This window comes from Alligator mississippiensis, chromosome 3, assembly GCF_030867095.1.
Source record: "Alligator mississippiensis isolate rAllMis1 chromosome 3, rAllMis1, whole genome shotgun sequence".
Classification (NCBI taxonomy): domain Eukaryota; kingdom Metazoa; phylum Chordata; order Crocodylia; family Alligatoridae; genus Alligator; species Alligator mississippiensis.
The window spans coordinates 157,217,125-157,360,427 of NC_081826.1; the positions used below are offsets into that span (position 1 = coordinate 157,217,125).

General features: G+C 45.4%; 4 protein-coding genes across 10 annotated transcripts in view; 1 reads left to right on the forward strand and 3 right to left on the reverse strand.

The window, feature by feature from the left end:
- Positions 1-1,411: 1,411 nt before the first annotated feature.
- LOC109283970 (uncharacterized) lies at positions 1,412-71,971 on the forward strand. The gene is made up of 7 exons (XM_059723487.1): positions 1,412-1,531; positions 10,493-10,608; positions 31,568-31,673; positions 65,143-65,286; positions 67,220-67,353; positions 69,967-70,137; positions 70,992-71,971. The coding sequence occupies exons 1-7, from the start codon at positions 1,423-1,425 to the stop codon at positions 71,115-71,117; spliced, it is 906 nt and encodes a 301-aa protein (XP_059579470.1). The 5' UTR covers positions 1,412-1,422; the 3' UTR covers positions 71,118-71,971.
- A 4,794-nt stretch (positions 71,972-76,765) lies between these two features.
- ENAM (enamelin) lies at positions 76,766-90,833 on the reverse strand. Of its 4 annotated transcripts, XM_019490830.2 has the most exons (10): positions 90,752-90,825; positions 89,889-90,068; positions 89,626-89,688; positions 88,869-88,913; positions 87,377-87,418; positions 85,974-86,318; positions 83,682-83,744; positions 83,370-83,417; positions 82,625-82,675; positions 76,766-82,237 (listed from the first exon to the last, which is right to left on the reverse strand). In XM_019490830.2, exons 3-10 carry the CDS (start codon positions 89,671-89,673, stop codon positions 79,601-79,603), a joined length of 3,279 nt encoding a protein of 1,092 aa, XP_019346375.1. In that variant the 5' UTR covers positions 89,674-89,688; positions 89,889-90,068; positions 90,752-90,825; the 3' UTR covers positions 76,766-79,600. The 4 variants fall into 4 exon arrangements, with proteins under 4 accessions (XP_019346375.1, XP_019346377.1, XP_019346376.1 ...); XM_019490832.2 differs by lacking the exon at positions 89,889-90,068 and having other exon boundaries at positions 83,682-83,702; positions 90,752-90,833; XM_019490831.2 differs by lacking the exon at positions 89,889-90,068 and having other exon boundaries at positions 83,682-83,705; positions 90,752-90,833.
- An 18,661-nt stretch (positions 90,834-109,494) lies between these two features.
- Positions 109,495-124,632, reverse strand: AMBN (ameloblastin). 4 transcript variants are annotated; one of them, XM_019490839.2, is made up of 11 exons: positions 124,510-124,632; positions 123,736-123,804; positions 120,111-120,161; positions 117,793-117,834; positions 115,063-115,179; positions 113,467-113,706; positions 112,992-113,030; positions 112,471-112,533; positions 112,312-112,356; positions 111,973-112,017; positions 109,495-110,515 (listed from the first exon to the last, which is right to left on the reverse strand). In XM_019490839.2, exons 2-11 carry the CDS (start codon positions 123,787-123,789, stop codon positions 109,988-109,990), a joined length of 1,224 nt encoding a protein of 407 aa, XP_019346384.1. In that variant the 5' UTR covers positions 123,790-123,804; positions 124,510-124,632; the 3' UTR covers positions 109,495-109,987. The 4 variants fall into 4 exon arrangements, with proteins under 4 accessions (XP_019346384.1, XP_019346383.1, XP_019346386.1 ...); XM_019490838.2 differs by having other exon boundaries at positions 117,793-117,837; XM_019490841.2 differs by lacking the exon at positions 120,111-120,161.
- Positions 124,633-142,167: 17,535 nt separating this feature from the next.
- AMTN (amelotin) overlaps positions 142,168-143,303 on the reverse strand; it is a 15,230-nt gene continuing 14,094 nt past the window's right edge. The window contains exon 10 of the mRNA XM_014596148.3: positions 142,168-143,303. This exon is cut by the window's right edge and continues 292 nt beyond it. Coding sequence (XP_014451634.1) covers positions 143,068-143,303 — 236 coding nt within the window. The 3' untranslated portion in view covers positions 142,168-143,067.

Below are 143,303 nucleotides of genomic sequence, written 5' to 3' on the forward strand. Positions count from 1 at the left end.
ACTCTATGCCACTTCTTTTCTTCCTAAATGTTCTTCAAGATTTGCTTAGTCTATTAATATACAGGGGTGTTTTCTTGACAGGGATGTTAACTGAAACTCTAGTGGGTTTGTATCACACCTGAGGGTCTGTCTACACACATAAATTGCATCCATTTGCTAAATAAGTTGTTAAATCAATTTACTTAAATTGGTGCATTCCCCTTGTGTAGGGCCTCATAAATCAGTTTCAGAGTGACTGATCTTGATTTCACTTAGTACCAAACTGAGTTAAAGAGAGTCCATCCACACAAGGGGGTTGCACTGATTTAACTAAATAATTTTAGAAATTGATTTAGTTAAATTGGTACAATTTTGACATATAAGCCAGGTCTCAGCTGTTCGGAATCCCAAGTAATTGCATTGACTTCAGTGGTAACTACTTGGTATTTAGTATTTCTGAAAATCAAGGCATTTACTTAATCTCCTAAATCTGTACTACAGCACCTAATTTTGGGCAACCATTTTTGAAAGTCTTGTTTTTACCAGTTTTGTTAATTTGAGAAGCAGCTTTTTTTACTTTTGAGTCAGAATACTTTTGAGAGTTACAAAAGGTAAAGAGGAGGGGAAAAGCTATTGTTTGTTCTGGCCAGTTTAAAATGTTGCAGCAAAAGTAAAAAAACCAAAACAAAATAAAAACTTAGTGGTAACAAATAAATTGGTGTATCATTGTTATAGAATTAGCTGAAGTTCTAAAACAGATCGCACTAACTATATTCCAAATAACAATGAGTCAGTTAATATAATTTAAGCAATATTTGAAATAAAAATTCCACAGTTTTTATAGAAGGAAAGATGCCTTTGACTTTTTGCTTCCCAAATTACAAATTCTTTCATCTGATCTGGATTTGAAATAATTGCATTTGTCATCTTTTTAAGTGTAGTGATTGCCTTTGACACATTTCCTTGAAACTTCTTATCATTATGCAGCACCTTAACAATAAAAATACCAGTAGGTATTTCCTGTATTGCTTATTCAGACTGCAGTAACATCTACAGGGCTCATATTGCTCAGTGCTCCATTGTGATCTGTACTGGAGACAAGAGTAAATGTCAGTTCGTGTCCCAAAGACCTTACAGTTTTAAACAGTTAAAAGATGAGACAAAGCAGGTGGATGAATCAAACAAGTGGGCTGTGCTGGATTTTATCCCTTTTGAAGCTATGAAAACAAAATACAAGTTGTTTTTTATTATTTTTCTCAACTGTAACAATATTGTTACACAATGTTACTTCACATCAAATATTGGGTTTTTTTAGAATCCTTGCTACCCACTGAAGGTTTTCAGTTTTTACATAAATACAGTTTTTCTTGTTATTAATTATGGCTCAGGAATGAAACTTGTCTCTGGTTTACAAATGTTGTTTCAGGTTGCAAAGTCTGAACAATGGGTGTTTATGCAAGCTTGTTCTACAAGAATGAAGGACAAATACTTACAGACTTGACAGATCCTTCTCAGTTTAACTGGATTACAGCACATGCCGAGGCCTGTAAATGTAAGAACAGCTTATTTCTTTAGGGCTTGCTTGTGCTATGTGCTAAATTTCTCCTATGAGCTTTCTGAAATTCTAGTACCTCCTGCTCACTACCCAAGCTTCATCCACCCATGACCTACAAGTGGAATTTAAATGAGTGGCAGTGCCTGAGACAGGTATTTCTTACTCCTCCTTTAATGCCCATTCTTCTAGACTATATACACAGTTCTTGCACCAAAAATGGAATGGGGACCAAACAAAAAATATACCATTGTTGTGTTAGATCTAAGCAGAAATAAAACAACAAATCCCAGCTAACTGAAGGCACAAACTTTTAAAGATATCAGTGGGAAATAGGAAGGGAATGAAAAGCATAGACCCTATCTCAGCATGAATCATGGGTTCCTAGGGCTGGAAGGGGTCCTTAAGAGTCATCAGCTTTATCCAGACATGCAAGCATGTGCATTTCCCTGGGGACAAACAGCAGCAGTACAGTATATGCCACTGCTACTTGTCCCTGGGGAACACTGGTGCACGGCAGGTGGCTCTGTGTGGGGTAGGGGAGGGTGGAGCCAGCACCTGGGCTGGCCCAGCAGCCTTACCTGGGGTTCTGGGGGCCTCCCGGGGCTCCAGCAATGGTGATCCAGCAGTAGGGAGCCTCCCAGCAACCAGAGTATGGCTCTGGCCATGTGGGCTCCGGTTTTGGGTGGTACATGCTGCTGCCACATGCACCACCCCTCTTTTTTTCTGCTGTGGATTTTTTTAACACCAGCTTCTCCCAGTGTCAAAAAACACCCCCATGCTGCAAATTAGCAGTGTGGGGAACATCTGCATGTGTGGCATGTGGCACCACAGAGGGGTCTGAGGCACCACATACTGCACATACGTGCTTGTCTGGATGCACCCATCTAGTCCAAATCCCCTGCACAGATGCAAGATTTGCTTCTCTGGACCATCCCAGACAAATGACTGTCTAGCTTTTTCATGAAAATCTCCAGCAGTGGAGATACCACACCTTTTCTGGTCAGCTTGTTGCATTATCTTTTGACACATAAGCACATGGTCAGTTTTGAGCACTGTAAAGTCAACTGTGCTACTCATGTGCTTGAAGTTAGGCATATACTTTGGTAACCTCTTCGTGTTGATTCCAGGGTCTAATAAGAAAGTAGAGAGATAAAACAAATGCTGACTTCAAAATGGAAAAGCTACTTTCCTCCTCTTGAAAAGTCACAGTCTGTTTGCTTTGTCCAAATACAGGGTGCTAAATCTGCTGTGTCCAAAGAGTCAGTAGTTGTGAGAGAGGGTTGGGCTTTCCCTGCTCATCTCACTGGGGTCCCTCTGGAGAGTTATGTTACAACACTTTACTTGAGAGGCATGGAGTGAAGGAAAATAAGCTTCAGGAGCCATATATCTCAGGAGCCACAAAAGCAGGAGGCCCAAGGGCTCTCTAGAAACTGTTTAGTTTTTTCTTAATGGATATCTGGGTTGTGATTCACAACCCAAATCTAGTTTCATGCCTAACCGAGGCAGGGAAGCAATATTCCCAATTCAGACAGGAAGCTGAGGCCCAACAAGATGATACCCAAGGAACCATGAGAAGTCTATGAAAGGGGGGAAACATGAACCCACTGGTGGGATTTTCAGATGTGAGCCATTCATGCTACAGAAAATTGCACCCTTTATCTCCAGAGATTGTCCAATGCTTTAACCTCAAGATCAGACTCGTCTCCAAGTTTACTGGAAAAAGTTTATCTTGTTAATTAAATTAAATATAAAAGTTTGTTGTGAAGCAGACATCTCAGGGCAGAAGGAGTGCTTTTTATCTATTTCATGTAACCTCTTGCCTTCCTAGGAGCAGTACGGATAGGTTCTAGGGGTTTCTGTTTCTAGGCCTAGTTATAGGATGGAATAGCCATTAGAAAGCCATACCTTAGTGATGAGTGAGAGCAAATGTAAAATGGGAGCCATGCAGGTGCCTAGAACAGCTAGCAGTTGTCTCCATGGAGAGACAGCACTATGCCTGTAGATTCATTTCAATATACATTATATGATTTCAATAATCAATGAACTTGTCACAACCCAAGGGTGTGATTTTGTGTGTGCGCGCTTCGGCACTGCTAAATTATTTCCCACCACGAGGAGCTTTCTTTGCAGGGTGCATTTCTCAGTTGCAAAGAGAGGTGCACGGTGCAAAGGAGTTCCCGCCACCCGCATGCAAATTTGTGTCCCACTATTGGCCAGTTCTAAATTATTCCCACGTGGCGGCTAGTGATTGGCTTGCTAGCCGTATAAGAGGCTTGAGCAGTTTCCGCCCAAGTTGGAGGACTCCACGACTATCAGGAGGAGGAGAACTTCACGTCTCGTGAAGATCTCTAAGCGCTGCGAAGCCTATCGGACCCAGTGTATACCTTGAGAAGGCTATAGGGATCTGATCAGCCTCTGGCCTCTCCCCGTCGCTGAACGATCCCTCGACGAACCCCTTCCCTGCACACAAGTTCCACGGAGCCTAGCAAACTTCGTGTGAGTGTATCCAGAGCTCTACTCCGAGTTGTTTTCTTTGGTTGACACAACGGGCTCGCGTGTTTAGAGCCTTCAACCGGATTGGGCTAGAGTTCGCGTGGAAGGAACTCTTGTCCGCTTTTCTTCTTTTCTGTCTGTAACCGCAACTCAAGCAAGTTTTCCTGCCTGCACCGCGACCATCTACGGTGTAAGTAAAATAATCTTTAATCAACCGCTACGCGTCCGTGCCTAATTCTAGTCTGCCGGCCTGCATTCCCCGACCCGCGTGCCAGGGCTGCTGGCCACAGCCCGCCGCGCATCCCCGAGGGCCTTGGACCGCTCCCAGCCCGCACAGAACTCACTTTTTTTTAATGTGAAATTACATTTATTCAGCAATGGATAGGCCTTGTGCTAAAACCCTTAATTTGCTTTAGTTATCATAGCAATTTGCTACCCATTACTGAAACAGTACTTCTTCACCAGACAATCTGCTATGGTGATGCCCCCCCTCTCCACACCACACCCGGTGCTAGTGTGAATATTGTCATATTAGAGACATGCTGACAACCCTTGCTGTTCTGGAGTCTTGCTGCAAAGAGTTTCCCAGGGTGTGCTGAAACAGCAGGACACTTGATGTCTTGCCTTTCCAGGCACTGAAATTGTCACTGCAGCAAAGCAATCAGAAAAAAAATTCTCACTGAAGAAAATAATTGCAAAACAAGATGCTGTGCACAGTGGGTACAAAATGGTGCCACTGTTTTATTAAATCATTCAGATTAGAGACTTGCTTTGATCTACACTTTTCTCATTCAGATTTTTCTAGAGGTAAGTGACAAGCAATCATTTTGGATCTACTGACTAATAACAAGTTGTGGGTTTGTCTCAGCAGGACCCAGGGTCCATCCCAAGAGCTTTAGAAGCTTTCCTGACAGACAGCTTGGAGAGTGCTCTCACTTAACAGCTATTTCAGACTGCTGTCATTGTTATGTGGTAGGTGACTGCTGAGGACAAGAGTCAGCCTCCATTTCAGAAGCTGGTGCTCTAGGCTGCTGGGTGTGGATCAGACCAGAAGTCAGCATCATTCTTCCTTCAGTCTTTTAGGTCGTTTGTTGTATTTTTTATGGGCTGATGCAAATATGTCACTGAATTAGACCTGAAGTTGTAAACATGGAGCCTCAGAACTCTAGCATTAGAGCATTGCTTTTTAGCCTTCAGCCCATACTCCTGAAAGATGAGATTTTGGAACAAGTTTGCAGGTACAATGAGGTGTGATAAACATGAAGCCTAATGCCGTGTTATTTGGCACAATGCCGCCCCATATAAATGCATAGTTCAAACCATAGGTGGAAAAGATAATGTGTAAGGAGCTCAAAAGAGGGAGACAAGGGGAATTCTAGACTGCTGTTGTGCAAAGAAGGAAGATAATATTTTGTGAATATATTTTCCTTCTCAGGACACTACCTTTATCTCCCACTATCTCACAGTTCATGAAATTGGTTACTGATGAGGTTAGGTGTGCAATTGTAGCCTTCGATGATTTATTAGACCATAATGAAAAGCAATGGAGGCCTCTTCCATGTTACCTCTCCTCTTATGTAATGGTGACATTGGTAAGTCAAACTAATCTCGCTCAGTAAAATACTAAAACATTTTTTCCTATAGAACAAATACACGGTGATGCTGAATGCAAGTTTTTTACTGGACCTGCCAAATTTTGCTTCTGATGATGCAAGAAGCGTGAATGTTTTTTCTCTAAGAAGGTTTTAATGATTCAAGAAAATTGGGATTCTCAGCTATCCAGTGGTATGACCCAAAACAGCTGCATGATATCATTAAAGCTTAACTCCACTAAACTACAGACAGCAAATGAATAGGCAAAAGTGCAATCAAAAAGTACAAGCAGCTTGGGATAAAACCTGGAAAAAATAAAATCTGGAAAAATAATCAGTTTTTGGTGGCTGAAAGCATACAAAAATTCAGTAATTGGGATTTCAATTTTTTTAAGAGAAACTGAAAAAAATATCATAATAAACCTAGACTTTTTCTACTGAAATTTCTATTTGGATCCCTGGGGCACAAATTTTATGTAACACCTGCCTTTTTCAGTATATCTCAGCAGAAGCAAGTGTCTTGTTCTAGTAACTGAAGGTTATTCAGTGGATCATACCCAGCAGGAAAACCCTGCAAGGGAAGATAGAGTTTTAAGGCACAAGGTGTTCTTAAACAAACCTTGCACATGAAAGAATAAAAAGAGGGACACAGGGAATGATTTCAGTTCATGTTGCCTGAAGGCATAAATCAATGGTTTTATGTCTGTGCCTCTGTTCTCTAGTGATGCACTTCACTGGTATCAAATTATAAGTATCTGAATCAGTAAGCAGTGAAGGTTAGGAAAGGTCCCATATACTTCTCAGCATGGTGATGTGGCAAAGTCATGTCAAGGAAAAAGTCACCTCTTCAACAAATTTGTTAAATAAAAATATCACAACTGGTTTTTAAACTGACAAGAAATTGCCCTTCATCAGTACATCAAAAATTAGTTGATCTGAAGAATATTAACTGTATTTCTAACTCAAATGCATTATTTAAAAGGGATCAAAGTTGAGTAAAGGTGTAGCTAGCTACACATACAATTTGCATGTGCTAACCCTAAGGAATGTGAGGCAGTATTAAAATTAGTATGTGACACGAGCAGTCACATGTTAAGGGTTAATACTGTCTCTAAAGCACAGCTCAGACCTCCTGCTACAGGGCTGGTGAGCTGGGTTGTGGCTGGGAGCTGCCAAGTCTCCTCCCTGCCTTCCCTGATTGCCAGGTCTCTACTCAATAAAGACAAGGGGGAAAAGAGGCAATGTGGAGAAGGGCTCCTAGCCTCCATGTGCTACTTGGATTGAGCTCCCTCCATCCAGATTTCCTGCCACACTCCCCCTCCTTCTGCTGCCCTATCTCCTTCACCATGTGGTGTGCACAGTCTGAACTGCAACTTCAGCTGTAAACATACAGGGTTGCCGTAAAGTATGCTGTGGTACATGTTAGCAGGGCAAGCATGAGGATAGAATTAATATTTTGCATTATGCATCAGTTATTAGAAATGGACCTCAAAACTGCTCCAGACCAAGGTCTGAATATAGCTGCTAGGACCTCCTAAACTGTACTAAATTCCTTGTTAATCTCTCCTGGAAAATGTACCTTCCATGTAGTCACTGACAGTGTTATAACTGGAATTATTTCCCGCATATAACTGATGACAAAAGATCTGTGCACTCCTAAAATACTACTAAGTTAGTATGGTAAATCTTTGCATTTTGGGACTTTTCCCCCAAATATTTATTACATTTAAGAGAAAAGGTATAGGTGCCTTATGTAATCTCTAGTATCTCTCCTGCAATATTTATGCATTTTGCCACACTTTTCAGTTTATGGGACCGCAAATGGGGAAATACTTTCCCATTTTAGTTACCATTGACGATCCTATCACTGTGTGGTCTACTATAGTGGTCACTAATACAATCCACAGTGCAATGTGTTGTCAACAGATCAATAGTGTCCACAAATTGCCCCTCTTAGCTTTTAGTAAGTCCAATTGATGGAGGGTGTAAGGACTTGCGGAGCAGATGGTTGAGTAACTGATGATGCCCACTGTAGCAAAGTAGAAGCACAATCACTTGGTCAATAAGTAGCTTGGATGCACTTTCCTGGAAAGTTTTGTCTCACTTCCTGGAAATCTATATTGACAGTTTTGCATGGCTCGCTCAGCTTGACAAAAAGAAGAGCAGTAGGCTTGAAGAACCTGTAGCGTGTCCAGGAATTACCCTGTCCTTTGAAATTATATTGAAAATATCAGAAAATCTGTGTAAATAAGAGCTCTTGAGAAGTATACTTCATAGATTTCATAGACATCAGGGCTGGAAGAGACCTCGGAAAATCATCAGGTCCAGCCCCCTGCCCCAAGGGCATGAAGTCAGCTGGGGTCACAGGATCCCAGCAAGATAAACGTCCAATTGACTCTGAGGTGCAGTAGGTGCAAGTTTAGCAGGATGTACAGGAAGGTGAACTGCTTCATTATCAAGGAAATCAGCCCAGCCCTCCTTTCCATTTAGAGGCAAATCTTGAAGAAAGGAGTCCCTGAAATCCCCTAAGTTCTCTTCAATGGTGTTTGTAGCTTTTGCACTGTAGAAAGTTTCAAAAACTGAGGCCAAGATTTTCAAACGTCACTATCAAATGTGGGTGTCTTAGATTGTCGATACCTAACTGAGGATATCCTAAAAGGAATGAAATGAAGAGGTGTTGACCACTGGCCCTATGACAATGAAGCCCTTTAACACTTCCCAAGTTAGACATCCCAAGGTTGAGGAACACTAATTGCTTTTGAAATCCTTGGCTTGATCCTTTCCAATAATCAATGGGAACTATAGGAACATGCTTTCAGTTTTGCCCTCCCAAGCTAATTCAGGACATACCTTTAGTTCATGCTATCTTCTTTCAAAACTTTCAAAAATCTGAAATGAACTACAAGTTGAAGGGCAGCTTGATCCCAGGGAGTAGGTTGCAGCATCATTTTCACTGCTTTCCAAATGTATTCAGTATTGTTTCACGGAGTACATGGTTGCTCTCTGGGTTTAAATGTGTGTCAGCACTTTTAGCACACCAGATTAGAGAAGCAGAATTCAGCAATAAACCTGGAATAAGATTCCTGTGGGTAGAAGAGAAATCAACATCTGTCTTTCCCAGCTTGCTTTCTCCAACACATTCCTACAGAGGGTTTTTTTTCCTCTCTTTATTTTTGGTTTGGCTGTACTAGAAGCCTCTCAAGCAAATAATAGGTAAAGCTTCAATGACTCAGAACCTCCTTTTTAAGCTGATGTTTGAACAAGTTATTTCTCTTCTTGCAGCTGAGTCAGAATTTTTCTGGCCTTGACAAAATAACCAAAATGTCCACAGTGCTCACAGATTAGATTTGTTGCTAAAAACAATTTTTTAATGATCCAGGCAATTATCATTTGCCGATGACACCAAACTTTGGGGCAAAGCATCCACACCAGAAGACAGGCGGGTGATCCAGGCTGACCTGGACAGGCTCAGCAAGTGGGCGGACGAGAATCTGATGGTGTTCAACACCGATAAATGCAAGGTTCTCCACCTTGGGAAGAAAAACCCACAGCATCCTTATAGGCTCGGCAGTGCTATGTTGGCTAGCACTATGCAAGAAAGAGACTTGGGGGTCATCATTGACCACAAGATGAACATGAGCCTGCAGTGTGATGCTGTGGCTAGTAAAGCGACCAAAACGCTGGCTTGCATCCATAGATGCTTCTCAAGCAAATCCCGGGACGTCATTCTCCCCCTGTACTCGGCCTTAGTGAGGCCGCAGCTGGAGTACTGCGTCCAGTTTTGGGCTCCACAATTCAAAAAGGATGTGGAGAAGCTTGAGAGAGTCCAGAGAAGAGCCACGCGCATGATCAGAGGTCAGGGAAGCAGACCCTACGATGACAGGCTGAGAGCCCTGGGGCTCTTTAGCCTGGAAAAGCGCAGGCTCAGGGGTGATCTGATGGCCACCTATAAGTTTATCAGGGGTGACCACCAGTATCTGGGGGAACGTTTGTTCACCAGAGCGCCCCAAGGGATGACGACTAGGTCGAATGGTCATAAACTACTACAAGACCGTTTCAGGCTGGACATAAGGAAGAATTTCTTTACTGTCCGAGCCCCCAAGGTCTGGAACAGCCTGCCACTGGAGGTGGTTCAAGCGCCTTCATTGAACACCTTCAAGAGCAAACTGGATGCTTATCTTGCTGGGATCCTATGACTCCAGCTGACTTCCTGCCCTTTGGGCAGGGGGCTGGACTCGAAGATCTTCCGAGGTCCCTTCCAGCCCTAATGTCTATGAAATCTATGAAATCATGGCCACCCTCTTGTTGTTCTTTGACCTGTAATAGGTTTTTCATTGAGAGCTTTGCTCTTTGCAACAGAGGTGACAAGCAGAGATTTGGGATATGGACTAATTATTGTCATCCAGCTCCTACTGTCAGCAGTCAAATGTGGAAGGGGTGAGATTTTCTAAAGCACTCAGCATGGGTTTAACTCCACGCCAGTTAAAGACAAGGGGACTTGAAAAAGGGGACTTGAATATGGACTTAAATATGGACTTCAGTCTGAATCTGGTCAAAGCGGGGCTCTTTTGAAAAATGCCACTCCACATGATGGGTCTTGTGATACCAGTTTCCCTATTTCTACCATTATATACATAAAAGATTGAGCTCCTTTTTATGTGAATAGTTATGTAGCTTGTTGCTCCCCAACATGTATTCTCTTCCTCGTTTTCTCAAACTGTCGCTTCTCAGAATAAACTGGTTAAAGTTTTTATTGGAGTGTATTTTAGTTTAATCAAAGAAAGTGAGTTGCTTTGAGGCTCATCTCTAGCATTTCTCCTCGTGTCACAAACAGTCATGAAACCTGTGTTCTGTCTTATTTTCTTCTGGACAGTGACAGTCCCAGAGGTACAGAGATGCTGGAGCCGATTCCTCATGCTGCAGCCAGATCAGAAAGGAAACGTATCACGAGCCCAGTTTTGCAGTACAGCCAATGTCTTTGGCCAGAAGGTAAAACCAAAATCAGGTCAATTCCACTGTCAAGTCCAAAGCTACCTGAACTTGAATGCAGGTATTGGGAATCATCCCTACAGGGTGTTTTGGCACCTCACACCATTTGCTTAGTCGGCAAAGGACATACCAGAGAACCATCTAGAAGTGGCCTATGAACCAAACCTATCTTCTCACCTTTCCATTTGCCAGGGCTGATATCAACTGTCTGTACTCTGCCCTGGGTCAAGTAGAGGAAGGTTGTATTTGAAGTCTTGTATAGGAGACCAAGTTTTGTACAGAAGATTAGGATTTGACCTTTTAGACCTCATCTGTACACCGGGATTCACTACTATGCCTCCATATACCTCTGTGGAGTCCCATTGATCTCCACACAGGTCAAGAATCCACATTAGGGTGTCCTGTTGAAGAATAATGGTTTTAATTCCTGTTCCAGCAAAGCACATATGTAAATGTATAGCTTTAGGCAAAGGAGGCAAAGTGGGGAAGGGCTCCTAGCCTCCATATGCTGCTTGGATTGCGCCTCCCCCCATCCAGATCGCCTGCCACACTCTCCCACCTTCTGCTGCCCTATCGCCTTCACCATGTGGTGCACAGTCTGAACTGCAACTTCAGCTATAAACATACAGGTTTGACATAAAGTATGCTGTTTTACACATTAGCAGGGCAAGCATGAGGGTATCATTAATGTTTTGCATTATGCTGCAATTATTAGAAATGGACCTCAAAACTGCCCCAGACCAAGATCTGAATATAGTTGCTAGAACCTGTACTGGGCTTGATGTTGGCTATGGGGGATGACCTGGTAGGGGAGCTGCAGATTCGTGGTCACCTTGGGGACAGTGACCACCAATCAATCAAATTCACCATATGGCATACAGTGGGTAAGATAACTAGTAGGGTGGAAGTGCTTGACTTTAGGAAAGCCAACTTCAGTGTGCTCAGGAGTTTAATCAATGATGCACTGCAGGATAGGAGTTCTGGCGAGATGGGAGTCCAGGAAGGGTGGTCATTCCTGAAGGAAGCAATCCTTCAGGCACAAAGGGAGATGATCCCAGTGCAAGAGAAAGGGCAGAAAGGGGCCAAAAAACTTCCTTGGCTAAACAGAGAAATCCAGGGGAGCCTAAGGGCAAAAAAAGAGGCATATAGGCAGTAGAAGCAGGGGGAAGATACTAAGGAAGAGTATACCTACTTGGCCCGCACTTGCAGGAAGGCAGTTAGAAAGGCCAAAGCAACTATGAAGCTGTGACTGGCAGCACAAATTAAAGACAACAAAAAGTATTTTTTTAGCTATGTGGGGAGTAAAAGGAAGATGCAGGGCAGCATAGGACCCCTACTGAACAAGCAGGAGCAATTAGTGACAGACAGGGGGGACAAGGCTGAGCTCGTCAATGAGTTTTTTGCCTCACTGTTCTTGAACAAGGTTCAAGATAAGTTTCCTAATGTGTTTTTAGATGGGCATCAGAGGGACACCAGCCCACCAACTGTTGACGCTGACTTGGTGCAGAGTCACTTAGATGGACTGGACGTGCTTAAGTCAGCAGGCCCAGATGAGCTGCATCCAAGGGTACTACAAGAATTGGCCGGTGTCATAGCAGAACCACTGGCACAGCTGTTTGAGTGCTTGTGGTACTCAGGTCAGGTCCCAGAGGACTGGAAAAGGGCCAATCTGGTCCCTGTTTTCAAGATGGGGAGGAAGGAGGATCCAAGTAATTATAGGCCAGTCAGTCTCACCTCCATCCTTGGAAAAGTCTTTGAGAAGATTATGAAGGATCATATTTGTGCGAGTCCAGTGGGGAAAATAATGCAGCAGGGCAACCAGCATGAATTCATAGCAAGTAGATCATGTCTGACTAATCTGGTTTCATTTTATGACCAGGTCACAAAACGCTTAGATGCAGGAGTAGAGGTGGATGTCATTTTCTTGGTTTTTAGGAAGGCCTTCAATACAGTATCTCATCCTATTCTCATAAATCAATTAAGAGGCTGTGACTTAGATGTTTATGTGGTCCAGTGGGTGGCAAATTGGCTTGGGGGTCACACCCAGAGAGTGGTAGTAGATGGGTCAGTATCGACCTGGAAGGTTGTGGGTAGTGGGGTCCTGCAGGGCTTGGTCCTTGGACCTGTACTCTTCAATGTCTTCATCAGTGACTTTGATGTGGGCGTGAAGTGTACTCTGTCCAAGTTTGTGGATGATACGAAATTGTGGGGTGAAGTGCACACTCTGGAGGGTAGAGAATGATTGCAGGTAGACCTGGACAGGTTGAAAGAGTGGGCAGAACACAATAGGATGCAGTACAACAAGGACAAGTGCAGAGTGCTGCACCTAGGGCATAAAAATATCCAGCACACTTACTGGTTAGGAAGTGACCCTCTCAGCACCACAGAAGCGGAAAGAAATCTTGGAGTCATAGTGGACTGCAAGATGAACATGAGTTGTCAGTGTGACGAAATCATCAGCAAAGCTAACTGCACTTTATCATGCATCAGCACATGCATGACAAATAGAACCAAGGAGGTGATATTTGCCCTCTATGCGGCACTGGTCAGACCACAGTTGGAGTACTGCATCCAGTTTTGGGCACCATACTTCAAGAAGGATGTGGATAACCTCGAGAGCATCCAGAGGAGGACCACTCATATGGTTAAGGGTTTACAAGCCAAACCCTATGAGGAGAGACTAAGGGACCTGGACCTCTTCAGCCTCTGCAAGAGAAGGCTGAGAGGTGATCTCATGGCCGCCTACAAATTCATTACATGGGGTGCAGCAAGGAATCAGAGATGCTCTGTTCACCAGGGCGCCTCTTAGGGTAACAAGGAACAATGGTCACAAACTGACAGAGAGCAGATTTAAGCTAGACTTCAGGAAAAAATTCTTCAAGGTAAGGGTGGCCAAAACTTGAAATGGGCTTCCAAGGGAGGTGGTCATCTGACCCCAGTACTCTTTCCTGGCCAGGCAGGGGGTCGGACTCGATAGAAGAAGGCCAATGTAGTGCCTATCTTCAAGAAAGGGAAGAAAGTGGATCCGGCAAACTACAGGCCCATCAGCCTGACCTCTAGCCTGGGGAAGGTCTTGGAAAAGATTATCAAAGAGGCCATTCTTAACAGACTGGCTGATGGCAACATCCTGAGGGATAGCCAGCACAGGTTTGTTGCAGCTAGGTCGTGCTTGACCAATCTCATTTCCTTTTACGACCAGGTAGCCTATCAGCTGGACAAGGGGGAAGAGATTGATGTCATATATCTTGACTTTAAAAAAGCCTTCGATCTGGTATCCCATGATCACCTCTTGGCAAAACTAGCTAACTGCGGCTTCGGCCTCACCACGATCTGCTGGCTGGGGAATTGGTTCCATGGTAGGACCCAGAGGGTGGTGGCTGACAGAAGTTGATCGTCGTGGTGCGCCATGACCAGTGGGGTCCCTCAAGGCTCTGTCCTAGGGCCTATGCTATTTAACATCTTCATTAATGATGTAGACATTGGTGTCAGAAGCAGAATGGCCAAGTTCGCCAATGACACCGAACTCTGGGGTAAAGCTTCCACACCTGAGGACGGGAGGGTGATCCAGGCAGATTTTGACAGGCTCAGGAAATGGGCAGATGAGAACCTGATAGTGTTTAACACCGAAAAATGCAAGGTTCTCCACCTTGGGAGGAAAAACATGCTGCATGCTTATAGGCTTGGCAGTGCTATGCTGGCTAGTACTATGGACAAAAGGGACTTCGGGGTCATGACTGACCACAAGATGATCATGGGCCTTCAATGTGATGCTGCGGCTAGTAAAGCAAGCAAAACCCTGGCTTGCATCCACAGGTGCTTCTCAAGAAAATCCCGGGACATCATCGTCCCTTTGTACTCGGCCTTGGTGAGACCACAGCTGGAGTACTGCATCCAGTTTTGGGCTCTACAATTCAAAAAGGATGTGGAGAAGCTTGAGGGAGTGCAGAGGACAGCCACGTACATGATCAGAGGGCATGAAAACAGACCTTATGATGAAAGGCTGAGAGCTATGGGACTCTTCAGCCTGGAAATGCACAGGCTCAGGAGTGATCTGGTGGCCACCTACAATTTTATAAGGTGTTCACCAGGATCTGGGGAAATGTTTGTTCACCAGAGCACCCCAAGGGACGACAAGTTTCAATGGTCACAAACTCCTTCATGACCATTTCAGGCTGGACATAAGGAAAAACTTCTTTACTGTCCGAGTCCCCAAGGTTTGGAATAGACTGTCGCCAGAGGTTGGTTCAAGCACCTACTTTGAACGCCTTCAAGAGATATTTGGATATTTATCTTGCTGGCATCCTATGATCCCTGCTGACTGCCTGCCCCTGGGGCAGAGGACTGGACTTGATGATCCTCCGCGGTCCCCTCCAGCCCTAGTGTCTATGAAATCTATGAAATCTGTTGAGGTCCTGATCCAAACATTTATGAGTCTAAGTCATGAGTGCTTTGCTGAACTGGGGTCTCAGTGAATACCAACAACAGGACACAGGGGTTACTGTTGTATGAACTCTTGCTGATGCTCCAGTAGGACTGTGGTATCTGATATCTTCTGAAGAAGACTGGGTCCATCTCCCACAACTAAGAAAGAAGGAATTTCCAAAGCACTGAATACTGACCTAGCTTCTGACTTGAAGCTAATGGGGTCTAATCAGAGGTGCCAAGAGGGCAACTTGGCCAAAGGTATCCACTTTGGAAAGATGTGCACTAATCCTAAACTGGTGAGAAGAAAATTAAATGATGGTTTAGTGTTCTGGGGTAACTCTGAACATCTCAACTCCAGCTAGCCCCTAAAAGCATAAATATCATATTATGATTGCAATATTGTCAAGGGGAACTAGAATGACTGTCATTTTTCACTTTGGCCAATTAGCCATGCCTGGCACAGTCAGAAACCGGTAATATTAATGACTACATTTTTTTAATGATTTTTGCAACTGCCCAAGGAGCTGGATTTTCAAGAGGTCCACTCCCAGCGTTGCCTGTGAAAAGCCACAGGAGTAGTTGGAGGCTATGTGTTTTTTGGAAATATGAGGTTTTGAGATTTATTTGGGTGTCTACATGTGGGAAGTTGGATGCCAGTCTCCTGTGAAAAGCCAGCCTTAAATGCTTTGTGGCAATCCAGTGAAACGGACCCCGGCAGTGTCAGTATAGAAAATCTGCCAGCTGTTTTTGAAGCTATCGTCTCCTAATGTTATACATTTCTCATTAGCACTGATTCATTTAGGCTAGATATATTACAAATGAAACAAAGCAGTAATTGCATACACCATTTTGGTGTTGGGGGGTCCTTCGTTTACATTGTTAAATGAGAAGAGTTACGTACAAAACACTTTCTCCTCGTTGTTCTACTGCTAATAAGGAGATGAGCTTTATATTCATGACAATAAGTTGAAATCCTTATCCCCCTGGTGGGTCTTTAATAGAGTTTTGGAAACCAATCCAGATTTTAATTGGAGTCTCAGGAATTTATAATTGCTTCTCTCTCAGTGGAGCCAAGTGGTTGTCTCTTTCTAAAGAGAAAAAGAAGACCTATAATCGGAGAGCAGTCTTGGTCCACCATGCAAATTAGAACTGCTAGAGTTGTGTAGGTGCCGCCTTCAATGAAGTAATAATCTGAACTAGTACCCAGACACTGAGGCTCTCTACAAGAGCTGAGTTCTCAGGCAGATCATATCTTGGAAACCATCAGACTATTTTAATGGTATATTTATTATAGCTTAATAAATATTTATTATAGCTTAAAAAGGAGTGGCTTAAGTGGCAAAATTTATTATAGCTTAATAAATATTTATTATAGCTTAAAAAGGAGTGGCTTAAGTGGACTATATAGGATCATAGGAAAGTAGGGCTGGAATGGACATATAAAGTCATCTAGTCCAGACCCCTGCTCAAGGCAGGATCATCCCTGACTAAATCATCTCAGGCACGTGTCTGTGTAACATGCTTTTTAAAATTTCCAGGGATAGAGATTACACAACTTCCTTAGGTAGCCTGTTCCACTGCTTGACTGCCCTCACCATCAGAATGTTCCTCCTAATCTCCAGTCTAAATTTTCTCTGCTACAGCTCAAGGCTGTCGCTCATAATCCTGCCTCCTACAGGCACAAAGACAAGCCCATCTCCATTTTCATTAAAATCACCCTTCAGGTATTTAAAAACTGTTATCAAATCCACCCTCAATCTTCTCTTCTCCAGGCTAAACAGCACTAATTCTTTCAGCCCTTTTTATAAGGTGGTGCAATCACCTACCTGGAAATCTTCAAGAAGAGACTAAACAATCACCTTGCTGGGATCACCTGACTTCTAGTTATCTTTCCTGCTTGGTGCAGGGGGCTGGACCCAATGATTTTCTGAGGTCCCTTCCCACCTTACAATCTATGAATATATAAGTCTCGTCTCCTAGGCCCCTAATCATTTTTGTTGGCCTGTGCTGGACTCTTTCCAAACTATCCATGCCCTTTTTGAAGTGTGGGGCCTAAAACTGGACACAGTTCTTATGGTGAGGCCTCACCAGTGGGAGAGTGGAAGAATCACTTCCCTTCATTTGCAGGTGACACCCCTGTTAATACAACCCAGGATGTTGTGGGCTTTTTTTGCAACAAGAAAATGCTGTTGGCTTATATTCAGCTTCTGATTCACTGTAACCCCCAGGTCCTTCGCTGCAGTACTGCAGCCTAGTTAGTCATACCTCAGCCTGTATTTCTTCCAAGTTCAGAACTTTGCACTTGTCCTTGCTTAATCTCAGCTGATTGATTGCATGCTATTTCCCCATTTTGTCCATGTCATTCTGGATTCTAGCCCTGCCCTCTGGAGTGTCCACAATTCCACCTGACTTAGTCTTATCCAGAAACTTGCTAAGCATGCACTCAATCTCATTATGCAAATCATTAATAAAGATATTGAACAACACTACACCCAAGGTAGACTCCTGGGGAACCCTACTTGATACCTCCTCTCATTGAGGAGATATAGACATTGAGCCATTGAGGAATACTTGCTGAGTACAATGATCCAACTGGCTTTGTATTCACCTTCCAGTACTTTCATTTTGTCTGTATTTCCTCAGCTTGCTAATGAGAATGTCATGGGAGACAGTGTCTAAAGCCTTGCTAAAATCAAGGTTTACCATGACTATTACTCTCTCCTCATCCACAGAGCCTGTCACTTTATTGTAGAAAGATTCTGACTGGTCAGGAATGACTTGCTCTTGGTGAGTCCATGATGACTATTCCCAATCACTTTGTTCTCTTCCAGGTGCTTCACAATGGATTCCTTCAAGACTTGTTCTCTAACTCTGGTCTCCAATTTTGTATCTGCCCATTTCCACTTATCAAGGACTTCACTTGACCTCCATGAGTTCTCAAAAGCTCCAAAATTGCCTCAGCTACTACCTTCAGTACCCTCAGGTGCATCTCATCCAGCCCTATCAACTTGAAAATATTTAGCTTCTCTTAGTAAATCCCTAACCTGTTCTGCCATTACTCTAGGCTGTTTGTCTCCTTCCCTATCTCTGCTGCCAAATGCACTTGTCATCTGGTATATGCCACTATTTGTGAAAACTGAAGTAAAAAAGATATTAAATACTTCAGTTTTCTCTGCATGGCTGTTGGTTGTAGCTGTGTTGGTTTAAGGACATAGGCAGGCAAAGTTCTTTGGGTAGATGTGATATCTTTTATTAGACCAGCTAAACAGTTGGAAAGAAGTTCTTTGCAAGCTTTCAGGCACACCTCCCAAGGTCCCTGAGTTTGTTAAAGTTTGCTTTTCTAAAGTCCAGTGTCCTTATTCCAGTGCTCTCTTTCCTTCCTCCCCTTAGGAACTTGAACTCTATCATTTTGTGGTCACTATCAACCAAGTTACCTTTCACCTCCAGCTTCTCAACAAGTTGCTTCCTGGTTGTGAGCAGTAAATTGAGAAGAGTTTCCCCCCTCATTGGTCCTTCTACCACCCGAATCAAAAAGTTATCCCCACCACACACTCCAGGACCTTGCTGGACTGATTGTGCACTACTGTGTTTCCTTCCCAACAGATATCCCCATAATGAAAGTCTCACGTGAGAACTAAGAAATGCAATTTGAAAGCTTTTGTTGTCCAACTCCTTTTGGTTTGGAGGCCTGTAGCAGACACCAACCATGACACCCCTAACCCCAACTTCTCTGCCCTGACCTTTACCCAGAGGCTTTCAACAGGTTTACCTTCTACTTCATACTGCAAGTCTCAACACATGTACATCACCTTTATATACATATGTACTTACCTCCTCCTTTCCCTCGCTATCTTTCCTGAACAAGCTTTACCCATCTATGACTGTACTCCAGTCATGTGAACTAATCCACCATGTTTCTGTAATCCCGATTGTATCATAATTCTGTGATTGCATTAGGACCTCTGGTTCTTCCTGTTTGTTTCCCATACTTCCCACATTGGTGTATAAACATTTCATTTCAAGTAATCATTATGTGTTTTCACAACAGAGATCTTGCTCCATAATGCCATACAGCACTGGACTGAGACTCCAGAGAACTAGATTTTATTCCTGCTTCCTGGGTGACATTGGGCATGTCACCTTACTTGTTTTTCCATCTGTGAAATGGAGACAACGAATCTGAACACTTAAAACCCTTTGAGACCTATGGGTGCCTAACACTCTAATCTAAAAATTAAATTGTCATGATCATGATTCTCATTTCAAGGTTGGAACATCCTACTTATGAAAAGAGTGACCTCTCACATGGCAAAAGGCCATTTACACCATTTTTTGTTAAAATGAAAGATTAAAGTAGCTCCATTATGCACCTGCCTATAACATCTTGGGGCACTTTTATACATGCTCCAGGGGCTTGGGGATGATGCTTTAATTAGAGTGGCTCCGAGAGCCACTTTAATTAAATTGGCACAGTTTCTTGTGCATCAGTGTCCCTGCACTTAAAAATGGCAGTGGGACCACTTGAACTAAAGCTCTTTCGATGAGCTTTAGTATAAGCACCCCGCCACGATTTTTAAGCGTGGGGACTCTGATACACAAGATGCAGGAGGCTGCTGGAGCACGGTAATTAAGATGTAATCAAGTCTGCTCTGATATACTGGAATTACAGTGTGTCAGAGCAGCCTCCGTGCTCATGTACAGGTACTCTTGATTTTCAAATGGGCTGAGCCTCTAGCAGCTTGCATGACAGTCAGTGGGAGCTATGAAGTTTTATGAGAATTTTCAGCTCTGGCCTATCTCTGATTGCAGGGGAGTTTGACTTGTGGGACCAGAAGCAATCCAGTGGGAGTTTTACCACTGACATAGATGTGAGCAGTGTTGAGGTCAACACTGAGAGTTTATAAAAATCCAACTTATACTTTCAGGTTTTTTAAACCAGAAGGAAAATGGGTGATACTAGCCAAGGGTGCATGTCTGTTCTACTGGATGTAGCTAATATGTTTGGCAGCAGTTAACTGGTGAATTGGACTGAAAAAGTATGCTTCAGATAGCAGAAGCAGAGCTAACTCATGGTGTATTTTAATAACAGTGTGGAGCGCAATCCCTTTCTGCTTTAATAAAATCCTCAGAGCTGCTTCATCCAGAGCCTCTACTGTGGCTAGAAATGTTCTCAGCTGCTGTTAACCTGGCTAATGCCTCACTGGTAGTCATAGCACCTTTGGAAGTGCTTCTATAGACCTGAGGAAGCCATTTTAACCCCTTCCTCTTGGAAGGAGGTTTTCGAATCCAGACTAAGTCTTTTAGGGTGCTTGTACACATTTGTGAGGGTTTTTAGATTAATCTATTCTAGGCATGGGTGAGGCTGCACTTTGGGGAAGTGGAGTAGGTGCAGGAGAAGCAGCAGTTTTCCCAGGGGCCTGAATAGGTCAGCATTGAGACTTAAGGCTGAGCCATAGGGGTTGTAACTCAAGAACTGTTTTTGCTGAAATACCACTGTTTCTTAGTCTTTATCCCCAGGTTTCCTAGAAGGTAGTTTATCCCACTTGTATCAAAATAGCACTTGATGTTCCAATGCAGGCTCTTGTGCTGGGCAATGCACCAGCACCCTGAGAGAGATGGTTCCTCTTCTAAACAGGTTTGATCTAGATACATCAAGAAAATAGTGAAAGGGGAAACAGATGGGGAATGAATTATCCCAGATCATCCAGCAGAGCTGGGACCAGAGCTCCTGTTTCCATGCCTGTGTGCTCTATCTACTAGGCCACAGTGGGCCACCCCTAGATTTTCCTTTTGTTAGACTAAGTTGTATTAAATCAATGTATATCACGGAACCTTTTGGCCCGTACATAGGCAATATCATTGGTTTTCTCCTTTCTGATTTGAAAATTGCTTTGAAAGGCTAGAATCTTTTCTACCTAATGGGCATCTAAGTAGACATAGGCACCAAAGTGCAATGCTGTTAAACAGTGTTCAAGTCCCTGCAAAGCCATTAATGCATCTACTTTTGTTAATCATCCATCATCTCACCTTGCCCCCTTTTTGTGTCCTTGTGACAAGGTATCTAGTAGAATTTCCAGATTCATTGGAATCCAACAGGGCTGCACCATGAGCACTTCAGCTGTGGCCTCAAACTTCTGATTTCTGGGCTGTCAACTGTGCACCTTAATGCCCATGGCAGCCCAGCCCCCATCTGACCCTAAATAGTGTAAAAAAAAAAGCAGTGAGGAGGAGGACCCACCCATCTTTTGCATTGGCTGTTTTTCAGGGATTCAATCAAGGTGACACAAAGTTATATTTAGGCACTTAAGACCACATAGGTGCCTATTAGGTGAAGTAGACTGTGTTCCAAAGTGTTACTCTGGTTGGTGCAAAAGCAGTAGTAGTGTACTGGGGAGGAAACAAGGGGAGTGGGGGGTACGGGTGACTAGGGCACCAGCCCCAGGAACCCATTTTGAGGGGGCCTAGACTAGCAGCCCCTGGCATAGATAGATCCAGGATTTTAAAAAGGGAAGTGCAGCTGCAGTGGCCAGTGCTCCAGGGGTGGCTGCTCTCCTCTGCTCCCAGACTTCCCTCCTCACTGTTAGGGCAGGCAGATACTGCCATGGGAGAGCAGCTGGAGATTTTTATTTAAATCCCTGAATCAGGTAAGAATCCTCTCCCACCCCCATTCTTGGTATCCCCTGACTTCCCCTCTGTGCTCAGCAGCACCTTCCCTCCCATTTCCCCCTCACACTGCTTACACCTCTGGGTACAGGGAGGCCCACTACTGCCACCACCATCCCAGTTATTCCTCCCCTGCTCCAAAGAGAGCTGCAGGCACAGAGACAATCCTAGCAGGGTGTGGGGTAGGGTGGCCATCATAGAGGATAGTCTGGTTGTCCTCTGTCCTCTATTGATACGAAACCGGACGCCTTTATGTCCTCTATTTTTCTCTTGAAGGCGTCCAGTTTCATTTCAGTAGAAGACAGAGGACAGAGTAGCAGAAAACCAGAATGTCCTCTACGATGGCTACCATAGGGGCCTGGGCCAAATCAGCCTGTGTGGGGCCCAGATGCGAAGAAGCTGGCAGTGGTGGTGGGGGTGGGGGGTGAGTGACCGGATGCAAAGCCTGTGGCAGCACAGAGTCACCAGTACTAGGCAGGCCCTGCAGGAGGGGCCACAGCAGCTCCGCCCAGCTCCGCGGGGCCCAGGGTGGTCACCCTGATTCACACACCCCTCCCCCGCAGGACGGCCCTGGCTGCAGGAAGCAGCTGCATGGGGAGCCAGGGTCAGCCAGGGACAGCAGTGATGGCAGCAGGTGGTTTCTTCCCCCTTCTCTGCACTAGTCCTGGGCAAGCCGGGTAACACCCAGCTTGTGTTGCCCCTGAAAAGAGGAAACCTGTCTGCTGCTTCCACTGCCATTGTCCTCAGCTTATCCCAGCTTTCCATGCAGCCCAGCTGGAGCAAAGCCAGAAGCAGTTCTGCAGCTTCCCCCCAACATGTCTCCATCACTTGGCAGGAGCAATGGGCATGGGAGGAGAAGAGAAGGAGAGGAAAGGAGGGAGGGGAAGTGACACCTGAGTATGGAGTGACACCTGAGTATACAGAGGAATGGAGGGGTTGCTGGGAGAGGATGGGATTTTTATCTGCTTCAGGAACTTAAAAAAATCCCTGGCTACTCTTTCTTCAGCATGGTGTGACTGACTGACTGCATCACCACAACTGCTCTGAGTCTGCCCCTGGCCTGTGGGGAGCCCCTGCAAGGTTGCTATAATCAGTGTACAGGGAGCCAGTGCCCCAGCTGCAGCAGTCTGAGCCTATACTGCAGCAGTAGCTGCCACCAGAGCATGGGGAGCCTGGGCCAAGGCAGGTAAGAGTCTACTTGCCAGCACCCCCTCTCTCCTACACTGCTCTGCCCAGGGCACCAAAGGAGTGTTATGGCTCTGGCCAGCTGGTTGCTTTATCAGGTTAAGCTGAATCAGAAAAGAGTGACCTCCCACATCACAAAGGGTCATTTACACCAATTTAAAAAGAAATGGAATGCTAAATTAGCTTCATTATGCACTCACCAGCAGTGTCTTGATTTTCAGAAGTGCTAAGCTTTGTTTCTTTTTCCATGTTCTTATGACAAGGCATTTAGCAGAATTGGCAGATTTCATTGGAATCTGACAGACCACACCATAAGCACTGGGTTGTGAAGCATGGACCTTAGTAACCATGCTACCCCAGCCCCCAACTGAGCCTCTAGAGGCTTGACTGACAGTCAATGGGAGGTATGAGTTTTGAGTTTTTCTGAAAATCAGTCTGCCTGGATGTAGGAAAATCTTGACCTCATTGCTCATGCAGCGCCATAGATTTGCATGTTGTTTCACAGCTGTATGGAAAGACAAAGTTTCTGATGCAAGTAGCTGGAGTGACCCCATGACATTTTTATTCAGTCAAATCTATTGTCTTCTGTGAATGGATTGCATTAGTCCAAGCTGTAATGTGGTACTGATTGAAATGGTACAAAATAAAAAAGAAATCATACCGGTAAGCAGTCAGTCTGTTTTGGTGTCACTTAACCTTTGCTTCTTGTCACTTCCAGTGTTCACTGTGCTGCTAAATCAGCTGCATTTTCACTCAGGTACAAGTGGTTAAAAGCAAAAGCTTTCAGTTTTTTTCTTTAAAAAAAAATTGATTCTTGTGCCCCCTCCTGTGGCCACATGGACACATGCACATAATTGAATAATTATGGCAACAATTGAAAATATTGCTTTAAAAATAATTGAAAGTACAGTGATGGATCATCTGCTGTTATTATTTGTTGCCATTTCAATTGTTTAAAGAAAACCAAACAAGAACCAGCATTTAGGAGGAAGCTAAAGGAAGGCGGAGATTTTTCAGCCATTGCTAAAGCTTCACTTAGCTTCCATTTTTGCTTTTATCACTTTACCTTGGAAAATCATCTTAATTTTCCTCTATATGTGTAATTTAAAAATAATGTGCTGCTGCCTTTTAAAGCTTTGGAGGTAAGAACATCTGATTGAAAATGCTTGCATTGAAGACCACCAGTTGCATTTTAGCAAATTTATCAGATACTTTTCTTATGTATAGATCTGGATCTAGAGCCTTTCTCACTGATCTCTGTGCCAATTCTGTGTTTAAACCTTGAGGTCAATGGGAGATTTTGCCATTGGTGTCAGTCAGAGAAGCATCAGGAATTATGTGAGAGTTTACATTGCCTGCTATCAGCTTGTTGGAACTTACGGTGCTTGTACGTGCAAGGGGGGTTTAGTTCCCCTAAATTGAAATGGTGGGGTTTTAATTTGTGGGTTTTTATTTGTGACCCACTGTTTCAATTTAGGGGCTTCCGTCACTGTGATGCAAAAGTGACGGCCAGCCGGCAGCTCACCTTCCCTCCCCCCGCCCCTGCAGGCAGGCTCTGCCAGAGGTGGGGTGGGGAGACAGCATCAAGGGGCCCCCTTTTTTTTTCTGGCAGAGCCTGCCACCTATTGCACGGCTGGGGGGTGAGTTGCCAGTGGCATAAGCAATACCATAGGCGATGCGTTGAGAGGGCATGGGGTGGGGAGCCTGTGACTCCCCAGATTTCTGTACCCACAATGAGGCATAGGGCTGCAGCCTAGCTGGACCAGCACCCAGCAGGAGCTGCCTCCGTGGCCCAATGGGCGCGACCCAGCACAGCAGGAGTGCCATGCCACTATGGCTGCTAAGGTGCTGCCTGCTTGGCAGCAGTGGGGGGGGGGGCACAGCTCCACATAGATCCTGCAGCCACCACTTGGAGCCCTGCACCAGCTGCACTGTCATGGATGCCAAAGTGAGGTGCTGTGGCAGTGGCAGCACAGAGTTGTGCCCCTCTGCTGCTGCCAGGTGGGCAGGAGGTGCCTCACCTTGGCAGCCATAGATGCACAGTGCTCCTGGTGGCAGCGGCAGCAGTGGTGGAGGCAGTGGCAGCAGCAACATTGAGCCTCCCAGCCGTGTTCTGCACTCCCTTGCCAGGTCCTGCCTGATGCACTGTGGAGGTGGCTCCTGTCTGGTGCTGGTCCAGATAGGTTGCAGCCCCATGCCCTGCTGTGGTTGCAGAAAACTGGGGGGCACATGCACCCTACCCCCCCATGCATTGCCTATGCTCCCCCTTCTCCCCACACATCACCTATGCCCCCTCACCCCATCCTGTGTTGCCTATGCACCCCTTGCCCCTCCACTCATCACCTATATCTCCCCACTATAGACACTTACCTGCAGGGAGCTGGGGGAACTGCTCTAAACTATGCTGCCTGGCTGTGTTGCTGACCATATGCATGTGTGCACACGCAAATGCACGTGGCCCCCTGCCTCTGATTGCCCTCCTCCGATTCCCCTCAGCCCCAAGCAGCCCCTTGCAAGCTAGAACTCTGTCAGCCTGCAAGGGGAAACCCATGGTTTCCAGGGTTTTTCACCTTTAAAGGGGTAAATCTGCATTTTTCTGGAGAAAATGGAAAACCCAGATCCCTGCCAATCACTCACTAGCTTAGGCTTGCATCCCATGCCTGCCTGGACTCAGGCCTCTGTCTCCTTCTGCCCTATGCCCAAGCACTTTGCCCATCTTGGCTATCCCTGGGTCAGTGACCCTGTGCTGGGCCCCTGGCTCTGTCCCTGCCCTCTGGGCTTCGTGTCCCTTCCCCCATCAGTCTCTAGCTATGGCTCTCCTTGGCCTTTAGCCCCTCTCCCTGGGCTCTGGCACTACTCCCAGACCAGTTGAGATCTCTGGGCTCCTTGGCCCCAGCAGTCTCTGTCTGTGGCGCCTCATTCTTGGGCCCTACTCCTGGGGCCTGGCCCCACTCCTAGGCTAATTGAGACCTCCCAGGGTATAGGCTTATTGACCCTGCTTTGTTCTCACCTCTCTTGGGCTATGGTCCCTGACCCTGGCTCTTGCCCCTCTTAATCTACTGGTCTCTGACCATGGCTTTGGCCCTGCTCCTTATCCTTGGCCCCTATCCCAAGGGCCCTAGCTCCACTCCTGGGCCAGTTGAAATCTCCACTGTCCCTACAACCTCAATCCTGAAACCACCAGTCTTGTTTTCCCAGTTCAATATTAGTTAGAATCCTTGCTGCAACCCTGCTGCTCAGACACTCTTTCTTCCACGGCTCTTAGAGCTATACTCCCTGCTCAGTTCAAACCTTGAACTATATTCTGCTAGCCTAGTCCCTGTGGGTCATGTGCCCCCTAACTGCTCCCTGCCACATGTGCAGGCTGCTTCTCAGGCAGCCTGCCTTTTCTTAAAGTAGCAGGAGCATCAAGCCTCCTCCTACACTGGAGTAAGGAGAGGGGGAGTCAGTAGAGACCGAGTTTCCAGTCTTGGCTTGTGTTCATCCTGTTATGATGTGGGGTGCATTGTTCCTAATGCAGACTGCAACTTTCCACACCATGTTTCCAGCGTAAGGCTGATGAAGGGGAAGATCTGCCCTTGAAAGATATGTCCATCATTGATCTCTGAAAGGGCTGAGGTTCTCTTTCATTTATCTCAAAAGAAATGACATCTTTACCAAAAGACATCTGGCAAAACTCATCAAAAAGTCAAAAATCCACCCCAAGTCTAGAGACACATAAAGCAAGCAGGGTTAACACATACTGTAGTGTCAACATACAAAAGAGTGATGTGGCCAGTGTTACATCTGGTCATTGTTGACTGCCCACCTAGAACTACCAGGAACTCACAACCAAGTACCACACTGAACTGAGAGGGCAGGGGCCTTTCCCACAAATCTAGAACAAGAGTTGAACTGATGGACTGATGGCCTTGGATCCATACCAAGAGGCCTTATCTCCTCTATTTACCAGAAGCTTCTTTTTAGCATTTAATAACATAGCTCTGGTTATTCCATTTATTCATTGTAAAACCTTTTTGAACCCTGTTCAGTGCTTTGTCTCCATCATTTCTTGTAGCGTTGAGCTCTGCCAGGTAACTTGTGCTGTTTGAAAGCAGCATTTCATTTCATCAACACTGAATTTGCTATCATTCAGTTTCACTGAGGATTCTCTGGTTCAGGTAGCATGATAAAGCATGAGTGTACAATCCTTGAATAAAGCCATTTATTATTTTTGTATACTTTTATTACAGGCAGGATGGGGGAGGGTTGTGGGTTTTTTAGAAGATGAACAGTCTTTGAGCTTACATGAAAGTTAACAATAAATCAAACTGAGTCTCCAAATGTCAGTAGCTTTCAAAAATTCACTAAAAAGTAATGGAGTTTTCAGATGCATAAAATCCTTAAAGTCAGGATTGTGCTTGCATCGTGTTACCAGATAGGAAAGAAAAATCAGACCCTAAAAAATTTGCTATTTATTTTTTTCTATATATGATATTTCAAAATATGTTGCTGATTTCACCACCTAGATCATGAGACATATATCACACATCTAGCCTGTTGGCTAGCATGGAGGCCCTGGTTTTGACTTGCGAGCTCTAGGAGATCAAGTGCTACAGGGGAGGAGCGAAGTTGGAGTTGGAATCATGGGCTGCCTATACACGTACTTGTTGGCGTTCTGATCGAATCGAATCGAGTTTGCTCTGTGTCCTAGTTAGAATGCTCCAGCATCACTGCAACATCACATGTATTAAGCCCCACATATTTTGAAATGGCTTTAGGGTGCTTTATCTAAACCTCGTTGAATGAGGTTTAGATAAAGCACCCTGTGGCCATTTTTAAGTGTGCGGGGGCTTAATACATGTGATGTATTATATATATGAGATGTATTAGGAGCCATTTTAATTAAAGCGGCCGTCTGGGAACCGCTTTAATTAAAACGCCTCCCTCCACATCCCTGAGCACATTTATAGGCAGCCATAATACAAGGAGCAAAACAAGAAACAATTTCTCAGTGTCAAGGGGGTATTCTATCCAGAGTTCAAAGTATTCAAATGAGAAAAGAGGATGTCATCTCACAGTATCATAGGGTGCTGACAGACGTGATGGTTTGTCAGATGACTGGCCACTGAAAGTGTTCCACAGCTGTGCACTGACAGAATTGGAGTGCTTTCAATTAACATCTGTCAGCGTGTGCTAGGGGCAGGGCTGGACTGACTCAGCTCAGCTCTGCTCCAGGCACTGTCTTCAGAATGGGAGGAGGAGAAGGGAGGGGAGTGAGTTCAGTGCTGGAGGGTAGGGCAGGTGGATTGGAGCCCCCCCAAGGTGGCTGGGGAAACCCCAGAATGGACCTCCCTACCTTGCCCTGCTCCCCTCCCATCCTGAGAGAGCATGGGAGCTTGGAGAGGGGGGTGGGGCCAGGGGACAGATGCTGCAGACGTTCAGCCTCTCTCCCCAAGGTTAGCTCCAAAGTGGAGATTCATCACCCACCCTTCTGATCCAGCAGTGAATGTCTGTTGGATCGTGAGAATTGATCTAACTCATGGTGTTTTCTGTGAAGCACCATGAGTTAGAACCGGGAGCTGCATGTCTGTCAGCATCCATAGTAAGTCCTCTCTCTGCCCCACCTCCTTCCTTCAGTGAGGCACTTGAACTTTTATTGTTACTTACTGTTTTGCATTATTGCAGCACCCAGGAACCCTTGTCACATTTCCACAAAGGAGGGATGTTTATGAGGCACTCCTCCCAAAGCTGATAGGCAGTATGGGAAAGACCACCAAGGAGCTGGTTTGAAAATGTAACTGGTGGCATCATGGGCATCATTTAGTACTGAATGAAAGAGGATACAGAGGGAGTCACAAATGGGCATGAAAATGAAGGAAACTAGTACATGTTTGATAGCATACAGAAAGAGAAGCCAGTGGAAGGGTATAAGGAGAGGGGCACCATAAAAAACAGAGAATCTTTGCAGCATCAATCCAGATAAAAATGAGCAGAGAAAGATGTGATTTATCAAGGCCAGAGAATAGGATGTTTCAGTAACTGAGACCAAAGATGACAAAAGCCTGGATGAAAGTTTTAACTCTGTGGGTAGATAAGAAAGACTGTATCTTAGGAATGACGTGTAACAAGGATCAGTGATAGGAAAGGTATATCACCTTTCCAGTGCAATGCAAAGAAGGAATCAAGACTGGAAATATACTCTTAGTGCTTAGTATGTACACTCTGCATAAAGAGCAAGGCTCCTGCACTGTATCAACAATTTCTTCTAAACCCTTTAATGAGATTCTTTCCAAAGCATACATTCTCTATCACACCGCATATAAAGCAATTAGAGGCTAAGAGAATCACTTGACCATGGTCACTTATGGAAGTTATTACCCAAAATTGCCAAACAGCAAACTTAAAATTCTCTCCTGCTTGTATTTTTAGGATGTGAATATAGAACTTAAAGTGACAACCTATGCTCTGGTTACATGTATATTTCTTAAGACGATACTAGTAATACAGACAACTCCCTCCTCCCCTAGTGATGCTAAAATCTGCATTTAAGACAATGAAGTCTATGCAGTATAACCTATGCCTCCTTAGTTTTGCTCTGTCACCTTCTAATATCTGAATCTCCGGTTTACAGACTTAACTATAGGCATGTGGTTATTTGCTCAAACAGCAGGGACTCGTGCTTTTAGATCCAGAGTTTCAAGTTCCATCTCAGCTACTGACAACCTATCCAGGAACTTCATGTAGTATGGATGCATCCTGCTTCCCTTCCCTCAGGATAGAGCCACAAATAGCAAACTCTCATTAGACTTGCTAGACATTATATTATGGAACCTTCCTTACATATTAATGCAACCTTGTACATCAAAAAAGTGTCTCTAAGTGAATGTTGCAAAGCATAGTCAGTATTTCCCAGGTGTTAACTACTCAGGGTTATTAATGGGAATTATCCACCATTACAGAAGTACTGTACATGTTGACTTCAATGAAAACAAACAGATTCTCTGTAGACATAGATTTATGCATTAAATTACTAGAGCTTTTCACATTTCTGTAAGAATCAGGCCCTAAATAATTTCTGAAAGTGCATGGTCCTCTTTTCTTTATACCTGATGAAACACTTTCCCACCTCAGTCCCACCTGACAGGTCATAAACTTCCGTACTCTGCCAGTAGGCCAAATAAGCAAAGGGTCTTTCCTCTCTTCTTCCTCCTGACTTCATCACAATGAAACAAAAACAATTTTGTTCTGCAGTGAGGGGCTGTGTGAAAGCAACACAGAGCAAGTATCTTTTTTAAGTGCTACACTTCAGAGAAACAGCAATTTACAGAGCATATTAAGGAAAATGTAATAGTCAAGTAAATATGTATAAGCCAATATTGCCCCTAATTATTTCAATTTCAGTTGCTCCTTGAAGCCAGGGCCCCTTGCACAAGCAGACCCAGGATTTTGTAAAATGGGGTGTGGCAGCACAACTGGCACTGCAGGGATGACTGCATCCCTTGATCCTAGCTTCCTTCTCATCCACATTGGGGTCTCAAAGCTTGCTCCTGGAATGGCGGAGAAAACTCCGGGGGTCTAGGAGAGGGAACCTGCCTGCTGCTAGTGCTGTCTCCGACCACCAGGGGGCAATGGGAACAGTGGCAGTAGTGTGTGGGAAATAGAGGGGAGGAATGGAAGGGGAAGGGTTGTGCTACTGAGCATGGAGGGGAAGGAAGGGAGGGGAATTCTTATCTGTGTTGGGGACTTTAAAAAGTCACCAGTGGCTGCTGGTGTGATGTGGTCCGAAAAGGGCATGCAGCTACGCCATCACACCCCATCTTGATTCTTTCCTGCCTGCTTGTCTTCTTCTGTGTCAGATAATGTGTACAGCCTTATCAGTTCGAAAACTCACTGGGGTTTGTTCTGAAGTATTGCAGTAATTCTGTAGTGTAGCTGGGCTATTCCCAAAGGTACCACTGTGTCTTTAGTGACATATCCATGTGAAGTTTCACATGGAAAGTGCTGCACACAGCGAGCAGCTCACAATGCGCAACAACTTTTTATTGGTCCTCCAGAACCGAGGAGCAACGAATTCTGTGCTCCGTTGAGTCATTTACTGGCACATCTCTTCATTAGCTCCCAGTGCATACACCTTTCCTTTTTGAACAGCATCCCTGGAATAATCACACCTTCCCTTTTATGACTTGCCCCGAACCTGGCACCTTCAGTTCTTTACAGAACAGTGTCCTCCAGTTTCACTATGCTGGGAAGCTGCGTTACAGGGAAAAGTGCCACGTTTTAATTAGCAGTGGTGAGCTACCTCATCCAGGGTTTCCAGAGATTTCCTCTTTAAGAACCACTCAGACACAGTCCTATTACCTTATAAAACCTGACAAGTGTGGATGAAGGAATGGCTAGCTACAGGTGCAGCACGAGGTAGAGGTAAGCACATACTTTCTAATGCCTGCACTCTGTATCGTAGATACTTTCCCTAAGTATCCCTTTTGGAGGAGCCGGGTGGTGAGGTCTGACAGTTTGATAAAAGATTATCAGAAAACACAGGGAGGTGCTAGGCCTATAAAAGCAGATGGTAAATGCAAAGGATCCCTGAAGTCTATGGTTAAGATCAAAAAAAGAAGAGGAGGTGGGAGTAGATGTGAAAAAGCAAGATAGATTTGAAGGAAAAAACTTGCCTTGCTTAGTGCTGCTTATTTATTTGTTTCAGCTGCTGGAACAAATCCCTTGTACAGAAAAAGACCAGATAACATTCCAGTCTTACTGTAATGCTGTGTCCTGGTTGTCTAAGAGCCCTCTGGAAGCCAAACTTAGAGGTAAGGCACAAAGGTTCATTGTCCCTTTGTTTTATTAACATGCATCTGCCCTTGGTATTATCTGACTATCCATCCTAGTATCTGAGATGTGTTTGATAAAAACATGTTTTTTCTAATGTGTGGTTCAGTGACAGATCACATGTAAGGTTCAGGCAGTCTACATGCAGGGAAAGAGAGTATGACAGTCATGGCACATTATCATATTTAACTATATTTGGTGGGTTGCCCTGAAGCTGCTCCAAGCTTGACCAAGTCTTTGAAGCAGTCAGGCTCTGGAGCAGAACTGGATCAGCCCTTAGTTCCTAGGCTCTTCTTCCTCATACTTACTTTGAATGTAATTTGCCGCCTAGAACCTCAGCCACTGCAAATCAATGTAGTTCCATTGACATTCCTAGGCATTTCCCAATTCACACCCAGTTATATATCTGTCTCTCACACTTTGTTGATAAGAATTACCTAGTTCTCACTGTCTTATTACAAACTTCAAATCACAGTCCCAGTAGTGTGACATCTGTTAGTTCCATAGTTCCTAGGTATTATGATTTTTTTTCTTTAAAAAAGAATAAATATGTTATAGTTAAATATAAAAGAAGGGTCTGTGCAGTCAGACCCTAACCACAAGGTCAAATTCACTGAGACTGAATTAATTTCCCCCCAACTGACAATCAGAGCCATGATTTCTAAGAAGGACATTTGTTTTCCAGAAAGAACGTATCCAAGAACATTGTTCAGTTCTTCAATTGAGAAAGTAGCTGAGAAGTCCTTTGTTCATGAATGAGCTGGTGTCTCACTTTTAGTTATACAGGGACCCTTATGGCAAGTTTTGGGAAGGTTAAAGAACTACAATAACCAAGGGCCAGTTTTTGGGAAGTGCTCCATACAGGAGCTGGGGACACAACTTTTTTTTTTTTTGCTCACTGTCTGAACCAAAAAGAGTTCTTTTTTTTTGGATCCACCTGGAATGTTTCATTTGGTTGACCTATTTATTTGACCCAACAAAACTCTTTATTTGATTTTTCAAATTTATTTTAGCTTTTTTAACTGGTAAAAGTTGATTATAATATTGAAAATAGTTTCAAGTAAGAAATCAAAATGTTATATTTAAAAGACATCTGAGTAAAACATTGTGACTTTTCCAAATGTCCTTTTTTCCAGTCAAAAATATTTACTGAATTTGTGAATAATTTCAGTTTTCTCTTATTTGCATTTTGTGACAAAAAATGGCTTTCCAAAGAAATTATCCCAGCTATACTCAGTACCAAAAAATGCCATTGTTCTCCCTAAGGGGAAGAAAGAAAGTTTGCTTGCTCTTCTAGGCAATGTCTAGTCCAGGGCTTGGTTATGAGAGTACTGTACAATGCCTGGGAAGCAGAAGATGCAGGTTCAAACATCCACTGGATGTGGGAGGCCTAGAACCCAGTCTTCTCCCCTGCAAGTGCCTCAACCACCAGGCTATTGGGTTAAGAGGTGGATGGGCCCACTGTCATTTTACTTCTAGCAGATATGCGCACAGGACAATTCTATTTCACCACAGGGGAAATCGAATCCTAAACTGGGATCTAAGTGCCTACCCCTACCCACTGCAAGGCATCTAGCACTATGAGAGCTGGCAAGGATTCTGCTTATCATCTGATGCTATACACAAGGAGCAGAAGGCAGCAAGAGTTAAGTTCTGTAGTTCAGGGCTGCATGGGGACTTGGTCAAAGGTTGCAACTAATGACTCTGCAGTTCTCATCACCCACCCATCACTGTCAAGGAGATGCAATAAAGGACCCTGCAGGGTGTGCTTGCTGCAGTTAAATGGGTCATACGTTGGATTTCCTGGCACACGTTAGTTGTTTATAAGAACAGCTCTCATGCTATGCTCAGGATAAAATAATCTGTGCTGTAGCATCAAGAAAAACTATATGTCATCCACTTCTGTTCTTTTTCAAGTCCAACCTATGACAGGCACAACTACTCCCTGTTTATTTGTGCAACAAATTTTGCTCATGTCTCATTTTTATGGCTACATGTGTCCTGGTGAGAGCATAGTTTTATGATGCCATGTGTCCTAGCTCTGCTGATGAAGTCTGCAAGGTCAGAAGCACTCTTGGCAAAAAGTGAGGGTCCTCATTCTCAGCTACAACTCCACTTGTGGGTCCTGATTTACCAGCTCCCTGGTTCAGCATCAGGCAACCTAACATCCTTGAACAGGAAAGAAAAGGGTGACCTAGACAATCTCATGGACTCACACTTAACAGAGACTGAAGGCACAGCCCGCTCCTTTTCTATCAGAAATCAGTTTCATACCCATTAAGCAGTGAACCCAGTGCCTTTCCAAATGGGGTGTCCTGAAAATAAAGCATGGTCTTTGTATAAGTATGGAAGGGAGAGAGAAGCCAAAAGGAATTAAGAGCTGCGGACAGAGAATGCCAAAGTCCAGCAACTTCTTGTCAAATACAGTCCTCTCTAATGGATACTGTAATGCTGCAGCCCTGGGTGGGTTGGCAGGTGCAGGAATTCAAGTTGGAACTGCTGGATATTCATGCATAAGCCCTTGTACTCAAGCTAAAATGCCTAGCTCTGTTAGCTATAGCTACAATAGGCTCAGCCATCTTGATCTGTGCCCAGCCATCGTGAAAGGGAACAGAGCGCTAGACAGTGGGAGTGTCTACATGTGCATTTAGTCATGACTAGATTTATTGCGCAGTAAGCCAATGCACAGTAAGTGAATTTGGGTAGGTGTCTACTCATGCAGGGACCTGACACTAAATCTAGGTCCCTCCAGCCCTGCCATGCACCAGGGGGAGCTCCAGCCTCCAGCCCCCGCTGCCAGCACTTGGCAGCTATGTTTGAAGCCAGACCCAGCTGCCAACACTTGGAAGCCATCTTTAAAACAGTGCCCCTCACTTTGATCTCTGGGCAGCCAGTTTCAGTGCGCAGAGGAGCAGTGTGCCACACAAAGAAGCAGCACATGGCAGCTCTGTTCATGCCCCCTCTGTGTTCCTGAGCTATGGCTGCCTCAGCTCCTAGGTCTGGCAGTAAGGTACAGGGTCCTCTGATCCTGCTGGCTACCTCGGTCACCCTGCTAACCCACCATAGTCACCGTCACTTAGCCCATGGTCATCTTGCTCTGCCTGGATTCCCCACATGCAGTGACTGCTTGGCCGGCTGCCACATGCCCTTTCAGGGCCCCCACTGCCATGCAGCTGCTGCCGGCAGTTACACTGATGCGGAGCTTCACTAGGCTACCACCAGTGCCACCATTGCCCTCCTGTCCCTTCAGCCCCAATACTTCTGGTCCCACCATGCCAGCTAGGACTGGTGGCAGTGCCTGTTGCAACACAACTGGGATGCCAAACAGTGGATTGACACAATTAGGATTATCCGGGCCACCTTTCCTGACCTGCTGCACTGGCTCCGGCCCCAGGACATTGGCATGTGCTGAACCCTCTCCTCTGACACCTGCCTGGCTCTGCTAGTTAAGCTGTTCATGTATGTGAGGCACTTGTTTGGGGATGGCAGGGCCACTGCTGGGGAAGCTGTGCTGGAGGTGTGTGGTGCCCTCCAGGACATGCTGGTGGACACCATCCTCTGCATCTGCAACCCCCAGGCAGTGGTCGCAGGGTTCCATGCACTGGGGCTCCCCCAGTGTATCAGGGCCCTGGAAAGTATGCACATGCCGGTGACCTGCCCATCCCATGGAGACAGCCCCTATTATAGTCACAGGTGGCTCCACTTGGTGGTTCTGCAGTCAGTCATTGATCACCAGGGGACCACCCACGTCAGTGCTGACTGGGCAGGCAGAGTGCATGACGCACATGTATTCAGGAACTCTGGACTGGGTGTGCTTGTGGAGAGCGGGTGCTTTGCACTGGGAGTGGAGGACCTGCAGCTAGGTGTCATCGTCATCCTAACCCTGCTCATCAGGGACCCGGTATACCCACTCCTGCCGTGGCTGATAAGGCCCTACACCGGGCAGCTGGACCCCCCTCCCCAGGCCCACTTTAATTGGTGCCTTGTCTGGACCTATGCTGTCATCAAGTGTGCCCCCCCTCAAAGGTGCTCCCTCACTGCCCACCTTGAAGTGGTTAAGAACAACCACCCCCAGGGCCATTGCTGAAGCTTGTGTGCTGCACAATATTTGCCCAGCACTTTCCCTTCAGTTTGGAAGGGAAAGTGAAATACCACTCAGACAAATCTGCCCCTCTCTTGTCTACAGCAGCTTGTCATGTCTCATATTGGCCCCATTTTCTTCCTCTCTGCCCCATGTGCAGCATGATGGGATATTTTGGCCCTTCCAGGCTAAAAAGGGAAGTATCACCTTAGCTGTATGTTCAGTCATTCCAAAAATATTTGTTGGAACTTCTAGTGAATGTGAAGCTGTCCTGCCCATGCAGCTAGAATGTATGAACACAGACATTTGCTATAAATGGGGAATCATCTTCTCTCTAGCTGAGTGTTACATAGCAATCCCAAATATGGCCCTGGTATATGCAGAGTCACACATCACCACTGTAGTCTAAAAAGACACTCTCTAGAAACCAAGATGGTCATTTGAAATGGACACATCACCAAAAACACAAGTGTCAGATAGCCAAGACTAGATGTGCATCCCCACTGAAAGTGCACCATCACCAGAGGCCTTGGGAAGACACCACAAAACAAAAGGATCATAAGCATACCATGAAACAAACAGCCTGCTTAAAGGTTTGAAGCATCTGGTTTATAATAAGCTCAACTGAGAATGTAACAGGGAACAGCAACAGACCTATACAGATATGTTGGTTTGTTATGAGTCTCTCTCATTTGTTTGATTTTAACTACTGGATGGATGAGAAGGCTGGTGAAGTTTGGTAACACTGTGACTCCTAACTACAAAGTGTGACTCCCACAGAGAGAGTGGGGCTTTGTTTCCCTAGGTATAAAATAACCTGGCTTTGTAGAAGAAAAGTTTGCTTGTATTAATCCCTGGGCTATTGCTACATTTCTCTACTATTGCCTGCCAGTCAATTTTCTTCTTAGATCTTCCTGGCAACTGACTAAAAACTAAAAGGCCCAGTTCTCTTTAATGCCAAGGCCTGCTTTCATCACTCCGGTAGTTTAAAGGAGCCTTTCAGTAGCTGGAAACTGCATGTACACCTAATTTAAGGGCTGTGTATACTGCCGGAGTGTAAATGAGAATCAGGCTGTCATTCTTGACAGCCTTGTCCAAATTCCCACCATTATGTAAGTTCAGGGTTGTTTATTTAACAATGCAAATGAAGTCTTCATTTTCTGTTACCTGCAAGTCTCCAAGGACTCTGCAGCTCCCGGGGGCAGGCAGCTATTTTGTTTCCAGTTGAAAGCGAACGGTTTTAGAGGAGTCGCTATGCTTTTGTTCTCTTCATACATGGTAAAAATCAGTTCAAAAAGTTTGTGTAGGGAAGCTAACAGGTAACAGGAGGAGGGAAACTACAAAAACTTATGCTCTAACCCCTCTACTCACTTTGCTGTTCCTTCCATTTCCCCACTTATTTGTCAGCTTCTAGGCACAGACTCTGTCTCATCCATTTGTACAGCACCTATCACAACAGGATCCCATCCCATAGCAGGGGTTCTTGACGCTCCCACAATACCAGATTTCATCATTATTTATCCATCTCTCGCAGTTCACGCAGACCATTCTTTCTCTGTCCCCGCATTCTGACGCTCATTGTCTTCTGGAGCAGTGAGTGGCCTACAGCCAGCCAGTGGCTTTGAAAACTCAGGGGACAGCATGTCTGTGCCAATGCAGAAGTAGTGTCTGCCAGGAGAGGGAACAGCTTTTTATTTTTTGCATGCCACAGCAGTAAGGCAATGCTAGGAATGACGAGAGCAGCTTTCCAAAAAACAGCTTTCCAAAAAACATCTGAAACAGGCCAGGAGTCTTCAAAAATGTGTGAAACTGCCTGCAAAGGTAACTTAAAAATGAAATATGAATAGTTGCACCCTGGAAGCTACCTGCAATGCCCAACCACTTTTATTGGTCCTACCAAGCCTATGAGTAATGCTGCATAGCCTTGTGTGACACCTCATGGCTCCTTGTTACAGAACTGTCCCTTTTGCAGACACACGTTAGTGAAAAGGAGGCAAAGCAACTTCCATTTTGCTTTCATTACATGTTCAGTAGGGCAGTGAGAAACGGCACCATTTTGTTTCGACATTTCAATGGGAGAGTGCTTCATTTTGATTTTTTTTATTTCGAAACCGTGGTTCCATTTCATTTCATCGAAACTGTTTCGCTGTTTCAACGCTGTTTCAGCGTTTCGCCCATAGGCTATAATGGGGAAGCATGAAACTGCCTGAAACAGACTGCCAATGTGGGCTCATCAGATTGGCCTGAAATACTTACCCTGGGCTAGAAACAGTGCCGGTGAACTCTGAGCAACCCCAAGGGTGAAGCAGGGGAGCCCTGCCCTGTGGAAAAGGAGAAGCCAATAGAAAGAAGGGGTTTTCAATCCCCTCATTCGAATGGAGTGGGGATGGCCGGGGTTGGGGGCTCACCACCCTGACCCCTGGTTGGCCAGTTTGCAAGCCAGGGAGGGACTGCCTGGGGTGAGCTGACCCAGCAGAGGGAGCAGAGAGACCCCTCTGAAGAGCCTCGAAGGCCCTGGGAGAAGAAGGCAGCAGCAGTCAGCTGTGCCTCCAGCCCTGCAGCAGAGAGGGAGCAGCGGCCAGGGCTTGGGGCAGAGAGCTGGTGCCCCAAGGCCCCATCGCAGTGTGCTGGACATCCCGGGTGTCCCGGAGGCTAGGGGTGGCAGTCGACCCCCCACTCCACTGCAGAGAAGAAGCAGCAGCCAGGAGCGCAGGCAGCATCCTTATCCAGAGCAGGGAGCTGGGCTGGTGAGTTGAGGAAACCCCTTACCTGTCCCAGGGAAGTAGAACAGCAGCAGGCAAGGCACTGGGATCCTGAGGAGTGGCAGAGCGTCACGACGAGAGTCCCTGGGAGCTCGGGGCACAGGCTGGCGCTCGGAGTGGGATTGGTGAGCCGCAAGGCGTGTGGGTCACCTGGCCAGTCATCTGGAGCAGGGGTTTAGAGCAGCAACCCCTAGGAGCTGCCTGTGCTGCTGGCCCTCTGCCACTGACTGCCCACAGAGGGGGACTCAGTCCTGTCCCTTATTCTGCAGCTACTTGTCATCAGATGGAGTCCCTGAGCTTTGTGCTTGGGTCATGCCGATTGCTCCAGGAGCCTACTCTGTTGCCTTTTGCTTGCTTTTTTGGTTGCCACAGAGGGTCACCCTTCAGGCTCTTTGGGGGGTTGGGGTTTGATACAATTTGATTGCTGCAGACCAGAAAAGCTTACACTGTGGCAGTCTGTCACTTATTGGGAAGCCTGTTGGAAATGCTGGAAATGAGCACCCTGCTTCCTTCCTGTAGCATCTCAGCAATGGCCGAAAGCTGCCAGTTACCCTACCTGTGGTTCTTGAGTCAAGGGTTGACTAATGCATTCTGGTTTGTTTTGCCATTTAAGTTCACTTGTAAATAACCTTCCTGTTATTCTTGTTTTGTAAATAAAGTGTAAATAGTTAAATCACTTAAGTGCTAGATCTTCTTGGGACCACGGGCTGCCCTGTGGGGAGCAGGGGCTGGCTGGAAAGTAAATTGGTCCTGGCTGGAAGCCCTGCCACACTCTCACCACACCATCCCTGATATTTGGGCAGAGGTGGCAACTATTGGGCCGCCACCCGGGTTACACTGCCTATAACTTTGTCATTTCTTGGCAGATTTGGCAGGGATGGTAACCCCTTCTGAGGGCATGAAGTCTGCCAAGTTTCAAAGAGATAGGTGCAGAGGTTTCTGGGAAACTTAACCACAAGCTGCTGACAAACAAAACTCGTGTCACGTGTGTGTTAAGGTGCAGTGGGGTGAAAACAGCAGGCTTGGTAGCCCCTGCTAAGGACACAAAACCTGCCAGGTTTCAAAGAGATAGGTGCAGGGATTTCTGGAAAACTGCACCCCAAGCTGCTGACAAGCAAAACTCGTGACATGTGACTGTGCATGTGTTAAGGCGCAGCTGTTTTTTCTGTCCCTCCCCCAGAGCACTGGGATTGGAAGGGACCTCAGGGAAGGATCACAGTCACTGGCCAGCTACACACTCAATATCAGAGCAGTCCTCCCCCCTCTTCCCCCTCCCTCCCCTTACTTTCTGTTTCCCTGCAGGCAATCCCAGCTTCGAAATTTGAAATTTTTAGAAACTTTAGAAACGTTTCAAGTGCCCTCATTTAGTTGCAAGGCTGTTTCGAAGCCTTTTGTTTCATTTTGATTTTGCTGTTTCGAGCTCAAAACAAGTTGAAACTGCATCAAAACGAAACATCCGGCGAAATTTTGCACAGCCCTAATGTTCAGGTTTGACTCTGGGCAGCACATGGCGATGGTAGCCTTGTTATGGATGCAAGAATCTTGATTTTCATTTAGGAAAACAAAAAGCTCCTGTGCTGGAGACCAAAACAATAGCACAAACTGCTCCACTCACTTCAGTGAACTTGCAGTGCATGCTGCCAGTTGTTAATGTCACACTGCCAGGCAAAACATGGGAAAAAGAGGCTCCACTTATGAAGGATAAGACAGTTTACTCAGAACAGCATCTCAATTTGATATCCTGAGTGGACAGGACTCGTACTGTTGCAGAGCTGGGAGGAGTACCATTGCCTTCCCTCTTTGCCTCGTGGTTCTGCCCCAGGTTCGTGGATATTTGCTGCGGTCTGACACACTGGTTTAAAAGCGTTTTCCTATTTGTTTTCAAAGAATAGGAGAGCACACTGGGCAGGGCTCTCAAGGCAAGGGATCGTTGAGCAATACCGATTATACACTCAGCTTATGTCTCCTGCTGAAAGCGCAAGACTCTCAGCAGGAACCACGGGCACATTAGGAATGGCAGCTTCAGCCAGGCCCATTTAGCTGAATCACAATGACAGCATGTGGCTACAGTGCAGAATAGTTGGTAACATGCTAGTAGTGTGCAAATCAGCATGCCTAGGAGCATTGTAAACCCAGCAGAACATACCTTTGGGTCAAATCCAGCTAAAGTTGAGGAAAGATGCTTCTTCTTTCTTAGCCAATGGAAGTTTTACTATTGGATAAGCATGCCCTACAATCTACCACAGCACTTTTACTACATGGAAAAGGAGTCCAGGGGTGCTCACCCAATTTGCAGCCTGATGACTGACTTCACTTCTCATAACTTCTACACCTGCCATATGTTCCCTCAACTCCTGGGTAGGAAGGAGAGAGAGAGCATCCCCAAAAAGGGCAATGAACAAGAGAGTAGCTTTATCCTATTCCAATTGCTTGTCCTGGTGTCTTCCTCCTCCCTTTAACAAGATCTCTGTGTGTACATGTATAGGCACATTATTTCTAATTTGTCAGCTTTTAAATCAAATCACATATCTCTGGGTGTAGGTCAGCCTCTGTAATTGATAAGCTATAAACTTTATTGGATTAGCATGGCTAAGTAATACAAGTAACAGGCTGAACAAGGTTCTACTTAGGCATCACATTACTGTAGCTATCAATCAATCATCAACCTCACATGACCAAAGTCAAAACAAAATTATGGATTAATCATCAAGGATTGAAGTAAGAATCGGCAAAAGACTTTGCTAAAATGCCTAGTAGGATTAACTATCTGAAATGAAAAGCCTGGCAATACCATTTTGAAGTGCAGAGTTCATTTGATTAATTAAGTAATTACAACACAGTGCATTTCCTGCAGATTAATGACCAGATGGGAAAGCTGATACTCTGATTTTTTCCCCTACCTTGGGCCATTAACCCCAGCTGGTCTTCAAGCCATCTTTTACTGGAACAATGATTCCTATTAAATCTCTTTTCTTAAAAAACAAATATTAAAAGTCCTATTTTCTTCCCAGCATGGAAGTTTGCAATAAAGTAAAAAAGCTTTAAAAATATGGTGTTGTTATGATGCCTAGCATTTCTATTTATTAAAAGCCATCAAGGGCATTTTCACTCATTTTCCCTTCTGGCCAATTAAGATAGCAAATGCCAATCTTTCTTCCATCAGTCAGTTTCCCTTCCAAACTATAACAATAAAGTAGAGCTGCTGGAGTATGTCTAGGTGATTCAGTTACATTGTAACTGGAGGTACCTAGGGCGAGAACAGCTTCCACTTTTCTTACTTACCTAGAGTTTGGGATCCTATGGGCCAGATTTTTCCAATGTGATCAGAAAAAGATCTTGGCCAGATTTTTCCCAATAGCCCAGCATGGTGCGTACCAAACAGATTAGAAATGCTGGTCTTTATTTAGGCTACCAAGCTCTGTTGAGAAGCTGGCCGCACTGCTCAGAGTCTAAGCCTGTTGATTAGGGCTGTGAGAAGCTTCAGGTGGTGATTCGATTTGGAGGAGGTCCAGCCCAATTTGGTGGCTGAATCTCCGAATCTAAACCAGATCAAGAGACCAATTTAAAGGTCCAAATCGATTCGAAGCTCTCTGAATCTTCGGCAAAGATTCGGAGAGCTTTGATATTCGTGCAGTCTCCGGTGGCAGCTGCAGGGAGCTGCAGCAGACTCCAAGCTGGTAAGTAGTAGCGGAAGGGAGAGGGGACCATAGGTGGACCCCTGCCAGCCCCCGCTCCCCTAGCCTCCCCATGGCTACCCATGCCCGCCCCAGCGCCCAGTACTTTAAAGAAAAGCCCCAGTTCACTGGATGCTGCCAGGCAGGGGGTAATCCCTGCTGCCCCCCACTGCCCCATGCTGCATGGGGGGCTCTGCACGAGATTTAAGACCTGTTCCTAACAAGGGGATAGGTGCAGAGGTTTCTAGGAAACTGCACCTCAAGCTGTTGACAAGCAGGAGCCAGGGAGCAGGAGCAGTGTCCTGTGATCTGGAAGACAAATCAGGGGCTTGCACTCCCTGGAGGAGTGTGGCAGAGCCCCCATGGCCCTCCTGGGGGTGTGGGCAAGCCCCCGATCTGCCTGCCAGATGACAGGAGGCTGGTGCTGCTGGCTGGGGCCAGTGGCAGCACCATCTTCCTGGCACGGGCTGTGCCAGTCCCAGGTGGCAGCACCAGCCTCCTGTCAACTGGCAGGCAGATCGGGGGCTTGCCTGCACCCCCCTGGGAGGGATGCGGGGGCTGTGCCAGACTCCTCCCAGGGGTGCGGGCCCCCAATCTGCCTGCCAAATGACAGGAGGCTGCTGCCACCTGGGACTGGCATTGGGCGCACCCCACACCCATCACCAAGAAAATTGCTGCTGCCACTGGCCCCAGGTGTCAGAACCAGCCTCCTATCATCTGGCAGGCAGACTGGGGGCTCACCCACATCCCTGGGGGGCTGTGGGGCTCCCTGGGGCCAGCAGCTGCACCCAGCACTGGTCCCAGGCAGCAGGAGCAGCCTCCTGTCACCTGGAAGGCAGATTGAGGGCCCGCACCCCCGGGAGGAGTCTGGCAGAACCCTGCAGCCCTCTTGGAGGTGCAGGTGGGAGGATGCTGTTGCCGCCTGGGACCGGTGCTGGGCACAGCCCACACCCAGTGCAACTCCATGCAGCTGAGTCTGGTGGTGGGAGGCGGAGCACAGCCTGGCCCTGTGCTCCGCTTCCCCCCATCGGGCTCAGTTCCATAGTGCTGCGAGCCACTAGGAACTGAGCCCGATGTGGGGAAGCACCTCCCACCACCAGGCTCAGTTCCCAGCAGCTCACAGCCCCATGGAAATCAGGATGGTAGTGGGAGGCAGAGCTCAGCCCTGGCTGTGCCCGCCTCCTGCTACCAGGCTGCAGGCTGAGCTCCATGGGGAGTCGATCGGCGTGCAACCCTGGCTCTCCCCTGCCTCCCACCACCTGGCCTGCTGCTTCGAAATTTAAACTGTAATGCAGACACCCATCAGTAGGAAGCATTGAGGAGACTGTTTCTCTTCTCAGCTCTGTCACTGGCTTGCTGTATGAACTCTTGGCCAAGTTATTTTGTCTCTGTACTTTAGGCTAAGTATAAGCATTCAAGAAATCTGCAGAAGTGCTCTAACCTTCAAGCATTACTCTAAGTGCCCCTAGTTAGGTTATGAGGAAGCAGAACACATTAGCCCTTGTGTATACAACCTGAGCCCAGCCGATAGTGGGGTTCTCACACACCTCCCAGTGTAGGGCGCTCCCGCCTGCCCCTCCTTGCCCATTAGCTCGAAAACAAAAGGCAAGAGCAAGGGTGTCAGCTTTCAGGTTTCCAGGTGTTGAATTTTTGCTTCCTTCTTGTAAAATAATGAAGTTTTCATTGCAAAGATGGCTAAGTGTGATATCTTCCATGTTTCAGGGATACAGATTGTAGCCATATTGGTCCACCGGCAAAAGGAATTAGAACTCATGATAGAGGTGATATCTTTTATTAGATCAACTGGATATTTGCAAAAAAAAATTATTTTTAGGTAATGTGCGTTAAATCTAGTACTTCCAGGTGCCTACACAGGAGTGTAGAGGCTGCTCCAATGTGCTGTAATTACAACGCATTGGAGCAGACTCAATTCAAGTCTGCTCAAGTGTGGCAATTACCTCACTCCAGCAGCCTCCCGCATCTCGCGTATCAGCATCCCCACACTTAAAAACAGCAGAGAGAGGACTTGAACGAAAGCTTGTTAAATGAGCTTTAGTTCAAGTGGTCCTGCAACCATTTTGAAGTGCGGGGACACTGATACATGAGATGTGGCAGCGATTTAATTAGAGCGCTGTCCTCCCCCAGAGCATGTGTAAAAGTGCCTTCCATTGTGAAATACTAGAAAAAAATGCACATTCACCTATTTTACTGCACATTAGCTAAAGAGCACTTTTTTGCAACACTTTAATGAGCATTAAAATAGGCTAATGTCTATTTTAAAACACATGTGTAGATGTGCCTACAATGCCTAATATTGCCTGGTACTGTTAGGGTCCAGCTAGTTAGGCAATTAAAAAAACTGATGGAATATTGACACAGCACCAAATACCTGGTGATCTTAAGTCATCCTTTCCAGGGCCAGCAAATGGGCCAGCAAATGGGACACCCTGACTGCTTCCATTCACTAGCACTTCAGGAGAGTGGTGCTGTTTGTCTACTGGCTTCCTAAATTCTGTACAGATTTGAGAGAATCTACTGGGTTCCAAAGGGAAAATAAAAACACTGCTTCTTTTGCAGGCAGGCTTCTTTTGCAGATTAGGAAGACAAGGAAAGAGTTTCCTCTCCTCCCATGAAAGAATGTGAGGTGTTTCCTAAGGGGAACGTTATAGACACTGGGTCCCAGTGGGGTTTTTTTTGTTCTTGATCACTCAGTGGCTCTAAAAAAGGAACACTACATTAAGGCTAGCGAGTGCATTGGGTTATTCATATAGCCAGGAAAAGTGACAACCGAAAAACAGTAACTAATAAACAATCTAGGAGCTTGACAAAAAAAGTTGCCAGAGCTGGCTGCCTATGGGACTTCCAGCAGCATACCTGTTAACAGACTGTCTGAAACAGCTTTCTATCTAGTGCATATGGGTCCAAACCATTACTTGATTGACCAGCATTATTCGAAATTGACTTTAAGACATGAGAACAGAGAAGCACTCTCTGCATCTTTATGGGCTATTGAATACATCCAAGGTTTCTGGGACTTTGGGTCTGTGAGCTGGGCTCATGGGTTTCTGGTCTTGCATCCTGTATTGAGCTTAGGCAGTGTAAGTACTTTTCATAATCTACAGTTTACACACACCTTCAGTTTTCCCAGACAAGTTGGAAAGTAGGGTTACTACATATTATAGACTTCATAGATTTCATAGACATTAGGGCTGGAAGGGACCTTGGAAGATCATCGAGTCCAGCCCCCTGCCCCAGGGGCAGGAAGTCAGCTGGGGTCAAAGGATCCTAGCAAGATAAATGTCCAAATATTTCTTAAAGGAGTCCGGAGTAGGTGCTTGCCCCACCTCTGGAGGCAGTCTGTTCCAGTCCTTGGGGGTTTGGACAGTAAAGAAGTTTTTCCTTATGTCCAGCCTGAAATGGACAGGGAGGAGTTTGTGACTGTTTGACCTTGTTATCCCATGGGATGCTCTGGTGAACAGGCGTTCCCCCAGATCCTGATGTGCACCCCTTATATACTTATAGGCAGCCACCAGGTCCCCCCTGAGCCTGCGCTTTTCCAGGCTGAAGAGTCCTATGGCTCTCAGCTTCTCATCATATCAATTTTGCCTTATGCCCAGCTTGAAATGGTCTTGGAGGAGTTTGTGAACATTGGACCTTGTCATCCCTTGGGGCACTCCGGTGAACAGGCATTCCCCCAGATCCTGATATACACCCTTCATATACTTTGTAGGCAGCCACCAGGTCCCCTCTGAGCCTGTGCTTTTCCAGGCTGAAGAGTCCCATGGCACTCAGCCTCACTTCATAAGGCCTGTTCTCCTGCCCTCTGATCATACACGTGGCTCTCCTCTGGACTCTCTCAAGCTTCTCCACGTCCTTTTTAAAGTGAGGAGCCCAGAACTGGATGCAGTACTCCAGCTGTGGCCTCACCAAGGCCAAGTACAGCGGGAGGATGACATCCTGGGATTTGCTTGAGAAGCATCTATGGATGCAAGCCAGAGTTTTGCTCGCTTTACCAGCTGTGACATTGCATTGGTGGCTCATATTCATCTTATGGTCAATCATGACCCCAAGTCCCTTTCGGCCGCAGTCCTAGCAAGCATAGCAATGCCAAGCCTATAAGCATGCTGTGGGGTTTTTTTCCCCCAAGGTGGAGTACCTTGCATTTTTCAGTGTTGGACGCCATCAGGTTTTCATCCACCCATTTTCTGAGCCTGTCTAGGTTGGCCTGGATCGCCTGCCTATCCTCAGGTGTGGACGTTTTACCCCAAAGTTTGGTGTTGTCAGTGAACTTGGCCAGTCCACTTCTGACACCAATGTCTACATCATTAATAAAGATGTTGAAGAGTATAGGCCCAAGGACAGAGCCTTGGGGGACCCCACTGGTCTTGGTGCACCACAATGATTGACTTCTGTCAACTACCATTCTCTGGGTCTGACCTCGGAGCCAATTCCCCAGCCAGTGGACTGTGATGTAGCAGAGGCTGCAATTGGCCAATTTTTCCATGAGGAGATCATAGGACACTAGATCAAAGGCTTTTCTAAAGTCAAGATATATGATGTCATTCTCCTCTCCCTTGTCCAGGTGATATGTCACCTGGTCATAGAAGGAGATGAGATTCGTCAGGGAAGACCTACCCACAACAAACCCATGCTGGCTATCCCTTAGGATGTTGCCATCAGCCAGTTTGTCAAGAATGGTCTCTCTGATATTTTTTTCCAAGATCTTCCCTGGGATAGAGGTCAGGCTGATAGGCCTGTAGTTCTCTGGATCTACTTTCCTCCCTTTCTTGAAGATCGGCACCTCATTGGCCTTCTTCCAATCTTCAGGCACTTCACCTGAGCACCAGGAGTTCTTGAAGATCCATGCCAGTGGCTGAGCTATGATGCCTGCCAGCTCTGTGAGTACCCTGGGGTGTAAACTGTCCGGGTCAGCTGACTTGAAGGTGTCCAGCCTCTCAAGGTGTTCCTTCACATGGTCCACATTGATCTAGGGGAGCAATTCTTCCTCAGCCTGGCCATCCACTGCCGTATTGAGCAGGGCTGTCCCATGGGGCTGGTGGTAAACTGATGCAAAATACCCATTAAGGAGGTTGGCTTGAATTGGCATGCTTCAGTGTGCTGATATACATTTTGGGAATGTTCAAATATATATGTTTTTACTTCTGTTAGGGAACTTGCAAATTGCCAGAAATCAGTGCAGATACATCAATTCTTAAGACAGTGAGCAGAGGCAAAATAGCAGCTGACCCAAATTCAGCACTTGCTCAACTGAACCCATGAAAATATGCAATAAGAGAAATTCAGAGGTAAGTAGTTTTCTTTGTGTGGATGGATCCGTGTTAACCAGAGGAAGGAACTGGGTAGTCCTGGGAACAGAGGGTTTGCTGAGTCTTGTCACTGACAGCCCAGGGGTGAGGCACTCAAGCAGACCACACAAGCTCTAGCTGAGACTAGAGTGCTGCCTTGGGAGGGGGTGAGCAGGGTGCTTCAGACAGCGCTCCCTGGGATGCCAGTGGAATGCAACCTACCATGACTTGCAATGGGATGTGGTACAGATCTTTGTTATGGTGTTCTAACCTGCAGCGCTCAAGTCTGATACCACATCCATCCAGGGTTATCTTAGATTGGGATCTGTCATTTTTACAGTGCTCTGCGTGCCCTGATTGTCTGCTTAGTTATGGCTGCAGAGTGCTTTCTGCATGCTTACCATGCAATTAATGTAACTGCTCTACATATGAGGAAATTGAGACCAGGTAGAAAAGAGGGAGTGGGCCTGATCTCTACTGTAAAGCTCTGTGACCACTGTCTCAATTTTAAACAGGTGAGTGTAAAATATAGCAGATATCTATGTCCAAAGGGGCCAGATGTAGAATCAGTGACAGAGAAGAAAAGCTCTATTCCATTAGCGGTCTCCCAAGTGATGTAGATCCCACTTATAGGAAGCACTGATGTTAATGGTTGTCAGCCCTCCTTAAAGCCATTTAGACAGCAGTGTGTGCGCACACATATGTATTTATGAAGTACGCTATAGAATTGGAATTAGACTGTCATATTCAGTCTTTCTATTTGATGTTGATCTGCCAGCAGTGTGGTATGTACCATTTCCTTCTCTTTAATCCAGTCCTTACCAGTTTCTAATTTAGCTCCCACTGACCCAAGAGCCTGTGAAGAAAACAGCAAAAACAACAGATTTTTATGTTTTGCTTCTAAAGGGTCATAAACTTAGTTTTGGGGTGAATAAAATGTGTTGAGCCAAATAAAATTATTTATTTGAAGCATTTTTCCAGAGACTATTTAACCTTATTTTTTAAATAAAGAACAAAGAACATTTCAAAATGATCATTTTGAATGTAATCAATTTTTGATTTCGAAAAAAATTAAAAGCCAAACGCATTTTATTTCCTTTTCATAACACATTTTATTCAGTCTATCAAAAATGAACAAGTTCAGTGGAATTAAGCATGAACATTTCATTAATTCAGGTATTGCCAAACCTACATTTTTCACTAAAGATTTTCAGGTACAGCATTTTGCTACTGACCTGGCTATGAATTTACTTTAAACTATGTATAATTGCTTCCTCTTTGAGCAACTGGAAATTGACCTTATGATCCTGAAACGATGTTTTAATCAGGAGGAAAAAAATCCCACAGTAATTCTGGGGAAATTCAGGGAAGAGGACTACTGGAAGTGTCACCAGGCGTGTGTAGACAAAACAGGGGCCCTAAATTGAAGCAGTGGGTTTTAAAAAACATCACTTCAATTTAGTACCCTTTAAACCCCTGTGTCATACACACACTGATTTACCTGACTCTCCGGCGGTGGGGAGGAGAGGGTGAACTGCTGGCAGGCAGAGCAGTCCCTGGGATGTTGTATGGGCTGGTGATTCCCTCCACAGCAGTGGCATGTGGCCCCACCCCAGGGCACACATCCACAGGCACCCAGCTTGTGCAGTCCTGGGGGGCACTGCAGCCGCAGAGGGAAGCACTGGGCCCCTGAAAAAGCTCAGGCAGGCAGGTTCCAGGGGTAGAAAAAAAAAAAGATCAGGCTTGCCGCTTTATTTGGGTGGAGCCTGCCTTCACGGGCTGCTGCAGGGCTTCCTGTAGAGCCCCTGAGCTGCGCGGAGACTGGTGTTTTACTCCACGGCTGTACGGGCAGCAAACTAAAACTCCTCCTCGGAGTTTTAGTTTGCTGCGCCCCAAGTCATTTAAGGCGCATTACGCTGCTGAATTTCCTATAGTGGCTGGAATTAATGCGCAATATGCTGCCGTCACATGCAAACACAATTAAAGTGGTGCAAAAGCATTTAGCCTGCTTTAAAGTGTAGTGCACACATGCCCATCATTTTGTCTACACACATCTTAGGTCAGAAGCAGAGTTTCTCTATATAGAATTTTTTTTAAAATATGGTAAAGACAACAGCCAGTTAGTTTTGCTCAGTGGTGTGCAGAGAAAATGAAGTTAGCATCTATGATAGCCAAATTTCAAAACAATAGACTTTTCTTTTTTTATTTGAGCAAGGTGTGAAGTGACATATACTTAGCCCTTGCATAGAAGGACTGCAGGATGGTAAATACATTCAGTATTGTAACTTTCTCCAGTACATACATGACTGAAATTTACAGCTGGAAAACACACAATACGGCACCCTTGAAAGGATAAAGAGGACACAAGCACCACTACTTCTTTATCTCTTTCAAAGTATTGTTATTTTTCCCTTTCCAATTTAAGTTTATTAATGGAAGCTAATCCATTTTCACATAAAATGCTTTCGCAGATGCTTTACAGAATAAACAATGCATCTTTTCATGGAAATATTCTAAAAAAAACCTACTACCCCACAATTCAGATCAACTTAGTTTTATTATGAAAAGGAAAATATGCTGATTGTACTGGTTAGGCTGCATAGCTGTAATTTCTGAATGAGTCTTACAGAATTGGTACCAAATTCAAGAGGTGACTAAAATTTGACTAAAACTTTTCCAGAGAAAAAATGCAGATTTGATGACACCAGCACATTTCATAAATGTATTTTGTGTTGGTCAGATGGCAGGGGGAAAAAGATACTCCCTAAAAATGAAAACGTGTTATTCTGATGCTATTTTTATGTAAACGTGATGGAATAAAAACATTTTGAAATTTCCTTTGGTTTTGTTTTAAAATATGTTTAAATAGGCATGAACAAAAATTCTTGGAATTAACATAAAACATTGTTTGGCCCTAAATCATTGTTGATTCTTTGAAACCTTCTGGAAATTCTGGTCATGCGTCGACTATAGAAAAGAATATTTTGACTTTTTTCCCCCCTGGAACTGGCAGTACTCCAAGAAATGTGGTATTCGCATGGCTCAGCTGACATTCAGTGAAAGTTGTGCAACTCATGCCCCTAAGCTGCTCTGAAAATCTCATCTCCATTTTCCCATAAAGAATCAGTGTAAGCAGAGGAAAAGTTGGTCACGTCTTTTAATTCAGCATCCTTTGCAGGTGGAGCAACCACTTTGGCCCGGTACTGCAGCCAATTCAGACTGCAAACGCAAAGGACAAGTCTGTACTAAGGTGACAATGTGCTCTAGCCAGAGTGTTCCTACTCACATCCTACACATCCTTTCCCTCTCTAAACCTGGAAGTGCACCAGTGGGGTTACCTGGGGAAGGAAAGGCAGAAAAGGGTGTTGTTCCATGGTCACTCAAGATGTCTGTCTCCAACACACTTGAAAGAAGCCACAGAAAGACATTCCCAAGTGTCTTCTTTCCAGGTTTGGAGCACCTAAGGGGATATGCTTGGGACCATTCTGGCCAGAACGTGCTGCTCCTATGGTGTCAGTCATGCCCTGAAGTTACTGACTCAGGCTGGAATCAAAGCAGCTAGTATTAACCTCACAGAGTACTCTGTCTTCAACACGTCTGTGGTTGCTTCTCTGCATACAGTAAAGTAGGTAATTATGGGCCAGATATTCTATGGTATTTAGGTCCCTAAAACTACAGACAAGCACTTAATAGAGTAGGCAACTAATTGACTATCAAGCCCAAAGGAGGTTAGACACCGAGTCTACTTATGCCCTGTAAAAAAACCCAGTGGCTGCATCCAGATGTGCTGACATGTACAGTTTGTGATACTGCAAGACTTTGCGGCACCACAAACTGCACAGCTGGAACATGAAAATGTGCCCTGAGCTACAAATTTGTAGTGAGGGGGCAACCTTTTGTACCAGGAAATCCCAGTAGCAAAAAAATATTCAGTGAAAATGGTGTGATGCACGCCACACGAGCATGCACCAGTAGATGCGGAGGCTCAGTCCTCCAAGGAGATGCTCTAGCTGCTGGCCAAAGCATCTTCCCTCCTCTAGGTCTGGCCTGGCTCCTCTAGCATGCCAGGAGTGAGGAATGGGCAGTTTGCCTGAAGCAGGGCAGTTTGCCCCACAGCAAAGCACATGTGCAGGGGCGTGCGCAGTAGCAAAGAGTAGTGGCACAAATTTGTGCTACTACTTTTTTTGCTGCTGCAAGCACATGCCCCTGCATGTGGAGTGCACCCAGTAAGTGCTCATCTGAGTCCTTTGGTGCCTAAGGGTGCCTATACACATGCTCCAATGCATTCTTAATAAAGCACTCTAACATTGCTACAGTGTCACGTGTATAATAAGCCCCTGCATGTTTAAAAATGGATGCTGGGATATTTTAGCTAAAGCTCGCTGAATGAGCTGGAGTACTTTAACTAAAGCAGCCATTTTTAAATGTATGGGGGCTTAATACACATGACACTATGATGTTTTAATTATGATGGCTCTCCAGGAACCTCTTTAATTAAAATGCCCCCACTGTACTCCTAAGCACACATATAGGTTCCCTAAACTCAATAAATCCATCCTAGGTGCTATGCTACAATTGGTTCAGAGTCCTCAGAGGCTTTTAGGATAAAGGCCCTTTTGAGAATGGTTCAATTCTACCTAAAAATAGAATAAAGAAATTCTAGACAGAATATCCACTTTAAGGGATCGAACTGCAATCGAATTGCTCTAAAAACAAAATCAATTACTGACAAGGTTTTAGCCACATCTGGCTATTAAACCTGCCGATATTTGTTGGTTTTTAACACACAAGTCCCAGGCCTTTCATTTTAAAATCAATAAATTAGCCTCATTTCACTCTAATTTCCTGGCTGCATACAAACAATGCAATTATACTAAGCGAACAGGATATAGCAGCTGTGATTTCACCAAACTCCTCATAAAAATGATAATGATGCACAGCTAAAGATTTATTGATTTCCCAAATGTCTGATTTTAAAAAGAGAGAGCTAATAATTGCCAATGCAAGAAGTGCTCAGGACTTTGAGATGATTCAGTACCTAGAGCATGTAGCTGCTTTGTGGAAATGAGAGTCTAAATAGCCACCAGAGGATTATGTCTTAAAATGTTTAGCCTCTTCCGTAATTACACAGTTGCATAACAACCTGCAATTCCTGTCCCTGTGAAAGCCAGTTTATTTTGGTTAGGACATCTCTAAAGTGATGTTGCCCTTGTTAACCACATCATTTAGCAGCAATTGAAGGGTATGTCTACACAACACAATGCAGCGTGTTGTAGAGATTCTCACACCAGCTCTGATACCTAAGCAGCATAAAAGCCTCATTAGCACAGCACACCTCTTGGGCTAATGTATTTTACTCTCAAGCAGCATCTATTCTGCTTCCCTGTCAAGCCCATCAAGAAACAAGCCTTACCCATTCATTCTGCCCACTACCTAGCTTACAGGGGGCAGTGGGCATGTGAGATTGCTCAGCACAAGGGCAGCATAGATAAGATCTCTGATAAGGTCTTAGTGGGTGCATCTACAGGAGAAACTAACTGTGCAATAGCCTAAAAACACTGCGCAGTAGGATGCCAGGCAAAACCCGTGCTAAAATGCTACTGCACAGTAGTATTAGGTTACTGCACAGTTAACATCTGAGCAACCTCGTGCACCAGTGCCACTGCGCAGTAGCACCTGTTACTGTGCATTGATTTAGTACTTGGTTGTCCAAGTACTAAACTTACTGTGCTATGGAGCATTAATGAATGTGCAGACGAACCCAGTGAATTCTAGATCTACCCTGACTCTCGCACCACCATGTGTCCCAGTTCCAACCCAGTAGATGCAGCATTTTTCAAAGAGGCCCAAGGAAACAAGGAATCCACTTCCCATTGCATCTGGGTTCCTCCCTTACTTTATCTGCCTTGAAAAGCCCAGCTTCTCTTGTATTCTTCAGCAGCATGAACAGACAGCTGTGATGCTATGAAACTCCTTCAGCTCCGCTCCATGCTGTCTGACTGTTGCTAAACACAGAGCTGGTGAGCAACTATTCTTCAAACCTATTGAATAGGCTGGGACTTTAGCCCTATTCCTGTGCAAGATACAGTGTATCTTGAAGTGTATCTAGAAGGCACCATGCCTTAGAACAGTGGTGCTCAAAATCTTACCCATGGGCCTGATCCAGCCAATGGAGCTGGCCTGCGTGGAATCTGGCTTACAGGGCTCCTCATGAGTCTGGGAATTTGGTAGTAGGGGAGTAGTAGTAGCATTAATTACTGATTTCCTGCTGCCAAATTTTCAGACCCATGGGAGGCCTGTGGCCTTGCCCCAGTACATGGGATTGCTCCACGGCCAGATCTGGGCACATGGGGCCCAGCCAGTTTCTGGCTACATTCAGCACATGGGGATGGGGCAGCGTACAACTGCATCCAGGCACATGGGGTCAGGCCAGGGTGCAGACACATTCAGGGCATAGAATCGGGCCAGCATGCATCAGGATTAGGCCTGTGCCTAATCTAGGTGAGTGGGGTCGGGCCAGTATGCAGGATCACAACTATGGACCAATCCCATGCACAGACCCACAGACCAATCCCCACACCACTTATCTGGCCAGCGGGGTCAGAAGATTCATAGATTCATAGATGTTTGGGTCAGAAGGAACCCAGCAGATCATTGAGTCCAACCTCCTGCCCAGGGCAGGAAAAAGCACTGAGGTCAGATGACCCCAGGCAGGTGCATGTCCAGCCTCCTCTTGAAGACCCCCAAGGTAGGGGAGAGCACCACCTCCCTTGGAAGCCCATTCCACATTCTGGCAACCCTTACTGTAAAGAAGTTCTTCCTGATGTCTAACCTAAATCTGCTCTCTGTCAGTTTGTAGCCATTGTTCCTAGTTACTCCAAGGGGTGGCCTGGTAAACAGAGCATCTCCTATTCCTTGCTGTCCCCCCTGATGAATTTGTAGGTGGCTACAAGATCACCTCTCAGCCTTCTCTTCTGGAGGCTGAAGAGATCCAGGGCCCTCAGTCACTCCTTGTAGGGCTTTGCCTGCAGGACCCTAACCATATGAGTGGCCCTCCTCTGGACCCTCTCGAGGTTGTCTACATCCCTGTTGAAGTGTGGCACCCAAAACCGGATGCAGTACTCCAGCTGCAGCCTGACCAAGGCCGCATAAAGGGGAAGTATCACCTCCTTGGACCTGTTTGTCATGCACCTTCTAATGCATGATAAAGTGCAGTTAGCTTTACTGATCACTTTGTCACACTGAAGACTCAAGTTCATCTTGGAGTCAACAGTGACTCCAAGATCCCTTTCTGCTGCAGTGCTGCTGAGAAAGTTCTCCCCCAGCCTGTAAGTGTGCTGGTGATTCCTTCTTCCTAGGTGCAGCACCTTGCATTTGTCCTTCTTGAACTGCATCCTATTCTGTTCCACCCATTTTTCCAACCTGTCCATGTCCACCTGGATTCGTTCCTTACCTTCTGGTGTGTTAACTTTACCCTATAATTTGGTATCCTCTGTGAATTTGGACAGAGTGCTTTCCATGCCCTCATCCAACTCACTGACGAAGACATTGAACAGCACTGGTTCAAAGACCAAGCCTTGTGGGAGTCCACTGCCCACATCTTTCTAGGTTGATAATGACTCATCCACCACCACTGTCTGGGTGCGACCCCTAAGCCAATTTGCTACCCACCTGGCCGTGTATTTATCTGTCACAGTTGCTCAGTTATCTATGAGAATATGAGATACTGTATCAAAGGCCTTCTTAAAATCCAAGTTGATGACATCCCCCTTGATTCCCGCAACTAAGCATTTTGTGACCTGGTCATAAAAAGAAACATGGTTAGTCAGGCAGAGTCTGCCTGCTATGAATCTGTGCTAGTTGCCCTTTAGCATTGTTTTCCCCTCTGGACTCCCACAAATGTGATCCTTAATAATTTTTTCAAAGGTTTTCCTGAGGATGGAGATAAGACTAACCAGTCTATAGTTACCTGGATCCTCCTTCCTCCCCATCTTGAAAATGGGGACTACACTGGCCCTTTTCCAGTCCTCTGGGACCTGACCTGAGCACCAAGAGTGCTCAAGCAGCCATGCCAGCGGCTCTGCTATGACACCAGCCAATTCCTTCAGCACCCTTGGATGAAGATCATCTAGGCCTGCCAACTTAAACACATCCAGCCCCTCCAAGTGTCTCTTCATTAAGTCAGTGCTAACAGTTAATCCTTCGAACAGTTAATCCAGCTAAATCCTTGGATGATGGCGTTGCCATGGACATAGTCTTTCTAGACTTTAAGAAGGCCTTTGACACTGTCTCTCACCCCATCCTCATCAATAAATTAAGTGACTGCGGCATTGATGCCTGAACAGTTGGATGGGTAAAAAATTGGCTGATGGGGCGCACCCAGAAAGTAGTGGTGGACGGGTTGTACTCAACCTGGCAAGATGTGAGCAGTGGGGTACCCCAGGGCTCAGTCCTCGGTCCCGCACTGTTTAACATCTTCATCAGCGACTTGGACGAGGGGGTGGAAAGCATGCTGTCCAAGTTTGCTGATGACACCAAGATGTGGGGAGAGGTGGACACACTTGAAGGGAGAGAGAGGCTGCAACTAGATTTAGACAGACTACAAAAGTGGGCAGACGAGAATAGGATGGGGTTCAACGTAGACAAATGCAGGGTGCTGCACCTTGGGAGAAGGAATCCACAGCATACATATAGGCTGGGGAGTTCCCTTCTTGAAAGCACAGAGGCAGAAAGGGATCTTGGAGTCATTATTGACTCCAAGATGAGCATGAGCCACCAATGCCAGACCACAGCCAGCAAGGCCAGCCATATCTTGTCATGCATCCAAAGGTGCATCTCAAGCCGGTCCAGAGAAGTGATACTCCCCCTCTATGCAACTTTGGTCAGGCCGCAGTTGGAGTACTTTGTCCAGTACTGGGCGCCGCACTTCAAAAGGGATGTGGCCAGCCTGGAGAGGGGTCAGAGGAGGGCCACCCACTTGGTGAGAGGGCAGCAGGAGAGGCCCTATGAGTAGAGACTGAAGGACCTGAACCTGTTCAGCCTCAGCAAGAGGAGGCTGAGGGGGGACCTGGTGGCTACCTACAAGCTCATCAGGGGGGATCAACAGCAAATAGGCAGAGCCCTTTTCTCCCCAGCACCACCTGGGGTGACAAGGGACAATGGTAATAAGCTGATGGAGAATAGGTTTCGGTTAGAGATCAGAAGGCAATATTTTACAGTTAGGGTTGGCAAAATCTGGAACCAACTTCCCAGGGAAGTGGTCTTCGCCCCTACCTTGGGCAAATTCAAGAGGAGGTTGGACGATCACCTGTCTGGGGTCTTGTGAACCCAGCATTCATTCCTGCCTGTGGCAGGGGGTCAGGCTAGATGATCTGTTCAGGTCCCTCCTGACCCTAGCTACTATGTAACTATGAAGTTGGTGGTCTGGTTTCCCCTTTATGCCTGTCTATGATCCAGTTGGGAGACTTGTCCGAGTTTAGGAATAGAGAGGCAAAAAACTCAATGAAGAACTCAACTTTGTCCCCCCTCTCTATCACTAATTGCCCTAGTTTGTCTTGTAGGGGGCCTATGCTACCCTGTGCTTTCTTTTTGCTCTCTATATACCTGAACAAGGACTTTTTGTTGTCTTTAATTTTTGGTGCCAGCCTAAGTCCCATTGCTGCTTTGGCCTTTCTGACTGTTTCCCTGCAAGTGTGGGCCAAGTAGGTATACTCCACCTTGGTAGCTACCCCCTGCTTCTACCACCTATATACCTCTTTTTTTGCCCCTAGGCTTTCCTGGACTTCCCTGTTCAGCCAAGAGGATTTCTTGGCCCCTTTGCCCCCTTTCCTGTGCAGTCCTGTAGGATTGCTCCCTTTAGGAACAACCACCCTTCCTGGACTCCTATTTCACCTGAGCACACTAAAGTTAGCCTTTCTGAAGTCTAACATTTCTGCCCTACTGGTTATCTTTTCCACCCTACGCCGGATAGTGAATTCAATCAAGTGATGGTCACTGTCCCCTAGGTTACCTTGTGTCAGTAGATCCCCCACCAAATCATCCCCTGTAGCCAGGACCAAACCAGTAAGGTGTTTCCTCTAGTGGGACCGTATGCCTCCTGTGTTAGGTGAAGGTCCTATATGCAGGTTAAGAACCTACGTGAACAGTTGGATCTAGCTGACTGCTGAAGAATTCCAGGTCCAACTCCTCCTCCTGATGTGGTGGCCTGTTGTAGACCCCCACTACTAAGTCCCTTTCCCCCCTGACCCCTTTGCATTCTGGCCCACAATACCTCAATTTGCCCCTCCTCTGATCCCATCTTGATTATGGAAGATGTATATTGCTCCTTCACGTAAAGAACAACACCTCTCCCTTTTCTCCCTACTCTATCTCATTTGTACAACCTATAGCCCTCAGTGCTTATTGCCCAATCGTGGATAGGGTTCCACCAATTTTCAGTTAGCCCAACTAGATCAACATCCTTGTTTGCAAGCAAGAGTGCGAGTTCCTCCTGCTTGTTCCCCACGCTCCTAGCATTAGTGTAGAGTCATTTGAGCCATCTGATGTGTGCCTTTGGTGCCCCCCTATCCTGATGCCCATGGGGCCCCTTAGTACTTACATGGGCTGTTCCAGTGAATGGCTCATGGTTTGTTGAGCATAGGTTCTCACTGTTGTCCGCATCCCTGGCCCTCAATGAACCTAGTTTAAAGCCCTGCATAGGAGATCAGCCAACCTGTAAGAGAATAGACTCTTACCTTTTAAAGAGAGATAAAGGCCATCATGCCCCAGTGTGTCCCTTCTGCAGATCATGATTGAAGAAGCCAAAACTTGCTTGATGACGCCAACTCTGGGGCCACAGGCTGACTTCTCTAATGCAGGTGTTGTGTTGCTGACCACGACCACTGACCGGGAGGATTGATGAGAAGACCACCTGTGCCCCCGTCTTCCTAAGCCTGCCCCCAGATTGGGCACCACTGCTTTAGAAGCACACGTAGGGAAATGCAGTTTCCTTCCACATGTCTTCCTGGTCATCATTTACTGGTTGCCTGGGCTCCAGACACTCACTTCTGGATGACAGGACTAAGGAAGAAAATAGTCTTTTACCAAACCCAAAATACTGGTACCTTGTGCAGTGATTTCACTCCTGGTGACTTGGACTACTTGCAGATCTCGCCCCAGGTGAATGAGAATTAGTTAAAGATGGTGAATTCACTGGTACACCTGGTGCAGGTTACTGGAACATGCATTACTATTGTATACAAGGAGCCTTGATAAAACACTCAAACTCTCTCTACTCACCTTCCATAGCAAATTTATCTTGGACAATGTGCAAATTTATCTTGGACAATGTGCTTTGTTCCAGCAATATGCTATCAGCTATCAATGGATAGATTTGCAAGGTATGTTATTGGGGGGCAGAATTCCAATTAACCAAATCTCTGTGCATGTGTTTTTATACAACACATTGTAAAATACTTGAGGAAAAATTTGCTAATAAAACTGCAGGAGGCTAGAGACTATTGCATTTGTATCTGCAAAAATATGACTGGGCATTAGAAAGAGGTCACCTCTCTTCTGAAAAGTATCAAATAGAATTGTGTTTTGCAGCAGCAACAAGTAGACCTTTTGCTACAGAACCTGCTTGGACTCAGTTGGCAAATTAGACTGTCATTTGCCTTTCGGCCCCTAGAACTCATCTAACTGAACTATACTCTGCCTACTTTCATCTCCCCTTCAAAAAGATCAGCTCAAACTGTGTCTGTAGCACCAACAGCTTGAAAGGAGTCATCTGAGATCTCACAGAAAAATTCTTTAAAAGACTGGAATCAAACCTGTAAGAGCTGTGCTACACTATTTAAAGAGTAATGCAAAGTGTTTCTTTCATTGTGAATTGTTCAAGGCAGTGAAGAATGTGAAAGAGGCCTGGAGAGCAGAGTTGCTAAGAGTTCTAATGGCAAAAGTCTCAATTTTACAGAAAACTTCAGAGGAAATCCCTGCAGAGGTATATTTCCATACAAAATCAACAGGGATTTTTCCAGCCCAAGGCCAAATAACATAACTAAAGACAGTGTGATTGAACATCCCTCCTAACAGGAGACAGAAAAACACACTAACAGCCATCTCCAAGTTTTTCATAAGAGTGACAAGAAATTTTGGGTGCTTGGTGTTTCTGTGCCAAATTTGACACTCTAAGGGAACCCATTTTTCAGAGGGTGGGTATTGATCCTATCAATAAAACAAGGCCTCTGAAATCAACATACAAGAATGAGCAATATGTTGTCATTGAAAGCTTGTCAATACACTTGTTTATTGCCGAAGGATAAATTGTTTCAGGGATGAGCTCCATCAGAACTTGCTTATGAGTGACTTCACCTTGCAATTTCTGTTTTCACTCTATGGCGAGGATATAGAAAGATAAAACATTCACACTGGTTCAGTAAGAATACCACTGCCACAATCCCCTTAACCACCATAATTTTGCCCAATTCAGGTGAGAATTACTCTGCTAAATCTCTCCTGGTGTGCTTTACACCACATTCATAGATTCATAGATTCATTGATGCTGGGGTCGGAAGGAACATTGCATTTCTCCTTGTTGAACTGCATTCTGTTGTTTTCTGCCCATTTGTCCAACCTGTCCAGGTCTGCTTGTAGTTGTTCCCTGCCCTCCGGTGTGTCCACTTCTCCCCACAGTTTTGTGTCATCCGCAAACTTGGACAGAGTACACTTCACTCCCTCGTCCAAGTTGCTGATGAAGATATTGAAGAGTATCAGTCCTAGGACCGAGCCCTGCGGGACCCCACTGCCCACACCCTTCCAGGTCGATACCGACCTATCCACCACGACTCTCTGGGTGCGACCCTCCAGCCAATTCGCCACCCACCAGACTGTGTAGTCATACAAGTCACAGCCTCTTAACTTGTTCACCAGTATGGGGTGGGATACCGTATCGAAGGCCTTCCTGAAGTCTAAGTACATGACATCAACCTCTACTCCTGCATCCAGGCGTTTTGTAACCTGGTCATAAAAAGAGACTAGATTAGTCAGGCATGATCTACCTGCTACGAACCCGTGCTGGTTTCCCCTCAGCATAATTTGTCCTGCCGGGCTCTCGCAAATGTCAGCCTTGATAATTTTTTCGAAGACTTTGCCTAGGATGGAGGTGAGACTGACTGGCCTGTAGTTGCCTGGATCCTCCTTCCTCCCCTTCTTGAAAATGGGGACCACATTGGCCCTTTTCCAGTCCTCCGGGACCTGGCCCGTGCACCACGAGTGTTCAAATATTACCGCCAGTGGCTGTGCAATGATGTCGGCCAGTGCCTTCAGTACCCTCGGATGGAGCTCATCCAGGCTTGCTGACTTAAAGGCATCCAGTTCCTCCAAGTGACTCTGTACCATCTCAGGGTCTACGTATGGCAGTCTGGCGCCTTGCTGCTGCCTCTCTACAATTGCAGTGAGAGCCTGGTCCTGCCCCTCACTTAGGAACACTGAGGCAAAGAACTCGTTGAGGAGTTCAGCCTTGTCCCCCCTGTCTGTCACCAATTGCTTCTGCCCATTTAGTAGGGGTTATGTTTTGCCTGCCCTTATTCTTTTGGGGGAAACTATAGATTAAAAGCAAATAGGCCTACCATATGAGGTCAGTTCCCTTTGATAGCTGTAAGTCTATGTATTCCTGATTCAAATGTATTTTACATTAGTATACAATATGAAGTCTAAATCACACCAGGGTATGTCTGTCTGTTCGTGCCCTGATTCCAAGAGAGAAGAGAATACATAATCAGGATGGCATTCTTCCTTAAGTAGGTTTTAAGGCATAAATCTGTAAGGATCTTGTTACACGTTACTCTGTGAGCCACACAAATGTTGACTGCTAGAAGTGCACCGATATATTGGTCCATATTGGATCAGCACCAATAAAAGGATAATTAACATTATTGGCAATCAGCTTTTTTTGGCCACGTAGCTGATAGTGTCACTGATAAATGCTGCATGCGTGTGTGCAGCCTCCAAGTACAGGACCAGGAATGCAGGCTGGCAGCTTGGAGAGCAATATCCCACCAGTAAATCTGTCGGGGGGAGGGAAGGGCCATGGGGGGGAGTAGATCGAGGCTCCCATGGTAAGGGAAGGAGTGGGGCAAGGGCAGGCACTGCCCAGCTAGGGCACTGAAAGTGTCCCTGGGAGCAGGACAGAGTCACTTAATGAGTGCTTAAAACTAGTTTCAAGTGGTAATATGTGCACACAGTCCAGGACCCGCCCAAAATTATTGTATGACAAAGTTCTAAATTCCATGTGTTTGTATTACTAGTAAAAGCATTCTCAAAAGACATATTAAGTATATTGATATGATTTTGTACGATATAAAACAAAAGGGAGGAACTGATGTAGTTATACAGTCCATAAGATAATACAGTCTGAAACTGCTGTGGCTATAGGATGCAAACTAGAGAGAATTAAGATGTACAGCTAAGATCCTTATCCCTGCAGCCCTTTTACATCCCAAGCAAAATGATTAGAACAGGGAGCCCTGAAAGCCCTGTATAGAGCCAGTGAGGATTTTCCAGAGAAAAACTGCAGGAGTCAGCTTTCGTTAGATCTAAATGACACAAATGCAGTGCCACATAGTAGGCAAGTCTTCATGTATATTAGTGAGCTTTTCCTAATGTTCATTAAATTTAGAACCTCCAATATGAGGTACTAAATAAATGCACATTAGGCTGTGCTAATGTGCTGTAGCACAAGTACACGCTTTTTAGGTGACACTTAATATGCAGTAGCCTATTCTACTGCATTTTAGCATATTAGCTCAGTTTTTTCTGCACCACTTTAATGCACGTTAGAAGAAGCTACTGCACTTTAAAGTGCATTTGTAGACCACGCAGTGGTACCCAGGCTAGCTCTGAATAAGTCAGCTCAGCTACCAGCAGCAGTGTGGCCATGTTAGCTTGGGTCATAGGCACCAAGTACATGGGGACCCAAGGACCCTGCCCCCCTCAGGAAGAGGGTAGGGTGACCACCCATCCCAAATTGGATGAGACAGTTCCAAAATGGGACCATCAAGTCCTGATCCCAGGCCACATGACTCTGGGACAGCATTTGTCCTGTATTCCCCGTATCATACAGAAATCCGGGTTTTCTGTTCACTGTGGAAAAATGCAGGAAATGGCAGGAGTCCTTTTGCAGGCTAGTAGAGTTCTAGCCAGCAAGGGGCTGCACAGAGTGGGAGGCAGGGGCCACCACATGCATGTGTGCACAAGCAAACCATGTGGCCACCCTAGCCCCCTGTCCACCCCAGTAAAAATTAAAAGTCAGCACCAATGGCTTGGGTGGAGTATCACACTAATATACCCTGCTTCTCAGGAGGGCTGGTTAGCCCCAGCAGAACACCCCACAAACACAGCTAATACTGCTCCTGGTCCTAGAGCTAGCATGTGCAGAGCTAGCATTGAGTATCACAGCACTGTGCAGACTGTGATGCATGAACTACGTGGGACTCTTGGTGCACAGAACTGTATCGTGTTATTCAGACATGGCCTGTGTTTATTTACAGTAGCTGTGAATCTGGCTGCAAATCCAGTTTTCATCTGTAGTAGCCTTATCTTTAGGGTCAGGAAGTGAAGTGGTTGGACCTAATTGCAATTCAGGTAGTGTGAATCTTGGACAGACAACAAGTCTCTGGGCCTTCTGAATTGTGCCTTTTAGGAGATTCCATATCCACTGCTGAACTGGCCAACATTATGCATTGATTAAGTTGCTGAAACCCAAGCCTCCTGGCTCCTTGAGAAACCCAGAACCTACTTGAGCCTATTAAGATATCCTGCCTGTTCCCCATATTCTTTTGCACAGGCATTACATGCAAAGATTAGGGTTAACTAAGACAGGCACAAAAAAGTTGAGTCAGTGAAAGAAGCAAATGGCTTAATAAAATTTAAGACAGGTGTCATTCAAATTACTCAAGATCTCTGGGAAATTAAACAAACAGTGTGTGAGATCAGTTTAATAACAGAACTGAAATCAGTATCTTAGGCAAGCCCTATATATGTGCAGATGTTACAATTAGTAGGCATGATGCTCCTATTTTCAGAATGGGATTGTGATTTAGGCAGTAACAATAGTGCCATCCAGTGGGCACTCGGTTTGGAAATGTGCAGGTTGCACCAACTGATAGGAAGTTCTGATTTCTGATTTCTGAACTAGAAAGGAGGTGATATAACTTGCCCAAGGTCACTTAGCAGATTAGTTGCAGAATGAAAAATAGAATCAGTACCCCCAAATTCCAACCTACCCAGGGCTCTGTTTGCTGGATCTCATGTTATCTCATTTGTTTTCTTTTTGGTTATGGCACCTGCTGTCAAGTAGTCTGCCAGGAATACTGCATTTGGCTTCATTATTAAACTGATCTCAAAGCATCTCACTCATCCCCAGAGACCAAGTCAAATCACAACTATCTTATATTTTGTTAAGATATCATTTCTCCCCACTGATTCTGTACTTGGGATATGCTTATCCTAGATAATATTGCCATCTGTTGAGTCACTGCACATTTAAATCTGGTATTTAAGTATATGAAAGGGAGACTGTTTTGCTAGAATTATTCCAGTGTATGTTCTACACCTGGTGTACTCTGACAGGTAAGAGCCCTGTTACTTAAATGTGCATGTGCATGTGCATGCATATGTAGTTCTAACACAAAGGGGTCCTGATCTCAGTTGGAGCTACTAACTGCTACTGTAATATAGAGAGAAATTTGTTATGATCAATATCTGATAATGAATAATATACCAAGTAATTATTCACTACAGCTTATTTAGTTATTTTTCTATTTGAGTGACATGATTGTAGGTTTTCAGCCAGGCTTACTCACAGCATTCTCTATCAAGAATTCTATAATCAGAGTCTTAACTTAAGCCATCACTGAAATGCAGCCAGCTTGGAGAAGGGTGGGTCTTAATCACCCCTTATAACTCTACCATCAACACTATGAGTCAGGGGAACATACCAGCACCTAGAAATAGTTGGTAGGTTAGATAAGCAAAATGCAGTTAGAAACTCCACTGTGAATATTACTTTCTTTTTTGAAAAGCAACTTGAGGTTTTTCACAAAACCTCTAGATCATGGGCATGACATCTTTTTAGATGAGACAAGAGACCCTGGCACACTGAATAGCATCCAAGCCAGGGGCGGGCAATTATTTTGGGCAGAGGGCCGGTTACTGAGTTTCGGCAAGCCATCGAGAGCCTCATGACAGGCAGCCCAGATTAATATTAATTTTGTAAATTTTTTAGGGGCCCTGCGGGCCGGATAAAATGGCCTGGCAGGCCACATCCGGCCCCCAGGCCACATTTTGCCCACCCCTGATCCCTGATCCAAGCCATAGGACAGTTTCGCTGCCTTGGCAGAAGAATGTGGCTCCGTTTAAACATCAAAGAACACACCCTGCTAAAATAAGAGCAACATTGACCACTTCTCAGCCTTCCAATCAATCACCACTGCCATTTGGAAAGAGATCAACCTGAATCTATGCCATGTCAGTTCTACAACCAGGAACAGTGAAAGACAAGCTCACATTACAAGGCACTGGACCAAGAACTGACTAGTTTTGGAGACAACCAGAATGTAACAGATGGCTTTATTACCCTTCTTCCTCAGGACTATATCAGATCTTAACCTCTGGCACCATCAGCAAGGAACAGCTGCGGAGTCTGATGCATAACCTGTACCCCAGGGAAGGCCCACAGACCACTGATGAACTTGCTACTCTTTTTCTTAATGAAGTGGATAAAAGCAATCGAGGTAATTTGGCACCTGTTCCAGTGAGTGTGCTGTGCTTTGGATAGGGCATATCCTGAGTGACTTGATGAAGATCTACAGGTGCTGCCATGCTCAGAGAGGAGAAACAGTGTCCTTCCAAGGATGTATTGTACTACCATTCTGAGCCCTGCAGCAAGAGCAGGATACCACCTGGGCCAGCTGATATAGTAAGAGGAGCAGGGAGAATCAGCTTTTTGCAGGCAAAATTTGTGGTATCAGACTTCATTTATTATTCCTTTCTAGCAGCCTGAGGGGCAGTGCCTACATTGAACTGATGTGCTAAAAAAATACTCCAGCAGTCAGTGTGGGATTAAGTGGGATTTAAGTCACTATGGGCAGGGGATAGATAAGATAAAGGGAAAGTAAACAGATTAGGGGAAGGGTTTCTACAGGGCAGGATGACAGAGGGATTCAATACAGAGATATACATAGGGCTCTAGCCCACAGTCCACAATACAGTTCTTCAGGTATCAGACATAGAAGTAGGTGAGAGAGAGAGAAGCAGAATCTAGGGCTCCCCCACGCCAGACACTAATTCCAGCTCCAGCTACATTACAGAGGTGTTTTGTTAGCTCAAGTCATTCTGCTAATGCCTCAGACTCCATGTCTGCCCTCTCTGTGATTCAGAAATGAACCCTGTGGCTCCCATCTCAGTTTCTTCAGGTAGTGTCAATCACCACACTATTTGGCTTCCTCTGCTGCCTATTTCTACACAAAGGTTTTACCTGAAAGGTTGGCCTTGCTTTTAGAACTTGCAATACTGAAAGGCAGCTTCTTTTCCCCTCCTTCTCACCCCCAGCATTGCCCTGATCCTTCTTATGCAAAATGTGCTCCTGTTCAGAAGTGTGAGGCAAGATAGTTTCTGTCCTCAACCCTCCCTCTGGGCTACATAGAAGACTGCACATTGTATAAACCAGCAGGAGTCACAGACTAGTAGATGGAGAGCTAAGAATATACAAAATAGACTCTGGTGCTGGGTTTTTAGGCCAGATTCAGAGTGATCCCATGTCCCTGTGCATCAGAGAAGCTTGGAGCAGATGTAACACCCAATATCACATCTCACTGACTCTTGTACCCACAGGTCTAAGCCTTTCCAGAACCACCATATACCAAATTAAGATCTTAATTCTACCCTCTTCACCTTGCAGAGTACAGGCTTCTGTCATTCCCCATTTATCACACTGCCTTCCTCCTGCACTCCAGCATTACAAACATTCACAACTTGCAGTGTGAGATGGAAGATAGGTAAAGGCAAACACAGGACAGCAGATTGAAGAGGCAGAATTCAAGTAACAGGGCATGGTCTAACATGTGGCCATTATTGTAGAGGTAGAGTACATGCCTGTGAGTAGGGAAGAGGGTTTATGTAGTTTGAATCCTTTAGCCATCAGTTTTATTTCTAGAAGTCTATTCACTTAGCAGCTGTAACTGATTTTGTGACAACAGCACTGGTAGGGGATGGCACATTATTGAAAGCCAGTCCTTGAAAGTGAAAATGCCATACAAAGACCAAAACTGCATTTAATGGTAAGTAGGTAGAACCTTAATTTTTTCTATAAGTTAAATATAAAACAAGCAAAGCTGCATCAAAACTTGCTGATGTATTTTCAAGGAGTGTGATTTTATAACTTTGCAACTGGGAAAAACTGCCCTAGTTCTTCTATTATCTAGTTATGCCATTTAAGACTATTCTTACCCAGGCTAAAGGGAAAAATGAAATGCAGACACTGTGCAATAACATAGCATATTTGACTTGGTAAGTCATTTCAGCTGCCACTGCTAGTGAGTAATGACTTGAAGATTACACTGTTTTTTATCCTCAAGACATAAATACCACAAGTGGGAGGAATACAGCTTGGAAGTACAAAACCTTTATTGTCTGTGTTCTGAATAGATTGTGTTCATGCCTGATTAGGTTATATTGATGAAGATCAGTTTTTAGCTTGGGTGAAGACCCTTCCCCAGCAAACATTGATGTCAGTGCTTCACTTTCCAATCATACCTTCCAACATCACTCATCTTAAGGAGCAAGAACCTTCTTTTCCTTCCGTAAGTAGGCTTTTAAATTTCACCCCTTATTGAAAACACACCCACATGAAAGAGCAGAAATGGTGGTAAATAAACTCTTTTTTAATGCAAAGTTTTATTTTACATAAAATTTAGTGCTTTGTGGAAAACAACTGTATCAGGCCCAGATTTTTAGAAGTGACTAATGACTGAAGTACCCAGCTTGACACCTGGACACAGGGCATGGGGCTGCAGCCTGGCCAGATCCAATGCCTGGCAGCAGTGAGGGCGGGGGCAGCGGCAGCACAGAGTTGTGCCTTGCCCCACTGTCAGCATTTACACATCACCTATGGTTTGAGGTACATTGAAGTGACGACATTTTCAGACGGCAGGGAATTCCACACTTTCATTGGGCCAGATTCTTTCTGTGTCTCAGGTTGCATGCCCACAGAGGGACACGCTGACTTGAAGACCCTGGTACAAGTCCTGTGTGATGTCACTTTTCAGCAGGGGAGTTGTGCTTTAGCTACAAACATCCATATGAAGAACAAAGAAGCACCAGCTTCTTGGTCCACACTGCTTCTTTATTTCAGCTTCTGCTCCAAGAGTTTCTCCATTCTCCCATTCAAAAATTCATCTGAAGTTCTCCAACAGCATCAGAAAGGTTAAGGACACAGCCTCTGCTACAGGCCTTCATAGTAAGCAGGACCAACCCCAGGTCTCCTAACCCCTGTCTGCACCAGGTGGCCTAGCCTATTACCCTCAGCACTGCTTTCCCAATCATCTAGATTGGGAAACTATCAAGAAGCCAACTATCAGGGCTTCTAGATGTGTATATACCTATGCCTCTGGCTCTCTCAGCAACTTAGCCCCTTCCGAACATGAGATACTTTGCTGGGCTTAAGCCAGAGTCCACACTCCCCTTCACAAGCCCTAGTGTTTCTCTATAGAGGGCCAAGTCCTATCTTTTTTGTCTTAACTGTGGTATATGGCCAATCACTGATGCTTTCAGCTTATATTTTACCCTGATCATAAAAAGTGGCAGTTGCTCTATAGCCAAATAATTAATCCTCCGTTATTGTCTAGGTATAGAGCCTATGCACCTCCTTCAAGGGCATGTCTGTTCTCCTCTAGCAGAATGTGTGTCTTCCTCTCTGATAGCATCCTTTATGTCTTTTTAGGAGTTAGTGGACACATCTATTTGAGATGTTTACTGCAGAGTAGGCTAATTAGCTCTGCAGTAAATGTCTTGCATCTACATGTGTGGCCCTCATTAGGAAACTAATCAACTCTGCAACAGGGTAGTACTTGTAAATAAAAGTACTATCCTATTGTGGAGTGTTTTACTCTACAGCAGCACAAGTGTAGATGTTGACATGACTGCCTGGGGCATGACGGTGCCTGACAGCTAGCCCTGCACTGGAGCAGCCTCATGCCCCAGCCAGCCCCTCCACACCACGTTGAGCCAGGTCGGAATAGCCCCAGGCTGGCAGGCTGACACCCCAGACCCTCTACCTTCCAGGGTTGCTCCGACCCAGCTCAGTGTGCTGGGGTTCTGGGTGCATGCGTAAATGCAGTGCCCTGAAACAATAAACTCTGGCACAATGTGCCCGATTTTTTTGATTTGCTCCATAGCACATGTAGACTTGCCCAGTGTGGGCTAGTGGTTTGTGTACTAGTCTAAGACTCAAGAGACCTTCATTGTACTCCCAGCTCTATTACTGACCCACTGTGTGACTTTGGGCATGTTGCTTATCTTCCCTGTTTCCCTTGGTCTATTTGGATTGCAAACTCTGGGGTAAGGATCATCTTTTCCTGTTCAGTGTGATATGGTGTCAAGCACCAGGTGGCCTCCAAATGCTTTTGCTTCTTGAGATATGGACCTAGTGCTAATGCTCTTTTCCTCCATGTGCAAATGTTCTTTGGCAACCTTGTTGGGTGACCTGTGTGCGGTCCCTGAGAGGAGAACACACCTTTCTTGGAAAATCAATGCTGACTATTATATTTGAGAATCTCTTTTGAAATCAGGGTGCTTTGTGCCCATGATTAATGTGTCAAAAGGTTTGTTTGTGGGATTTTATAGCACAGCGATGCCCAACACAGGCCAGATAAGTGGTGCAGGACTGGTTCACAGGCCTGAAATTCAGCAGCAGGGGAGCAGTGGCAGTATTAATTGCTCCTCCATGGGCTGGATCTGGCTTGCAGGCCATAGACTGAGCACCAGTGTTATAGTATGTAGCCATATTAGATTAAATATACTTGATATCACCTGCTCTCCTAAACTAAGCAGTCCTTGACCTGGATAGTACACAGACCACTTTGGAATCCCAGATGCTGTGCACATAAACCAAGGGGTTGTTGCCAAATACTTGGTGAGTACTAGACTATAAGAACTGAATGAGTGGTGCAACTTCATTTCACCCCAGCATTGCTGGTGGGTGACAGTGGGGAAGGAAGAGTAGTAGCCCATATTGCTGAGCCTATAGCAGTGATATTGTCCAGGGGAGTAGGGACCTTGCTCAAACTTCATTGATATTAATGGCCAAAGGCCACAAGCTTTGAAGGGGTCTTTAAATGCCTTTAAGTGTTGGCCATCCTTATGACATCTAAGGATGCCAACTAAAGAAAAGCCTCTTTCTCATTTTGTTTTCCTAGACAGCTGTGCATTTCAAAGACAGATCACACCTGTGTGACAGGCAGCTCTTGCAGGTTGCAACAGAGATGTCTTCAAAGAGAAGAGATTGGAGGCTCTTAGCAAACAGCCTTGGGTTTTTGGAGAAGGACTGTTCCCGCCTGGAGCATGAACATTCAGAGGTAAAGAGCCAGGTAAGAACTGGAAATGTATCACCCTCTTTCCTGATTTGTATTTCCTCTGGTGTAAAAGAGGGCAGGGGCCAGACATTTGAAATTGTAAGTTCCTTGGGGCAGCAACTGAACCTAGCTATATAGAATGTCAGTAACAGAGGCTGGGATCAGACAGAAACATAGTAACGGGTGTAAACTAGTTGAGAGTGGATTTAGGTTAGATATTAGGAAGACATTTTTCACAGTAAGGGTGGCCAGGATCTGGAATGGGCTTCCAAGAGAGGTGGTGCTATCACCTAGCTTGGAGGTCTTCAAAAGGAGGTTAGATAGTCACCTGGCTGGGGTCATCTGTCCTCGGTCCTCTTTCCTGCCAGGGGCAGGGGGTCAGACACAATGATCCATTGTGGTCCCTTCCGACTCTACAATCTATGAATCTATGAATAAGGACCAGCATCTGATAGGTGAGGTCAGACAAACTCAGACTGGAAATAAAACACAGATTTTTAAACAGGGAAGGTAATTAACTCTCGAAAGAAATTACAAAAGTTTGTGGTGGTTTCTCTGTCACTGGCAATTTTTGAAACAGGACAGGATATTTTCCCAAAACCCATGCTCTAGTCCAGACAGGAATTAACTTGGGGAAATCCTATGGCCTGGGATATACAGGACGTTGAACTAGATGGTTCTCTTGGCCTTAGAATACATGAATCTGAATCTAGAGTCAGAGGTAACTGGTGAGGCAGATTTGAAGTCATTGGAATAGAATTAGTGGGAGGCAACATCTTTGTTAGATCTGGCTGGGGTCTACGCTCACATTACCGTGGCTGTCTGACCAAGGGTAGAACCATAAACCTTGCATCTCATTTAACATACAGATCCTGGCATTGTTGCAGATTTGGCAAAAGATGAGTCAGGAGGCTCCTCTTCCTGTCCTGCAGACAGCGCTGAGACAGAGTGGTAATGCAGACATTTGCAATGAAGTATTTAGCTTGAATTTCTGAAGGCATCATGTGAATAGTGTGCAAACTGGAGAGGAACCAGATCAGCTAATTTCAAACAGCTGCTCAAACTCATGGTCCTTTTTCCTTGGAAGAGCAAACATTTGTAAGGCAGCCACATTTGGATTTGCTGGCTGAGCTTTTCAAAATTGCACGTGGGATTTGAGTGTCCATTAGTTGTAATGGGAACCTGGCATCCAAATCTCTTAGAGGGGTTTGAAAAGTGAGCACAGTCTTTATATTAGCTAGGACAGAAGTTACACATAAACTTGTTTAAGTGATCAGAAACTGGTTTAAACCAATAACAGAACAGAAGCTCAGTGGACATAAACCAGTTTCAAAATGGCTGAAAATGGTTTAAGATAAATCTGGTTGTATGCAGTATCAGACTTAACTGATTTGGGTCAACTGGTTTATGAAACTTCTGTCCCAGATCCCTTCCTGGTTCAAGTTAAATCACAGTCCCCCAGCATCCCAGCATGCTCTGCAGCCCTGGGCTGGGCTGTACTGTCTGCTTCAGGGAGCAGGGCTGGCCCCACCCCTCTGCTCCCTAGCTGGAGCAGTGAGGGCTGGCTGACAAGAGGGTGAGGGGGGTGGGTAAGGCTGGCTGGGGATGCAGCCCAGTCTTGGGGCAGCAGGGAACTACTATGGGTGTGCAAAGCAGGCCCTATTCAATTTGTATTCGGCTCGAATCAGGGACAGTGATTCGATTTGTTGATTTGGATCACTATCCCCGATTCAATTCGGCTGAATCCGAATCTGAAGATTCAATGCTGATTCAGAGAATCAGTGATTTGGACACAGATACAGCTTTAAATGTTTTTTCTACATACCTCAAGGTACCAGCATGGCTTGCGAACGCTGTGATGCCGGGGCATATGGAGCGTCCCACAGGAGTGTGTGTGTGGGGGGGACCCCCATGTGCTCAGCAATGAACCCAGAATTGGATTGGAAATGCTTCCGATCCACTTTCGGGTCCACCAGGGAGTGCAAGGGGAGGGCCCCGTCCCCTCCCCCCGCCTTGGCAAGCGGCCATGGGAGGACCCCAGGTGCCCCCCCCAGACCCAGGAGGCACCAGTCATCGGGCTGGGGGGCACATGAGAGCCCCCCCAGTGCACTCCCTGGTGGATCTGGAAGTGGACTGGGAGTGCTTCTGGTTCACTTCTTGGTCTGCTACCAAGCATGCTAGGGAGCCCCCCATACTTCTGTGGGATGCTCCATGTGCCCCAGCATCGCAGCATTGACAAGCTGCCTGCTACCTAGAGGTATGTAGAAAAAATGTTTAAAGCTGTGTCTATGTCCGAATCACCAAATCTTTCCGAATCTCTGTGAATCCATTTGAAGGGTTCCAATTCAATTCGGAGAGATTAAAGGGTTCTCTGATTTGATTTGGATTTGGAGATTCAGCCACCGAATCAGGCCAAATCTCTGCTGAATTGAATCAGGGACCGAAGCTTCACACAGCCCTAGGGACTACCACCCAGGCAAATTCTGGCTGGGGTCTAGGGCCAGGGTGGGGGGGTTAAACACCCTATTCCCTGCTCAAACTTGATGCTGGCTGCAACTGTGGACTACAAATCCCAGAGGCACCTGGAAGCAGGAAGAGCAAGTGATGAGCAGAGTCCTGCTGCTGTAATTCTGAATTATAAATCCCAGAGACCTCAGGGACATCAGGAAGAGAAAGTGAATGCAGGGTCAGAAGGCCATGCTCTAGTGCCCCCCAGCTCTTGGCTGTAAGTCACTGCAGGCATGTGGCTGCATTTCCTGTATCAAAGGTAAATGTATGTTCACTTCTGCTTCAATTTAATCTGTGCCACTTAGACTAACCTGCAAAGACTGAATTGATTCAGCCTCAGGCTTTTTGACTGTCTACCTAACCATTAAATGTCAGTTTTCCATTTAATAAAGCAAAGTAGTGTTATGCATTCGTTTCTATTCATACACTGAAAGAGTCAGTTTTACCAATGGCAATATATGCCCCATTTGATTTTCACAGTGCACTTTGGTTCTTTATAGTTTGAAAAGTGAGCCCTAAGCTGGAAAAATGCACCTGAAGCAACAGTAAATCTACTTCTGATTTGGGACCCTGTAGGCAACAGTGTGCATTGTCCCTCACTAAAAACTCTGCTTCATTTTCTTTCAGACCACATTTCACTTTTTAAAAATAATTCAAGGCTTATTGAAGAGTCAGATTTTTTGTTAAACTATAAACTCATCTAGAAGTTTGAGAAGAGAAATAACACCCCTTCTTCCCCTTTCTTCCTTATTCTCCTGCATCGCCTCAATGGATCTTGACTCATGTGGTTAGCGATAAGTCAATGCTGGGTAGATAGGTATGTGCAGTCAGTGGGAGGAGACAAGGAACAGGCTGAGTTAAATTTACCAGCCTAAGTCCATCTCCCTTGTCATGGAGTCTGAGGCTAGGAACAGACATTATACATAAGCCGGTTTAAGTGATCAGAAACTAGTTTAAACCTGTAACAGAACAGATGTTCAGTGCACATGAACCAGTTTGAAAATGGCTGAAACTGATTTGAGATAAACTTGGTTGAATGTAGTATCCGACTTAACTTATTTGGGTCAAACTGGTTTATGCAATGTCTGTCCCAGACCCCTTCCTGGTTTAATTTAAATCAGAGCCCCCCAACATCCCAGATGCTTTGCATCCCTGGGTGGGTTTCTGCTTTAGAGCAGGGCTGGCCCCACCCCTCTGCTCCCTGGCTGGAGCTCCAGCAGAGACTGCAGGCACAGTGGCATCTGTCTGGCTTCCTCCTGCTCCCTCACCCCACTCCCTGCTCAAGCAAGGGTTTTCCCCCTCCCCTCTCCCACAGCATGGATGTAGCCAATATGTGGTATGCTAGCTAATGCTGAGAGGGGTCTGTGTAAGGCAGGCAGGACAACAGCAGAGAGGACAGTGGCCACTTAGGTCTTTTTGGAGCTAATCAACAGGTAGCTGGTAATGTTCCTCCATTCCTTCCTTGGAAAAAGTTATTTAAGAAGAGCTTGAACTGATGAGAGAGGCTTTTGTTTTATTTTAGTGGGGTGCTAAATGCTGTGTTACTCCCTGTGTAACTCCCTGCTGGCTCCCTCCCTGGTCAGGAGCAGTGAGTTAGGGGGGAAAGGACCCCTCTCTAATCAGAGGTCCTGCTGGAGCTTGGCCATGCCCCACCCCCTCAGCTCAGCACTGTAGAAGGGAAGGGAGGGCTGCTGTAGCACCCCCCAGCTTCTAGCCTGAACCACTGCAGGCATGTGTCTGCATTTCTTCAGTCCAGAGGGAATGTCTGTGCAGTTATGAACTGGTTCAGCCTAGCCAGGTTAAACTAACCTGCAAAGATTGAATCAATTCAGGTTCAGGCTTTTTGAATATCTGTCCCTAGCCTGAGTGTAAGAAGTCAGGTAAATTTGCAGGTTATAGACTAACTAAATCAGAGAGAGATATATAGCATAAGCTTTTGTGAGCCCAATTTTGCTTTTTTTTATTTCAAAGGCCAAATCAGCTCCAAATTCTATCAGGCAAAACCCAGTAGTCAAGTTCCAACTTTTGACAGTAGAACTCAGTCATTCAAGTCCATGTGGCTCTACCACTGGGCAAGTATCCTCCTTCCCAGACTTATCAGTCTGGGGCTTCAGATACTCCCAAAATCTGTGGTCAACGTCCTACATGCAAGCCCAGGAATGCTGGGGTTCAGATTCCCACTAGTCTTGCTTGCTCTTCACCAAAATGCCAGGGAGCAAGCCAGGAGGAAAGCAAGAAAGCAGTCCCCCATTACCACAAAATTGTATAGTCAAGTCTCCTGCATTGTTCACTTCATCAGATGCTGACCTTAAAACAAAGGATGCTGTGAAGGGACATGCACAGAGCACTGTATAAAATGGAGGGAGTGATTTGAATACAAAAGGCAGAAAGGGAGGGAGGGATGGGAATTTGAACCACCTTGAATAGGAAACTGCAGAACAAGAAATCAGCAACAGACTAGATTGTGTTAAGTATGGGCTAAACAGAGACTATGGATTCTTATCCCATTACCTAGATTACCTTTTGTGACCCTTCTGTTCCCATAGGCTTATTACTTGCTTGTTTGCACTACTTCTCCCCTTCTTGCCTCTCCCTTCCTACCTTTTATATTCAAATCACTCTCTCCATTTTATAAATTGCTCTGTGCTTGTCCTTTCACAGTATCTGAAGACATGATCTTGAGCTGATAAAACCTGTAGCAGGCCAATAGGGGGCACTCCTGCATTGAGCCACCCACTTCATTGCACCTGACCACCTTCCAGGCTCCGAGTGCCTCCCTGGGGGCACCTCACATTTGGCCGACCCCCTTCCTGGAGCACACCCGCTAGCCTGGGGGTAACACTGCCACCACCCAGGGATGGGCTTGATTCTGACTCTGTGCACCCTGGGAAACACAGGCCTAGTAGCCCTCGAGGGTATTTGATTCAATTCAAGAACTTGGGATGCTTCCCTCAGTTGGAAGCACAAGTAGTGGTCTCCCTTAGTCAGTTGAACCAAAGGGACCCCAAGGCATAATCTAGACCCACTCCCAATAAGTCTCCCATGCTAGGTACAAAGCAGAACTTTATTGGTTACAAGGGGTAGGGTTGGAATGGGGTACAGGGTAGAGCAATATCAGAGAAATCTCATAGAGCCAACTGGCATGGCTGGGTAGCCTTTGATCACGGATCTGAGTTACTGCAAGCTATATGTCTAGTTAGCTCTCAGGTAGCTGACTCACAAGTATCATCCAGAGGCAGGTGGAGATTCCCTACGGAGGCAGGCAGTTCCTTGATCATGAGTTTTGAGAGAGAGAGCAAGTTTCAGATGGTTCAGCTCTTCTTTCTCCCTGAGTCTTCCTCATGGCTGCTGCCCCCTCCTCCTGGGCAGTCCTTCTTATATAGCCCTTATGACCTCATTTATCTGGTCCAATGGAGGCCAGCACCTGTTGGCTGCCAGCCAACCAATTTGAAATGCATCACTAGTTGCTGGGCAGACTGGCAGTTCCTAGCTCCTCAGGGAACAAGCCCCTCACCCAGGTATGTGATACCAGTCACACGTAGGCAGAGGGAGCAGGTTTCCCCCCTCCCTCAGGAATGTATCCAGCGCAGGTTACCTAAAGAGATAGGTTAAGGTGTGTACCTTCTGCAGGGCCCATCTTAACCAAATTGTCACAGAGCAGAATTTCAGGGGAGAAACAAAGGTGGTCTTCTGCCACAAAACCTATGTTATATATCTTTCTGATTTAGTCAGTCTGTGGGTGCAGATCTACCCTGTCTTCTGCCTGACTTCAGACTGACATGGCTGACTAACTGTCTCTAAAAGTAATCCTCTGTTGCTCCCTAAACAAGCTTAGGTGTGCTCCATGTGCTCCCAGGCCTGCAAGACAGGTGGAGAAAATGACTTAGGAGCCAGCCTGAACAGCTAGGAGTGGCCTTGAGGGTATGCCTCAGCACTGCTCAGCCTCTCCATATCAGGAGGGGGCATAACAGGGTTTATTTCGAGAAGTGGGCTGAAATCAAATGATTGTCCCACTCTCAGACCAGGTCTGGGTCTACAGTTCCCTGGTACTAATCATAATATCCCCAGAAATACTGACCTGGGGTCAGTGGTGGCAGTTCATTTCCCTCTGGGAGCCAATGACCAAACAGCCATGTTAAAGCAAAGTATTTTATTTAGCACTTCACAGAAAAAAAAGACCTTAAAAACAATAAGCAGACTGTATGCATGCCCAGCTTTTCAGATGTCCATCCACTTTCTACATGAAGATCGAGACATTCTGAAGTTTCTAATAAACCCCTTGAGACTGCAAGGCTCTGATTGGTATAACTTGGTCACCCACTTCAGTCTCACAGCTTTGGAGGGCATGACTTTCAATCCTGCTCAGCCTTTTCATTGCTCTTTTCTGCAGTCCAAATCAAACCTATGATCTATTAACTGCCAGCAAAACAGGACTTGCTACTTTGTTGGAGATGGGGTGGCTGGTGGTCTTGCAAACACATGTTGAAATGTTCTTACCTGGGAAACCGTTTTCTTCCTGGCAACAGTCACCACTGAATTAAAGCTATATAGCCATATCATAAGTACGCTCCTAACCCAAAATAGTCATGCCGACTATCTCAGTGACTAGATAATATATAATATTCATAGACTTGCTATGTACTAAAATGTTCACCACATGCTCAGCCTAAGTATTGATCTGGTCCTGGGAAAGGAATATATCAGTGGTAGATGACTGAGTTCTAGAACAAGGTGGGATCTAGGAGGGAATCATGGATCCCTCAGGCATGTTTCCTTGGGCTTATCCTAGGATTTGCTATCCCACATTGCACTGAAACCCTACACAAGTTCCAAAGCTGAAATTACTGTAATTTGCTTTACAGTAGCCTTCCTTTAGAACCTAGTTTGGTAAAAGATAAGGACCCTCCCTTGAAGGGCCTTCCATTGAAGTCATCAGTTTTAATTGTTGCACAACTTCATCCTTGCAAGGCATATTGCTTTGGGTACATGTAACTGTGGCACAGCACTTACATTCATGAGCCAACTCCTTCCTCTCTGCTGAGGGGAACAGGACTGTAGCTCTCTGGCTGAGTGCATAAAGCATTACCTCTCACTCCCAGAGCAGAATATTCTTCTTTCTGCTGCATTTACCCAGCTTTGCTCAACTAGCTGGTGCTGTTTCTGCTGCTCTGGATTAGTTTAACTGGAGGGACAGGGGATGAAATTTGCTTCTGTGCAGTGGTGGTGGTAAATCATTATGTAGGACTTCACTGTAAAACAGACCTGTGCTGATGCTGTGCATCAGGGTGAGATTTGTTCAGGATGTATACAGCTAATGCCGTGACTCAATTATAATACAATAGCCCTCTCCAGGTAGATATAGGGCTTTCAGTCTTCATCTGTCCAAATCACTCTCCTTGTTTGTGTGTGTGTGTTATGGATTCACTGTTTAGCAGAAATCCTTTACAAGTGCATCAGTGACTAAAGACTGCTTTCTTGATGGAGAAAGGGTTTAGGTTGGAAATAGCAATGGGGAAAAATACCAGTGAAATTTAAACTAATTTTATTTCCAATTGGCAATGCTTGTGGTCACAAAACCAATCAACCAGAGCTCTAGTAAATCCATTGCTATTAAAAGCACTGACTGCACCCATGGAGCCTGCAGCAACTATAGCTGGCATGCAAAACTAGAGAGCTTTGACACAGAGCTAAGCAGTGCAAGTAAAGAAGATTCTTGATGCCTGGCAGTAGATGTTTTTCAGCTTCTGTCCAGAAAACTGTGCTGCTTGGGACATTACCAGCAGGTCAATATAACATCAAATGCCCCACAATGCCTAGCTTATATAAACAAGGACCAAATGCTCTGAAACTTGTTACTTTTCCATGTGAGATTGCCCAGTGCTGTCCTCATGCCCTGCAGAACCACTGCTATAGTGTGCAGTGTTTGAGATTGTCATTGGAGTGTTTTTGGTCTCCAGGTAGGGGTCATTAAGCGTTCACGGTATTGGGCTGAATTAACCCAGCTCAGGCCTTGTTGGTGGACAGTTGATGGAGGTGGCCTTGCCTAGGTGGTTCAAACAGAACATCATTAAACAAAGTCATTTGGATGGACTCCTTGTCCACCTCTGCCTGCTTAAATCTAGGCCAGAATGGAGCGATGTGATCACCCAGGCTGAACCTCTACACAAACACAGACCCTTGTTCTGTGGTTCTGGTTCCCCAGGCACTCCCTACTCAACCAAGCGCTTACCAGTAAGTATGTGCTTGAGTCTTACTGACTTCCATGTGAAACATTTATATACTCATGAATGCTTTGCGGAATCAGGGCCTTACTTCAGTGGAGTGATTATCCAGCAAGATGGAAACTGAAGTCTGGAGATATTTTTCTCCCTGTGAATCTGTTATGGCTTCTACTTCTTTGCCATCTTGGCAGTATAGTTTCCCTCTCAGAGCCACAGATTGCATCTGGGCTCCACTGTCATTTGGTGCCAGGAAACCCCAGAGAGCTGAGAAGAGATATTGCCTTTTCTGTTGCAATCTGAGACCAGCCAGCTTTCCTGAGACAGAGAATGCATTTTTCAAAAACAATAAAGGTTCCTAAAAAGGAAAAAAAAACTTACAGCGATGCCTTTTATACAAAGCTAACATTGATACTGTTCAAAAAGCAATTGATACGAAGCACAAATGAATTTTAAGGAAAGCACAGTTGCTTAGCATAGGGATTTATGCTAATGGAATTAGACTCCTGTTGAAAACTAACAAAACACCCATGGAAACCTCTCTCTCTCACTCTCTCTCTCCTTCTCAATCTCTCATTATCTCTCTCTCTCTCACACACACACACACACACACACACAGCCTCTTCATTTCTAACATAATGTTAAGGGTTGTAGCATCTCTTTCACTGCAATATTAGTGCAAAGGTGTACATCAGTTTTATTTCTCTGGGATAGCATTTATTTTCCTGAACTTAAATGACGTTTTGCTTTCATTAGTTTTGCAGTAGTAGACAGTCTGGTCTCCTTTCCTCTGAATCATTTGCCATGCCTCCTGTTAGAGAGCTGACTCCGTTTGGTGGCTCAGCACTTGGGATCTTTGCCTCTGTTTCCAACTGAAGGTTTGGTTTTCTAGTGGGGATTACAAGTAGTTGATCTCCATAAATTGATTCTTGCTTTCTGACACCAGGTGGCACTCCAGTGCTGGACAAATGTTGCCTTAACCAGCTTCCAAAGCAGGGTATTCTTTTGAACTCATGGGCTACTTCTTTCATATCAACTTTGCTGCCTAAAGTAGCACTTTTGATTCCTTCTGGCAAAGGCTCTTCTTCTGGAATATCATGTGGACCTGTCATGTGATTCTCAGGATCTGGTCCAGCATCTCTCCCGTTGTATTGATTTAGTCCAAAGATTTGGGCAAACACACTGTTTCCATCTCCCCTTGTATTACTTTCAAAGTAAAGTGGATTTCTAGTTGGGTCTGGTCCCTTTTTGGGGCTTCCTTGTTTCTTATTCTGGCCCAATGCATTTTTTGAGCATGGCATATCCCTTTCCTGATCTCGTGTTCCATCTTCAAAGTTTTCTGCATTTTCTCCTGGGCTTTTCTCAAGCCGCAGTGAACAGTTTTTTTGACCAGACTGAATAGCAGCTGGGTATGCAACATGCCTAGCATGCTTTGAGTGACTGCCTTCAGGAGGCTTGTGTTCCCATGTGGAAGGTCTCAACTGCAAAGAGTAATCCAGTGATGCCAAGGGGTCTTCCTTTGGCACTGGAGAATTCCCAGCACAGCACAAGCGGCTGGAGGAAGGGAATGCTGTAATCCCTCTAAAGTTTGGTGGGTATCCCTTGGAGTGCGGGGTACGTTCTGTCTGTACTGGTGACCCCATTTCTGGATCCCGGGGACTTCTTGTTAAAAACTGTGATCTGCCTGGATGAGGTGGAGGGTTGAAGTTCTGTGGCAAGGGGTTTGTTTCCTGGTCCCATGGGATGCTCCCTCTAGGACCAAACTCTCTTTTTAAATGATACGGGATGTTTTCTGTTTGCCTTGGGGGCCCTACTTTATAAAGAGGGTAATTATCTTCTGGGGCCCAGGGGCTGATTTCATTGTAAGGGAAATATCTCCCCTGGTCTTTAGAGTACTGGAAATAAACCTCCTGCTCTGCTGGATTGCTTGGAAGGTATTGTGGGTTTCCATATTGCCCGGCCGGGCTGCCTTCTGCCTCAGGCAATGGCTGCTCCTGGTCCCATGTCCTTTGTCCAGGGTAAGAGTCAGGTCCTAGCTGATCAAAGGGATCATTTTCATAATGGGGACCTCCTTCCCTTTGACTTGAATCGAGAGGATACAGGGGGTTTCCACGTTGTCCTGCTGGGCTCACAGGAGAGTTTTCCCATGCACTGCCCTGAGAGAAATGGGGAATTCCCTTTTGGTTAAAGGAATTGTATTCAGGGTAGGAAACACTTCCCCTTTGGCCAAACAAGGCACCTGGTGGATATGTTGAGGATTCATGCAGCCCTGCTTCAAAAGGTGGGGAATTCTGCTGGTGCCTCCACATCTTGCTTCCTGATAAAGGAAAGTGTTCTCTTTCAGGATATGAAGGGTTAACTGCCTGTTTCTCCCAGTCCCGCTGGCTGGCTTCTGGTGTAGATGGATGTCTCCTTGCATCCAAGAATACTCCCTTTGGAGTGGCTTGGCTGGTCAGCTGCAGCCCAGAAGCAGGGATTCTACTAGCATCGTCCTGTGAATGCTGTGTGTGCTCGTTTGTTCCTACGGTGTTAAAGGTAGGAGCCGGAGGTTTGCTGTCAGGAAGGATGATACCTTTCTTGTAGCCAGCTCTGTTATTGCTGTAAGAGGGTGCATTTTGCCGCTGGCTCAAGGGATGTGTGTCAGGGAAAGGTGGTCTCTGTCTTTGGCCTGCTGCCCTCTTCCCATGCTGTTGGAATTCGGATCCTGATGGACCATGTCTTGGGTTTAGTGCTGGGTAATTGCTGGGTCTGCTCTGGAGGTCTCCTCTTCGATTGGTTTGAATCGGGGAATTGTCTGGAGGGCCTTTACGGTATAATGAGTTTTCTGAGGGAGTGGAGGGATTAACCATGGAGGCAGATGCTCTGTGCCTGGCAGCACCTTGATCCAGAGAGCTCCTGTATCCCTGGGAATACTCTCTATGGCCAAAAGAACCATGCCCAAACATTTGCTGCCGGTTTGCAGGAAAACGTTGAATAATGTCAAGAGTTGGAGCATTCCTCCTGGCATTTGGCTGCTCAGGCCCATTCTGTGGCACTCCCTCACTGCCTGGCTCCTGCGGGCTGGAGATATTAACTGTAGGAGAAGGTGTGGTCTCATTCACACCAGCTGGCTTGTTCTCAGGGTTTTGGGAAGGGGTCCCGTTCTCTCCAGCACTGACCCCAGGGTGGGTTGCATTCCCTCCTTGGTCCCCTCCTTGGCTGGGGGGACTGGGTGTGGTCGTGCTAACAACTGGGACAGTGGCATTTGGGACAGGGGCTGCTGCAGGACTCTCTTCTTTGGGGGCTTCTTTCTCAGGTTTGGGTTTGTCATACTCATGTTCAAACATTTCCTCTGAGTAATAGGGGGGCCTCTGTCCAAGCCCTTGAAAGAAGTATCCATAGTAAGGATTCTGAGGGGAGAAAAGGAAAATTGATTGATTTTAAAAATAATCAGTGTCCACTGGTTAAAAATAAGTCTTTTTTGCTCTTATGCATATATGCTTCATCTGCAGGCTTAAGCGGTTGATTGCTCAAACAGTCAATGACCTGCCCCCTGCTGTCTGGTGGTGAAGTGCAGTAATAGCAGCCTGGATTTTGAGTTGTCCTAGGATAAACTGCCCATCTGTTTATTACATTTGCTGGTGTGATTTATATTGGTGCACAAATCATGCAAAGCAAATAAACCCCCTCAGAGACTGTCCCTTGGGTAATCCTCCCCTAAAGTAAAGAAGGCTTTAACTTTGCAGCTTCCAGCAGCCTTTCTAAATGGGGACATGCTAGTGGTTTGTTATATTTACCCCTCCTTCTTCATTGCTGATAGGTGGCTGTCCAAACCCTGGAGGCATTTGCTGGGAAAATACAAAAGCAAAACAGTTCCCCTTACATTTTATCAGCATAGACCAATTAGCAAAGCCAACAAATATATCTAGGGGGTTCATGAATTCCAGGTCAGAAGATCATAAAAATCTAATAAATGGAGATCTCCCACACTAAATATAATAGCTCCTAATGTTTGTCTAATGTCTCACAACCCTGACATTGACAGTGTGCTGGACTGGAGGACTCAAATTGCTATAGAGCTTTTGCAGTTCTACCCAGCTGTAACATTTTCAGAAGGAAAATAAGACTGGAGAAAACTATTCACATGGCATAGTGCGCAACAGGGAGACACTGCAGGGTTAATCACTTACATTTCAGCAGCATCAAGCAGGAATCTCTATAACTTACTTCAGCACTAATGGCTTGATGGGTGGGGGGTGCTACTTGGCATAATTGGATAGAGAGCCTTCTGCCTTGAGAGCAGGTTGCTGTGATCAGAATTCATTATCCTGTGACAGCTGCTAGGCAGCTGTGTGCCAGTTTCCCAGTGAACAATTAGCCATGCCAGCACAAGTGATCCTCCCTCTCAGCAAAGTAGATAGGTCACAGACTAAATGGGTATAAAGAGCAAAGCACACCCTGGCCCTTAGATGACTTCCTTTAAAAAATAAAATAAAAGACAGTTTAGCAGTACTAGAAATGCCCTTAAATAAAGCATCTTACTCTGTGTTGTGGGTTCAGCTGTGGTAAGAAGCCTCCCTGGTTGTAAATCTGCAGACAGAAGGAAAATAGACACATCATTCTAATGAAAGACCATTGCTTGGGGGTGCGGTGTTGGCAGCAACAAAGATACCAGAGAAAATTTCAAAATCTTGGTACCAACACCCTGGCCACCAATTTTTATAAGAGTAAGCAAGCTATTTACATAAAACTATTGTTCAGCTTTTGTTAACTAGATGTCACAGTGGATTGATGGAAACAGTGCACTGTGTGGGTATGTCCCCAGTCTATGAACAACAAAGAATTAGAACTCACCTGTGGGATGTGCCAAGGTTGCTGCTGATAAGGAAAATGTGCATTACTATAGGGAAAATACACCTGGCAGGGAGAAAAAGGAAGTGAAGAAGCATCTTAAAGTATATTTCAAATGAAACAAAAAAGCAGACTTCTGGTGGGCATAGGTGCCAACTTTTATTTTTGGCGGGGAAGCAAAAACGAAGCCCCTGCCCCCTGGCAGCACAACTACAGCAGACCTGAAAGGAGCCCATGGAGGGCAGGCACAGATGCAGGCTCCCACCCCGCTGCCCTCCCCACAGGAGTCCTGTGCCGGCTGTGCCATCATGGCGAGGCACCCTCTGACCACCTGGCAGCAGTGGGGGCACATCTCCGTGCCACCACCCCTGCTACTACTGGACAGGCACAGTGTGCTTCGCCATGGTGCACAGCCCTTGCGGGGCTTCCAAGAGGAAGGCAGCAGGGCAGGGAGCCAGGAGCCCACAATGGATATCCCACATCTACCCCCACCCCACACACAAACCTGGAGGTCATGTGCCCCTCCATTGTCCCCTCCCCAGAAGTGCACACAGCAGCAGAGAGCTTCCCCCCACCCTGCCCTCTGGATGAGCCACCTGTGGCTCTGTTCCACTCCCCACCCTGGCCCCAGGCCCCATGCACTGCCCTGGCTGGGCAGCATCCCTAACCCTAGTCCCTGCTGCATTCCCTCCCACCCTCAGTCTGTCCCCCCACATAGACTTACCTGGGGGAGCAGCTCTCCACCACTGCCGGGGGCTGTATTCCTGGCCATGTGTGTACACACGCACATGATGCCCCTGCCACCTGCTCCCCACAGCTCCTTGCAGGCTGGAACTCTGCCAGCCTGCAAGGGGAAACCCACCGTTTCCCACATTTTTCTGCCGTGAATGGAAAACCCAGATCCCTGCATGATGCTAGGAATCCGGGACAAATGCTGTCATGTAGCCCGGGACCAGGACTTGATGTTCTCATTTCAGGACTGCCCCACCCAATTAGGGACCGGTGGTCACCCTACCCTCTTCCCAAGGGGAACCGGGGTTTTTGGGCCCCCACATACTTGGTGCCTGTGCTAGTGGGACTTGTGTTCCTGGTGCTGGAGAGGCCAGTGCTGCATGGAAGTGCTACTCAGGCTAAAGGCAGCTGTGTTACATTGTTTGTAAGTGGTCATGGGCAGAAACCATCTTTTAGCTTTGTGTCTGCATGAAACAGTGGGGCCCTCATCCATGACATGGGCTTCTAGGTGCTACAGCAGCTGGAAAACTTAGCTTTTTTTCCCATTAAAATATCAGGACAAAAATGTCTGGGTTAGTCATTTTGTTTGTATAAGGGGCATGTAAACTAGAACCCAAAATTCAGAATAACTTGTGGGAATTCTGCTGCATGCACAGCATAACTGAATTCATCCAACCCATTATTTTTTGCAGCAGTGGAAGTAAAAATGTGGCATTTAGCTCCTGCAGAGATACAGACACCAGCTTTTCCCCTTAGGGAAACGACACCTTTTTGATCACTGAAGCCAAAGATTGTGGGTCTGAATCCTATGTACAGTCGTATCTTTTCTCCCCACCCTAGCAAGGTGAGAGGAATTCATTTGTGCCTGCTGAGACCTATCACTGCGTCAGAACTTGGTTAAAAGCACTTTCTGCTAAGTACGTACAGGTAGAAGAGAAGGAGGCGGTCTCAGCTGCCCACTACATCAGGTCAACTTCGTGTTTTAAGCACAGCTCTGAGCTACACCACCCCTAGGGCAGTAGGAGGAGGCCATATCTCAGAGGCATGCCTTGAGTCACAACTCCTTCCTTGCCTTGGGCAACAACTTAACACCCTGCCTCTGCCACGTTAGCTGTGCTTGCTGGTGTGTTGGATGGGGTGGGACAAGGCTTCATTGCTCCCAGTTTGGTCCATCCCCTGACCCTTGCTTCAGCAATGCAAGCAGCAGCCTTGCAGGAAGCCCTGTGAGCTCACTCCCAGGTCATGTTCCCCCAGTGGCACACGAGCCCAGCCCAGCTCCAGTGCCCTGTGTCATTCTAAACACTGGAGAAAAGCCAATTGATCGGTGTCACAAGTTCTCCTGCTCCTCTTCTCTGGCTCCCAGAAGAGCAGCGAGCTACACAAAACAATAGGTGCTACTGAAATCCTTCACCAAAGAATGAGACTAAGAGTGGGTGCCCCACCTCCCATCCTCCCCTTTCTTCATGCAGCTGTGCACTCACAACAAAGCAAGTCCATTAATATCCTTGATAGCAGTGACAAGCATGTGCCTGCCCCGGCCACTCTTCAGCTCTGAGTACTTACCTGGGGCGATAGCTGTTTTTCCTCATTGCGGGGCTGTGCTGGGGGCTGAGAATGAGAAGGATGTGCTGGCTGAGTTGGGGGGGGCTGCTTTTGCGGCTTTTGTGGCTTTGGCTTTGCTGGTTGCTGGGACGGCTGCAGCCGGGGTTGTGGTCGAGGCTGTGGCTGGGGCTGTGGCCTGCTGGGCTGTGGCGAACGTTGAGCTTGTCGAGGTTTTTGCTGGGGCTGAATGGCAGGGGGTTGTACTGGTTTCTGTTGCTGCCACAAGTAGAGCTGCTGCTGAGGCCATACTGGCTGCTGCTGGAAGATCTGTGGGTAGCTGGAGCCATAGCCATAAAAGGGATTCATCTATAAAAGAGTTTCAAAGGCTGTATTTAGTGGGCAGTGCTATGAGACAGTCCTGCTGTGAGGCACACATAAGCCATGTGGACACTACAGGCATCTTTCTGTCTCTCTCTCTAACAGTTTAGACCACTCCTCAGCTTGTGAGATAAGCTTGCTGGGAACTTGTTTTCCCATTCAACAGACATCTGAGATTTCAAAAATGTCCCTGTCCTAAGGTGAGGAAGATTTTTAAACTAAAAAATCAAACAGACCCCGCATCCCCAAGAATAAGACCTGCCCCAGAATAGCCAGTTGACCAGTGGTCAGTTCGTTCTCTTCCGCTAGGGTAGATGAAGTTTCCAGTCTGCTCTACATAAAGTAGGGCACCGATCTGAACTTATGCCCATCCCTCAGAGGTATCCTAAGTACTGCGGTCGCTTTTGTTTTTGGTGGGGGAGTGAGGTTAATGATTTTCTTTCTCCCTTGCTTTGGCCACACATTCTATTATGGACACAAGAAATGTTTCCCAATGAAAGTCTGGTTGAATCATGCACATTTCCATCTAACATGCAGCTATTATGTCAAACTTCTTGACTCCGATTTTCCGTTTGCTTCTGTCACCTGTAAATGCGGTCTCCTTGCCAGGTTCCTGGAGTTACATGTGATATAAAGAGAGAAAGTTACTTATATATGTACGTGTGTGTGTGTGTGTGTGTGTGTGTGTGTGTGTGTGTGTGTGTGTTACATAAATACACTCACACATACACATATTTACACATAGCTATATCTATATCTATATCTATGTCTTCACACACATAAGAAAGTTTCTATTCTTATATCACACGAGAAACCAGGAGCTGGGGCTCCAGCTAGAAAACTATACCTTAATGTGCACTTGGAAAGGAAACTGAGTTTACAAATGGCAGAAGCAAAGGAAGGTCCAAGTCTTGAAGTTTGATATAAGAGCTGCACATTTAGACCTTGTGAGCTACCCCAAATACAGGAAAGGGTGAGCAGGAGAAGCATCAGGGGCTGATACATGCTGCATAGAACCCTCAAAACCCAGCAAAGAAGAAACTTACGGCGGGTGAGTTCATGTAGGCATATTGGCCATACTGCATCATCTGTGAGCAAACAAATCCTACATTAATCCAACTGCAATTTCCACCAATTAAATGATAACCCAACACCAAAATGTAACATTTCACTTCATCAGTTGGGGCCAAATCCTTCCCACTTTGGGATTCCTGAAGCCTGCCTGAAGCCAAAAAGGGGTGATCTAGAAGGAGAGGGAGTGCCCTGTCCAAGGGGGCTTCTACCAAACTTCTTGTTCCTCTTGTATGTCCAGCATCTATATGGTCTTCCTATTAACCCCACCTCCACTACTGCTCTGCCTGAGAGGTGGACACTCTGTGTCCCGCATCTGCCGAAATCCTCATCCATAAGTGTGTCTTCTTTCTCCATCGATATTGTGTCTCCATTCCTGGTGTCCTCACCATATCTGAGCTCACTGAACAGGCATGGTTATACTTGGAGTATGCTCAGAACACTGTTTCCATTTCAAATGAACTCTGCACCACCCTTTCCATCAAACAATTCTACCAATTTTCCTTTCCATTTAGGACCAATCCCAGCTTTCTACTGGTACATTTCAGGCAGTAGATCTGATCCCCTCTCCCCCCCCCTCCCCCCTGCCCCCGCATTATCTAAAATAGCTTATTGCAAATTACTCTGGGAGGGAGAGGCTTTTGTAGTCACCTTGACTTTCTTTTAGAACATTTGGATAGTAAATGAAATTTAAATATACAAAAAAATAATTTAAAATCTTTTGATTAAGGGATTTTCAAAAGTACCAAATGACTTTGCACCGTGCAAACTCTACCATGGAAAATGAAAATTCCACACTAAAAAAATAACCAGTGATATTTTTTAATCATCCCTGCTTAGGAAAAAAAAGGCTGCAGTCATCTTTCCTCTCTTACACAAGGGATCTGGTCCTACCATATTGTTTCATTTTCCAGAACCCTTCATGAAAAATCACCAGATAGCCACATGAGCTGAACTCACTAAGTGGGATCCATGTCTAAGCAGCCTAGTGGAGCCCAGAGCAACTACCGCAGCTGACATCTCTGCAGTTTACCTTGACCAAAACATCAGAGAAAATGAGTGCTTCCTGATCCCAACACTTGCTTTTCTATGAGCTAAAGCTGAGTATAATCAGTGGAAAGACTGATTTTAACAGTATTTGCCTAACTCTCTGTGGGCGCATCTACATGTTCATTAATATGCAGTAATTATGGTGCATTAGGTTTTGTACCTGTAATGACAGGTACAAATGTAATGTGCCATAGTCAGTGTTGCTGTGCATTAGCACAGATGAATGCTTTTTAAGTGACGTTAATGTGCATTAGATTAAACCTACTGCACATTAGCATGGTTTTTGCCAGCCACACTAATGCACAGTAAAATTAGTCTTCTGCGCATTAAGCATCTTGTGTAGATGCACCCTGTAAGCAGATATAGAATATGTCCTCAGAATGTAGCTGCAGCAGTTGTAATGAGAAACGTATTTACCTCTTCACTCTTGCTTCCAAATCCAGCCTTACGGGGCAAGCGCATCTGCAATGAAGGAGATGATGATGAAGATATAAAAAAATTAATCAGTGTTCACTTATGACAACTTAAAGAAATCAGAGGAGCTGCTTGGAACAAGGCCAATATATTTTGTAAAAAAAATTAAAAAGAAATGCAAATTGTTTATTCCAGTTGATAGCCTTTCCTCATTTTTTCCTCTTTAGCCAAAAAAAATTTTTTTAAATAAAAAATCAGTGCACTTTTAATGTTTTGTTTGTGGGATATAGACCCCTTCCTCTTGCTAGGCATTTATTTATTTATTTATTTTACTTTTGCTTTTTTCCACTGAAAGAAAAAGGGAGAAAATAGAATAGAAATTTAAACAATATGAAAAAAATAGTTCTCCTTCCCCATCCCCTCCATTTGAAACCAACAGTATTTTCTAAAGATTTATGACATTTTTCATTTTCAAAATTTGCAGGAAGAAATCCATAGCAATCATGGAAAGTGTGGCTGGAAAGAACCTCAAGAGATTATGTAACCTAACCGTGTGCTCACTGGTGCACACAAACTCTCCTTAAAAGATTGTTGTTCAACTTGCTCTTAAAAACCTCCAGTAATGGAGACTGCAGCATTTCCTTTGACAAGAGTCTTTTCACCATGAACATTCTCCTGCTTTCTGAAAGGCATTTTTTGTCCATCAAAAAAAAATTCCAAGCAGCTCTAAAAATCAAAAATAAATTATTCTAATGCTCACCGGCACTGCTATAGACATGCCAAAGAGGCACAGGAACTGGAGGAACATCTTCACCTTTTATACCTAAAAAGAAATGACAGTAGTAAACAATTCACGGCCCTTAGGCAATCTGCAATGCTCACTGCCCCCTGCTAGCAGCTAGCCTGCATAAGAACTTTGTGCATTCCTCAAAGGAATGTAGAAAAAGAAAAGTGGAAAACTAGGGCTAACGGAGGGACTAAAATTGAGGCAGGTTAAATGACCGTTCACACACATCAACTCACCTGGTTATGCTTAGGTATTTTAGGTAACTGGTCCTTTAATGGGGGGTTTCAGTTTTACATGGGGAAAATTTACATTCCACCAGATTTCAGAAGTAAAAAAATGGACTTTGTGGTGTGGTATCAGCAAAGTGCTTCTGTTTTGGAAGGATGTAGAATCAACTGAATGGACTGACAGTTCCTCTAAAAAGCAAAAAAAGTATAAGGCAAGCAAGTGCATAAAATGTTTCAAAGTCTTTAAGAAGTCTTTAAAGAATAATTTAACCCAGCATTTTTAGCATGAAAATCTGAAATTGCAAAAGGGGGAGCACAGGACACAGTTAATTTGTGGATCCAATATTACAGCTGTTAGTTTCATGTGAACATGGGATATATTATTCGCATCTTAAGTCCACTTGCACTACACGTTTTTAATGACCATAGAAATATCTAACAATGAATAATGTTTCATTGTTTATTGAACAATGAAATATCTAACTGTATAACAAAGATATTTGCTTTTCAAAACATGTCTGCTTTTCTACAGCCAAAATTGACAAATGGCAGCTGATTCCAGCCCTACTGAGAGTGAATTAAAATGAATATCATCTCTTAAATGACATTCTGTTGTAAACCCTACTAATTCAAGGTAGACTATATAATTTCATAGACATTAGGGCTGGAACGGACCTCATAAGATCATCAGGTCCAGCCCCTGCCCAAAGGGCAGGAAGTCAGCAAGGGTCAAAGGATCCCAGCAAGAAAAACATCCAAATGTTAATGCATTCATTTTAGCCATTTTGTAATTATTATTTTTTTGCTCTTGAATATACAGGCTTCCAAATTTTAAAAGTTTGAAGGAATTGTTTAAAAAAGAAATGAATTACCTTTGAATCTTAGACAGATCTCATGTAACCTTAGCTGGGAGGTGGGGGAATGAATACTCCAGATCTTAAAATCCAGATCATTTCCTCTCTGTTCAAAACCTATTGGCAAGGCTACATTTAAACACTATTCCAAATTTGCAGGGACCAATCAACAGCCAGATAGATGTTTCAGACATCACTCTAGGTTTTAGGCTAACATCTGATACAGTGTATGATTTAGAATGTGTTATTATGTGAGTTATCAAATCGAAGTCTCTTATTATGTTTAATAACAAGTCCCAAAAATCAGCTTAGAGCAGTAACATTCAAACGATGCAGGTCCTCCTAAAAGTTGTAACCATGTAAAGCACTCTGATGTAAAATGCCTTTATTTAATTTGGCAGTAAAATAAAAAGACATGTAATAGTGTTGCATACAAACACAGACGTTTCTGAGTAAGCTGGTAGATCAGGGTGGGCAAAACATGGCCTGCGGGCTGGATCTGGTCCACCAAGGGATTTTGTCTGGCTCACAACAGGTCCCTCGGTCCTGCCCAGCCCAGGTGCAGGGGGCAGCCTGGGCCATGGCAGGTGTGGCCAGTCCTGCCACCCCTGGGAGTGCAGCAGGGCTGGGACAGTGCAGTGGCTGGACTCATTTCCTGGCAGCCTCAGTGGCCCTGGACACCACTGCACGGGCACCCCAGCATGTTCACCCTGCACCCACCACCAGGTACAAGACCCATATGGACAGGGCATATGGCCAGGCAGCTGGGATGAGGCTGCAGGCAGGCAGAGATTGGTGTTTGGAAGAAGGACAGGGCAGCAAGTTTGCGATCAAGGATGGGATCATGGGGCGGTGACAGCGTGGGCCGGGGCCTAGGCCAGAGCTGCAATCCTCTGCCCACATGGCCCTGAGCTGGGTGCTGATTCTGCAGGCAAGGCCATGCAGGGAATGGATTGTGCCTCTGCTCTGGACCCTGGCCCTGTGTTGTCGCTGACCCAACATCCTAGACCCGGCCCCAGACACAGCTCCCTGCCTGCCTGCAGCCCCATCCTGTCTGCGTGTCCATGCACGCTGCCCACCCAAGTCCCAGCCAGTCTTTATGGAGACCCCAGGATCACTGAGCAGTGACAGCCTGGGGCTAGGGGCCAGGGCAGAGCTGCAATCTGTTCCCTACACGCCCCTGCCTACAGAACCAGCACCCATTGCAGGAGCATATGGGCAGCAGATTATGGCTCTGGCCTGGGCCCTAGCCCTGCGCTGTCACTGTCCTGTGATCCCAGCCCCAGCCCTGCCTGCCCGTCCCACTCCCGGATGCCTCTTAGAGGATTGCTTCAAATCAGATCAGTTCATGAAGCCTAGTTGCTGATCCTAATCTTTCCCTGATATTGTGGAGAACAATATTTCCTGGCAATGCAGGAATCGCTGCAAGATATTCTCTGGTCTGCATTAGGCCCCTCTGGCAGTAGCTAAAAGCCTTCCTTCAAGCTGAAAACTAGTCTGCAAGTCTTGGGAGAGTAAATCTGCTGGTGGAATTTCTCATCCTTTTTACTTGTAGCTGGACCAGACACATGGCTGTTATGCCAATTTGCTTGTGCCAGTGCTCAAATATAGCCAGCCTTTGGGTTCACAGTAGTCCACCCTATGGCACAGACAGCTCTCTGCCACATAGGAGCCCAATGCCACCTCCATCCCACCCCCCCCCCCCAAAAAAAAAAACAAACTCAGTTCCCTTTGTGCTGTCCCAGTGGGATGGGGCCCAGCTGTAACACATCATCACAGACATTCATCTGAGTCAGGGCACATTCCAGCCGGGAGGCAAAAATGGCAGCATATTTCAAACTGTGGTTTGCACCTCCTGGCCATCAGAAGCAAGTAGCAAGCAGCAGGGCTGATGGGGCCCCTCTACCAATCAGTGATGGGGCATAGGGGGCATCATGGGGGAAACTCCAAAATTAAAGGAGCTGTCTCACAGCACACTTCGAGTGTAAATTCCAGCAGTCCCTAACAATTGAGCTAGTGAGCACCACGCTCCAGTGACCCCACTGAGGAAGCATACACCACACCCATATGCACAACTGGGACCAGAAGCTAGGTGCTCATAGGCTCAATTTTCCCAGGGCCTCAGTCTAGTAAATATTCTCCTAGCAGGCCCAGCACACACTGATACATACAGATTTCTCACAAAATGCAGTTGCACGTTCTCCTTTTCTGGGGATGAAGACAATGTTAGCGGTTCCCATTTACATAGCCTAATGGTTCAGACACTCTCTCAGGGTGTGAAAGACCCAGATACAAATTACCTCCTTGGTCTGAGAAGGGTTCAAACCCATGTGTTTGAGTACCCAAACCATTAAGTCAGGAGGAAAGCTGTCATGCAGGGCTCTACAGGGTTCCCGTTCACCCTCTTGCTAAGGCCCTTTGCTAGAAATTCAAAACGTGAAGTGAGCTGCAGAAGGGCCATACTTATTGTTGCCCCATAGGAGAATCAGGAGCATGCAGGAATAACTGTAGAGCCTACCCCAGACAGGCACTGCTACTCCAGCATGTTATTTTGACCTATCAACCCGTGTAAAAAAAAACAAAACATCATTATATAACAGCAAACTTTTGCCTAGGAAGTAAATCCAAGTACTCTGCATAAAACCGTAACCAGTTTCCTAGAATGGGCTCCCTCCAGCTTGTTGATCAGTTGTTACAGTCAAAAATTAAATTACCTGTCTAAGAGCATCAGGAGCTGAAAGGTGCTGAACTGATGATTAAAATGTAAATGTGAAAACATCAGCAAAATGTGTTTAACCATCATGTTCTATAATGATCGCTCCTTTTCGACTGGGAGGCCTTTTCCTCCTATTTACCTAGGTCTGACTTCTGCATTTCTTTTCTTTCCTTTTCGCCCCTCCCCTGTTGCTTCCACTGTTTTTGTTTACAGGTAGGGAAATCTGCCACAGCACTCACTTGTTTGGGTGTATAGTTCGGTGCAGTTCGTCTGCGGGGCTTTACAGACCTCTATTGCAGGGGAAAGCAAGGGTCACATGCTGTCTCAGGAGGCGAATTCTGAAGGGCTTCGCAATTCTGAAAGAGAGAATAACAACTTACACCAAATGACGGTGGTTTTAATTGAAACTGCTGCTTCAGAAAGGCTGGTAAAAATTGGCCTGCAGATACCTTGTATTGTGATTTTTCAGTGATGTACAATACAGAATGAGGGTTGTGTGGTTTTGAGTTACTGGCTTCCAGACTTCCAGGCTGAATAAGAATAAGAACTAATTTAATTCACACAACTTTTATGTATAGGCAAGGCCTCAGTCCAGGGCAGTGAATGGCCGCTAATGAAATTCACTTTGCAGGGGTAAGACCTGTTAGATCTGTTGCTCCAGAGGCCTTCTGGTAATGAATAGATGAAAAACTAGAGAGAAGGTATGGCCCATACAAGGGTTAGTGTATTCCTTGCTTTGCCACTGATTTTCTGGGTGTCCCTAGTCAAGTCACTTAGGTCATGTTTGCACTATTGCTACTGAACAGATGTTGCTCTTGTCCCAGGAAGAAACATTTGCTCCTAGGATAAAGTGTGATTGTTCAGCTGTCCTTGTTGCTTGTTGCTGGACAAAGCTACAAAAAGGTGTGCAGGAAAGACATCCGAACAGCTGTCCCAGGACATCATACTGGGACGAGCAGGCCAAGCTGTGCTCTAGGCTTCCCACAATGCACCGCTTCAGCCCCAATCCCCACCCCTCTAGAACTCTGTGTGGCCACTCTGGCCCTGATTGCAGAAGTCTACTGTTCAGAGGTGACAGGCCCTAGGTGGCCACCTCCATCTATTCATTGCCCTGCATGGTGACTTGCCAGCCATTTCATGCTTGCCACCCATCTGGGATCTGCATTGGAGCCTGCATTCAGTGAATCAGTCGCAAACACCACCAACCACTGGGGACCTTCATCCAGCTGCCAGGGAGGTCATAAGACCCATCCACCACCCACCAAGGAAAGTTCAGACTTTTGTGTCCCCACACACTCATCCATCACCCCTCCATCATGGTCCTTCAGTTCAGGTGCAGCAGCAGCTGGATGGGGGGGGAGGTAATGGATGCCATTGACATCTGGAGTGAGATCAAGATTGAGCCAGCGTTCCTGTCAAACCACCAAAATAAGGCAGCCTACAAATGGACTGTGAAGGAAATGGTGACCTGGGGACATAACTGTGACTGGGCCCAGTGTCAGTCCAAGGGCAAAATACTGAGGCAGCAGTTTGCAAGGACTTGGGATAGCAACAGTATGTCAGGGTCATAAGCACCCATGATGCGGAACTGTCCCACATCTTCACAGTCTCTGACATGGTCATGTCTGAAAATGAGAACACATAGCGGTCTGTGTCTACCAGGAGAGTGACAAGGACTTCAGTGCAGCCATGGTTGAAGACAGGCTGCCCTTTCAGGCCAGCACAGCAATGAGCCAGATTGCAGATTCCTTGGTCATCTGCATAAGCCACATGGTCTGCATTAAGACTCTGAAATGGACCCAGGCTTGAACAATGGGGACCTGGAATTTCTCCCAGTTTCTCCAGAGAAAATTTCTCCATTGCCTTTCACCAGAGACCAGCTGTACTCCATACCCCCCTTGCTTTGCACACACTGCAATCTTTGCAGGACTGTTTGCAAAACAAATTATTTGTTGATTTGTTTTCTGGATATTCTTGGCAAACATCATCTGCCAGCAGCAGGCAATATGGAGTATCCTACCCTGATCTTCAGCATCCCAGCCAGCCCTAGCCAACAGGGAGCCAGTGCCCCAGAAGATCCAGCCCACAACAGGACAAATTTCACTTTCCAAGGACAGTAAGTGGCAACCTGTGCAGCCTCCTTTTGTCCTCCTCCCCCCTTCAGTTTGGATCTGTGCTGGAACCACAGGACTGTATTGGGGATTGCCTGCTATGACCCATCCACTCATCTGCCCTCTAAGTGAGGTATGCTAATAGGTACCACTTTAGGCAGAGTGGTGATTAATGGAACTGGCATTGTTTTTTAGAGGCCCATCTATAACAGTCATCAAATCATTGTTGTGTTGTGGGTCCTAGTTTTTTAGCCAGTGATTTATGCCATTTAAGGTAATTGTCCACTTAATGCCTCATCCGTCCCCCTACCAAAAACATAATGGTGGTAGTACATAGCTATATGGATCCTCCCTGATGTGCTTACAAGTTCACAACTACGGTTGCAAAATGTTTGTAAATTAATGTGACAGCCCATAAAAAACAGGCTAAAAATGCCTGTTGGTAAAGTCCCTAAAAAATTGAGCCATCTATAAAAACTAAGCAACTGGGAGCTTGATGGAAGATCCCTTGTTGGAAAGAAGCTGGTGGTATGAGCTTAAGGACAGACAAAGCAGAGCAGAGCAGCTTACCTGGTGTCTGAGCAGGGGCACAGTGCTCTGCATAGAGCATTCTCTCTGGGCTTTGTAGCCCATGACAGCCATTGTACCCCCTCCCTGCTGACCATGTGTTGCTTTTTCTGCAGTGTCTGTTTGCCTGCCTGTAAAAGAGGCAGCACAGGACATGGGCAGGGGTATCGGGGTGTGGGGGTGAGTATGGTACTCTTGGGGTGAAGGCAATCCTTGCTGTGGTCAAGCAGGGTTGCCAACCCAAGAACATTTTTTTTTACTGATAATCTGCAAAATTTTTCTGAAAACCAAACTTTTTTACTATGGTTGGTGTTACACCTTTAATTTGAAAACAGCTCCAGGTCACAGTGTAATGTGATGTCCATGAGTTGTCCAATGAATCACATGAAAATCCCTCCCACAAAAATGTCACCACCTGGAAGTTGAACACCCAATGGGTGCTTTGCTTGGTGCTGGCAGACTCAGGGGAACCTATGGGTACTTGACTAATGTAAGGCACACTGGGATGTGTGCTCTTCCTGGCCACCTGCTGGTAAAAGAGTGGCAGTTCATTCAGCCACTTTTTAAACCCAATTGGAAGGGCAATGTGTGGACATGCCAGTTCTGTGACTTTTCCCAATGCAGAAAAAGTCATGGCACCCCTGGTCCCGGGACAAATGCAATGTCTGTTTATAGCCTATGAGAGCTTTACTAGTATAGAAACGTTGGCATATTACACCAGCAAAGCAGTCATAGTGTGCATAAAGATATACTACCACAAAGGGTACTGTGTACAAGAAAGGAAAATTGCCTCCCACCCTGAGTGAAATAAGCTAAATCAGGACAGTCCACTCTTAGGACTTCTGTTGGTGCAGCTCTGTCAGTCAGGGATGATTACTCTTACCACAGCTCTGCTGTAGCATGGACCCCGCCACACTGCTGTAGTGTGGATGCAGCCTCTCTCTACATAAATCTTCCACGTATAACATGTTGATCTTGACACTTCTCTGTCTCATAGAGGTGTTGTGAGGACAAAAGCATTAAGAACAAGGACAGTGAGTTACTTGTATGGTAATGGGGTCATGTGAATACCCCAAGCAGCTAAAACTTTCCAGACCGCCAGAAAAAGCATACTCATTTGACAGCTGAATATCAATGGGGATGGTTAACAAGAACTCCTCTGGGGGAGTAGTTGCCCACTTCTGCTGTAGGGTATAACTGAGTCAACAAGAAGATGTAAATACAGCTTCTGTTGGATCCACTTTACAAACAACTTTTCCTTTACAAATCATATCATTTCATATCCTACTGGGGGAAGGGTGGGAAGGAATCTCTTGCAATTAGTGCCAATGAGCCTGTAAATTCCAGAGGCTTCAAGAAATTAAACTGTTGTCAAATAACAGCAGAGACCAAAAGGAAGAAAAGGCCCAAGTTCCCTCACCATGGCAGGAAACTGACTGTACTTGTCTAGATGGTCCTAGAAAACAATCCCTGCTGGAATGTCAAAACCCCTAGAGGTTTCCACTGTATTCTGAAGGGGCAAATTGCTTTCTAAGTCCACATATAGCAACCTGGCTAATCTTCTGCATATGGCAAAACCAAAATAGCTGACTGCTTCCTACCTGCCTGCACCAATCACAGTGAATCTCATCTGCTACCTGCCAAGGGTACTTCTCAAAGGGCATATCTACATATGCAAATAAGTGCGACTAAATTTAATGCACGTTAAGCTCATTAGCATTAAGTGATTTTTGGCAGGTGTCTACATGTGCAGGCACTTAGGACTAAAGCTAGTCCCAAATCCCTCCAGTCCTGCTACATGTCCCTGTGGTCACTGGGGGGAGCTGCAGTCTCCAGCCACATGGCCAGCAGTTGGGACTAACTTTAGTCCCAAGTTGAAGCCAGAGTCAGCTGCCTGCATTTAGGACTAACTTTAGTCTCAAATTGAAGCCAGGAGAGGTGGCCAGTGCCGAGTCATGTCTACACATGCATTAATGTATTTTAACTAATCACGCCTGCATTTGCAGGTATCAAATTTAGGCACAATTAGCTTAAATTAATGCACATTAAGGGCTTGCATGTGTAGATGTGTGTCCAAAATGCGCATTCACTTATGCTAATGTGCATTACTACGTGTCATGTAGATGCGCCCAGAAGAATATAATTGTAACAGCATTGCTTCAGTGTTCTTCCGGGCCTTCGGTGTGCCTCCCCCATCCTGCACTTGAGCAGCTCATATACATGAGGCAGTCATGGAAGTGGTTTCTGAGAGCAGACAGAGTGGATCAAGTCAGAGCAAAATGTGATAGCTGGAAGTGGAAGCTAGACAAATTCAGGCCAAAAATAAGGCTATAATTTTGTATATCAAAACTAGCTGAGTGCCTTTTAAAAAGATTACATGGGAGTTATGGGCTAGAGCTGCGGGGTTCTGGACTATGGTGAAGAAGGAAGCCAGGGAGGCCATAGCACAACTGGAGTTGCAGGTAGCAAGGGATGTGAAAGGTAACAAGAAGGGTTTCTACAAGGACTTTGGTAGCAAGAGGAAGATCCAAGTGTGGGGTCCTTAATGAATGGGGGAGGCAACCTAGTGACAGAGGATGCATAAAAGGCTGAAGTAATCAATGCCTTTTTCACCTCAGTCTTCACAGGCAAGGTCAGCTCCCAAACTATAGCACCAGACAGTACAGTTTGGGGACAAGGGAAGCAGTGAAAGAATTTAGGGACTATTTAGAACAACTGGGCATATACAAATCCATGGGGCCAGATGGGATGCACCCAAGGGAGTTGGCTGATGTGATTGCAAAGCTGCTGGCCATTATCTTTGAAAACTCATGGCGATCAGGAGAGGTCCTGGATGATTAGAAAAGGGCAGACATAGTGCCCATATTTTAGAAAGGGAAAAAGGAGGATACAGGGAGCTACAGACCAGTCCACCTCACTTCAATCCCTGGAAAAATTATGGAACAGATCCTCAAGGAATCCATGTTGAAGCACTTGGAAGAGAAGAAGGTGATTAGGAATGGTCAGCATTGATTCACCAGGGGCAAGTCAAGCCTGACCAACTGGATCGCCTTCTATGATGAAATGACCCGTGGATGTGGTGGTATACCCTGATTTTAGCAAGACAAGGTTCTTTGGGTGAATCTGACATCTTTTATTAGACCAACTTAAATAGTTGGAAAATAATTATTAAGCAAGTTTTCGGGTTCAAAAACCCTTCGTCAGACTAAGGAAGTTTCTGCAGTTGATTTTAGCAAGGCTTTTGATATGTTCGCCAACAATATTCTCTCAGACAAACTAAGGAAGTACGGGATGGATGAATAGACTGTAAGGTGGATAGTAAAACTGGCTGGAGCATCGGGCTCAGAGGGTAGTAATCAATAGTTTGATGTCTAGTTGGCAGTGGGTATCAAGTGGAGTGCCCCAGGGGTCGATCCTGGGCTGGGTTTTGTTCAATATCTTCATCAGTTGCCTGGAAAATGGCATAGAGTGTACACTCAGTAAGTTTGAAGATGACACCAAGCTGGGGGGAGTAGTACATCTGCTGGAGGCTTCTTTGAACTACAGCCAGCTCTCCTGGATTTCTTTCTCCGTCACACAGACTTCCCAGAGGATCCTGCCCATGAATTCCCTGAGCGAGTTGAAGTCTGCTTTTCCGAAGTCCAGGATCCTTACTCTGGTGCTCTCCATCCTTCCTTTCCTCAGGATCCTGAACTCAATTATCTCATGGTCACTGCTGCCCAAGTTTCCATCCACTACTACATTCCACACCAATTCATCCCTGTTTGCAAGCAGCAGGTCAAGAAGAGCACAGCCCCTAGTTAGCCACTCCAGCACTTGCACCAGGAAATTGTACCCAGCACTTTGCAAAAACTTTCTGGATTGCCTGAGTACTGCTGGATTGCCCTCCCAGCAGATGTCAGGGTGATTGAAGTTCCCCATGAGAACCAGGGCCTGTGATCAGGAAACTTCCACTAGCTGTTTGAAGAAAGCCTCATTCACCACTTCCTCCTGGTCTGGTGGTGTAAAGCAGACCCCCACCACAACATCACCCTTGTTGTTCCCCACTATGACCCTAACCCAGAAACACTCAACAGGACTATCTCCAGCTTCATACTGGAGCTCTGAACAATCATATGGCTCTTTTACATAAAGTGAAACTTCTCTTCTCACCTGCCTGTCCTTCCTGGACAGTGATGCCAGTAGGTCCAGGGAAGTGATTATTCCCCTCTATTCAGCACTGGTGAGGCCACATCTGGAGAACTGTGTTCAGTTTTGCACCCCACCTCCCCTACAGAAAGGATGTGGACCAATTGGAGAGTCCAGTGGAGGGCACCGAAAATGGTCCCAGTGCTGGGGCACATGACCTATGAGGACAGGTTGAGGGTACCGGGCTTATTTAGTCTAAGAGAAGACTGAGAGAGGATTTAATAGCAGCCTTCGACTACCTGAAGTTTGGTTCCAAAGAGGATGGAGCTAGACTGTTCTTAGTCATGGCTGATGACAGAACAAGGAGCAACGGTCTCAAGTTGCAACAAGGGAAGTTTAGATTAGATATTAGGAAAAAATATCTCACTAGGAGGATAGTAAAGCACTGGAATAGGCTATCCAGAGAGGTTGTGGAATTTCCATCCTTGAAGGTTTTTAAGACCAAGCTAGACAAAGCTTTGGCTGGGATGATCTAGTTGGGGATGGTCCTGCTTTGAGCAGGGGGTTGGACTAGACGGCCTCCTGAGGTCTTCTTCAGCCCAAATTTTCTGATTCTATTATTCTTATGGTCCATTCTGTCTTAGAGATCTATTAGTGGGCAAAGGACTTCATCCTTCCATGCAACAGCATCGTCCTTTGAAATGTTGATGGTAGGTAAAGGTGTCTTTGTTTTGAATAATTTCTATTACTAATATACCCAGCACTTCATTCAGCTTGCCATCTCCCATCAGAAGTGAGCGCTTGTTTTTACTATTTTCTGCTTAGGAACTACTAATTAATTAAATCAGCAGAACAAAATCCACGTTTTGTCAACACAGGCAAATTATTCTAGATCAGCTGAAGGCGTGAATTTAGAATGGTTTATTTAAACCAAAATAAACTCCTGTGTTGATACTGTTACTTGAAATAAAACCTTAATTTATTGTGATTCATGTGTAAAGCAGAGTCATTACTAGCACTCAATCATTTTAAATCTAGAAAGACTGTCTACATGGGCAACTATCCTAAAATATCTATTATGTAATAGTTTATTGCAATAGGTAATCTGGTAAATTTTCAATCTAGACAAGCCCTTAGTCTGAGATTGTTAAAGGTCCCTAAAATATATGAATTTCTGATGTCCATAAAACTTAATGAAACTGTGGTGTTCAAAGCTCTTAGGTACCTTTCAAATTCTCATCTTTAAATCATAAAAACATGGATTAGGAACAGCTGGGCCATTATTTTACTGTTTGTAGAAAAAAATTGTGCAGAATCTGGGGAATTTCGAATAGGTGTCATTGGAAATGGAATGAATGCATGGAAGAAAGCAACCAAACCCATAATACTAGTTATGCCAAATGTCTGAGTAACCAAGCAGCGCATCTCCTTATGTGGTCAGCTGATGAAGCTCATCAGGGATTCCCCTGACAAAGGGTCTCTCACCATCTATGTGATAGGAAACGTGGGTGAAGTTACATGTTGAACCTAGAACATATTAAAGGCATTTTAAATGTGAGCATCCACGTGTTTAAGTTCATTAACTTGTGCTATGTAACCTCCGAGTGTCTCAAAGTTACACCATTTCAGGTTAGGCTTAGGGTTAATTCTGGCCCATGCTACCTAGGATGTGTTGTTCAGTCTGCTCCATGGAGATAAAATGAGCAACTTGCAGTCCTCTAGGATCCCATGGTGCATCAGTCCCAGCCACCCTCATTTCCCCTGATTAACCAGGGACTCTATCCAGAGCAGGGATAGAGTCCTTGGCTAAGTACAGGCATTCAAGAAAATCTGAGGCACAAGTGCTCTAACTTTTGAGCTTTACTCTAAGCACCCAAGGTTAGGTCTGGAGCAAACAGAACAGACATTAGCCCTTTGGTGGGGTGAGGTTTAGAGCCTGCCTGCATAGGCCAAGCCCAGCAGGTAGGGGGAGCTCTTGCACCCCTCCCAGCATGCCCCATGGACTACCTGGGCTGCTGAAGACTCCTGAACAGAGCCAAATGGACAAGCCACCCCTTACTGGCTGCTTGGCATCAATCATCAAGCCCCCAACCCCCTGCCATCATTGTGACATGCTCATGCCTTCATTTCCGGGCCAGCACACCCAAGAAAGAAGAGCCAGGAACTGCAGCAGGTATGTGCCCTTATAGCCATGAACCACCAGTTGGCCATCCTGTGCATGGCCACCCAGCTTACCCTGTGTCCGTTAAGTGTGTATATGTGTGTGTCCTGCATGCCTGGATTCTGCGTATGAGTGTATGTGTGTGTGGCCTACACACACACACACACAGACATCCAGGGCCCAGGCCACCAGCTTTCACACAGCTGGTCAGGATAATGACTGCATCTTCATAGATTCATAGATTCATAGAAGTAGGGTCAGAAGGGGCCTTGTAGATCATCAAGTCTGACCTCCTGCCCTGGGCAGGAGAGAAAACTGGGCTCAAATGACCCCAGCCAGATAGACCTCAAGCCTCCTCTTAAAGACCCCCCAGGGTAGGAGCCAGCACCACTTCCCTTGGAAGTTGGTTCCAGATCCTAGCCGCCCTGACTGGGAAGTAGTTCTTATGGATGTCTAGTCTAAACCTACTCTCTAACAATTTGTGGCCATTATTCCTTGTTACCCCGGGGGGCACTAGAGGGAACAGGGTCTTTCCCAAAACCTGTTGGTCCCTCCTGGTGAGTTAATAGACAGCCACCAGGTCCCCCCTCAGCCTTCTCTTGTGAAGGCTGAACAGGTTAAGGTCTCGTAGCCTCTCCTCGTAGGCTCTGCCCTGCTGTCCCCGGATCATGCAGGTGGCCCTCCTCTGGACCCTTTCAATGCTGTCCACATCCCTCCTGAAGCGCAGCGCCCAGAACTGGACACAGTACTCCAGCTGTGGCCTGACCAGTGTTACATAGAGGGGGAGGATAATCTCCTTGGCCCTTCTTGAGATGCATCTGTGGATGCACGACAAGGTACGGTTAGCCCTACTGAACATGACCTCACATTGTCGGCCCATGTTCACTTGGAGTCAGTAATGACTCCAAGATCTCTTTCTGCCAGTGTGCTCAAGAAGGGAGTTTCCCAGCTTATAAGTGTGCTGCTGGTTGCCACTGCCCAAGTGCAGCACCCTGCACTTGTCAGTATTGAAACCCATCCTATTTTCGTTAGCCCACCCCTGTAACCTGTCCAGGTCCTGCTGTAATCTGTTCTTCCCTACTAGCGTGTCCACCTCACCCAAAATCTTGGTATCATCAGCAAATTTAAACAGGCTGCTTTTTACCCCATCATCCAAGTCACTAATAAAGAAATTGAACAGTGCAGGCCCAAGGACCGAGTCCTGGGGGACTCCACTGCCCACTTCCCTCCAGGTCGAAAAAGACCCATCCACCATTACCCTCTGAGTATGACCCTTCAGCCAATTTGCAATCCATCTGACTGTGTAGGCATCAATGCCACAGTCACCTAGTTTTTTATGAGAATGGGGTGGGAGACAGTGTCAAAGGCCTTGCTGAAGTCCAGAAAGACTACATCCACCGCAATACCTGCATCCAGTGCTTTTGTGACCTGATCGTAGAAGGCAATCAGGTTGGTCTGGCAGGATCTGCCCCTAGTAAAACCATGCTGGTTGCCCTTGAGCATCATCTCTGCTGCTGGCCCATCACAGACGTGCTCCTTGATGATCTTCTCAAAGAGTTTCCCCAAGATTGAAGTAAGACTAATGGGCCTATAGTTGCCCGGGTCCTCCCTTTTCCCTTTTTTGAAGATGGGGACCATGTTGGCTTTCTTCCAGTCATCTGGCACCTGGCCAGAGCACTACAAGTGCTTGTAAAGCTGTGCCAGGGGCCCCGCAATAACCCCTGCCAATTCCCTCAACACCCTGGGGTGGAGAGCATCTGGACCTGCTGATTTGAACATGTCCAGCCCCTCCAGAAGCTCTCTAACCTGGTCCTCCCCAACCGGGTTGCACACCTCTTGCACACTTCTTTGTTTCCCAGGCTGATGTAGAGTGGGTGCTACACTCCTGGGGTCCCTAATCTTATCATCAGTGATGTCATCGACCCCCCCCCCCAATGTTTGTCAAGGGACTAACCTACCCCTGCCTGCCCTGGTTCATGAGGGACAACTAGACTGCTGGAAGCAGTAGTTCAACTACAGACCAAGCCTGGCACCATGAGTGCAGGGATGGGGAGAAGGGGCCCCGGTCCTACATAGAGGCAGGCTATCCAGATCTGCAAAGGCCTGGCTAATTACCTCCTCACCCTGGTGGGAGCCATCCCTGAAGGAGTAGGGCTGGAGGACTTCAAGGACCCACACACCCTGCCACTGGGCCAGGGGTCTCCTGCCTCAGGCTCCACTGGCCCCTTGTCACAGGCAGTGTTGGCAACAACTGAGGCTGCCCAGGCACATTCCCCTTCCCTTCTTTCTCCCCAACATCCCTCAGGGGCCCACACTGGGGTGTGGGGGAAATATGGTGCAAGGAAGAGACATGCCTCAGTTTAAAATGTTCTGGTTGCCAAACTTTTCCTGTGTTTAATAAAGAAAACCTGTTGATCACTGCCCATGTTTCAGCTTGGTTCCTCCTCCTAATTACCACAAAACAGAAAACCTTTGGCAGCAGTGGGGTGGGGAAGGGGTTGAGAATGAGGTGACAGAACCTGGAAGGGGGTTTGGGGTCAGCAGAAATGCCATATGTCCCTATCTCAACAAACACAAAACCTTGATGAGGAGGCACTGAATAGGGGGCTTTTGACCTGGCACCCTACTTACATCTTTACTGACTGCCTTTCTTGTATACATACCAGCCTCTGCCTTCTTTATATGGGTGTGTGAAGCAGGCCCTATTTGATTTGGATTCAGCCCAAATCAGGGACAGTGATTTGATTCGTTGATTCAGATCCCTGTCCCTGAGTAGATTCGGCCAAAGCTGAATCTGAAGATTCAATGCTGATTCAGAGAATCAGCAATTTGGACATAGACACAGCTTTAAATGCTTTTTCTACATACCTTGAGGTACCAGTGCGGCTTGTGAATGCTGCAATGGTGGGGCACATGGAGCATCCCACAGGAGTGCTGGGGGGGCCCTCCACATGCTCAGCAGTGAACCTGGAAGTGCTTTACACCATGCTCCCCAGCATCCATAGATTTCATAGACATTAGGGGCTGGAAGGGACCTCATGAGATCACCAGGAAGTCAGCTGACTTCCCATAGGTGGGAAGTCATCTGGGATCAAGTGACCCCAGCAAGAGAAAAGCATGACTCCATCAGGACTTGAACACTGAATCTTTGAATCCTTTTAACTTCTAGAAGTCCAATGCGCTATCCATTGTGCCACAAAGCCACCTACTAGCCAGAGCACCCTGCTACCTGGAGGTATGTAGAAAAAACATTTAAAGCTGTGTCTATGTCCGAATCTTTCCGAATCTCTCTGAATTGATTCAGAGGGTTCCGATTCAATTCAGAGAGATTAAAGGGTCCTCTGATTTGATTCAGATTTGGAGATTTGGCCACCAAATTGGGCTGAGTCTCTGCCAAATCGAATCAGGGACTGAAGCTTCACACACCCCTACTTTACTATTCATTCCATCCAGGAAGATCACACGCCAACTGCACAGGCTTCCTCAGCCTGACGAAGGGTTTTTAAACCTGAAAGCTTGCTAAGAAAAATGTTTCCAACTATTTAAGTTGGTCTAATAAAAGATATCAGATTCACCCAAAGAACCATGTCTGCCAGTGAATTGGTAGGCACCTATCCACTAGCCAGACGAAATTGCTTGGTGGGCTGGATCCAGCCTGCAGGCTGTATTTTGCCCACCCCTGGCTTGGGTATAAGCATATGATCCAGCAGGTCTAGGTTCAAGTCCCTGCTTTGTTATAGGCAGTTTGTGTGTACTTGTGCAAGTTTATCTGTGCCTTATTTGTATGCTTATAGTAAGGAGGAAGAGCGCTGCACTGCACCATTTCTATGGGAAGATGAACATACCAAAAAGAGTCGTTCCATGGTACTGAGGGCCACTTCAGGGCCTAAGATAAACAAGAGCTCATAGCATGATTGCAAGCTGAACTGCAATGTGTGTCTTACATCTGTCTAAGTCAAGTTCAAACAGGTTATTAGAATTCCCAGTTGAGAAAGTTCCTGCATAGCTACAATGTCTGCTCAGAATTTAGCTGCCCCAGTCCATGACTTTTGAATAACCTGTCTATTGCAGACAACATGCATGATGCTGCCCAGCTAGCATGTGCTCATATTTTGTTTATATTCTGTTAAGGGCCAACTACGTTACCACCCCTGCCCCTTGAGTGAAGAGGGTTTCACACTTGTACAGCTGATGGCATGCAACTTCATTAGTAAGGGTGACAAGAGAAAGCCCCTTCAAATAAAGGGCCCAATCCACGCCCAGTCTATCCTCTATATGGCTCATCTGTTTATGTAGCTCAGACCACTCAGTGAGGAATGTTTCATACTTATTATGCAATGGCCTCTAGAGGTGGTGTGCAATACATAGAAAGAGGCAAGTGATGAATCAGTTATGAATGGGCCATCAAAATGGTGAAGTGACATGACTGAGGTCTTCCAGGAGGCCTCGGCATAGAACCAAGTCACCTGGTTCCCAACCCAACATTTGGTTCACTGGCTCATGCAACTGTCCTGCCTGCTTTATTTTAGTTCTGTCTCTGGTGCCTATGCCATGCCCATGACAGTTGCACTTGGCACCTGTCTAGTCTGAGCAAATCCTTATTTATCAGTAAATGTACTGACAAGCTGGAGGTGGCTTGTGAGGATTCATACAAACTCCTTAATGGGGTCAGCCTTTCAGTACCAAGAAGAACTTCAGCTTTCACTTTTAAGGAGTAGTTGTGTTTAACTCTGCTTCCCTGCAAAGTTAATCTTGACAATGCAACTTGATATTAGCAGATGTAAAGCAACTGTTTGAGGCTCAGAGGAGCAATCTGCCTGGCTCTGCTTCTGTGGTCGTGGCAGATCACAAACTCCACATGAGTAGCAGTGCTATGAAATCTAAAGAACACACATTCTTATTGTGTTGGTGAAATTTGGTTTGTGTCCCAAAAACTCATCCCGCTGTTTCTTCCCCTAAATACATAGCCTTCTGGGCCTCTGTATCACAATGTAATCATGATATGGGGGAGACAAAGACAGAGGAATGGGTGCAAGGGTAGGGGGAAGAAAAACGTCACAGATGCACTGCTGAACTGATAAAGTTGGCTTTGCTTTTTAACTTTTCCAGTGGTTTAGCATGGATGCTGTTCCTTCAAGTGACACTTGAAAGATTAATGCTTTTTTGTTGGGTGTTTGGAAGAATTGACGGTGCCCAGGAGAGGAGGGGGAGAACAGTTGATGAATTGGAAGAATGTGGGGAAGGGGAGCTTCCCAATGGAAATATTGTGTGCCACCAGCCTGAAGGAGGAAAGCCTTGTTCATCCACAGTGCAACTGTGAGTGAGCTGCGTATCAGATTTGAAACTCGTTTCAGGTAAGCTTTTGGTCTTTTCTGTCAGGAACATCTGCTCTCTGTCTCAAACGCATGAACTCCTATGCGTCTGCAAATACAGCAAGGGCTGGAATCTTTATCTCCCTGGGTCTTGTCCAGGCTTTTTCCAACTCCTCCTTTTCCATAGGTATTCACTTTATCTTTCATCTCACTTCTTTATCACTTTATTTTTCTCACTTCATATTTTCCCTCATGTTACTTTATATTTGCCTCTTCAGGTGAGGTATTGAAGAAGAATGTTTCTTGGGCCAGTCTCTGCTAGAGCAGCTCCCTAGTCACTTGCTCTTGCCAGGTTGGCACAGAACTTTCCCCTAAATAATGCCTGAACTGTATGAAAGAGCTGCTAGCAATTTATCGGACCTCACAGTATCCAGGCAGCAGAGAATTCAACAACCCCGAGGATCCAAAGTAGAGATATACTACCTGAAATGGGGGAAAACAGGGATGAGAAATTAATTGGGGCTCTTTCAGAGCAGAAGCAGATCAGAGGCCACCACCTCGAGTAGGGTGGCCATCATAGAGGACGGTCCAGTTGTCTTCTGTCCTCTATTGATACAAAACCCAACGCCTTTATGTCTTCTATTTTTCTCTTGAAGAGAGAAATAGAGGACATAAAGGCACTGGGTTTCATATCAATAGAAGACAGATTAGCAGAAAACCGGACTGTCCTCTATGATGGCCACCCTAACCTTGAGACCTGACCCGAGACATGCCTTTACCTGGCAGGAGGCCAGCAGAAGCCACATGAGGCACACACAAGTCTGGAGCTTGCAGGAAATAAACTGGTGTGGAAGGGTCCCAAAGAGTCCTGTCCCATGACCTGTTCCAGATGGCCATTAAGGCTACATTAGGAACTATGGTTCTCTGTATTGTAATTTAAAGTCATCATGTCACTCTTTATTTCTTGTGGGGCACTGGCTTTGGCATGAGGCAGCTGGAATTGGTGTGTCGAGATGTACATTAGTCCCTCAGTTGGTGGGTTGTGCTCATATTAAGCGAGATGTTACGACTAGAATTCAGATGATGAACTGAGCAGACTCCTTGGTTCTGAATGATCTCTGAACACCACGTTTCTGGCATCTCTAGCAATGGAGTTTGGAGAACCGACAAGGTTTGCTACCAGTGTCGTGTCACACATGGGGCAGTGCCAGATATTGGGGGGGGGTACATATTCACGTCCACTCCCAGCAGTGGGGTTCGTTATGGGTATAAATGCTTATGGGTATGGGCCCAAAAAATTCTACTTCTCCCCGCACAAATTGTTGTTGTATTTTCATGTCAGTGAAGTTTTGAATATCCAGTTCTTGCCAAAAATCTGCCCTTGAAAGACTCCGAGTCATTTCACGAACTTCATTGTGCGACCGCAGCAGAATGCTTGCGAAGTTAGGCCATTTTTTTTTAGTGTGTGTGTGTCCCAAGTTGTGTTAGACATTGATCAAGTTCATAAAATTAAAGCTGTGCACACCAGCCACAGCCTGAGCAACACACCTTGGCCCATGAATAATCACATGGCAGAATCTGGTATAATTTTTTTTTCTCTGAGCTAGGAATCTGCTCACATTTTCACTGAGGCCTTTTTTTGTGAAAGGCAAAACTTGGCTGTGTATGCATTTTGGATGACATAAAGCACTCTCCGCATATAATCCCTTTCTCCAGTTAGAAAATATGCTTGCTTTTTGTTTTAAAAACGACAAGAAACATTGAAATTATTATATAGAAGTTTATTATATACTAACTAACTCTCAAGTGCATTAGACCAACATGTTTAACAAAGCCAGGGGTTTGGGCCATAAACACCGGTTAACTGTTTGAATGAAACAACGTGTCTATCAGAATGCATCTCAGTTCTCTAAAGGCAAAGTTTTAAAAAGAAATAATTGTTATACGTCATCCTGGTTTTATTCTCAGGGACACTCCACAAACACCTGAAATTTGACTGATTTCTAGGGGGGAGGGGGAAACTGATGGTAATTAACTGCAGGATTTAGTTGAACTATTAATCACTTGAATGTGAAGAGAGCTTTTTTCTTTCTCATTTGGGAAAGAAACAAAATAAAGTTGCACCAGCATTTCCACAGCTGCATAAACACATTTAAATGTTTTATTGCTAATGCCATAGAAGCAGATAAACAGATTTGTTGGCCAGTGCATCAGGCATAGGGTATACATGAATGATATGAGTATGTTTCCAAAATATGCTCAGGGCTCTTGGAAATGCCAGACATCTTGCATAACCTGTGGCTGTTCAGCCCCATTTCCTGCCATGAGCGTATGCTGAGCTTCTGGGAACATGGTAGGGTCCACGGTCACTTCTTTCTGTATACCCAGAGGTACTGTGCCCTCAGCACCAAAGGTCATAAAGCTGTCAGGGATACCCTGTGTTAATTCTGGGGCTGTAGCAGTTGGAGTCACCCCTAGAGTTCCTCTCTGACCAACAGGATTGACCCCTTGGCCTGGCATATCGTTAATATTTGGCAAAAAACCCTCCTGTCCTGCTGGGATCCCCTCTGGAAGAAGTATGGCACTTCCATGGCCTGCAGGATTCACTGCCAAAAATTGGGAGCCTCTTGAGGGGCCCTGGTTGGCGCCTCCTTGGATGGCTGGATTATGTGCTGTAGCAGGGTTATCATCTTCCGTTGTGAAATCTCCCTGGAGGGCTGGGTCCTGAGGCATCCCTCTGAATCCAGGAATCATGGCACCATAGGCGGGTACCCCACCTCTACCTCCCTGGGGGGAAAAGAAGTGAGGAACTGTTATTTCATCGCATTGCTATCACAGCGGCTAGTCTGACAGTAAGTCAGACATAACTGGTGCAGGTTTTGTGCCATCAGTAAAAGGCAGCCTATCAGAACAGCCATAGGGCAGGGTGACGTGATCGACTTTTGTCACCCGGAAGCACTGCTATTTATATTCTGGGCTACACAGTCACACTAATCTCTTCTAGCTTTTTTCACAAAAATGGACCAGATCCTGTTCCAAACTGCACCTACGTTTTGTAAGACTCCATCATCTTTCCCTTCAGATGTTTTTCAGGGATTGAGCAGGGTCAAATATGATCACCTGTAGGGCCACGTCCAGACAAGCGCAGCCATGCAGAATGTGGCACTGTAGATATATCTGCGGCGGCACATACTGCATGTTCAGTTGTTTTCCACACTCCAAGGGAGCAGCATGGAGGATATCCAGGGGTCAAAAAAACCCATGGGGGAAAAAAAGCAGAGCAGTGCACTTGGTGGCAGCATGCACCACCCAAAGCTGGAGTCTGGCTGGCTGGAGCCACACTCTGCTGCCAGCCAGGCTCCATGTGGCAGGAGCGACACGGCTGTGACCCTGGGAGGCCCCCAGGACCCAGGTAAGGCTGCTGGGGCCAGCCCAGTGCTGACCGCAGCCTCCCCTGCCCCACCAGTTGCCACATGCCAGGGCACACATGGCACAGGCATTTCCAGGGACAATTATCAGCAGCAGAAGGTGCACCGCTGCTGGTTGTTGTCCCTGGGGAACCAAATGTCCGTGCATGTCTGGATGTGGCCTAGGTACCTAATAGTCAAATAGAAACTGGCCTTTCATTTTTAAAACTTTAAAGGAAAATGCTTATCTATGGATATTTTATCAGGAGATCTAGAAAGTTCAATTGCTTTACTATATGGAAGAGACAAGCTCTATCTGGGGCTTTTTGTATCATGTTTCTCCAAAACAAAATACAACATACATTTGCAGTTCAAGGACTCAGGGCCTTCAGGTCACTGCATTTGATTGCACCTGTAAGGATTGATTCTTTTTTACACTAAGATCCCTTTACCCCACTTTGGAGTTCAGTGAATATAAATTACAAAGAATTCAAAGTGTGTTTAGCTTAAAGCAAATTCTGTATATATTTCACTCTGGGAACACAAGTCTTTTAGCACAAGACCCTTCACTTGGCAGTGCCTTAAAGAGAAATGTGGGAAAGTAGAATTATTCTCTGGAAATACATAAAAATGCCCTTTAAAAATCCAAGGTGACTTTCCTAGCTTGTGTTGGTCAACCTATTAACAGTATATAAACATTGCAAAGGTGACAAAGATGCTGGGAGAGAGTTCTCTTTCCCTTACATATTAGAGGAGGACTATAACAGCTGTTGGTGATCATATGTTTGCAAGGGGGAACATGTTTATAACACAAAGCAAATCCATGAAGTCACGTACCAGCATTTCTTCTGAACTCACTATGCCAAGCCTAGCAGGAGCACCCTAAAGAAAATACAGCCAAGTACAAATCAGTCTAGCCAAATGCAAATGTGACTTTGTTTTGCTGAACTCTGGGTTTTAAAAGAGACCTTATATTAAAAATTGGCTAAGGTCTCGAAAGTCACCCGAGCAAATTAAGACCCAGTTCCCAATAAAAATTAGTGGGAGTTGGACATTTAAATTGCTCCCATGGCATTGAACATTTCAGGCTTTCACTTTATATTGTGTTGCAATGGTAACAACTCACTTGGAGTATTAGATAACTTTTTTTAGGTAGAAAATAAACAATAGACTTACTCCTTGGTTTGCTGCATAGGACATGTAAAACAGGGCAGGATGCAACTAGACATCAAGAAAGTGATAGTTAAAAAAAGGGAAAAAAGGGAAAACTTTAAAATGACACGAGTGTACAAAAGGCAAAGAGGAACTGGGGGGTGGAAATGGGAAGGTACTTACTGCTGGTTGCTGTTGTGGTTGCATTGGACCTTGGTGGACTAACTGATGGACAATTGGGTACATCTTCACCAAAAGAAATAAGCAGAATATTTCAGTGCAACACAAGACAATATAGCAAATAGCACAATTGCTTTGAAAAGGCAAGACAGATATTCATAGTCACGTTCGTGTGTCTTAGATACCCTAGTAACAAAAAAGGCGCACACACATAAAACATTCTGAGTGTTCCAACAAAAAAACCTCAACTCAGCCAACCACGAACAGCAAAAATAATAAAAGCAGGAAGCTTTGTAGCAGAGAGAAAGGAATTTATGTCCTATACTGTAAACTGTTTTTGCAAATATGTTTTTTAATGTAGTTTTTATATTTTAGAAGTCTATTACAAAGGGGAATTTCTCAGTTGGTTTAAGCAATCCTAGCTTCTTGTGCAGAAATGACAGATTATACTACCTGAGTCCCTGAAATCTTTGGTATCATGTTCCTATTAATAGGAAAGATACATAAAAAAAGACTGCACTTACCATCTGACCCAAATGCCCTGAATATTCCAGCGCTGGTAACTGCATTAGAAAACAAAATTGCACAGTAAATAAAATGGTTTTGAAATATTAAGATTCAATAACAACAAACTGACACACAATAAAAAAAGGAGAGAGACTTTGCTATACTAGCCAAATAAGTTTGGCCTGCTAGCGAGCACTGCTTCCATATAGGGACAGGAATTTTGCTATCTGACCTTCTTTCAAACCATAATTTCCTGCCATCTTTTTCAAGTAATCATCAGCTATAAGTCCAGTTGTTTCGAGAAATTTAGCACGATAAAAGATAACTATGTGGTGACACCATATAATTAATGTAAATACATTCAAACGTTAGTATAGGCTTGACAAATTAGCCACTGCACAGGCTTTATCCAAAGTCTGCTCACACCAGTGGCAGGGCACTCACTGATTTCCATGGGCTTTGGATTAAGCCACCTTGGCCTTCAATAGCTACCTGTAGCTGCTTGTCTGCTGGTACCAGTTGTTGTTGAATCCCAGGCAGTTCTCCTTGCTGCAGTGATGGCTGTCCCACTTGGATGGGCGGCAACACTTCGTTCTGCTGTATTTGACCTTGCTTTGAGGGCAGTGTTGAGTGCAGGGAAGGATTCTGAGCCTGTAATCTTGGTTGCTGTGGCTGAAGTGGGGTCTGCTGCGATGGCAGAGGTGGTGGATGTACAGGCATTGCATATTCATACTGTGCCAGGAAGAGGTGCAGCCAGGAGGAAAAGGGTAGGAGAGTGGTAGTTAATTATATCAAAGATATAGCCTCTTCCTTAACTTAGAGAACTGAAAAATGAGGCCAGCATTTCTGTCTCAACCCTTTGAAGCCTCTTTGGGCCCCAGCATTGAAAACCCATGCTTCATTGCATTGAATTGCCTTGTCTTTTATCTATGTTATTTGCAAGCAATTCCTAATCCAGTATATTACAGTGCAGACTTTACAGTTGTCATAACATTTTTTTCTTATGTAATGTGATGAAAACAGATTGTTTACTGGGTTTACATCTAGGTCCACAGTACCCTCTAATCACCTGGAAGAGGACAGAATCTCAGGGTGTACTCAGTATTAGCTTTCCCACATCCTGATTTTAAGTGTTAAGGATGCATAATTAACATATTCTGTTCACACAATGCCATTTTTTCCAAACTAAATTTAAAAGGAGAGTCTTGATTTCTTTCACTTAGAGGCCACTGTCCACCTTAGGAATCTCTATACCCCTTCCTGCTTAAATCATACCATTTATCTTCCCAATGCACCTATGAGGCAAGGTACTGTCTACTTTGTAGATGGGGAACTGAGATGCAGAGAGACTTGCAGCCAGATTCCAGAACTTAATAGTACTGACCATTTCTGTGCCTAAAAATCAGGCTGTAGGGCCAGAACTTGAAATTCCCAACACTTTAAATGAGGAACTCTTGATGCCTAGGGTCGGAAGGGAACACATAAAGCAGCCAATAGGAAATGCCAAAGGGATGGGGGTCTCTGATATCCTACCTCTGTCTGGAACTGAGGCATCTGCCTACAACTCTGAATTAGGTGCCTTTGTGAGATTAGGTGTCATGGCCTAGCTCCCCAAGGGTACACTAGGCATCTCTGATGGAGCAGGGAACTGAATGAGAGTATTCCAGATCAGGGATTTGCAATCTAGGTATTCCAGAGCAGGTATTAAGTTCTCTTAGCCACTAGACCATCCTGCCCCTTAGAAGCAGCTGTTTTTTTTAAAGATGCTCAGAGAAGTTTGCCTGGTTCAATGGCTTTAGGCTAACTGATTCTCTTAAGATTTTGTTGCTGATCATGACCACTAAATGACATTCTTTCATCTGTTTCCTTTGGGTGACTTAGTGACATTCATAGGAAAACAGAACTTTCAGAACCAAGACAGACATTTTGTCTGTGTGTCTGCTACTAGGTCTTCACAAATGGCTAACTTCTGCTGCTTCATAGGGAGGTGTGTTTCCAGAGCACTTCTGACTTGCATGAGCCTTTACTGATTTCCTGAGCACAGTTTCTGGAGTCCTGGCAAGTAGACAATGCCAAGAAAATGCTCACCTGTTGGGTCTCACGTTCTTGTGGTCTTTGCTGTAACCATGGAAATGAAGAGTGTGGTGGGAGAAGACCATGCAGCCAGACTGAATTAAATGGTTCACCATAGTCGTACCGACCATACTAAGAGATTGGTGAAAGCAGAGGGAGACATTTTCAGGTTGCTTTTATGCCAATTTTTATTATACCAATGTACTGGATAAGACTTGGTGAGCACCATCCTACTATCATATATCATGCCCTCATTAAAACTTGAGGGAGACACAGTTCAGTTTTGCAGATGCAAAAAATGTGTTAATATTTTAAGGGTGTGAAGGCCACTGGGGATTACAAGACAACAATCATTGGGGATTTTTTACAGCTATTTTAACCTTTTCCCAATCACAGTGATTAGATGCTTCTTTGATTATGTGCCTCTTCAATTCTGATTCACATTCATGATCCAGCTAAATGGTCTTTACATTGAAAGCTGGGATAGAGGCAGCATACAAGCTTTGTCAGAAAGCTCCTGGACTCCATAAGTTATGGGGTTTACGAATATGGGGTTTATGATGTCAGCTGTTACTGATATATGTCATAGACATACACAAGGGCTAGGTACAGACATTCAGAAAGCCCAAGGTTGAATCAATCTAAGTTATGCGGTTTTCTGTAAGTGGTATAGTTCAGATCAGTAGAAAACAGAACACATTCACACTTTGATCAGGGGGGTGGGCATCTTAGATTGAGTTCTGCCATTTTAAAATCAGTTTATGTGTGCTGAATTTCTGTTTTGTTATGGGTATAGTCCAGTTTTGTGTGTCAAATTTCTGTCCTGTTATGGGTATAAACCTGTTTCTAATCACTTATACCAGTAAAAGTGTAATGTCTGTACCTGGCCTAAGTGTAGACTGGCAAGAGTAGAGGGCCAAGTTAAGCCTGCCTAATTTTCCTAACATTTGATCTCATCACTGTTTTAGCATTAAACACATTAGCAAAATGGAAAGGACTGTCTGACTATTTGAAAGCAAGGGCTAAAAATCATCCTTGAATGCTGATAACAATCTTCAAGGAGAATTACTTGATGAAGTCCCAGTGCTGTGTGTCTGAACATCTCACAGTCCAGCAAATTTATCCTCATCTCTCCCCTGTGATGAAGTCAAGTATCACGATTCCTGTTTTACAGAGAGGAGACTAAGATTGCTGGCAAATGTTAAAGACATCTTTAAAGATCTGGAATGCAGTGAGCCTGACATCGGGGAGCCTTTCACTGATGCTGAGTTCACAGTGCCCCAGACCTTTAGAAAGCAGGTGTGCAGCGGGGTGCCCCATCTGAAGGCCTGCCTGCCTTCTTATGTTCCTGGGTGCTAAAAGCCCAACATCAGAGAGAGGCTCCCTGATGTCAGGCTCCCAATGCCCCCATGGTGTAGTGAGGGATGGGGGAACTCCCCAACCCCACACTAGACATGCCAATTTGAAGAGGCACCCATGCAAGTTCCCTCATCCCCAGCTGCCATTTAAATGGGTGAATGCAGATGGGGATGGAGGAGCTTTCCCCATCCCCTGCTGCACATGTTGGGCACCCCTTAAAATGGTGTGTCCACTAGGGGATGAGAGACATTTCTCCATCTCCAGGTGCTCCTGCTGGATGCCTTTTTTAAAGGGGTAGTTGTGGCTGGGGATGAAGAAAGCTCCCCCATGCCCAGATGCTCTTGCCCATTTAAAGAGCTGTCCCACGCTAGCAGCTGGGATTAAGGAACTTTTGCCACCCCCTGCTGCTTGCACAGGTTCATCTTTAAACTGGCACGTGCTGCTGCACACCCCCATCCCCAGCTGCACGCCTGGCATCCCCAGGATTAAAGCAGCTGGGTTCAGAACCTGGAACTGCCCCCAAGCCAATCCCACCAATTGTGCAGGGGTGGATTTGTCCTGGCCCCCTTGGTTGCCTTGTGCCAGGCCCTGATGCTCAGCTCAGCATCAGGATTTGGCACCAAGCATCCCTGTCCCAACTCAGACCCAGGCTTCCCCTTCCTGGTCCAGAAGGCTGTGTCCCAGACCCCAGAGCTGCCCCATGCCCTGAGGCTCACTACGATCTTGCATCTTAAAGGGCCTTTTGGAGACTGCAGGGCAAACCTTTTTAAGGTGCTGGGTACTGGTGAGTTCACATCCCGGAGCTGACAATCAGCTGACTGTCAGCATTGGAACCAGAGCAGTCCCCAACCAGGTTCCAGACCTGGGGCTGTCCAGGTCCTAATGCTGGCAGTTGGCTGATTGCTGGCATCAGGATGATAGTATGCTACACATTCAGTGTATGGCACCATACAAACCAGCCACAAAAACTAAACCTCTTCAAAATTCGGGGGGGGGGGTTATACACAAAGGCTTCATAATTTTTATTCAAGGAATAAGCTTTATTTCAGTCTGGGTATATGTAACAGAACTGTTTCTGCATATGATCCCTAATGACCACACACATTTGCATTTTGCTAGGTAGAAAGGGGTATTAAGTGTTTAATTTGATACTTAGTCACTAAAACCTAGAGTTACCATCATTCCTGTGAAGCTGTCTTTAGGCTGAAATGCCAATAATTTCAGTGTCCATAGCCACCAATACCATTTTGCTACCTATTTATTGCTACTATAAATAAGAAATCAACAAATAGAATACTATTGTGAAATGTGTACAAAAAGTAACGTACCTTTCCAAATTATTCACAAATTTCTCAAAATAATATATGTTTTATAATAAATAGTTACCTGTGGAAGCATGTTCATGTTTTGTCGACCATATTGCCTCATCTTCTGACAAACAAACAGAAAAATCTTTTACTAGTTGAAGCAAAGGAATAAATGATATCCTCACTGTTCATCTAAATGCTAATGCAAACTATTATCTACTGTTGAGTGATTAGGAGAAATCCTGGCTTAGAAGCAGAATAATCAACTATACAGTATCTCTAATACATCTTTATGAAGCATGGAATGGCCATCATATTATGCTTAGTATAATACAAACCATATTGGATCTATACCAACTAACAGGTAACAGCAGCTCATCATTATGCTGGAGTGTTTTATATATGAAATAAGGAAAGAAGATGCACCTGAGAAGCTTGACAAATATGAAAATTATATGTAAAAATATTGTTAGAAACATCCTGTTAAACTTGAATTTTGAAAGTTTGAGACATTATTTAGGACCATTCTGCAAAGCACTTATAGATATGCTTAATTTTATTCACATCACATTACCTTCAATCAGTGGTGTCTTTGACTGGACTGCTTGTGTGTTTACATTTTAATATATTATGCTGGATTGCAGCTTTTGCACTAAGTTAAAAAGAATCATTACAATACTGTAGTATTTCTTAAATACTTCACTTAGTATTTGTGGCATTAGTGAAGTGGTCAAATAGAATAGTCTCTTTATTCCATCATTTGCTCCTTGCCATGGCTGAATCATGGCATATAACCAACGGGCTTTCTGATCCCCTTGTCCAGATTCACTGGACTCAATACTAAGGTTGGTATTTTGAAAAGCACGCAGTATTTGCTTAACTCTACTCCCAAAGGAGTCAGTCAAGAGTTTTACCATTAAGTGTGACCGGGGTAGAGGAAAGCCAAGGGGAATTATACCATTGCCTTTTAATGGGAGCTGTTTAGCCAGTTTTGAGAGTTCACGAAAATTCCAGTTTCCACCCATACACATACACTCACATTAGCTAAGTTGAAGCCAAGGCTATATAAAAGATGCTGGTTCCAATGAAGTAAAACTGAACAGTAAAATTGTGCTTCACTTATTTGTTCTCTGTTTAAAATGGGAGTTCTTAAAGACAGGGGCTTATCTTTGTAAAGTAACTTATACATGCTAGGTCATAGTAACCACCACCACTCTTTCCTAACACCGTAACTGAGGAGGTGCCTACATCTTGTCTGAAATCTCTCTTTTCTTTTCAGTGTTTTTTGTCACTATGACTTTTGTTTTGAAGCTGCTCTGAAACAGTCCCATTTCTCTGAAGCCAGAAAGTACTGGAAAACTCATGATAGACTCTGTTCGTACAATTCCAGAGCAGTAAAGTTTGGCTAGGCATAAGCTTCCAGGGTAGGGATTTTCAAAGGAGCCTAAGGAAATTAAATATGCAATTTACTTTATATTTCAGCTGGATTTGAGTGTCCAACTCCCTTAGGCATTTTTTGACTTGACTTGAAGTTTGCCCATCACTAGGGAACATATTAATGAGCAGATACAGCATTGATTTCTTCAAGCTGGAAAGAATTTTCTTACCCAAAAGGTGGGAGATTGAGGCAAAAAAGTTAATATTTAAGGACAATTGATTTTGTTTTGTTGAAAATCTCACTCAGGAATATTTTTGCATTTAGTTTAAATGAATTGGCAATTAACAAGGTGTGTGTTTTTGCAGAAGTAGCAAGGATTGATTCCAACATAGAAGTTAAGGAGTTAGGTTACACTGTCCATATTACTCAGACGGCATAAAGAGACCACCAAGGGGTTGGCAGAAAACTATTAATATTGTTTTCTTGAGGAAAAAAAACAGCAGGTATTAGATTCTTTTAGACAAATTCCCAGGAACCAAGTCAAGAGGGTAGTGGGCTGATCTGCCAGAAAGGATTGTTAGAGGACTGAACTCTTCTGAATGCATCACAAAGGAGACCTAACTGTAAAACCAAACCATGACAAGCTTTTCTGGTATGGGAGTTAGTTTTATTTTCCCTCATTTGGGGATGTCAAAACAGATATGTTATTGTTAAAAGTTAAATCAGCTCTCTCTATATATAGATGCAGGCATTGGAAAAAGAAATTGCAAAATTCTCGTGAAATTTAGCAGGAGGGGGAGCCACATGCCATCTTTAACCAGGTCTACTTTGGAATATTTTGCTCGGTTAATTAGCCAGGGGAGGGGGGCCCTCTTTGGCTGTGAAAAGTCATTTTTCTGGATAGTGAAATCCTGAGTTGCTTGTTCTTCCTCCTGTTTCATCTCACCCAAGCTGTCCTAGTTACAACAAGGGTTCTACGTAAATGGTTGTCATATACACAACAATGGAAAAAAATATACCTCAAGGCTCATACTAGCCATTCCACGTGTCCCAGTATGCTGAGGGTACATCTACAAGCAAACAGAACAGCTATTAGCACCCAGCTTTGAGAGGTTATATATTCCTCACCTGGGCCAGGGAGGTGTGAAGGTAAAGATATTAGGGAGAAGTCAGTGTTCTGTAGCTAGGGATGATGCTATGGATTCACATAATACAAGATTAACAAAGATAAAAAAATGTCATAGCAGCTGGACCTCTACAGTTGTGCATGTCCCCACTTTTACTATTTATATTATTATATTAATATTATGGTAGGATCCATAGATCCCAATTAAAAGGCAGGGGCTTCTTGCTGACACAAAAGAAAGAGTCCCTGCCACAAAGCTTCACAATTAAAGCTAATCAGAAATTTCCTGCCAAACCTTTTTTCCATTTTGACAGGAACGGGTGTACAAGTTGTGACCAGAACTAGAAAGAGACCAGTGATGACAGTGTTCACTGAGGGAGGAAAAGGGAGTAGGTTGAGGCTTAAATTGATAGTCAGAATTAACAGAGCAAGAACTTGACCTTCCATCTCTCACTTCCCCATAGAGGTGTCCCAGCCATGAAGCTATTGGCTGTGCTGAAAGAGAGATCACCCTGTCCTGCTTGAGCTTCTCCATTTTGAATGAACACATAGTCAATGGACCAAAAAAGTGTGAAAGGTCCATCCTGAGCCTAGCAACCCATCAGGCTAGTGTGATTAAGACATGCCAGTTTCTGTAGCCTGTGGTACACAATGGAGTGATGTGGCCAGCTCCAAGTTCAGTTGCCTTTGACTCCCCAGCCTGAATAACTAGTTACCATGTATGGCTGGGTTGTACTAGGGATTTTGGCACAGATCCAGACAAAAACTCAAACTTGCACCCCTAGGGCCATAGTAATACCCCTTTACCTGGTCTGCTACTGTGCCCTAACATAAAACAGACTGAATAATGCCATTCAATGCAGTGATCCCTATGGACCTACTTGCAGCTAATTACAAGTTAAACCAGTGTAAGTATGCAGGATTGAGGACTAAGTATAAGATGAAAGACTAGAGGGAGCAAAGTCACATCCTCCTTTCTCCCTCAGGTCCAGAAGTAATATTTGGAAGCTTAGGTTTTCTTTAAACAAATCTTGTTTCAGTGAAATAAATAGAGTCAGAGGTGACAGGAGGAGAAGGGGAGATTAATTTAACTAGTATTGCAGAACAAGAATATTTGTTTAAAGGTTAGTGTCTGTATAAAGTGACTAAAGATGTGGTTAAAATTCTGTTCTAGCATCTGCCTTCTCAGCATGCACAGACATAGCTGTAGTGTCCATAGATAAATCTGTATATGTCAGGAGTGTACTGATGTCATGGTTCACCATGCAGCTCAATCTAGCTATCTATCCAGAGCCCAGAGCCCTGGTATGAGTCTTATAGATCTGACAACACAACTTGGTCTATCTTAGTCAATGAAGTCCTTCAGCAGTACTGTCTGTTCAGTTGCAGCTGGGACAGAATGACTTCTCCCCCTGCAAGCAAAACTTCCCATAGATGCTGCATTCTTCTTTAGCAGCAAAATTGTTGAGCAGAAAGGGGGATTTGTGAGGGTGAAAAACAAAACTTCACCAGGAGCTGGACCTAGAATTTGGAGCTCATTTTCATAGGAGAGAAAAAATGACCATGGATCTCAGAACTTTATGAACATTCACAACTAAATTAATTCATTTTTTCCTCATCTAGTTTATATGACTGTAATAAACCTCTGTTCTCAAACCAAATTATTGTACTAACTGGAAAGGAAGAGAGAGATGCAATTGTTTGTCTGTTTGTTTATAAAGGCTTGAAAGGTACTGGGATACTATGGAGATTGGAACCAGGTAAGCACCTAGACAGAACAAACAACACAGACCTATTATCAGACCTAATGGGTGTGTCTACATGTGCTTATTTCTCCAGAGTTTATTTGTGCATGCATGCAGAGCCTGGTTCAAGCAGCCCAAGCTGGCAGGGCATCCCGGGGGGGGGGTTATCCTGCCAGCTCAGGCTGCTCCAACTGGGCTCCATGTGCTGCAGAGCAGCTGGCTGAGGCATGAAGATGCTTCAACACAGGGGCTGCTTGCTGGCTAGCCTTGCACTGAAGCATGCTGTGCCCCAGTCAAGCCAAGCAGCATCTACATATGCACTGCTGCACACAAATAAACTGCAGCAGTATTTTACAAGTACTATCCTACTGCAGGTTTTATTCATTTCGTATGTCCTAATAGGGGTGCATGTGAGGATGCCGAGATGTTTACTGTATAGTTAGTCAACTGTACAGTAAACATCTCATGTAGACGCACCCAATGAGTAAGAATGACAGCTTCTGCTTTGGCACACTCATCTGTTTTCTTGGGCACTGGTGAGTGAAAGAGGAAGGGTGGTGAGCTGCTGGTCTATGAGAAATGTTCTTGCAAAATGTATGCACTTCTATTAAGACACACAAGAAGAGTGCCTTGTGCAAATCAAACAGGTAAATAGGGCAGAAAAAGCACTGTTGCTAGCAATAGGTTTCTACTTGCCTAACCCAACAAAGACCTTATTCTGATTAGGGTTTCTGAACCCTACTGCACTACAGATATGGTAGCAGTTTTGTTCACAAAAGATTGTGTTAAATTCCACTGCTGACTTTGGGACCTTCCTTCCAAGTGGTGGCTTTTTTCATACACATACCCTGGCATTGTTCAATGCATCCAAAGAATTTTGTTAATTTTAAAATTGGTAAAAAGAGACAAATCATGCAAAACTTTTAATAAATATGTTTTGGGTTTTTCAACCAGCTTCACCATATAAGCATTTTGTGAGAAGAAGAGGATTTAAAAAACCTACTTAACAGTAGCCTATCTCTGCTTTTCCTGAAGTCAATAGCAGAACTCCCATTGGCTTAGCTTTGATCCTCTGGCAAACCTCTCATTGATTTTAATGGAAGCCAAATCAAGGTCAACACTGAGCACTTCTGAAAAGTGTACCTTTTGTTTAGAATGCTGAACACTTCCTGTTCAGTGTGATTCCTGGGAAGTATTACAAGTCTAATTCTGGTTTTCTAATTCTCCCTTTCTGCATTTCTTCAACAGATTTGTAGAGATGGGGGAAAATAATACTTGAATAAACAAACAAAGTGGTGAAAATGACAAACTATTGTAGGACTCCCTTGTGAACTTTATGACCCGCCTAGAGGATCTTAAATGTGTCTTGAAATGCAAAAGATAGAAATATTTTTTTCAAATGAGCATATTTTAACAGGGAACAAACTGCTATGCTAGCTGTAAAATCTGGAGTTTCCTTGAGTGCTGAATTCTCATGCATGGAGGATCTGTATATTAGAGAAGTGAAATCCCCATGGAGCAGTGTTTCCAAACACTTCAACACCCAGCATCTCCCTTGAGAACAACAAGAACTACAAAATGCTGAACATTTGGAAAATGTTCTCCTAGATGTTGATTTTGAAGAGCTGTTCTCTTGTCAGTATACTCCCCGCTGTACAATTTGTGCTGCCAGATCACATTCATCTATACATGGAATTAAAGCCAAGAGGTAAATTGGTAGGTATCTTCCCCTAACAAACAACCTAGAATTTAATATATAAGCATATAACTTACTGGCAAAGCAAACCCTGTGCCTAGGAGGCATAACGTCAGCATCCAGACATTCATATTTCAGAGCTCTACCTGGAACAGAATTGTTATGGGAATTTTAGATTACTTTTAGCTCCCGGAAATTAAATAGTGCACCAAGCAAACCATATCATTATCAATACAAGTACATTCTTACATGAAAATCCCATTCATTTTCAATCATTAAATCTGGGAACTGCTGAATTCCCATAGCCAGTTCATGCTAAGATTATAGTCTGTAAGGCATCTCTTGTGGGAATACTGGTATGAGTTGTTTGGGATTTAAAAAACCAAATAACAAATTGTATAATAAAATTAAATGCCACTAATATTTCATTATGAATGCTATACAGACTTGATATGGTATGTGCAACACTACTGTTATCATTAAAACTCTATTCTGCTTGTTCTGCTTTCAAACACTAAAGTATCTTGGAAGATGCAGGCTACTTAAATTATATCCTCCTTATCCTGCAGGCCTGATATTGTCCAACTAAACAAAATATCTATTTGCCCATAATAATACTTTTCATAATGACATCCCTTCACATAGAAAATTCACAGTTCAGTCCCACCATTTTCAATACTCCAAATTGTGGATAATCATTGATCTTCTGTCACAAGCTGGGGAGTTGACAGCAAAAGTACTTTTCAGCTAAGTGTACCAAAATGTTTGATGGAAGTAGCCCTAACCCTAAGGATCCCCTACACAACAAATATCTAACCTTATCCATAACAGACCAGTACAATTAGCATTACCTTGATTAGCCGGCTTGAGCTGCTTTTTTAGAACCTGCAGATCCAAGTCTCAAAAACCTTCACAAGATAAAGTCTTGGTTTTGTATGGCAATCATTTGTGAATTTCCCTTTCTCAGGCTAGCCATGAACCTTATTTAACTGACTAATTAGCCAATCAAAATGAAGAGAGAGATGTAGGCATGACCTACCAGTAATTACTTCCCAACTTTCCATCACACACAAAGTGGTAGGCCCTACGTTCTCATTAATTTTAATTGCATACCACAGCCTGTATTTGGGGAGACATTTTCTTCCTAAAACAGAGTGCACACAAAGAGCATGCGGCCCAACTCTGCTCCTAGTTACACCGGGTGTAAACTGAGAATCCGTCAAATTGTGAGTATTAGTCCCAGGGTTACATTGGAAGCAGAATTTGTTCCATTAGATTTAGAGCCTGGTGGGCCATTGTTCTGGGTAGGGGAATGTCTGGTAGCAAACTACACCCCATATCTTATGGAGCTCTTCAATGGACAATGGAATATAGCGAGTATTGACTCTAAATGGCATTCTCTATTCAGCTGTGTGATAGGCTGAGCTAACTGCATAGAGACCACCATTGTGTTTACAGCTAGGTTGGGTTTGCTAAAGATTTTCTTGCCATACAGCAGGGACTATTACCGGATGCTGTAAAATAAGACCCCATTCTACACCTATTGTGAAACAATATAAGAAAGGATGCTGAATTTGTTCATGTTCCCTGCTAAGTATATGCTTGTTTCAGAAGTGTTGTTAAGAGCAGTATCTGTATCATAGTTTGAGCTCCAGCATTAACTGAGAATCACAGCTTTCCAAGCAGCCTGAGTGAGAAACTTGGATTCCTCTTCCAGGACCATGAGTGCTTAGAGGAGTATGATATGAGCATTAAAGTAAGAATATACGCATTAGAGAACTGGGCCTCTGGTAGAGAATGGTGTTAGCCGGGATTTGGTGCTTCTGTTCATGGGAGAACTGACCACCCTGAGTCTTCCTAATACCTCACCATCCAAACACATAATGATGGAGCCAGTACTCCCCACCCAGGAAGCCAACCTGATCCCATGAGGAAGCAGTTATTAAGTAGGGCTGTGTGAAGCGTCAGTCCCTGATTCGATTCAGTGGAGATCTGGCCCGATTCCATGGCCAAACCTCTGAATCGAATCAGGAGACCCTTTAAACTCTCTGAATCCATTCAGACAGATTCGGTGATTCAGATGTAGACACAGCACTAAATGTTTTTTCTACATACCTCTAGGTAGCAGAGGCTCTCATCACTGCAGTGCTGGGGCAGATGCAACGTGCTACAAAAGCACAGGGGCTCCCCAGCGCGCTCAGCAGCAGACCTGGAAGTGGACCAGAAGCACTTCCGGTCCACTTCCAGGTCCACTGGGGAGTGTGCTGGCAGGCCCCCCCTGCCCCCCCCCGGCTCAGCAACTGGTGCTTCCTTGGTCTGGGGGGGGCACCTGGGGTCCCCCCTGCAGCCGATTGCTGGGTGGTGTGGGTACAAGGTGGGGAGGCCCTAGCGTGCTCCCCAGCAGACCCAGAAGTGGACTGCAAGTACTTCCAGTCCATTTCCGGCTTCGCTGCCAAGCATGCTGGAGAGCCCCCCGTGCTTCTGTGGGATGCTCCACGCACCCCACCATTGCAATGATCACAAGCCATGCTGCTACCTCAAGGTATGTAGAAAAAACTTTTAAAGATGTGCCTGTGTCTGAATCACTGATTCACCAAATCAGCATCGAATCGTCAGATTCGGAATCAGCCAAATCGAATCAGGGATCTGAATCAACGAATGAAATCACTGTCCCTGATCTGGGCCAAATCCGAATCCAAATCAAATAGGGCCCGTTTTGCACACCCCTATTATTAAGCAACTTGGTCCTCCTCTTGTCTCAATAAGACCTTGAAAAAGATGGAGGTTGGTATTTTCAAAAGAGCTGAAATGAGTCAGGTGCCGTTAAGCTTCAGTGGGCCTGGAAGGAGATAAAGGACCAGACTTTCTTTCCCATTGATTGATTTTTGTCTTAGGTCCTGTTCATTTTCACAAGAACTAGTTGTTTCTATCACCATTTTGCTCCTTCCATTGTTCAGTATCACCTCCATTTTGTTTCATCTCAAAGTTGTCCTGTTACATTTTTACTGCTTTCCTATCCCCTTCTTTTTGCTTGCTCTCTACAGCAATGGATGGCTGTAGCCTAGGACTTACTTTGCATAGATGTAGCCCTGGGTTCAGTCCCTACCCCCTCCACTTCAATTGACTAGTGGTGCCTTTTTAGATACAAGGCACCACTCAGAAAATGCCAACTCTTAGCTTTCACTAATTTCTTGACAGGGGAAAAATAGAGCAATTCTTCTGTTGCAAAGAACTCAGACCACAACAGGCCAGAGTTTCTTTGACACCATGTATTTCTATTTGAAGTCTCTGGGCACTTCCCCACATGCAGGGGCATGTGTTTGCTGTGGCAAAAATAGCACTGGCACAAATTTGTGCCACTGCACATGCCCCTGCACGTGGGGTTTGGTGAGGGGCAAATTGTCCTGGGTGGGATAGGGGAGACCAGGAGAGCATTACCTGAGGTCCTGGGGGCCTCCTGGGGCAGCAGCAGTGCCGATCCAGATGCTTGGAGCCTGGCTGGCAGCCAGAATGTGGCTCTGTCCAGCCAGGCTCCACTTCTGGTGGCGTATATTGCTGCCATATATGCTGCACCACTTTTTTCCCACAGCTTTTTTGACACTGGGATCTCCCAGTGTCATATTTTGATGCCATGCTGCTAATTTGCAGTATGGCAAATGCTTGCAGGTATGCCGTGTGCAGTTTGCGGTGTCACAACCCAAGGGTGTGATTTTTGTTTGTGTGTGCTTCGGCACTGCTGAATTATTTCCTGCCACTTGTAGCTTTCTTTGCAGGGTGCATTTCTTCGTTGCAACACAGAAATGCACGTTGCAAGGAGTTCCCGCCATTTGTATTCAGATTTGTGCCCCACTATTGGTCAGTTCTAAATTATTCCGACGTGGCGGCTAGCGATTGGCTTGCTAGCTGTATAAGAGGCTTGAGCGCCCAAGTTGGAGATCTCCGGAGGAGAACCCTGCAAGGGGGGACTCCGTAAACATCTTGAGGAGAACTCTAGGTGCACTGCGGGGCCTATCGGACCCAGCGCGTGTGCCTTAGAGCTGACTATAGAGGTCTGATCAGCCTCTGGCCTCTCCCCGTCGCCGAGCACAATCCTTCGACGAGCCCCTCTTCCCTGCGCGCAAAAGTTCCACGGAGCCTAGCAAACTTCATGTGAGTGAATCCAGAGCTCTACCCAGGGTTCGAGTCCTGCAGTTTTTTTTCTTCCCATCGCCAAAACCCCATTGTGACGTACTCTCGAGGTTTCTGTTCATCTCCCGTCGCCGAAACCCCATTGCGACGTACCCTCATGTTCTGCAGGTTCGAGTTTTTTGTTTTGTTTTGTAACCGCAACTCAAGCAGGTTTTCCTGCCCGCACCGCGACCATCTTCGGTGTAAGTAAAATAATCTTAAATCAACCACTAAGCGTCCGTGCCTAATTCTAGCGTGCCGCCTGTCTTCCCCGACCCGGCGTGTCTGGGCTGCGGGCCACAGCCTGCCGTGTGAAAAAAGGGCCTCGGGCCGCTCCCGGCCTGCACATGCGGTATGTCAAACAGCTTTGAGGCACTGTAGACTGTATGTGAGCGCTCACCTGGACATGCCCCCTGAGTGCAACAAGCTTGGAGGTCAGGGCTAGAGGTACTATTGCTCTTTTTACAATAAAAAGAGAGACCTGAGGGCTAAAAGATTGTCTGAGTTTCAAAGAAGCTTAATGACCAGAAAATTGCACAGCACCCTCTGCTTGTGAAAGTATGATCTCTGTTATCAGAGCTAGTAAAAAATTCTCTATCAAATGTACTTTTTAGTTTTCTTAAACAAATGTTTATTTTTATGGTTTTCAGATTTTCTTCAGTGTTAAAAAGCATAGGCCAAGAAAAAATAGTTTTTGGTTTTCAAAAAAAACAATAATAAAGCCTTTTTCTTTTCTTCCCTACATTTCTCTCTCTTTTGCTATGGGTAAATGGGCCCAAGTGCATAAATCTTGGCAGACTCAGAAACTAATGCAGACATCTCTAATAAAATACAGTAATTCAGCAAATTAATTAAATGTCTCAGAGCCTCCCTGCTTCCAATTTAAGTTTACATTATAATCCTGCCAAGGAATAGGCCTGTTAGTAACAAAGATATTTTTGATAGATATTAAAATATTCAAAATGGTCTATATAGAATCTACTTCCATTTTTATGACATTTCTGATTTTATCTTCAGCAAAGTGGCCCCTTCTCTATCAGTTACTTGATTAAAAATATTATCAGCAAAACGTAGCTCAGAAACTCATGCTATGTAGCAAATGAAATTGATAACAACACTCTCATTTCATAAAATTCCAGATGGTCAAATGGTGGAGGAAATCCCACTGTGCATCTGCATGTTAATGCTGATAAAATAACTTTTTTAAGACCAGTATTGATTGCAGTTTTTTATTCAAGTAATAGTGCCCATTTCTTTGCCATTTTTTTTAATCCAGGTCTATAAATGATAGAATAAGAGTTGCCAAAATGTAATTTCAATTTCCCCAGTTCATTGGAGAAGAATGTATTCAAAACCGATGTTACTCTTACTCAACTAATTCTGATGGATTGAAAGAGATGTCATAAAGAAAGATGTCTCCCATTAAATATTTTACAGCTGCATGATTATAGTCTGGTAAAAAGCAAAGAGCAACTAACTATCTGTTACTAGAGGTGTTAAAAATCTTGTTTCCCATGTCCATTAGGTCATTGTTGTTAGTGATTTTATAACTGTGCATGGAAGATTTGCACACATGCATTTGACTGGATTTGACCCACTAGTGGAATGGCTCCAGCAGGTTGTTACTAATCCTAGTTTAAACGCAGTCAACAATCTTTACATTACAGTATTTTAGTAAAAACACACCTAGAAAATAAAGCTACTCAGGACTCTTCCTGGTTTCTGGGTTGAAAAAGTTATATTAAAAAATGGACATTTCTGTGGTGGGAAGTTTAGAGATTTTTTTCAAATTCTTTCAGAAAAACTGAAAGGAAACTTGTTTCAGATGGCCATTGATCCCAGCCTCCACCTGACCCATCCATCACCCATGGGAGTTGTAGGTTGAAATGCTATTCCCTAGCCTGGCCTGGGCTTCCTGGCTGGACTTCTGCTTCTGTGATTCCCAATTTGTAAAATGTCAAAGGGAGACTCAAGAAAATCCATCCAAATTAACTAAATGAAAGATGCATCTGTAAGTAGTTTAGTTTAACTGCATTCAATCCCTTTGTGGACACTGCTATTCAGAATTAAAGTGCCCTTAATTCAATCTAGGATAATTCATTTTGGAAAAGAAGTATTTTCAATGAATTTGAACCAATCCACTTTTAAATCTCCTTCAGACTGACTTTTTCAGTGTTCTCATATAGACAAGCCCACAGCACCAGATTTTTCTACAGGATGGGCATTTTGCTTTCTCTGTCAGTTCTGCTCAGAAGGCCCCCGGCCTTTCTGTATGTTACTCTTTAGAGTTCCTAACATCCTGCAGATTAGGAAGACATTGCTTTCTCTCATAATGACATAGCACCCAGGCAGCAATGCTCCTTTCTTAATGAACAACTTACAAGTGATTTTGCCGTAGCTATAGAAATGAGTCCTGCAGTTGTTAAAACCTTTCTCTACCTCCCAGTTGATTCTCAGGGGAATTGAGGTTCTTGTTTCATTATGTGGGCAGTAGCAAACCATTTCTGGAGGGCAGCAGGGCACAGGGATGGGAGGTATCCTCCTTCCAAACAGTGAGGACATCAGGAATTTCTTTATGATACCCCACTATCGTTTAATTATGTTATCGTGCTCTGGCTATACTCCCACCTAGTGCACTCTGGCATCTGAAGCATGATGTTAACCTTGAGGCTGCTCCAGGCTGTACTGGACCAGGGGGGTGTAAGGATGAATAAAAGTGACTGTTAGTCCCTCCCTTTTATACCAAGGTGAACGTTGCGTGCAGTGTCCCTTTAAAACAGGGGTGGGAAATTATTTTGGCTAGCGGGCCATTTAACGAGTTTTAGTGAGCTGTCGAGGCCTGCATACATAAAATCCTTCAGAAAATATCATTTTAACAAATTATACATAAAAAATCATATACTAAAAATCAAACATGTGCTATAACATTTTAATTTTATTTCAAAAAATTATTTTCATCCTGATCTACGCTTTGAGTAGTGTATATAGAAGTGATTGCAAAACAGCTCAGTAAAAAAGGCTTATTCTTGTATATTGTGGAGGGGGGGAGCTGGGCTTGTATGGGAGGGGCCGGAGGAGTGGGGGGGGTATATGTGGGGGCATCAGGTAGCATGGAGAAGCAGCGGCAGGTGTGGGAACATGTGCTGAGCACCACATGCCCAGCCAGGTGCAGAGGAAGCTGCAACTGGGCAGCTCTTGCCCCACTGTGTGAGGCTCCAGTTCCCAGCTGCCTTCCACCCACTTGGCTGCCTACAGGTCGCTGTTTATTATATCTGGTGGTTGAGTGGATAGAAAGTGGCTGGGTGCTGAAGCTGCATCCCCATGAGCTGGGGCAGGAGCTGCCCAGCTGTAGCTTTCTCTCTGCCTGGCTGGGCATGTGGTGCTCAGAACATGTCCCCATGGGTGCTGCTGCTTCCCTGATGCCCAAAGCAGTGCAGCAGGGGCAGGAGGAAGAGGAAAAGGAGTTGCTGGAAGCAAAGGGTGCTGAGCAGTACCCAGGCAACTGCAGCAGTAGTGGGATCAGCCCCACTGGGAAGCATTTATGCTGGCCCAAACCAAGGCAGTACCATTGGCGAGTGCAGGGTGGGTGCAGGCCGAAGTGTGGCATGGGCTGCTTCGGGCAGGAGCTGGTGGGGCTCAGCCCCATGTGAAGCACTGTGGGGGAAACCATGGGCCAAATACAATCAATTTGTGGGCTGGATCTGACCCATGGGCCATACTTTGCCCACCCCTGCTTTAAAAACATTATATTGTACTAATGTAATCAACTGGATCACAATATCTATCATCTCACAGCACAAGGCCTGCTGCATAGAAATACCTGAGCTAGATGAGAATACCAGAAGCAGTACAGCAGCAATCTGTCCCAAGGGACGACAAGGTCGAACGGTCACAATGACCATTTCAGGCTGACATAAGGAAGAACTTCTTTACTGTCCGAGCCCCCCAAGTTTTGGAATAGACTGCTGCCAGAGGTGGTTCAAGCACCTACTTTGAACGCCTTTCAGAGACATTTGGATGTTTATCTTGCTGGGATCCTATGATCCCTACTGACTTCCTGCCCCTGGAGCGTGGGGGCTGGACTCGATGATCTTCTGAGGTCCCTTCCAGCCCTAATGTCTATGAAATCTATGAATCGATGAATCTAATATAGCTATACTGCTTCCAGCTGGTTTTGGTGTCTGTACAACATTTAATTGTGCCATGTGGACCTACTCATAGCTCTAGAAGTGAACCTCCTACTATCATAAGGCGGGCGAGCCCTTTAAAAGTACTGAGTTGAACACACTTGTACCCTGTTTGCTGCCTCCTAAGGTAGTGGGTTTTGAAACAGAAAAAGGAGCCTCTTAGGTTACTCGGAAAGTTTTTGGGAAAGGGTTTCAAGACTGTGCGCTGCACAGGATGGGGCTGAGGGAGACTGCTAGAGACAGGCCACAGTGGAAAGTGAAGCAAGCAGTCAGGATAGGTGCAACTCTTTGCTTAATGTATGCTTGGCTTATCCTTAGAGTAAAACCCAGAGCAGAGGGAAGGCCTGACCTCCCCTATGTGACTGACTGCTGAGCAAGTTGTGTTAAAAGCTTCTCAATTTAGAGTTGGGAGGATGCCCTGGGCCTGGAGGTTGGCTGCAGAGCCAGCATGGTGGGAGTTTACCTTTGTAGCTCCTACTTCCAACTCCTCTCTTAGTTTTGATATGTAAAAGCTTCTTAAAGCTTCTTGGAGGCAGGACTTTCCCCATGGACACTCCCATGATGTGATCAGCCACAAACACTCAGCTCTATCAAGTGTAGTTGTCTTGACCAGCAGACACCTCTCCAGCCCCAGATTTAGGGCCATACTTTCAAAGATATTTAGCTATCCAAAAGCACCTGGTAGGGCTTTCAGAAATACCCAGGGCCCTAACTTGGGAGCAAGAAAAGCACCACTTAAGGCTGGAAGGAGTCTTGAGACCTACAGAGGAACTCTCCCTAGCACAGGAGGGACACCAGAGTTCAATGAACACCAAGGACTGGTATAAAAGACCTTGTTTGGGACTAAAGGATCATCTCAGGGAGCCCTCATCCCCATGTCTAGGCTGTGTTTGACCTTGTTCCTCATAGAAGCAATAACCACAAATGCTTCTGCCTCTGGCTTTGTGTGTAGATGTGTGTTCTCTTTCTAGCCTTGTCTCTGTAGTAGCCAATCACTCAGCCATTTGCTGTAGAGCATATGATTAATCTATCTCTATGCTGGATGGACATTTCTCTACTGCAGTGCAGGATGGGGCTGGGTGATTGGTGTTTGAGAAGAAGCCAAGAAAGGTAAGGTGATTGTCACACCTGATCATGGGTGTCTTTCCTTAGGCCTAAAGTTTGATATCTCATGACCTCTTCCTGACTCTAGTTGGCTGAGGACTCTATATCCAGTATGAAGCAATTTATGCCTAAAAACTGCACCAGTCTTTAATTACAAGGAGGTTGTAGTGTTACTGTTGTTGAAGTGTTGGAATCCAAGCCATATCCAACTTAAATATTTGGTTAAAACACCATAATCAGCAGTCACTGCCATAATTTTCTTCTCTGGGGATCTTACATGTGCTGACCCTTCCAGGTGATGTCAGTAGCATAATGGGAGGATGGAACAAAGACGTATGCTAAGATCGTGCAGTGCTGAGAAATCTTGCAGCCTGACAAAAACCTGAGGGGAAAAGGCCTGCCCTTCAGAGTAAAACTGGCCATCAACATTAGTCTTAATGCTAGCTTTCATAATCACCTCATTTCCAAGCTCCATACTAATCTCAGTCATGGGGTATTTTTGTCTTTGCTCTCCAAACCAGTTACCTATGAAAACAGGTGAATACTAATGTTTGGAAACCTTGAGTACTTTGTCAGGCTAAGACTTTTCAAAATATCTCTGCATCAGTGTATTTCCAGTCCTGCTGATGGCAACAGGACAGATCCTATTCCATCTGCTTGGGCATGTCTACACATGCATTAATGCACAGTAACCAGCACTACTGTGCATTAGCACCTGTGCATGGATTTTAGGTGACGCTACTGTGCGGTAGACTAATTTGACTGCGCATTAGCACATTAGCATGGGTTTTGCCCACTGTGCTAATGCACAGTAGAATTAGTCTACTGCACTCAAAGCACCTTGTGTAGACATGCCGTTTGGTGCCTAAATTTAATCCTACTTTGATTTGTACAGATTTATGAAAACCATAAACCTATGAGGGTGTCCTCCTCCTGGCTGCTTTTAGTGACATATTCTTCTACCAAATGTGGAAGAATGTTACAAAAACAAAGTTATTAATGACTTTTCAGGGACTTAAGCAGGGTAGATTAGGATCACATTTAGATTCCTAACAAGTAGAACAGTATCTGATCCAGCAAGGACAATAATCTACAGAAGCCACCTTGGTTTGGAGGCTGAGTTGACTGAGTGACTTTGGAGCTTGGATGGTAGGGGAAGTGTTGGTCTTGCACTGTTTCTTGGCTTCAGACAGACCTGAAAATACAAAACGGGCAATTCTTCTGTGGTCCTTTCCCTATCCCACCCCTTATAAAAAATAGTGCATTGCTCAAAAACCTGAAAGTGGATTTGCCATCTAAGACTAGGCACAGATCTAGGACTTATCTGGTCAGAACTAGTTTGCCTTTCCTCTTACAGAACCCAATCAAGTTATGAAAACAAGTAATTGCTCTTATAAAAGGGAAGGGTATGTGTGTGCACACATTTGCACCTACGTGTTTCTGTCTGTGTGTGTAAAGGCCCAGTAAAGCTATAGCATTCCACAGTTAATAATGTAACAAAAGGTAAAATAAGAGAGAGAGAGATTTGAGACTTTGTAGAAAACTTAAAAACAGAGAGGTGGGGCTGAAGGGAGTGTACAGCTGATGCTCATTTTCCCTTCCCTGGCCTAACACTTCAGCTGCTGAGGTTGCTGAAAAATAACTGTTTTCAGGCAGGAGCCATGTAAATATGGGCCAGGGCTTGCTTGCTCTCTTTGCTGTGCTGTGCTCTCTTTCCAAAAGATGCTGTCTCTTGAATTAATTTGAACAATGACTCAAATTAGGCTGAGATGGGCTTTTTGCAGCCCTCCTGTTATCTTGCAAAAGAGCCTACAATTAGGAGAGGAACAGACAGGGTGGAGAGTAGAATTGCTTGTAATTGATGGTGAGTGGCTGGCTGAGACAAACTAGTCTGATTTGTGGTTAAAATAAGAAATGGCTGTGTCTGGGATCCTGCTGGCCTGGGGGAGCTCAGCTAGTAAGGAGTGATGCTGTAGATCCTCTACTGCCTGCAACTAGTGGCATGGGCTTCTGTGTACCTGGCTCCTGGAAACTGAGTGATGCAGGGACTGCTGCAAGTGGAGGCAAAACTTTTCCTGAAAAGGTCAAAGCAAAACTAAACACTGGACCCAACATAGTCTAGCCCAGAAGGCTAGACTCATCTACCATTGCAATGTGTGACCATTCAAGGTGAAATCAACTGACTCACTGAAATTGGTGCCAGTGCCTCCATTCATGTCAGTGAGGAAGGAATCTACCTATAGACTCTGTCATCTTAAACCATTTGTTAGTGGCTTCAGTAATTAGATCTGACAACATACAGCCACTGAAGACGATCTGCCTGTATGTATGTAGATTTTGTTACATCCAGAATGGGGCAGTGACCCATAGATTCCACAAGAAGCCATGTCATGACAGTGGTATACAAACTCTCTGGTACGAGGGACACAAGTTAATAAAAGAGGTTGGGGGCTACAATCAGTTCTGCCTTAGATCCAGACACATGCTTGAACCCCTAATTTGATTTCCCCAGGGATCCTACAACCCAGCAGGGCAGAGTCAGCCAGAGAAAGGGCATGAGAGGACCTGTGGGTCTCCCTGGGGCTGTAGGAGGCATTTAGGATTGGGACAGACATTACACATAAACTGATTTAAATGAGCAGAAACTAGTTTAATCCTGTAACAGAACATCAGTTCAATGCACATAAACCAATTTGAAAATGGGTGAAACTGGTTTGAGATAAACCTGGTTGAATGTAGTATCAGACTTAACTGATTTGAGTCAAACCACTCAATGCAATGTCTGTCCCAGACCCCTTTAAGTTAAACCAGAGTCTCCCAGCATCCCAGATGCTTTGCCACCCTGGGCTGGGCTGCACTGGGCTGAGCTGAGCTGTCTCCTCCAGAGAATGGGGCTGGCCCTGCCCCTCTGCTCCCTATCCAGAGCTTTGGCCTGCAGGCACAACAGGGTATGCCTGGCTACCTGTACCTCACCTCCCCCTCGCCACTTGTTGCTCAAGCAGGGAACCCCCGCCCCCTCCCTCCCTCTGTCCTATCTCCCAGAGCATGGACCCCAGCCCCACAGACCCTAGGTATGTGGTATGCTAGGTAATGCTGAGAGGTGTCTGTGTCTGTGTGTGTCTCCAATTTCACTGGGACAGGCAAACAAAACAGTGTCCTGTTAGGGCTTTTTGGGGCTAATCAATAGGTCAGCTGGCAATGTTCCTCTGTTCCTTCCTTGCAAAAAGCTGTATAAAGGCAAACAAAAGCCTTTTTTGTTTTGTTGATAGGCTGATAAATGCTGTTTTATCAGCTCCCTCCTGGCTCTCTTGCCTGTCAGGTTTGCAGACAGTATGAAGAAGCAGGGAGAGGAAATTTTAAAAGCTCAGCATCATCAGCAGATGCATGCACCTCACATCCCCACTTTGCCTCACAGTGCTAGCCGGAGGATTGAGCAGAGAGTGGGGAAAAGCCTGGGATTATACAGATAGGGTAGGGATTTAAAGCATCTTGCTGGGGCCTGGCCATGCCCTCTCAGCTCAGCCCTGTAAAAGAGAAGGAAGGGCTGCTCTAGCACCCACCCCGGCTGCTAACCTGAGCCACTGCAGGCATGTGCCGGCATTTCTTCAGTCCAGAGGGGATGTCTTTGCAGTTGCAAACTGATTCAATCTAGGCAGGTTAGACTAACCTGCCAAGATTTAAACAATTTAGGCTCAGGCTTTTTGAATGTCTGTCCATAGTGCTAGAGAAATAAAGCCCTTCCCTCCTCTCTGTAGTGCTGTGACTGATACAAACACTCAAGATGTGGCTCAAAAATGCATGTTTACTATTCATAATTGCATATATATCATATTAACTCACCTGTGATAGCCACAGGTTTAGACACTGACTATCAGCAGGTCTCACCACACCCAGAGGAAGGTCTTGGCATGACCATGCCTAAGGGTGTGTGTAGGTGAAATGGGGGCCCTAAATTGAAGCAGTGGGTTTTTAAAGACACAGCTTTAATTTAGGTCCGATTAAACCCCCGTGTCATGCACACACCCAATGTATCTGCCTCCCCAGCAGCAGGGAAGGTAGGGCAAGCTGTCGGTGGGCAGAGCAGTCCCTGGGCTGGGGGTAGGGAGTGCTTCCGTCCACAGCAGTGGCAGCCCCCCTGGAAGCACCCACCCACAGGCACCTGGCTCAGGGTCCTGGGGGGCACCACATCTGCAAAGGGAAGCACCAGGCCCCCACGCAACTCAGGCAGGCTCCAGGGGGGAAGAGGGGGGGAAAGATCAGGCTCGCTGCTTTTCTTGGTTGATTTCCCAGGCTGCTGCCAAGCTGCCTGCAGGGCTTCCTGCAGAGCCATGGAACTGTCCAGAGCCTGGTGCTTCGCTCCATGGCTGTAGGACTGCAAACAAACTCCTCAGAGGAGTCTTAGTTTGCTGTACCTCAAGTCATTTAAAGCACATTACGCTGCCAAATTTCCTATAGTGGCTGGAATTAAGGCACAATACGCCACCAAGGCGTGCAAACACCGACACCATTAAAGCAGTGTAAAAGCATTTAGCCTGCTTTAAAGTGTCATGCACATATGCCCCTCATTTTACCTACACAGCCTAATATATCAGTTGGTTCCTAACCTGCAAATGGACACTAGAATCATATATTTGGCATAGGGTAGAGTGAGGCTGAGGAGGATTTCATTGTGAAATTTTTCCCTCTTTGCTAGCAGTCTTTTCCTGTACTGGCTGCAGCACTTGATTTTATTTCCAAACTCCGAGGTCCTAGGGGGTCATCAGTCCCCAGTGTAGAGCCTTGTCTCAGCATTGGTAGTGTGGTCTAACAGTACCTAGAAGTGCATGGAGCAGTGGGTAGCTTAGCTAGGGCTTCAGTACACAAAATCCAATGACTTTTCTACACAAAGCAGAAATTCCACCCTGTCCCACCCCTACCTTCTGCTTGCTCTTCGACCATAAGATTTCTAGAAGGGGCAATCAAAAAAAGACCTCCTTTCGCCCCTTGGTGCCCTGACATCAGTCCAATCCCCAAGGTCAATCAGACGTCCTGAATGTGGCTGTTGTGTATCAGTAGATTTTTGCATCTTTGAGATATAATCTTTCAGTTACTTTGCTATAATATAGATTCATAGATTCATAGATTCATAGATGTTAGGGTCAGAAGGGACCTCAATAGATCATCAAGTCCGACCCCCTGCATAAGCAGGAAAGAGTGCTGGGTCTAGATGACCCCAGCTAGATACTCATCTAACCTCCTCTTGAAGACCCCCAGGGTAGGGGAGAGCACCACCTCCCTTGGGAGCCCGTTCCAGACCTTGGCCACTCGAACTGTGAAGAAGTTCTTCCTAATGTCCAATCTAAATCTGCTCTCTGCTAGCTTGTGGCCATTGTTTCTTGTAACCCCCGGGGGCGCCTTGGTGAATAAATCCTCACCAATTCCCTTCTGTGCCCCCGTGATGAACTTATAGGCAGCCACAAGGTCGCCTCTCAACCTTCTCTTGCGGAGGCTGAAAAGGTCCAGTTTCTCTAGTCTCTCCTCGTAGGGCTTGGTCTGCAGGCCCTTGACCATACGAGTTGCCCTTCTCTGGACCCTCTCCAGGTTATCCGCATCCTTCTTGAAGTGTGGCGCCCAGAATTGCACGCAGTACTCCAACTGCGGTCTGACCAGTGCCCTATAGAGGGGAAGTATCACCTCCCTGGACCTATTCGTCATGCATCTGCTGATGCACGATAAAGTGCCATTGGCTTTTCTGACGGCTTCGTCACACTGCCGGCTCATGTTCATCTTGGAGTCCGCTAGGACTCCAAGATCCCTTTCCACCTCCGTGCCACCCAGCAGGTCATTCCCTAGGCTGTAGGTGTGCTGGACATTTTTCCTCCCTAGGTGCAGCACTTTGCATTTCTCCTTGTTGAACTGCATCCTGTTGTTTTCTGCCCACTTGTGCAACCTATCCAGGTCTGCCTGCAGCTGTTCCCTGCCCTCCGGCGTGTCCACTTCTCCCCATAGCTTTGTGTCATCTGCAAACTTGGACAGAGTACATTTGACTCCCTCGTCCACGTCGCTGATGAAGACATTAAAGAGTATCGGTCCAAGGACCGAACCCTGCGGGACCCCACTGCCCACACCCTTCCAGGTTGAGACCGACCCATCCACCATGACTCTCTGGGTGTGACCCTCTAGCCAATTCGCCACCCACCGGACCGTGCAGTCATCCACATCACAGCCTCTTAACTTGTTCACCAGTATGGGGTGGGATACCGTATCGAAGGCCTTCCTGAAGTCTAAGTATACGACATCCACCCCTCCTCCTGTGTCCAGGCGTTTTATAACCTGGTCATAGAAAGAGACTAGGTTGGTCAGGCACGATCTGCCCGCCACAAACCCATGCTGGTTTCCCCTCAGCATAATTTGCCCTGCCGGGCTCTCACAAATGTGAGCCTTGATAATTTTTTCAAAGACTTTACCAAGGATGGAGGTGAGACTGACCGGCCTATAGTTGCCTAATATCTTTCTTTGCCAAACACAGCTGCTTCCTTCCTTTGTTTTTGTCTGTAAGGGATTATCTACATGTAGGCAAATTGAAGAAGCTATTGCAGTGCTCTTACATCAGTGTACAGGACCCAGTAGGATCAATTGTACTAGCGTAACCCCACACTGTACAGAGTGGAGACCTAACCTAGCCAGCTGCAGCAGCTGGCTAAAATCTTCCTAATGTAGACCATCCTCTTTTTCTTTAAATGCAAAGACATTTTACCAGACTATCCCATTCGTTGTCCCTCTCCACATGAAGCTGATAGGATTTTATGCTTTTAGGAGCCCCTTGGGTAGAACCGTAGTAACACATCACTGTCCTGATATGTGTCCCCACTATGGTCCAAACTTTGGGGTAATACAAAGGCTGCATATTAAACATTGGGTCTGAGGAGTATCCCACCTGGTCTTGTTCATTCCCATGGCTTTTCACTCCCCACTGTGTTATGCAAATACAAAACACATCTGGATTTAACTAGTAAAGGTCCTGTAACACCTTACACTATGCGCTGCAAAAATGTTGATCAGTATTACTGCTAGCTTGGAGTGTGGAGCAGTCACATCCTTTGTTTAGCAACCTTTTCTGACTTCCCCACCTACACAGCTATGACTTGCCACCAAAGGCCTGGTGTCAGGGGCAGGTCTAGGAGCTGAAGCTGTGAGTGGCCACTAGAGAGCTGGTGTATCAGGACAGGCTTCTATCCTTGCTCTCTGGGCGAAGGTGTGAGAGATCCTGGGAAACTGGAGGCCTTCAAACTTGGGTGGCACAGTTGTGGGGAGTGGTCGCATGTTAATGGAACAGGAGCTGGGTAGTGTGGCTCAGAGATAATCCTGCCCTGGAGTAGTGTGACTTTCAGTTGCATACATTTAGCCTCAACTTCCTCTGTGCAAAATGAAGTTTATTTTCTACCTAAGAGGACTTTTACAATCTTTCATTTCTCCTCAGCCTAAAGAAGGATGCATGTTCCAGAAAGTTTGTAAAAAAAGACCTTTTTTGCTATTTTTTAGTTGCTCTAATAAAATGTACCACCTCTGAACCCAGAGTTTTAGAGTTTTATGTTTTTCTTTGTCTCAGACCAACACGGGTACAAAATCGCTCCCTAAAACTAGGGATGCACCAATAGAGAATTTTTGGGCCAATACTGATGGCCGGTTTTTAACGAGCCGTATCGGCTGTTACTGATCCGATTCTGATATGCAGCTGGGAAGCATGGAGAGCAGCGTCCAGCTGATAAGTCTGTTGTGGGGGAAGGGGTATGGGGGGGGGCAGATCAAGGCCCTCATAATGAGGGAGGGAGGGAGGGAAGGAGTGGACCTGGGACTGGGACTGGGGCTGAGGCTGGGGCTGGGCCTTAAGGCCACTTTAAGGTGTTAATGTGCAGACAACCCAGGGGTTAAGAGCTCCAGGAGCCACCCAAAATAACTGCATAACAAGGTCCTAAGTTAATGCCTGTGTACTAAGATTTTGAGCACTGAAGTGGGTTGATACTGCAATGAAACAAAGCAGACTTAAGTTAGAGGCCTTTTGACAGTCAAGAACCATGGTTTTGTGTTTGGGGGATTGAGAGGAGGAGGAGGAGGAGCATGTCCACACCTGCCTTTGATGAACAAACAGTACCTGCTTTCTTAACTTCTTCTCTGCAGAATTGGCCAAAGGTAGGGTTACCATTAGAGGTGCATCGATACATCAGTCCCATATTGGATTGGCTCCAATATAAGGAAAATTGACAGTCTCAGCAATTGGCTTTTTTTGGCTGATGTGGCCAATAATATGGCCGATAAATGCCCTGTTCATATGCTCAGCCACAGTACAGCATGCAGGCAGCCAGGAGTGCAACCCAGCAGCATGGAGAGCAGTTTCCGGCTGGTAAGTCTGTTGTATGGGAAGGAGCAGGAGTGCAGCACCTGTCCCAGCACCAGCCCCACTCCCTCCCTCACCACAGGGGCCTCCATCTGCCCCCTGCACACCTTCCCTCCCCCCTCCCCCACAACAGACTTACCAGCTGGAAGCTGCTTTCCAAGCTGTCCAGCTGCATATTGACTATCGGATCAGTATTGGCCAATCTGGCTCATTAAAAATGAGCCATCAGTATCAGCCGAAAAATGCTCTATCTATGCACCCCTAGTTACCATATTTCCAGTTTCAAAATAGGACACCTGTGTGGGGGGGTATGATTGTGGGTGGGGGCACTGATACCCTACCTGTGCCCCTCACTCTCAAGCCACAGTCTCCCCAGCCCTGCTGCTGCCCTCACTCCCAACCTTCATCCCCCTGGCCCTACCTGTGCTTCATGCTCCCAACCCACAGCTCCCCGCCCCCCTGATGCCCCTCACTCCCAAGCCACAGCCCCCTGCCCCCCTAATTCTGCTGGTGCCCCTCACTCCAGACCCACAGTCTCCTGGACCCCACAGCGCTGCTGCCCATGCAGCTCCCTGCTGCCCTCAAAGAACTCCTCCCACCCTACACCCCCTCTGGATCCTCCCATGCATTGAAATCTTCATCTGGACTCTTATTTTAAAAAATCAATCAGCCTCATATGCCCTTTAAAGAATCTTTATTATGGCATCTTTTTCTGCTTTATTGCATTTGAGTACATAGCTTTATACTTCACTGCTCTTGCCTATGAAAAATGTTCAGACATAAAAGTAATAACAACTCCCAAGAATCTGAAAATTCAGATAGAGAAAGGAGAATTTATGGCCCATCAGATTGCTGAATGAAGTCCCATTTTATACTCTCACAGGAAAAGTGCCAAATCCTTAGCTACTATAAAAAGCATAATTCCATTGAGTGCCATCCTGTTACACCAGTTTACACCAATATGGAATCTGGCTTATTGTGCTTAATAGACTTCTTACCCAGAAGACCTATCTGAATTGGCTGAGGTCCTCAAAGGTATCTAACTCCCAATGATTTTAATATAAAGGAGATGCCTCAAAGTGTCTGGGCTGTTATGCCTGACACATTTTACAAGGCTGTTTATGGGTTATGCCCCATGGATTACTCTAACAGAGCACAGAATTAGCCACTGTTACTGTAAATATTCTATGGGGGATGTGTGATTTCACTCACGCATGCTGTGCTCCCAAAAGATAGTCGAGTCTGTGAGAGCAGCTTCACAATTAAAATCAATTCCACTGTATTAGGAAATTTGACTTTAACATCCTAGTCAATTCCTATAAGTAGGAGTGCCTTTTCTATGAAGCATGAAGTTGAATTGATAGCTATTTGTATACATAAACTGAAGTGCAGCCTTTAGGTATGTATTTCCCTGTTAATAAAATATATAGGGAAGCTGCCAACTATGGTCATCATCTGATTTTGCTGCATCTTAACCTGTTGTCTGTGTTACAGTGGTTATTGGGTTTGAACTAGCACTAAGAATTACAGAAATAGGAACTTTTTTTTTATATGATGAACACATGGATGGCATGCCATTAGGCACTTCTACTCTTATACTCTCTCAGGGCTTTAACATCTATGTTAGCTAGTGGGAGGGCTCTGTCTCCTCTCACAGGGGATACACCTATCTTATTATCATATCCTTGTGTATGGAGATTAATAGAATGTACTGTTCCAGTCCCAATGTCAGTAGTGGGTGGTGCCTGGATTTCATTTGCTTCCATGTTCAGCAAGATGGCAGGTTCTGCAAAAATTGCATCTGTCACTTGTT

Coding starts and splice junctions, on each gene's coding strand:
- AMBN (XM_019490838.2), bottom strand. CDS start 123,789: ATGAATGTCTGGATGCTGACGTTATGCCTCCTAGGCACAGGGTTTGCT. Junction 117,838..120,110: donor TGGCTAGTATGAGCCTTGAG/GTATATTTTTTT, acceptor TTTGTTTGTCAG/AAGATGAGGCAATATGGTCG. Junction 112,534..112,991: donor CAGGGCATTTGGGTCAGATG/GTAAGTGCAGTC, acceptor CTTTTGGTGAAG/ATGTACCCAATTGTCCATCA.
- LOC109283970 (XM_059723487.1), top strand. CDS start 1,423: ATGGGTGTTTATGCAAGCTTGTTCTACAAGAATGAAGGACAAATACTT. Junction 1,532..10,492: donor ACATGCCGAGGCCTGTAAAT/GTAAGAACAGCT, acceptor TCTTCTGGACAG/TGACAGTCCCAGAGGTACAG. Junction 31,674..65,142: donor TCTGGAAGCCAAACTTAGAG/GTAAGGCACAAA, acceptor CTTCTTCCTCAG/GACTATATCAGATCTTAACC.
- ENAM (XM_006257933.3), bottom strand. CDS start 89,673: ATGTTCCTCCAGTTCCTGTGCCTCTTTGGCATGTCTATAGCAGTGCCG. Junction 88,914..89,625: donor GCATGTCTATAGCAGTGCCG/GTGAGCATTAGA, acceptor CCTTCATTGCAG/ATGCGCTTGCCCCGTAAGGC. Junction 82,676..83,369: donor AGCTGAACCCACAACACAGA/GTAAGATGCTTT, acceptor GTATTTTCCCAG/CAAATGCCTCCAGGGTTTGG.